Source organism: Tiliqua scincoides, chromosome 2, assembly GCF_035046505.1.
Source record: "Tiliqua scincoides isolate rTilSci1 chromosome 2, rTilSci1.hap2, whole genome shotgun sequence".
Lineage (NCBI taxonomy): Eukaryota > Metazoa > Chordata > Lepidosauria > Squamata > Scincidae > Tiliqua > Tiliqua scincoides.
In genome coordinates, this window is record NC_089822.1 from 117,977,515 (window position 1) to 118,108,612 (window position 131,098).

General features: G+C 46.4%; 7 protein-coding genes and 1 pseudogene across 14 annotated transcripts; 3 read left to right on the forward strand and 5 right to left on the reverse strand.

Annotated features, from left to right (window-relative positions):
- Positions 1-12,771: 12,771 nt before the first annotated feature.
- WDR45 (WD repeat domain 45) lies at positions 12,772-23,675 on the reverse strand. Of its 2 annotated transcripts, none has more exons than XM_066615274.1 (11): positions 23,537-23,675; positions 22,280-22,414; positions 21,757-21,831; positions 21,477-21,581; positions 21,132-21,237; positions 17,584-17,678; positions 17,321-17,400; positions 15,775-15,983; positions 14,367-14,468; positions 14,136-14,281; positions 12,772-13,318 (listed from the first exon to the last, which is right to left on the reverse strand). In XM_066615274.1, the coding sequence occupies exons 2-11, from the start codon at positions 22,326-22,328 to the stop codon at positions 13,209-13,211; spliced, it is 1,077 nt and encodes a 358-aa protein (XP_066471371.1). In that variant the 5' UTR covers positions 22,329-22,414; positions 23,537-23,675; the 3' UTR covers positions 12,772-13,208. The 2 variants fall into 2 exon arrangements, with proteins under 2 accessions (XP_066471371.1, XP_066471373.1); XM_066615276.1 differs by having other exon boundaries at positions 23,510-23,675.
- A 1,540-nt stretch (positions 23,676-25,215) lies between these two features.
- GPKOW (G-patch domain and KOW motifs) lies at positions 25,216-38,901 on the reverse strand. Its single transcript, XM_066615195.1, has 11 exons — positions 38,684-38,901; positions 36,479-36,624; positions 34,459-34,598; positions 34,257-34,363; positions 32,843-33,053; positions 32,042-32,174; positions 31,663-31,798; positions 30,788-30,935; positions 30,220-30,289; positions 26,268-26,353; positions 25,216-25,769 (listed from the first exon to the last, which is right to left on the reverse strand). The coding sequence occupies exons 1-11, from the start codon at positions 38,872-38,874 to the stop codon at positions 25,638-25,640; spliced, it is 1,500 nt and encodes a 499-aa protein (XP_066471292.1). The 5' UTR covers positions 38,875-38,901; the 3' UTR covers positions 25,216-25,637.
- A 177-nt stretch (positions 38,902-39,078) lies between these two features.
- FTSJ1 (FtsJ RNA 2'-O-methyltransferase 1) lies at positions 39,079-72,382 on the forward strand. Of its 3 annotated transcripts, none has more exons than XM_066613697.1 (11): positions 39,079-39,256; positions 41,770-41,910; positions 42,295-42,364; positions 42,458-42,560; positions 42,685-42,763; positions 42,875-42,927; positions 44,210-44,263; positions 44,360-44,462; positions 45,965-46,048; positions 49,757-49,860; positions 50,670-53,420. In XM_066613697.1, exons 2-11 carry the CDS (start codon positions 41,790-41,792, stop codon positions 50,898-50,900), a joined length of 1,002 nt encoding a protein of 333 aa, XP_066469794.1. In that variant the 5' UTR covers positions 39,079-39,256; positions 41,770-41,789; the 3' UTR covers positions 50,901-53,420. The 3 variants fall into 3 exon arrangements, with proteins under 3 accessions (XP_066469794.1, XP_066469793.1, XP_066469795.1); XM_066613696.1 differs by having other exon boundaries at positions 39,079-39,191; XM_066613698.1 differs by lacking the exons at positions 49,757-49,860; positions 50,670-53,420 and adding an exon at positions 72,345-72,382 and having other exon boundaries at positions 39,079-39,191.
- Positions 51,540-61,809, reverse strand: LOC136639480 (organic solute transporter subunit alpha-like). The gene is made up of 7 exons (XM_066613694.1): positions 61,743-61,809; positions 61,226-61,377; positions 58,866-58,939; positions 57,273-57,428; positions 57,057-57,168; positions 52,519-52,771; positions 51,540-51,982 (listed from the first exon to the last, which is right to left on the reverse strand). The coding sequence occupies exons 1-7, from the start codon at positions 61,807-61,809 to the stop codon at positions 51,540-51,542; spliced, it is 1,257 nt and encodes a 418-aa protein (XP_066469791.1).
- Positions 54,949-55,065, reverse strand: LOC136643126 (5S ribosomal RNA; annotated as a pseudogene).
- PORCN (porcupine O-acyltransferase) lies at positions 64,960-85,639 on the reverse strand. 4 transcript variants are annotated; one of them, XM_066613690.1, is made up of 15 exons: positions 85,550-85,639; positions 83,214-83,358; positions 81,892-82,084; positions 81,162-81,205; positions 79,914-80,095; positions 78,273-78,403; positions 75,354-75,368; positions 72,614-72,628; positions 72,392-72,517; positions 71,997-72,097; positions 71,232-71,308; positions 69,904-69,967; positions 68,919-69,004; positions 68,558-68,668; positions 64,960-67,894 (listed from the first exon to the last, which is right to left on the reverse strand). In XM_066613690.1, the coding sequence occupies exons 2-15, from the start codon at positions 83,347-83,349 to the stop codon at positions 67,793-67,795; spliced, it is 1,383 nt and encodes a 460-aa protein (XP_066469787.1). In that variant the 5' UTR covers positions 83,350-83,358; positions 85,550-85,639; the 3' UTR covers positions 64,960-67,792. The 4 variants fall into 4 exon arrangements, with proteins under 4 accessions (XP_066469787.1, XP_066469788.1, XP_066469789.1 ...); XM_066613691.1 differs by having other exon boundaries at positions 85,558-85,638; XM_066613692.1 differs by lacking the exon at positions 75,354-75,368.
- A 7,933-nt stretch (positions 85,640-93,572) lies between these two features.
- Positions 93,573-100,084, forward strand: EBP (EBP cholestenol delta-isomerase). The gene is made up of 5 exons (XM_066615333.1): positions 93,573-93,640; positions 95,347-95,714; positions 96,272-96,308; positions 97,716-97,846; positions 99,109-100,084. The coding sequence occupies exons 2-5, from the start codon at positions 95,399-95,401 to the stop codon at positions 99,318-99,320; spliced, it is 696 nt and encodes a 231-aa protein (XP_066471430.1). The 5' UTR covers positions 93,573-93,640; positions 95,347-95,398; the 3' UTR covers positions 99,321-100,084.
- Positions 100,085-101,855: 1,771 nt separating this feature from the next.
- Positions 101,856-117,660, forward strand: TBC1D25 (TBC1 domain family member 25). 2 transcript variants are annotated; one of them, XM_066615181.1, is made up of 6 exons: positions 101,856-102,117; positions 105,785-105,894; positions 106,861-107,018; positions 107,870-107,994; positions 108,433-108,621; positions 108,868-117,660. In XM_066615181.1, the coding sequence occupies exons 1-6, from the start codon at positions 102,013-102,015 to the stop codon at positions 110,230-110,232; spliced, it is 2,052 nt and encodes a 683-aa protein (XP_066471278.1). In that variant the 5' UTR covers positions 101,856-102,012; the 3' UTR covers positions 110,233-117,660. The 2 variants fall into 2 exon arrangements, with proteins under 2 accessions (XP_066471278.1, XP_066471279.1); XM_066615182.1 differs by lacking the exons at positions 101,856-102,117; positions 105,785-105,894 and adding an exon at positions 106,285-106,479.
- The last annotated feature ends 13,438 nt before the right edge of the window (positions 117,661-131,098 follow it).

Consider the following 131,098-nt stretch of genomic DNA (forward strand, 5'->3'; position numbering starts at 1 on the left):
CAGCCTCAGAGCCCCTCCCTGCACCTCTACTCAGCAGGCAGTCCCCATACAGTCGGTGGGGCTTAGTCCCAGGAAGGGGGGACAGGAGGCAGCCTCAGAGCCCCTCCCTGCGCCTCTACTCAGCAGGCAGTCCCCATACAGTCAGTGGGGCTTACTCCCAGGAAGGGGGGACAGGAGGCAGCCTCAGAGCCCCTCCCTGCACCTCTACTCAGCAGGCAGTCCCCATACAGTCGGTGGGGCTTAGGCCCAGGAAGGGGGGACAGGAGGCAGCCCCAGAGCCCCTCCCTGCGCCTCTACTCAGCAGGCAGTCCCCATACAGTCAGTGGGGCTTAGGCCCAGGAAGGGGGGACAGGAGGCAGCCTCAGAGCCCCTCCCTGCACCTCTACTCAGCAGGCAGTCCCCATACAGTCGGTGGGGCTTAGTCCCAGGAAGGGGGGACAGGAGGCAGCCTCAGAGCCCCTCCCTGCACCTCTACTCAGCAGGCAGTCCCCATACAGTCAGTGGGGCTTACTCCCAGGAAGGGGGGACAGGAGGCAGCCTCAGAGCCCCTCCCTGCACCTCTACTCAGCAGGCAGTCCCCATACAGTCAGTGGGGCTTAGGCCCAGGAAGGGGGGACAGGAGGCAGCCTCAGAGCCCCTCCCTGCACCTCTACTCAGCAGGCAGTCCCCATACAGTCAGTGGGGCTTACTCCCAGGAAGGGGGGACAGGAGGCAGCCTCAGAGCCCCTCCCTGCACCTCTACTCAGCAGGCAGTCCCCATACAGTCAGTGGGGCTTAGGCCCAGGAAGGGGGGACAGGAGGCAGCCTCAGAGCCCCTCCCTGCGCCTCTACTCAGCAGGCAGTCCCCATACAGTCGGTGGGGCTTACTCCCAGGAAGGGGGGACAGGAGGCAGCCTCAGAGCCCCTCCCTGCACCTCTACTCAGCAGGCAGTCCCCATACAGTCAGTGGGGCTTACTCCCAGGAAGGGGGGACAGGAGGCAGCCTCAGAGCCCCTCCCTGCACCTCTACTCAGCAGGCAGTCCCCATACAGTCGGTGGGGCTTAGGCCCAGGAAGGGGGGACAGGAGGCAGCCCCAGAGCCCCTCCCTGCACCTCTACTCAGCAGGCAGTCCCCATACAGTCGGTGGGGCTTAGTCCCAGGAAGGGGGGACAGGAGGCAGCCTCAGAGCCCCTCCCTGCACCTCTACTCAGCAGGCAGTCCCCATACAGTCGGTGAGGCTTAGTCCCAGGAAGGGGGGACAGGAGGCAGCCTCAGAGCCCCTCCCTGCACCTCTACTCAGCAGGCAGTCCCCATACAGTCAGTGGGGCTTACTCCCAGGAAGGGGGGACAGGAGGCAGCCTCAGAGCCCCTCCCTGCACCTCTACTCAGCAGGCAGTCCCCATACAGTCGGTGGGGCTTAGGCCCAGGAAGGGGGGACAGGAGGCAGCCCCAGAGCCCCTCCCTGCACCTCTACTCAGCAGGCAGTCCCCATACAGTCGGTGGGGCTTAGTCCCAGGAAGGGGGGACAGGAGGCAGCCTCAGAGCCCCTCCCTGCACCTCTACTCAGCAGGCAGTCCCCATACAGTCAGTGGGGCTTACTCCCAGGAAGGGGGGACAGGAGGCAGCCTCAGAGCCCCTCCCTGCACCTCTACTCAGCAGGCAGTCCCCATACAGTCAGTGGGGCTTAGGCCCAGGAAGGGGGGACAGGAGGCAGCCTCAGAGCCCCTCCCTGCACCTCTACTCAGCAGGCAGTCCCCATACAGTCGGTGAGGCTTAGTCCCAGGAAGGGGGGACAGGAGGCAGCCTCAGAGCCCCTCCCTGCACCTCTACTCAGCAGGCAGTCCCCATACAGTCGGTGGGGCTTACTCCCAGGAAGGGGGGACAGGAGGCAGCCTCAGAGCCCCTCCCTGCACCTCTACTCAGCAGGCAGTCCCCATACAGTCAGTGGGGCTTAGGCCCAGGAAGGGGGGACAGGAGGCAGCCTCAGAGCCCCTCCCTGCACCTCTACTCAGCAGGCAGTCCCCATACAGTCGGTGGGGCTTAGTCCCAGGAAGGGGGGACAGGAGGCAGCCTCAGAGCCCCTCCCTGCACCTCTACTCAGCAGGCAGTCCCCATACAGTCGGTGGGGCTTAGTCCCAGGAAGGGGGGACAGGAGGCAGCCCCAGAGCCCCTCCCTGCGCCTCTACTCAGGAGGCAGTCCCCATACAGTCGGTGGGGCTTAGTCCCAGGAAGGGGGGACAGGAGGCAGCCCCAGAGCCCCTCCCTGCGCCTCTACTCAGCAGGCAGTCCCCATACAGTCGGTGGGGCTTACTCCCAGGAAGGGGGGACAGGAGGCAGCCCCAGAGCCCCTCCCTGCGCCTCTACTCAGCAGGCAGTCCCCATACAGTCGGTGGGGCTTACTCCCAGGAAGGGGGGACAGGAGGCAGCCTCAGAGCCCCTCCCTGCGCCTCTACTCAGGAGGCAGTCCCCATACAGTCGGTGGGGCTTAGTCCCAGGAAGGGGGGACAGGAGGCAGCCCCAGAGCCCCTCCCTGCGCCTCTACTCAGCAGGCAGTCCCCATACAGTCGGTGGGGCTTACTCCCAGGAAGGGGGGACAGGAGGCAGCCCCAGAGCCCCTCCCTGCACCTCTACTCAGCAGGCAGTCCCCATACAGTCGGTGGGGCTTAGTCCCAGGAAGGGGGGACAGGAGGCAGCCTCAGAGCCCCTCCCTGCGCCTCTACTCAGCAGGCAGTCCCCATACAGTCGGTGGGGCTTACTCCCAGGAAGGGGGGACAGGAGGCAGCCCCAGAGCCCCTCCCTGCGCCTCTACTCAGCAGGCAGTCCCCATACAGTCGGTGGGGCTTAGGCCCAGGAAGGGGGGACAGGAGGCAGCCTCAGAGCCCCTCCCTGCGCCTCTACTCAGCAGGCAGTCCCCATACAGTCAGTGGGGCTTACTCCCAGGAAGGGGGGACAGGAGGCAGCCTCAGAGCCCCTCCCTGCACCTCTACTCAGCAGGCAGTCCCCATACAGTCGGTGGGGCTTAGGCCCAGGAAGGGGGGACAGGAGGCAGCCCCAGAGCCCCTCCCTGCACCTCTACTCAGCAGGCAGTCCCCATACAGTCGGTGGGGCTTAGGCCCAGGAAGGGGGGACAGGAGGCAGCCTCAGAGCCCCTCCCTGCACCTCTACTCAGCAGGCAGTCCCCATACAGTCGGTGGGGCTTAGGCCCAGGAAGGGGGGACAGGAGGCAGCCTCAGAGCCCCTCCCTGCACCTCTACTCAGCAGGCAGTCCCCATACAGTCAGTGGGGCTTAGTCCCAGGAAGGGGGGACAGGAGGCAGCCTCAGAGCCCCTCCCTGCACCTCTACTCAGCAGGCAGTCCCCATACAGTCGGTGGGGCTTACTCCCAGGAAGGGGGGACAGGAGGCAGCCTCAGAGCCCCTCCCTGCACCTCTACTCAGCAGGCAGTCCCCATACAGTCGGTGGGGCTTACTCCCAGGAAGGGGGGACAGGAGGCAGCCCCAGAGCCCCTCCCTGCACCTCTACTCAGCAGGCAGTCCCCATACAGTCGGTGGGGCTTAGTCCCAGGAAGGGGGGACAGGAGGCAGCCTCAGAGCCCCTCCCTGCGCCTCTACTCAGCAGGCAGTCCCCATACAGTCGGTGGGGCTTACTCCCAGGAAGGGGGGACAGGAGGCAGCCCCAGAGCCCCTCCCTGCGCCTCTACTCAGCAGGCAGTCCCCATACAGTCGGTGGGGCTTAGGCCCAGGAAGGGGGGACAGGAGGCAGCCTCAGAGCCCCTCCCTGCGCCTCTACTCAGCAGGCAGTCCCCATACAGTCAGTGGGGCTTACTCCCAGGAAGGGGGGACAGGAGGCAGCCTCAGAGCCCCTCCCTGCACCTCTACTCAGCAGGCAGTCCCCATACAGTCGGTGGGGCTTAGGCCCAGGAAGGGGGGACAGGAGGCAGCCCCAGAGCCCCTCCCTGCACCTCTACTCAGCAGGCAGTCCCCATACAGTCGGTGGGGCTTAGGCCCAGGAAGGGGGGACAGGAGGCAGCCTCAGAGCCCCTCCCTGCACCTCTACTCAGCAGGCAGTCCCCATACAGTCGGTGGGGCTTACTCCCAGGAAGGGGGGACAGGAGGCAGCCTCAGAGCCCCTCCCTGCACCTCTACTCAGCAGGCAGTCCCCATACAGTCGGTGGGGCTTAGGCCCAGGAAGGGGGGACAGGAGGCAGCCCCAGAGCCCCTCCCTGCACCTCTACTCAGCAGGCAGTCCCCATACAGTCGGTGGGGCTTAGGCCCAGGAAGGGGGGACAGGAGGCAGCCTCAGAGCCCCTCCCTGCACCTCTACTCAGCAGGCAGTCCCCATACAGTCGGTGGGGCTTACTCCCAGGAAGGGGGGACAGGAGGCAGCCTCAGAGCCCCTCCCTGCACCTCTACTCAGCAGGCAGTCCCCATACAGTCGGTGGGGCTTACTCCCAGGAAGGGGGGACAGGAGGCAGCCCCAGAGCCCCTCCCTGCACCTCTACTCAGCAGGCAGTCCCCATACAGTCGGTGGGGCTTAGGCCCAGGAAGGGGGGACAGGAGGCAGCCCCAGAGCCCCTCCCTGCGCCTCTACTCAGCAGGCAGTCCCCATACAGTCGGTGGGGCTTACTCCCAGGAAGGGGGGACAGGAGGCAGCCTCAGAGCCCCTCCCTGCGCCTCTACTCAGCAGGCAGTCCCCATACAGTCAGTGGGGCTTACTCCCAGGAAGGGGGGACAGGAGGCAGCCTCAGAGCCCCTCCCTGCACCTCTACTCAGCAGGCAGTCCCCATACAGTCGGTGGGGCTTAGGCCCAGGAAGGGGGGACAGGAGGCAGCCCCAGAGCCCCTCCCTGCACCTCTACTCAGCAGGCAGTCCCCATACAGTCGGTGGGGCTTAGGCCCAGGAAGGGGGGACAGGAGGCAGCCTCAGAGCCCCTCCCTGCACCTCTACTCAGCAGGCAGTCCCCATACAGTCGGTGGGGCTTACTCCCAGGAAGGGGGGACAGGAGGCAGCCTCAGAGCCCCTCCCTGCACCTCTACTCAGCAGGCAGTCCCCATACAGTCGGTGGGGCTTAGGCCCAGGAAGGGGGGACAGGAGGCAGCCCCAGAGCCCCTCCCTGCACCTCTACTCAGCAGGCAGTCCCCATACAGTCGGTGGGGCTTAGTCCCAGGAAGGGGGGACAGGAGGCAGCCTCAGAGCCCCTCCCTGCACCTCTACTCAGCAGGCAGTCCCCATACAGTCGGTGGGGCTTAGGCCCAGGAAGGGGGGACAGGAGGCAGCCTCAGAGCCCCTCCCTGCACCTCTACTCAGCAGGCAGTCCCCATACAGTCGGTGGGGCTTACTCCCAGGAAGGGGGGACAGGAGGCAGCCTCAGAGCCCCTCCCTGCACCTCTACTCAGCAGGCAGTCCCCATACAGTCGGTGGGGCTTAGGCCCAGGAAGGGGGGACAGGAGGCAGCCCCAGAGCCCCTCCCTGCACCTCTACTCAGCAGGCAGTCCCCATACAGTCGGTGGGGCTTAGGCCCAGGAAGGGGGGACAGGAGGCAGCCTCAGAGCCCCTCCCTGCACCTCTACTCAGCAGGCAGTCCCCATACAGTCGGTGGGGCTTAGGCCCAGGAAGGGGGGACAGGAGGCAGCCTCAGAGCCCCTCCCTGCACCTCTACTCAGCAGGCAGTCCCCATACAGTCGGTGGGGCTTAGTCCCAGGAAGGGGGGACAGGAGGCAGCCTCAGAGCCCCTCCCTGCACCTCTACTCAGCAGGCAGTCCCCATACAGTCGGTGGGGCTTAGGCCCAGGAAGGGGGGACAGGAGGCAGCCTCAGAGCCCCTCCCTGCACCTCTACTCAGCAGGCAGTCCCCATACAGTCGGTGGGGCTTACTCCCAGGAAGGGGGGACAGGAGGCAGCCCCAGAGCCCCTCCCTGCACCTCTACTCAGCAGGCAGTCCCCATACAGTCGGTGGGGCTTAGGCCCAGGAAGGGGGGACAGGAGGCAGCCCCAGAGCCCCTCCCTGCGCCTCTACTCAGCAGGCAGTCCCCATACAGTCGGTGGGGCTTACTCCCAGGAAGGGGGGACAGGAGGCAGCCTCAGAGCCCCTCCCTGCACCTCTACTCAGCAGGCAGTCCCCATACAGTCAGTGGGGCTTACTCCCAGGAAGGGGGGACAGGAGGCAGCCCCAGAGCCCCTCCCTGCGCCTCTACTCAGCAGGCAGTCCCCATACAGTCGGTGAGGCTTACTCCCAGGAAGGGGGGACAGGAGGCAGCCCCAGAGCCCCTCCCTGCACCTCTACTCAGCAGGCAGTCCCCATACAGTCGGTGAGGCTTAGTCCCAGGAAGGGGGGACAGGAGGCAGCCTCAGAGCCCCTCCCTGCACCTCTACTCAGCAGGCAGTCCCCATACAGTCAGTGGGGCTTACTCCCAGGAAGGGGGGACAGGAGGCAGCGTGTGTTTGTTTTCACTTATTATTGTACAACAATTTTGTATAACATAACACCAGAACCAGGGGACATCCACTAAAATTGAGTGTTGGGAGAGTTGGGACAAAGAAAATATTTCTTTACTCAGCGCATGGTCGGTCTGTGGAACTGCTTACCGCAGGATGTGGTGATGGCATCTGGCCTGGACGCCTTTAAAAGGGGATTGGACAAGTTTCTGGAGGAAAAATCCATTATGGGTTACAAGCCATGATGCGTTTGTGCAACCTCCTGATTTTAGAAATGGGCTATGTCAGAATGCCAATGCACGGGAGGGTACCAGGATGCAGGTCTCGTTATCTGGTGTGCTCCCTGGGGCATTTGGTGGGCCGCTATGAGATACAGGAAGCTGGACTAGATGGGCCTATGGCCTGATCCAGTGGGGCTGTTCTTATGTATCTAGCTGCTGATCCTACAAGGGTGGGTAGACCTGGGTTCCAAAGGCTTTTCCAGCTGTCTCCACCCTTCCCCCAGTTTTGTCATCCCCTGCCCCCATTATGCTCACCTGTCACCACCCTTCCCCACTCTGTTTCACCTCTCCCCCTTTGCAAAGGGGCCCAAAAGAAACTTTGTACCCCGTGATAACCCAATCACCTTGATTGCTGTGATGCCTTATAGATGCAACGCTGCCTTTGAAGACGTAGGTCAGAATACAGCTTGTAATTGGGACTGTCCCTTTTCGAGAACACATTCTGCTAACTTTGAAACAGCTTCAGGGGCCACCGGCCTGTTTCTTAGTATAATTCACAATGATAGCACTTATTTTAAACAAATGAAAGCCCTAGAACTCAAAAACCAATTTCAGGTGGGTCCTCATTCATTTCAATATTTTATTTTTAATGTAAGACTTGATACTACCATGAATTGTGACAGGATTTAGGAAAATATTACAGATCTGTACTTTTAACAGGCTACTATGTATATGCTTCTAACAACAATAGTCAGTGGGACTTACAGCAGACACTTGCCTATAAGTCGATCCCACAGATAAGTCGAGGGCAGGTTTTGAGCAAAAAATCATGGAATTTTCTATGACCATCGGAACTTAGGGGGGTGTCTGACTATAGTTTTGTCTGATTTTACCGGAGGCCAGATCCTGAAAAATAACCTACCACTGATTGTTACCTAAGAACTGTAGTCTCTAATCTATTTAAAACATAGTAAAATATAAGATACGTTTTTATTTTCTTTAAATTCTGGTCTTCACCACCTTTTTGTAAACACGATCAGAGTAAGTGCACTGTAAACAACATACCAGTAAAACAGTGGTTCCCAGCCTGGTATTCATGTACTCCCAGGGACACTCAACAGGACCTTTAGGGGTAGTTGAAAAAGAATGGAATAATGGCAGAAAAGGGCAGGTTGTGCTCCAGAATGCCATGCAAGGCAAGAATGCCTTGCAAGGACCAGCAAGGCAGGACCAGAGGTAGCTAGTTGGCTGTGAAAGCCCCACCAATAGCTAGTTTTTAGTCATCAATTCATGTATGCACCAGTGATTGAAAACCAGCACAGTAAAAAAGCTGAAACATAATATGGAAAGTGATCAGTCACTGAGAATTTCTCAGGTCATCTCTGGTCCAAAACAGTGCAAAGGCAATCTTCTGTTCTTCAAACAGATGAAAAGAGAAAATATGTGATGAATACATGAAGTCTGGGTTTTCTTAGAGAGGGGATGAGGGCTTGTATTATTACAAACATTTTGCTAATATGAAGGCTACAATTTATGGAAATGGGCTGCCAAGGGATATGCAAGTGAAAAAGGTTGGGAACCACTGCAGGAGATCCATGAATCAAATCCACCTTTAAGGTGTCTGGTATGTTAAGCCAGAAGTTCTACATATAACATACAACTTATAACACATAAGGCAGGAGGTCTGGTCTAGAGGGTTGAGCCTCCATTTGCCTGAAGATAACATCTGAAGGTTGCCAGTTCGAGGCCACGGCACTGTGAATGGTGAGACCTTGAAGCAGCTGACAAGCCCAGCCAAGTTATTCCACCTGCTCTTTGGTGTGAGTGAAGAAGCGTCTTGGCTGCCCTTCATGTGAGAGATGAAGGAGCTGCTTGTCAGCTTGCATGGGAGGAAACTGGAGGCCAGAATGTGATACCAGATCAGAAAGACCCATCTGAAATGTTGTGGTTCTTGAAAGATAGAACCTTTCAATTGTAAAAATCCCTACGGGGGATTTAGAACAGCCTACCTTCGTAAACTGCCTTGAATAAAGTCTGAGGAGAAATCTGAAGACCAAGAAAGGTGGTATATAAATGCATGTATTATTATTATTATTATTATTATTATTTTATTATAACTGGGACTGTGCAATTCAGTTCACAGCAGAGAGATGCAGCTGCATATATTTGCAACCCTTTTTACTCAGAAGTAGACCCACTGCTTTCCATGGGTGTTATTCTTAAGTCTGCAAGAGGGATCTGAAGGCCTTAGGGATGGACCTCAACAAGTGGGAAACCCTGGCCTCTGAGCGGCCCGCTTGGAGGCAGGCTGTGCAGCATGGCCTTTCCCAGTTTGAAGAGACACTTTGCCAACAGTCTGAGGCTAAGAGGCAAAGAAGGAAGGCCCATAGCCAGGGAGACAGACCAGGGACAGACTGCACTTGCTCCCGGTGTGGAAGGGATTGTCACTCCCGGATTGGCCTTTTCAGCCACACTAGACGCTGTGCCAGAACCACCTTTCAGAGCGCGATACCATAGTCTTTCGAGACTGAAGGTTGCCAATACTAATACTTATTCTTAAGTAATGGTGCATTGAATTGTAGCCTGGGACTTTGCTTCAAATGGAAAGGAGGATCCCATTCTGGTGTTGAAAAAAACAGATCTCTGCTAAATGCATGCATTTGCAAAAAGGAACCAGGTTGCAGCAGCATTTGCAAAAGGGAATGGAGGAGAATAAAAGGTTAGCTTTGGCTGGAATTTCCCAGGGAAGTTACTACAGAAACAAATGATCTCTGCATTACTTCTAATGAGCCTGCTTTAGCAAGAAACTTATAAACTATAGTATCTAAGGTACTCCTGTGTAGGTTTGGATAGAATTGCAGTCTTGGATTGTTAAAAATTTCCGTGCTTGATGATGTCACTTGCAACCATGACATCACTCCAAGATTAATTACATCACTTCTGGTGGGTCCTGACAGATTGTCATTCTAAAAAGTGGGGCCTGGTGCTAAAACATTTGAGAGCCACTGCCCTAGAAGCTACTACTTTAACCTGCTTTAGCTGTCTTATTCATAGCTGCCCTGTTTCCATTGCTGTTTTATTGTGCTTTTAATTTTTATTAGCTGCTCCAAGTGCCTTCTGATTAAAAAAGCAAGACAGAAATGTTCTAATACTCAGAAGCAAGCCCACTAAGTACAGTGGGGCTTACTCCCAGAACCACCACAAGACTTCCTGGCAGATGAAGCATCGTACCAAATTCTGCCCCTGAACCTGGCACTGTGCCAGCCTTTCGTAAGAACAGCCCCACTGGATCAGGCCATAGACCCATCTAGTCCAGCTTCCTGTATCTCACAGGAATATGAATTTGGCTCCCTGGCTCCCTTTTCAACCCTGGGCCTGAGTATGACGTACCAATTGTGCACCCCTTTCAGAGGTCCTCTCTCCAACCCGCCCCTCTCCTCTCCTTCTTCCACTCTATCCCTCTAACTTTTTCAAACTAGGGTCTGTGAAGGGAGGGAGCAATGGGCAGATGGAAGTGGGCACCTTGCACCACTATTGCTGCCCAAGGCAACCACCTCAGTCAGCCTCATGAATGGGCCAAGTCCTGCTTACCCTCCCACCTTTATATGTAAAATAGTATATTCATTGTATAATAAAACTTTAAAATGTATTGTCACATAGTTATCTAATTGGTACCTTTATTTTCAGCGTTCCAAAGATACTAGTTCCTTCTGTTTCTGCAGAAGCTCAGGTAGTAAAGCCTCCATTTGTTTACTACCGTGCTGGCATTTCTATTTTTCAGCCTTTATTTTTAATCTCCCTGCCATGTGTGTGTACCCCCCCCTCCCCTGCCCCCTTTCCCCAACTAATTCTATCTCTGACACTGGGTATATTTGTACAGTAATTGTTGTTGGCATAAAAATAAGGCATTTATACTTGTACATTTTATAAACGTCTCGAACAGTTCAATTTTATGTGCTGTTATACACAATACATGTATGTTCTTAAAATATTAAAGTTTAAGTCAGATAAGAAAGTCAGCATTGATTATATTTGTTTTTTCTCCAGGAAAAAAATGGAAAAACTCTTTTCCCTTGCTTCGGCCTTTCCAGAAGTGTTCCATCTCTACTTTCTCACACTTTTTGAGACCTTTTGAATAAACTGTAAAAGGGCCAAACACTCTTGACTTTAGGAGGATACAGGAGCTCATCAACAGGCACAAATATTGCACAATTCTCTTATTGTTCACAGTGTATAGTGGTTACATAATTTCATCACACATGTTATGACAGAGCCTGGTGGTAAAGGGGGACAGCCCAGGATAAACACTCTGTTAATCCAAGATGTATAGCTACTGCAAATGCCTATAAGACGCCTGTCATCAAGCTAGACATACATTGCATCAGGCCAACACGCAGAAATCAAAGTATGCTGTGCGTCACAAGCACAAAATAAAAGTAAAAAGTACATAACGGAAAACAGTTGAGCCTCATGGCAAACAGATAACTCTGACAAGATCAGTCATGCCCTAGATCAAGTGACTCTGGGGCAGTCTGTTATAACCCACGCAAGACAAATCATTCTGTAAAGGCAGCCAAGACACATCAAAAAGTATAAGAACAGGGAGAGAATGCACAAAATCCATTTGAAGTTGACCATTCCAGGAACCACATTTTCTAATGACAAACCTCCTTCTCATAATCTTCTTTTTCCAGAATCTTGTCTTCTCCACTTGCTCTTTCTGCCTTCCCATTACTCGCTGCCCTGCCTGCCTCTCCCAAGGTCTGCAGCCCAGACTCCCTTCCATGGTTTGGATCAGCAGGTGGCTTAGGTGCTATTGGTATGTTAGCCAGAGGCCTATGCTGTTCCATCAACTGTATGGACCATGAAGCCCGACATAAAATGTAGCACACATGAACAGCTGATACTCTGCCTTCTTCTCCAAATCCAAAGAGGATCTGGACAGTTCCCCAATTTTGAAAGTTGTATACATGCACTCCAAGGTGTGTGCCGTTTACAGAGACTCCCTCACTCATTTGGAGCTTTAGGCTGTTGACCCAGAGGTGAGGCCTTAAACTCTGAACTTCAAGCTAGGCCCAGAGACCTGGCCAGACTAAGCAAAGACACTCAGAAGGTGTAACTCTATGCACACTTCCAAGTGCACACACTCAGGACTGGTTTGTATCTGTAATCTTATGCACGCTGGGAGTTGGTCTCACTGAACACAGAGTGACTTGCTACTTGAGCAGCTAAAATTGTCATGCATGAAACCCCCAACAAACATATTTATACCCCTAATGTAAGGAGCATAGTTTTAAAGATGTAGAAAGTACACCGAAATGCAAAAGGAGCATTTATACTTTCCAAACTACTTCTCTGCCATCTTTTAAAAACTGCATAAGGAGATCAATGGAGGTATGTATGCGAGTTTACAGGTGTTTGTATGATGTAGGTGAAGGAAAGCCAGGCACAGAGAATATCCAGCAGGAGAGGCAAAGAGCTAAACCACACCCAACTGGCATGATCAGTTGGTGGACTATAGCACTTCAGATTGGGGAGGGGAGGAAGAATCTCCTATCTGAATGCTTCCCCATCTTCATCAGGAACTCCTCACACACTGAAGCAGCATGTCAAGCACTTTGAATTTTTCTCTTCATTTCAAGGAATTCTTTCATGAATTCCTGAATACCCCCAACCTGCACTTTGAAGGGGCACAGTCTGCAACACATGCATCCTGCAAGCTAACCACAGTTCTGTGAAATCTAACACAGTTATGTGAAAAGAAAAAGGGAGATTTAAAGAATGCTAAGGGAAGTGTAACTAATGGCACTGTCTCATCACATACTAAAAGATGAGCAACATCACTTTTAAACCAAGAATTCCTCCCTCCCTTGCTCACTTCCACCCATACTTTATGGAGGACCCTATGAAGGGAGCAAAAGTTCCCCCACAATTACCTTCATACAAGTGAAGGCTGCACTCCTATGCACACTTACCTGGGAGTAAGTCCCACTGAATCAAAAAGGGTTTACTTCTGAGTAGAAAAACTACAGCCTCAGTCTAGCTCCCATACCTTAGAGATCTATCTCACGTGTTACCCCCTCTCAGTTTTTCAGCCTATCCTTTAAGTGATCACAGATTGTCAAAAAAGCAAAGAAGCAGCACTTGCACCTGAACTTTAATTATAGCCTCCCCCCTACCCCTCCGCAAGTCTCTTCAAGAGCTGGGAACTTCCAGGTGTAGCTGGGAGGAACGATCTTGCTACCCCTGCCTTCCAAGCTCCCAAAATCCAGGCTGAGCTGAGTAGTCTGAGAAATTATCCATCCAAACAGGACTCACAGGTCCTGCAAGAGCTAAGAAGTCAGACAAAGGTGGCAAGAAACACAGGACATCTGGGGTGACAGCACAGAGAAACAAAGAATTAAGGTGCTCTCCCGGCATCCATCCCAGCTTGCCACAGGAGCCCAGCTGGATTCCCAGCATGCCTTTTTCTGTTCCAAATGAGGCCTTCAACACACCCAGATCTAAGCAACAATCCAAAATGCCAGTGGGTCTAGCAGTACTTCTGTCTGCCCACAGAGCTTGTTTAGCCAGGCTCAAAAGTCATCATCATCACAAATGTCCAGGTAGACGTCAAAGGCTTCCCGGTTGCAGTTGCCATCTGGAGTGAAGACGTACTTGTGGAAAGTACCATCCACGCAGATAGCTGTAAGATTGGAAAGAAAACTGAAACATTCAGGCCAGACCACAAATGCCTCCCTCCCAGAATTCCACTCCCAAAGAGAGACTGAATACAGGATGCATCCATCAGTGCAATTCCCCTAGTTCAGTACGATCTAAACCAGGGGTGTCCAAAGTTTTTTGCAGGAGGGCCACATCATCTCTCGCCACTTCGTCAGGGGCCAGGGAAAGAAAGAATTAATTTATATTTAAAATTTGAATAAATTTACATAAGTTTACATAAATGAATATATTAAAGATGAACTTACATGAATGAATGAAGGTCTTGCAATACCTCAAGACCTATAAAAGGCCTTGCACAAAGCAAGGCCAGTGTGGGCTGCAACAAATCTCTGGAGGGCCAGAGGCTCACTGGAGACTGGGGGCTCCCTGAGGGCCGCATTGCGAGGCCCTATGTGGCCCTGCATGTGGCCCCAGGGCCAGGGATTGGGCACCCCTGATCTACACTGACTGATAGTAGGAGCAGCTCTCCACAGTTTCAGACAAGAGATTAATCTACCTGGAGATGAAACGGATGGGCAGAAAGTCCAAATGGTGCCTCTTATGTTGAGGAAAACTACTCCACACTTAGTTACAAGGCAACCAAGCAGCTTACTATAGGCTAAAACAATTGGCATTTTGTTGCTCTTTAATGGTTTCCAAAATCAACAACCTTAGGCAGGCCATGTCATCCAGCAGCAGGGCTGATGCTGGGACACAAACTGCAGCCACCCAAAGGAGTTGTCGGATGGCCAAGCACAGGGCCAAAGAAGCATCTGTACCCTATCATCAATGCCACTTACCAATAACTGAGTTGACATTCTTGGAGGTGTTCCTGCCGAAAGCACAGATGCAGGCAGACTCAGCTGGCACAGTGAAGCTAGCCAAGCTCCACTGAGAATCCACATACTGGCCTATCATGGGCCCGACTTTCCCCACACGTGCCAATCTGCGAGACAGGGAGGGGACAGGGAGTCAGAATGGCAGAGATGACGATGCCTTTCCCCTCTAGAGTTTGTGAGCCCACTACCTACGCTGAGCGGCGATTTAAGCGAGTGTCTTTTAGGGCAAAGATGTGGACAGTTCCTTTGTCACTGGAGGCACAGAGAAATGAAGAGTCGTGGCTGAAGTTAATGCTGCAGAGAGAAGAGAAGGTGAATTCAATACTTTTCTCACATTAAGACTTCATCGCATCATTGTATTCACATAACAGCAACTGCTGTGCAAGAAGGGCAGGAGATGGAGGGGTAGCCAAAAGAGACCTTTGCAGAGCCCGTTGCTGAAGAGGCAGGACATTATCTGAACCATGTAGAAGGAGACAGTTGCTATTTTTAAAGAACAGCCTTTTAAACCTTCTGCTGTTCTTCAACTGCAAATCTTTTTTATGATAGTGATTCTCAAACTGAGGATCTTGTGCTGATCCCCAAGATGCTTTCAGGTGGTCCACTGAGACTTCAAATGAGGATGAGCAGAAACCATACTTCCTTGGTGCTACATGCTCTCCTCACTGCAATGCCCCACTTGCATTTTTCCAGTGCTTTCATCTTCTCCACAGCACCTCTAGACAGGATGCTGCTTCCCAAGAAAGTTGTGGGAACTCAGCTGGAGGTTAGTTGTTGCTTTTCAGATACAATGAAAGGCTAGCGGAGCCATACCTTCTCCCAGACCTGTCGATACTTACATAGCGTTAACTCACACAGTGGTACACTCACTGCCAGAGGTCGAAGAGATATCACATGGGACCAGGGAAAATCTGCACCAACATGCAAGAGGAGAACCAACATCCAGCACTGTGCAAGAGCACAGAATGGTGGGTGCTGGCCTCTGGCAACAGAGGAGGGCCACTCAGGGTCTGTGCGCTTGCAGCATGCTCTTCCATTGCACATCAGGGCACCGAATCTTCAGCTCCTCCTGACTACGTAGTGTCATGACTCCTCAAGGCTCCTCATGACTCCTCAAGGCTACGTAGTGGGAATTAATGCTAAGTATTGGCAGGTCCTGGAGGAAGACAACTGCACCATCTTGGAGTGGCCACATTAACCTGCTCTCTCACCTTAATGAGAGCCTCAAGGCAGTGGCTGAAGTGACTGAGATTCTGGCACAGAATCCTTCAAATTAGGTGTGCCAGATTTGATGCTTATACCTTTCAATGTTCCCAGGCGCTGAGAGAAGCTATACCTGCTGTGCCCCACTGCCCATTCCTCCACCTGTTTGCTCACCCAGCCTAATCTTCACCTGCTGTGGCTGAGAGGACACTACTTTGGCTTCAAAACACACAGGGTGAAGGCTGAATGACAGGGCTTGGAGGGCACAGCAACTTTGGTTCATATAAAATTCACATGGACCAAACTTTGAAGTTTAATCCATATAAAAAGCAAAGAGGTACATACTGTCTGTGGGCAAGGACTTCTTGTGTGTGGCTGGGATGGGGAAAATTCTCACCAGTACAAGGTTGCTGGATCTGTCCCTCTCCTGAGCTCTACTAGCTTCTCCTTGGTCTGTGTGTCAAAGAGGCGGATGAGGGTCCCTTTTTTAGAGGCAGAGGCCACAACGGTGCCCTGCTGATTGAGGGAAATGCAGGCAATCTCACTCTGATGGGCGTTGATGGTGAATGGGGCGGAGGAAGTACCTGGCTTGGTGCTGGAAAGGTCCTAAGACAGGGACAAAGAAAACCAAAATGAACAAACCAAAATTCAGCCTTGCTGATTCCTTTGTGTGGCTGAGTGAACATGCATACAAAGGTTGGCTTACACGGAACTGAACTGTTGCTCCTTCTAGCTCAGTATTGCAACCCCAAAGAGTCACAGGGCCCAAGCCTATCCAACTCTCCAGCACTAATGTAGCTGTGCCAACAGAACATGTGCTGCATCTGCGGGCAGTGGGGGGGGGGGTCATGGAAGCCTCCTCAAGGTAAGCAAAATTTTGTTCCCTTACCTTGGAGCCGCATTGTGGCTGCATCAGCACTGGGAAGTTGACTAGGGTTGGGCCCTAATCTCTCAGCTTGTTTATTATGCATAAAACAAAAACAGTAAAGACCTACCTCATACCCAAAGTCAAAGGCAATCTGCAATTGCACAGCAGAGGCATAGAGATGGTGGGGTCCTGAGAACCTATTAAGAACTTATTAAGGCTTGTAATATTATTTATATAGTTTTATATGTACATGGTCTTTATGTCAATAAGCAAAAGAGACCCCTGCCCTGACAAGCTTACAGTCTATCTGTACGTATTATTAATAATGAAGTGCTTCAACACTGGGAACTGTAAAATACATACATTGAGGGCTCCATCCTATCAATGTCCCAGCAGCAATGTAGCTGTGCCAATGGGGCATGCACTGAATCCTTGGGGGGGGGGCAGCAGTCGTAGAGGCCTTTTCAAGGTAAAGGGACATTTGTTCACTTAATTCAGGCCTGCATTGCAGCTACATGTGCTGGAAAGTTGGATAGGATTGGTCCCTAAGTGTGCAGTGAGTAAGGCTGCAATCCTATCCTTACTTTCCTGGGAATAAGTCCCATTGAACACAACAGAACTGAGTAGACCTGCTTAGAATTGTGCCCTAAGGAAGACATAACCTGTAGGCTTACAGCATAGGTGGGGGAGAGGGAGGGGACAGGAGGCAAATTCCTGCCCAGTGCAGCTTACAAGCTGTAACTATAGATTGCAATGACAAACTACACACACATCTATATAAAATAAAGTTTTTACTTTACTGTAAGGCTAATGGATCTTTCCCTGTATTACCTGGGGATAGGAATTAACCCCATTCATACTGGACACAATAGTTTTTCATACACAGAAGGTTCTCATTTTGCCTGATCATCCTTCAACAGGCTCCCTGGAATTTCTGAGTTCTATACAGTACCAGTCGGAACCCAGGCATTCAGCAAGGTTTAAGTCATGATTGTAACAAGCCTGACCAAGGAAGGGCTACTAGTGATTCTCCCCTGCTTGCATGCCTTGCCCCTCTTCCTCCTAGTGCACTCACCACTAGTTGCAAGCTGCCACATTTGTGCCCAGGAAAAACCAGGAGCTGCTTCTCCAAGCTGGGACAGAGATCACAGAGTCCTGAGGTGCAAGAGGTGGTGCAAGAGGAAGAAAAAGGAAAAAAGGAGACAGCGATCAGAACCAGGCTTGTTTCTTGGTTCAGTGACAGGGACTGTGCTTGTTTCTGCTGCTGCAAAATAGAATGACTGGCTGATTCAGGTAGGGGAAACTGGAAGAGAGTGTGTGGGTGGGGTGGGTTCATACCTTTGGGATTGTCCCGGGTGTCAAATTCAAAAAGTTTGGTGGGATTGTCAGGGAAAGAATAAACATAGATTCGGTTCCGCAGAACAATGATGATCCTGGATGGGAAGAAAAACAAAAGGCACAGAATTAAGTGGATGAGCGGATCCAGAATGCCACAGTTTGTTTATTGAGTATGCATATATTTTAAGGGTGTTCACTCAATAAAAAACTTTTTCTGAGGATTTCAACTTCTTTTCTTTTCTTGGTAACTATGGAAGCTTGGGCTGAATTGAGAACCCCTGATGCAAGCAGCATGATGCATTTGACTTACTTTCTAGCACAGTGGTTCTCACTGGTGGGTCGTGATCCACCAGTTCATGTAAAGGTTCCCTCATCCCTTTAAGGGGCTTTAAGGGTCCCTTTAAGGGGCTGGGGAAGGGGAGAGGCAGGGAAGTGATCCCCAGGATCATTGTGGGGGGGGGCGAGGAAGGGTGCTTGTGACTTACTTTATGAAGACAGGGCTGCAGCAGGTGCAGGGAGCAGGGCTGCAGCAGGTGCAATTTATCTCTGTCACCTGTGCAGCAGGTGCAAGGAGCTCTGTGCAGCCCTCTGCAGCATTCAGAGAAAGCAAGTGCAAAGCACTTTCATTTTGCAGGAGTGTCGTATACTAGGTCTCACTCCCAGGGTTTTGGGGTGCTCAGGGTTGTTGGTTCTGAACCCTAGAGCCCTCAAAGATCACTGTTCGGTAGTACTGCCACCACCCTGTAAGACCCAGTGCCTCAGTCCAGGGACAGAGAGACCCTCTAGGCTTAACTATATCCCTTGTAGGCACTGAGCACTTTCTTTACTTAAAGTCTCAGTCCTCAAGTTTCTAGTCCACAATGAGGATTTTTGGTAACTTGCTGAACGGCTAGGCAGGATTCTGAACCTTTGTCCCCAACAGACAATGAACCAACATGGTAAAAGGATTTTTACTTTATTAAGTACAAAAGGTTACAAAAAGTTACAAAAGGCAGCAAATGCTAGAGGCATAAAAACTTCTAGGAAACATATCAGCATAAAACAATAAAGCTAACTGGCTAACTATTATTCTCTAACTCTCACCTGGGTCAGCTTCTTTTGTAGATCCTCAGTTACCTATGAGGCCACATGGTCCTGGTGGGGCAGGATGTGCACCCACCACCTATCTCACCAAGAGACAAAGACCAAAGACCCCTGTCCTCCCTGGATGCTCGCCCTCTCAGCAATTCCCTCCCCCCTGGAGATCTACAGCTGCATTCCATCCTTGATGGGCGTCTTTCTGGCTGCCTAGGTGCTACATAATCACCTTCCATTGAGTTGTAAATTCCTAGCAGCTAGGACTGCAAGCCACTTCTGTGTTACTGTTTTAGCTTGGTTCAGGCCTTGCAATGCTACTAGGCCTGAACTGTACATATTCATGACAAGGAGGTGCTTTGTGCCTGAGTTCTCTGAAGGGGGAGCGCTGCAGAGGGCTGCACAGAGCTCCCTGCACCTCTTGCAGCCCTGTCTTCATAAAGTAAGTCACAAGTACCAGCCTCCCTTAGCAGCATTGCTGCCCTAGCCCTTCCCCCGCAAGAACTTACTGAGGGAGTAAAGCTCCCTCAGAGTTTGAGAATTACTGTTCTAGCAGGTATTAAAGTTCAAAAACCTTAAAAGGTTTCTAGTTCTCTCGCTGCACCTGCACATGCAAAATAAAATGCATTCCTGTGTCTAGCACACATGCGCGTGCACGCACACAAAAAGATCACATAAAAAAGATATTCTAGCAAGTTTTCTAGCCCTTTAGGTGGTGAAAAATAGGATTTAAAAGGGCCTAGACAGTAGGGAATAGCACCTTGGCTATCTAAATCTTGGCTATCTAAATTCCTCTTCCTTACCAACCTAGCTTGATCACTCTTATGCCCTGCCCCTCCCACACACCCACTGCTCCTCAAACTTCTTATCCTCCTGTGGGTTTGTAGCACCTTTAAAGTAACAAAGAGGTGGCAGCTTGACTGCATTGTCTTTTGAACTCTGCACAAGCCTCAGAGGAAACTGTCATAATTGTCACTATCACTAACCTCTCACTATCACCTTTTCTCTACTATCACTATCACTAACCTTTTCTCTACAATTTCTCTACAATTAAGTTTGTTTCCTTATTCCTGAAATCTGCAAATCATTGTCTCATTTTATTTCTTCGTACACAGAAAGTCAATGAGAGGTTTCCAATTTTCTCCCCCCCAAAATACTGATTTTTCCTTAAGCAATGTCAGTTTGTCCACTTCTGCTAAGTTCAAAATTTTTATCCACCATTCTCCCACCAAAGGTACTTCTGATGTCTTCTATTGTGCAAAAAATATTCTCGCTGCACTAGTCATATATAAAAATAAAGTTTCAACTTTTTTCTCCACACATTCCTCTGTCAATCCCAATAAAAAGACTTCTGGTTTCATTTGTATATTTGCTTTTAGAATCTGTTTCATCTGAGTACCTATCTGAAGCCAATACATTTTGCTTTCTCACATGTCCACTACAGCAGTGCAGTCAAATTGTTATGGCTCCTTCAACAAACACAGAACCTATACAGTGGGCCTTTAGTATTCATGGGGGATCAGTTCCTGGAAACTCCCCTCCCCCTCAGATGCCTATTTCTGTGGATAATGAAATCAGCAGAAAGCCTTCAAAGAACCTCCTGGACACAGCCAGAAAACCCTTCTGGTCACATCTGGGAGGTCCTTGAGACACAGGGTTGACACTCACATCGAGTCAAATCTGAGTGTTTAACCCACAGTTGAGAAGAGATCACTGTTCTGGGTTCGCTGGAATACAGGAAGCTGCCTTAGTGAGACCGTTGGTCCAGCTGGATCACTCGACACTGACTGGCAGTCACTCTCTAGGACAGGGGTGCTCAATAGGTGGATCGCGATCTACCGGTAGATCGCGAGGCAAAATGAGTAGATTGCGGAGTGCCGACCACCCCCCCTTCAGGTGCCTCTGGGAGGAAACGCCGGGAGTAAGGCCCATTGTACTCAATGGGGCTTACTCCCAGGTAAGTGTGGCTAGGATTGCAGCCTCACAGCCTAATCCTAGGCATGTCTACTCAGGAGTAAGTCCTGTTATACTCAGTGGGGCACAAGGTACACCAACATACATTGTACAAATAAATGTTATATGTTATGATGGCGCGAACATTGTAAAAAAAACTCTGGTAGATCTCTGGGCCTTGCTGGGTTTCAAAGTAGCTCTCGAGCCAAAAAAGTGTGAGCACCCCTGCTCTAGGATTTCAGAAAGGAATTTTCTCAATTTTTCAGAAACTAGGATGATCTGCATACAAAACAAGTGCTTAAGTTACAGTTTGTTCCCTCTTACTGCACACAAATCACATTGTTATGCATAGTTGGGTTTTTTAAGAGTAACATTTGAACTTTTGAAGCTGCAAAATCTGGATTTTGGGACTTGGCAGGAGATCAAGCTACCCATAGCAAGGTTCCCTCTCTTCTGTGCAAAATAAAGCCATATCCCACACAGTCTCTGGAAAAACATGAAACTATTAATCCCATACATACTTATCATGCCTCATGCGGACAGCCAATGCAGGCTTAGTGAAGGTGAACTCCAATACCAGCTTGTCTTTGCCCTCTTTCCCTTCACGAGCATCATCCCAGATCAAGACTGTAGAGGAGACATTAACACAAAGGAAAGTTGTAGAAAAACAATGTGGAGAAAGATGACCTTTCGCAGTGGAAAAGTATGGGGAACCACATCCATTTATTTGCGTCACTGATATAGTTGCAGCAAGAAAATCCAGGGATCACAACAAGAGATCCCCTTAAACTGACCTACTACAGCCTAATAGGACAGCTTAAGATTAGTAGAGTCTAGTAATTAGACTTCCCTTGAAAAATACACACCTGAGATCTCAGAGAATTTGGGGTTGCCTCCTCCACCCACGATAGCCAGCAGGTTGGATCGGTGTAGCATTTCAACCAACCCCACACTGCCCACCTGGTCATGATCTGCAAGCGGGGAAACAATGAGACATATTTAGGGCCAAAGCTACCCCCTGAGTCACTAGATGCTAGTCACTAGATGCAAGTCTCACCCCTTGAGTCACTAGATGCTAGCACACGCTCCACAGTTTCAGAGAAACAGTTCACCTACAATCCCATTTTCTGTCCCATCATTTCTTACCAAGGTGCCCTTTTTCCATAAGTGGTTCCACATTATAGATCCGAACACCAGTCTCCATTGCACAACAGAAGCAGCCTATGATGGGAAAGAGGAAGTGGACTAAACTTGTAATATGCACAGGAAACATAGCATCCTAGGGCTTAGCCTGCACCAGGATGAAGCTCTACAACCAATAACAATGCTAGATGCCAGCCTTAGAGGAAGTGTAAAGGTGCATCTCTGAGCACTGAGGAGTGCATTGCTACCACTGCTAAATAACAACAACACACTTTTTCAATCTTTGAGGAGGAGTGCCTCCAGGTAGGTTGGACCTTTGCCACCTCATATTTTAGAAATTAAGCACTTCAGCAATTACTGGGACACAAGGGAGACACAAAGACTGCCCCTAGATGTTAGATTCATAATGTCTCCTCTTTTGAAACAAATAATTCTAATTTCACCTTGGAACTTGGGTTGTGACTCTGCCTTAAAAGAATAAAAAAGCAGATCTGAACTAGGAAACTGGTTGAAGGGGATTACTTACTCTGGTCTTGGTTGAAGCGCAGGCTGTTGACCCCACGTTGCTGTGCCATGATGAACTCTGTGGGTCACCTCTGCCCTGACAGGGCCAGGCACACAGGGGTTGTCTGTTTCTTTTCTACCTTACCCAATACAGTGGCTGACATGGTGGGGAAAAGGAAAGAGTCAGTAGAAAGCCTGACACAAAAGAGTCACGCCAACCTCCACCAATGCTCTGCCTTCTCAGCCTCCTCCTCCTCCTCAATCTGACAGACCTTGTCCAGCATCCTCCTGTCTGACTCCACTTACCATTTTGTCTCCTTATTCTCTCCTTCCCCTATTCAGACTCATCCATTGGCCTCCTTGGAATTGACCTGTATTGCACTGCCACAGACCCTACGAGGTGGGCCATACAGGAAGCTGGACTAGATGGGCCTATGGCCTGATCCAGTGGGGCTGTTCTTATGTTTTCATGATCTCTGTTCCTGCCTCCATTTGCCATCCCGACCTACGTTTTTCCCAGGTGACTATTTTATATTGTAAGCTCCTAGGGGCTGTGGCCTGTACACGGATGGCACTCTAAAGAACACTCCTTCTGTTGCCCATAATTCTTCCTCTGGTCCCAGACTCTGTTCTCTCAAGCCTACCCTTTCTCTAGTCAGTCACACAGGACTGAAATGAACACACTTTCCCATTAGGTTCCTCTAGACCAGGGTGACCGGATGTCCTCTTTTTCCAGGACATGCCCTCTTTTTTAGCCTCGTGTCCTGGAAGAGAACTTAAATGTGCTCATTTTCCCTGTGATTGGTCCCTGCAGGCAGCGTACAGCCTTCTTGTAAATAACAAATTATATGTAATACAGTTTTAAGTTTAATATAGTGTTTAAATTAGCCACCTGAAAGCAATAGATGAGTTTTTTTTGTCCTACATTTTTCTTGGAAGCTCTACATTTTGGGGTGCCTTGCCCACTTTGGCAGTTAGGACATCTGGTCACCCTGCTCCAGACCTCCTTCGACCTCTGTGGCAGTGCCACTGACCCTACAAGGACCTTCCCTGACACCAGGCCGCCCAGCCCCGCAGAAACCCACAGGCCCAACGCCAGGATCCCCCCCGCAGCTCTCCTTGCCCCCAGACGCCTATAGCCCCCTATAGTCTCCCCACAACTCACTAGGTTGAAAGATCTCAGCCTGCTGTCTTCCTGCCCCAGACCATCAGCTGAGCACCCCAGCCCCCCCTTCCCCACCCCCAGCCTCACCTGTAAAGCCCCCACCCCCATATTTACATCTAGCCAGCCTTTCCTCCGCTGGGTAAACACCGGTCGTCTGCCCCGATGAGTTCAGCCACACCATAGAGAAGAAGCGCAGAGCGCTTCCCTATCACGGGACCCAGGAAGTGCTGAAGCCACAGCGGGCGTGGCTCCGCACCCAAAACCGAAACTCTTCATATGTCTCTTGAGCGCGAAGCGGCTGCCCAGCCATGTTGGAAACTGGCACCCGCCCGCCCGCCGCCCTAAGACAGAGGGCGGCCATCTTGGAAACTGGCAAAGCTTCCGGTTTGACGCCACTGAAGGGTAGGGTGCAAACTACAAAGCTGGTTTCACTGGCGCTGGGGTGGAAGCCCAGCCTTCAGTATGAGGACTCCTAAGCACATCTAAACCCCACTGTAGGTCGGGACCCACCTAGTGCGTCACAAGCCCATTTCAGGTGGGTCCCCAGTCATTTCAATATTTTATTTTTAATATATTAGGCTGGTATGTGACTGCATTTGGGGAAATGTTACAGACCTGTACTTTTAACAGGCTACTATGTATATTCTTTTAACAATAATAGTAAATGGGACTTGCTCCTGGGTCAGTGTGCGTAGGATTGCAGCCTAAGATGGTTAAACATTTTCCTGCTTGATGATGTCACTTCTGGTCATGACATTGCTTCTGGTGGGTCCTGACAGATTCTCATTCTAAAAAGTGGGTCCTGGTGCGCAACCACTAGGAGTTTCTACAGTTCTAAGCATGTTTTTAACCTTACAATTCACCCCACAGGGCAAGTGGCACAATACTTTTAAATGTAGGCTGCAAGATTTGGTCTTTCCCAGGGGCTCAGACTGGATGGGGGATATTTGAGAAAATAAGTTTCTATGCAACTTTACTGACAACTGCTTCCCCATTTCTCTGCTGGTGCCCTCATTCTATGACCGCCACCACTTTTTTGGACCATGACTGCATTCAAATATTAAATACCAACAGTATTTAGAGTGGGAAAGCACACACGGATCAGAAGTTAGGCAAATTAATAATGTTGGTTTCACATCTCTAATTAAAGGCACACCACCAACCACACAAAGAGAAAAGGAAGAAACCAATGGGGTTTATTTACAGTGTATAAACACAATTCAGTTTTTAAAAGTCCACCCATAGGCTGGTTTATGTGGCAGCTGAAATCCATTTCTGCAACAACTGTGGGTAAAATAAGAAGATTGTGTCCTCACAAGCAGCTTCTGGAGTGCCACTTATGCAAGTCTCTTTAGATTACTTTAGGATGCAACTTTAGGTTGCACAAGCACTCAATTACAAGGAAGCATCCTTCTTCTCAGTTTGCACTGCAAAAAACCCAGTTGGTTCTCTTGGTGAAACAGTATCTATTTTGCATGAGATTATATTCTAATTGCCTCTTCTATCCATTAATTGCTTCAGGATAGTTTCTTGCAGCTCCACATTCATATCTCTTAGCAACCAGTATGTGTTTTTCTGGAAAATCCAGGAAACACCCACACATATCAGATCCCATTTTGGAATGCACAAAGTATTCTTAGCTTATTTTAAGAGCAAAGTGTCTTACCCACCAATATGAGTCCCTCCCCTCCTATACGAGTCACAAGAACCATGCTCTGGAACACTATTAAAAAGATTACTTATCTAGGACCCAAGAGTATCACTACAGAACCCCAAGAAATTCCAGACATATGTCAGAGACAGAGCTAGACTCCTTTATTTTGGATCAGCCTAATCTTTAGCTGCCTCTAAAATCAACCACCCAGAGTTGACCGGCAACTGCTCGGTGGTACTCTATATTTAATTCACGATGTTATGTTCAAACAGTTTAGAAACCAAAATCTGTGCATGTTACTGGTGAAAATCCAAGTAACCTCATATCCAGTGTCCATTAAAAAAAAGAAAAAAACACACTCTAGATTCTTGTGGGGATCACTCAGGTAATTGCCCTGTATGCTAGTCAGTCATACTCTCTTGCCCACATTCTTCCAGGGTGCTTCATTCTTCCAAAATCCCTCCTTCAAGAGGACAGAATGCAGATGTCCCTTTCCTTGACCCTATATCTACAAGTTCTTCTGTCCTGAAGATGATGTGCATTCTGGAGCATTTGTGAAGTTCAGTCATCTTCTGATCCACCAACATAGTGACAGACAGCATCATAGTCCAATGTCAGAAGCCTGTCCTCATCCCGCTGCAGTTGTACCAACGCACAGCTCTGTTCTTTATCTCGACGGAGAATGCGGCCCACCTAGTTAAGCAGAGAGAGAGAAGCGTAACATGCTTGCCTAATGCTGCAAAAAGTTACTGGAGAAAGAGGCAACTGTGTAGATTTAGCATGTTACTCTCTCCTTATACATTTCGTACAGCTTCATGCAATGCAGGATTAGGTGCACTTCATTGTGCCACTCCCTCTTTTTTCTATACTGTTTTTAAAGCTACTCATTTTCATGCTTACATTCAAAATTCACCTGCAAAATCTACACAGTTTAGAGAAAACATCTGGACCTTTGGTATTAAGTGCAGAGGAATGTTTGAAATGTCAGAGGAGACTCCACAGCAATTTGGCACAAGTCTTTGGGAGAAGGTGCTACTCGTTTTCTCTATTCTCTTCCCCCTGGAATCTGCTCTTTGCTGTTAAGTTGCAATGAGTCCTATGGCTCTAAACCCAATTAGTTCTAAATCCACCCGCACATTAATGAGTCAGGCAGGCGCCAACTCACTGTGATCTCCCATTCCTGTGACTCACTTGGCCAGCATGCTCCCCCAGCACCACCATGACCCAGTCTGAATCTCCTCGAGGAATAATAGTCTCCAGCATGGACTCCTGAATCCCTGTAAGGGAAAAAGAGGGCCATCTCAGTCATTATAAGAGGTCAAAGGAAATAAATGGCTACATTCAGGCAGGATGCACTACCCTGTATATACCCCCCTTCCTCTCGTGTCACACTGGGTCTTTTCTCCCCAAGATGGCAGCACATGTATATGCAGCGGCTTTGCACTCTGGAGATCGGTATTTTTTAATTAGTTTTTTGTTTAGTTATTTATTGCTGAGTGCTGTACATGCCCAGATATACAGCCCACAAGAGCTATTCGCTATCAGTCTGAGCCGAAAAGATTGCATTCTTTTAGGTTACGGCATTCCAGCCGAGATTGCCAGATTGCCGAGGCCTGAGTGGATCATCTTACCAGCTGAGAAGCAACGAAGAACAGATCTCTGTTCAAGCCGGCACTGCCTAGTCTCTTTGTGTCAAATGTTAGATCCCTCTCAAACAAGATAGAGAAGCTGGAACATTATCTCTATGCAGAAAAATACACGGGACTGTTGTGCCATGGTTTTTAGAGACGTGGCTTGATCCTTCCATTCCAGAGGAGGCTATTGAGTTACCAGGTCGCCTAGTACATCGAGCTGATAGGACTACAGACTCAGGAAAGAGCAAAGGAGGGGGACTTTGTGTTTACATAAATAACTGGAGCATAAACGCCACAATAATGGATACGCATTGTTCTCCTGACCTGGAGTATATGGCTGTTAAATGCCACCCCTTCGGTCTGCCTCGTGAGTTTACTGTGGTTATAATTACTGCAGTTTATATGCGTCCTGCTGCAAATACTGTTCTAGCTATGAACTACCTGCTAACTGCTATTAGTAAACAACGGGCCCACCCAGATGGAGTATATGTAATTGCAGGTGACTTCAATCAAGCTAATTTAAAGACTGTCCTCCCTAAGTTCAATCAACATGTACGATGTCCCACTAGAGGGCAAAATACCTTAGATCATGTGTATAGTAATATTGTGAATGGGTATAGGACTATACCTTTGCCCCATCTGGGACAATCTGACCATATATCTCTGTTTTTGATACCATCATACAGACCTCTTGTCAACAGAAATAGGTCTGTTGTCAGAGAAATACAACAGTGGTCAGAAGATGCATTGGAGCAACTTTGGGATTGCTACAGGCGTACTGATTGGGCATTATTTGTGGAGGACAATATCTATACCTCGACTGTACTGTTCTATACCAAAAGCTGCATGGACACTGTCACTACCACCAGACAAATACGGCTGTTTCCTAATAATAAGCCCTGGGTCACCAGAGATGTTCGCCTTTTGACAAGAGCCCGGAATGCTGCTTTCCGTTCTGGAAACACACTACAGTACAGTGAGGCCAGAGCAAACTTTAAAAAAGGCAAAGGCCATGTTCAGGCAGAGGACTGAGCAGCATTTTGAAAGTTCGGATACCCGCTGGGTATGGCAGGGCCTACGACAACTTACTGGGCAGAATTATAAAAATAGTCTGCCCAGCAGTAGTGATTCCATGGCAGAGCAGCTTAATCAGTTTTTTGGCCGGTTTGAGAAGGAGATAGCAGCCACCAACATTCCAGCTGTAGCCACTGATGATGCAAGCCAGGTTTTACAGAATATTAATGTCCGGAAAGCAGCTGGCCCAGATGGAATTCCGGAACGGGTCCTTAAAGACTGCGCTGCAGAGCTGACTAAAGTTTTTACAAATATTTTCAATTTATCTCTGTCACAGTGCTCTGTCCCTACTTGCTTGAAGACATCTATTATAGTGCCAGTTCCTAAGCAGACAGTAGTTGCTTCTCTCAATGATTATCTACCTGTGGCTCTAACTTCGGTAATTATGAAGAGCTTTGAGAGGCTGGTGTTGAAACATATTAAGCCTGGTCTTCCACCCACCTTGGATCCTTGTCAATCTGCATACAGGAGTAATAGTTCAACTGATGATGCCATCTCTATTGTTTTACCTACAGTCCTGAGTCATTTGGAAACACGGGGTACATATGTATGGCTGATTTGTGGATTATAGTTCTGCTTTTAACACCATTCTACCTAGCAGGCTGTTTTTTAAAATGACTAGTTTGGGCATACAGCAAGACATTTGTCTGTGGATAAAGGACTTTTTGACAAATAGGCCACGGTCAGTTAGGATGGGCTCTTATCATTCTTCCACTCTGATATTAAAAACAGGAGCTCCCCAAGGCTGTGCGCTGAGCCCCTTTCTCTATTCCCTGTATACACATGATTGTACCCCATTGCATAACACCAATGAAATTATAAGATTTGCAGACAATACTACAGTGGTGGGGCTCGTTAGCAGGAATCATGAGTCTGCTTATAGGAAGGAGGTACAGGAGTTGTTATTGTGGTGCAAAGAAAATAATCTCTCACTTAACATAAAAAACCTAAAGAACTAATAATTGACTTCTGGAAAAAGAAGGATGTACACACAACCATTATACATAAACGGTGAGGAGGTGGAGAGGGCTGCTAGTTTCAAATTCCTAGGTACTTACATCACAGAGGACCTCTCATGGACTATTAACACCAGCATGTTGATAAAAAAGGCACATAAGTGGTTATATTTTCTGAGGAAGCTTGGGAGGTTAAATTTGTCACAGCAGCTGCTTGTGTCTCACTATCGTTGCACCATTGAGAGTGTCCTAACCTATGATATTTTGGTGTGGTACGGAAATTGCTCTGCACGGGACAAAAAAGCTCTGCAGAGAATTATTAAGATCACGCAGCATATCATCAACCTTCATCTACCAGCTTTGGAGAACATCTATACATCTCACTGTCTGCAGAAGTCACATAGTATTCTGAGACACCCCTTCCATCCGGCTCATAAGTTCTTTGAACTTTTGCCTACAGAACTATTAGAGCACGCATCACACGACTCCTGAACAGTTTTTATCCCACAGCCATAATTACATTGAATAAGGCGATATAGTTGTTACCATGCTCCTGGGCATTATGGTCTGCTATACTGTTTTTATATTATGATGCATGTTGTATAGAATGTGTGGGTGAGTGTGTAGAGTGTGATTGTTGGAATTTTAGTATATATTTATGCTTGTATCTCAAAGGTGCATAAATTTCCTTGTGCTGTAGCACGACAATGAAGTTACTACTACTACTAGACACTCCTATTCCAACATCCTCCCCCATAATCATGATTAACAAATCCCCAGTTTCAAATACACTTCCTTCAGTCTCTCAAAGAAGCACCAGTATGGGGATTTAGGTAAGATGCAAACTTACATTCAACTGACTTGTTAGTTACCCAATTACAGTCACCCATAATTACAGGGGGCCCTGTATCTGCAGATCCCATACCTGCGGATTCATTTATTCACAGATTGGGTCTGCGCCCCCCCCCCGCATACAGCTACCTCAGTGGTTTTCAAACTCTCATGCAGAGTTTGAGCCACTGTAAGTGCTTGGAGCGGCGGGGGGAGGCAGCGGGGGCAGGAGGGAGGGGCTGCAGGGGCTTGGGTGCACTTACCCAAGCCTCCTGCAGCCCCTCCCCCCGGGTGCAGGGAGCCCGGCACAACCTTCTACAGGGCTCCCCGCAGTTGTGAAAGTAAAAGCAGAGCGATTGCGCCCTGCCTCCGCTAAAGTGGAACATGATCGCATCCCAAGTGCACCCAAGTTCCTGCAGCCCCCTGAGTGGTGCGATCTTGGGGATCGTGCTGCCGCCTCCTCCCTGCCTTCAGGCTGCCCCCGCCCCTTAAGGGGGCAGAAGCCAGGGCCCACAGGCTGGGGCGTTGCGGCCCCAGTCTGAAAAGCCCTGACCTACCCTATCACAGAAAAATGGTATTCTACCCTATCTATGCAAGTACACCTTCACAGCCCAAGGGAAGGCCAGGGATAAACAGCAAGTCACCCACCATCCAGAATCCACCCCTCTTCTGTTCGGCAGACACATAAATCTGGCTTCAGAACATCTTCAATTACCATCTGGAGGAAAAAACCAACAACAAGTTTCAGGGCATTTTGAAAGCAGCAGACTAGAATCAATGCTTGCACTAAAACTGAAGGCTACAGTATACGAGAGCTGAGATTATTAAAGGAGTTTATTTAAAATGATTTATATTCTGCCCTTCCCTCCAAATAAACAAAGCAGTCACTGAATCAGTCCTCACCATAAACATTTACAGTCCAAGGTAACCCAAGTCTGGCAGAACTGCACTACCACAGTTTTCACTGGAGGAGTTGCTCATTTGGGAGCACAGAGTCTTTCCTTTAATCACTTCCTCTAATGTCCAACTTGAGCCCCTATGTTCAAACTTTCATCCCTTCGGAAACCAGGCTCCAAGTGGAAGGCCCAATTTTCACTCTATAATGGTACCATAGTATTTTGGAACCAAAAATCATTTTAATTATGAAGTTCAGAAGATATCATCCTAGATTGCTTATAGAGAAAGATACCAACTCCAAGCAAGCTTGTGGTATTACCTTAGTATTGTAGTATTTGCCCCCCTTGTAGAGCTTATCTACAAAGCGGACTCGCAGATCTCGTCGCAACCAGTGGGGACCTATGGACAAGGAAGTGCTGTGCTTGCTGCCACTGCTGCTCTTACTCTGTTTCCCACCATGGCTGTCTCTGGGGGTAGAAACATACAAAGATAAAGGGTCAGTTATCACCAGGGACTTCAATATCGTAGAGAATGTATTGCTGCAGAAACCCTAAGACTGCCCTTTGCCCTGCTTCTCTTTGAGGCTGGTGGGGACCTGGGCTCAGTTGCTGTTCTCACAATTCCTGTTCCAAGACACAATGGTCTTTGTAACTCAATGGGACACTTTCCTGGGTTAAGAGGACCTTTTCTCTGGTTCCCTTCTCTTCTTCTTCAGTAATGCAATTTCTTTAACAATCAAATAAGCTGACCCTTTTCATTAATTCCCATTCACCTGTATCTCAGACCAACTACACTCTGGTACAGAAAACAGACTACTACCTCGAGATCTTACAATTATAAAGGCCCAAAATTTAGATATCAGGGGAAAATGAGAAGGCAGAGCTTAAAGTACAGGAGGGTGAAGTTCAGGAGCAACACTTTTCTCCCTAGGCTGCTTAACATTACTGTAACAGCCACTTGCATATCAACTGACTTATTTTCCAACTACACTGGAATAATGTGAGGTGCTCTAAAATGCAATCCAAGGTTATTACTTAGAACTGATAATTTTTTCTGCTACCAGGAAGAATCGGCTTAAGAGAACAGCTAGGAATGTTTTATGGGTTATCTAGCCTTGATCAGGCTGCCAGTGCAGCTGTTGACTCAGAAATAGAAGCACCTTTGTGTGAGCTCTCACTCCCAGCAACACACTACCTCTCAGTACTTGTAGGATGCTTCCTCTTTTTGTCCCTCTCCTCCTTTTTGTTTTCTGAGGTTCTGGTCTCTGAATTATGCTTGGCCCCATTTTTCTGTTGTGCTTCCTTCTCCTTGTGGGCCTTGCTGAGGCGGCCTGTGGCAGAGGGAACCAAAAACCAAAGATGAGATAAAAGTTGAAGGGGGGGGGGAGATTTTCTGCAAGTTTTGAAATCGAGCTGTACAATCAAGAGCAAGGGAATCTTATTTTGTGCTGTTCTTTTAAGAACAGAAAAGTTAATGTCTAGAATCACTGTGTAATAGTCACTGAAATCAGAACTGAAAAACACAGACACTTTGAATTCCAGACACATTGTTATGAAAAACAGCCATAACTTACTTAGATCTTTGGCCAGCTTATTGTACTCCTTCTGGGTTACAGGTCGAACTCCATACTGACTTACAGTCACTATTTTGTTACCGATGGCCAATTTCACCATGACACGAGCGTTATCTGCATCTACACCTTCAATCTACAGAAAACAAGGGGGGGAGGATGGATGATGGTGCCCAGGAATAAGGATGAAAATCAATAAGTGGCAGGGAGAAGAGTGCCTCTTGATGTTCATTGGCATTTTCTCCATGACAGCCCCAGGTTGACAGTACTGGGAAGCTTGCAATTATACCAGCTAAGGCTACATTTGCACTAGCAAACAGGTTTCAGGACCCAGACTCACTTTCATAATCCTTACTTTAAAGCAGCAGTTGTCAAACTTGCAACCACTGTGTTACAAAAAAACTGGTCCGTGTTTGGACCAGACCTTACTGTTCTGCCACATTGCCACGTGACTTTCACCTAGATTGGAGGAAAAGGACACTCTGGGCAGTCACGTCTGTTGCCCAGCGTTCCAGAAGGCTGCGTGACAGGATGTTCAAGCAGATGCGACTGCCAGGGCGTCCCTGTCCCCCAATCTAGGTGAAAGTCATGTGGCGACCCAGCAGAACACTATGGTCCACCTGAGGGGCAGATGGGTTAGTTCAAACTCCAGTCTGGCCCCGGGTCGGGGTTTGGAAGGCCCTGCTTTAAAGGAACATTTACAATGGTCCAAATTCAGAGTGAATATTTATTTTATTTACTAAATTTTTACCCACTTTATCTCCCCGAATGGCATTCAAAGCAGTGAATGAAGTAATAGCTCACCTTTCCGTACAGCTCCTTGTGAGGCCCAGCCTCAATGAAGACTGCACCCCCAGTCACCAGGCCCAAAGGCTCATCCTTGCCCTTTGAAGACTCCTGCCCTGGCTTTGGGGGTCTCCGGGGTCCTGAAGTCTCCAGATCCTGGACTGCTGAACGGTCAGCTCCAAGACCCAGGCCCTTCGGCCTAAGACGACTTTCCTGTGGTTTCACATCCCTAATTTTCAGGGAGGAGAGAAGCAAGATCAAACATTGGAAATTATCAATCCTATCCAGGTTAGGGTAGCATCTTACCTACAAGAAAGTCCATTAGAGCACATGGATTACTAGACAAGCATGAAAGCACTGAGCTTGTCACAGTGCAGTCATGACTCACTGAGGAAAAAAATTCCATCTAAGAATTCTAGATTAGTAGAAAGTTGTTAAACACGTATCTTTTTAAAAAGCTCAGAGCAATTACATTAAACAATTTATAACCAATGCCACCTTAAAATGAAATGTACAAAACACACCAAATTTAAAAAAATTATGCACACCCACTTTTAGATCACATCAATGAAAGCTGTAATCTTCAACAGCTACAAGCACCAGGACAGGGTGGAGGGGGGGAGGGGGGAAGGAAACTATGCATAGATAGGTAAAGGGGTGTTAAAAGCTTTTAGAGCTGGCACCTATCCAATTCCCTTTCTATTTAGAACACACTAGTCTTTCTGTGCAGTGAAAGGCTGCAGTACACCTTCCAGCTGCACACGTTACACTTCATTCCCTATTCTCATGCTCTGCCTATCTAGGATTGCATCCAAATTCACTTCAATACCAGGTCACCCTAATCTGCATAAAGAGAAAACCTTTCTCTGATGTTGTAAAAGCCTGCATTTAGACAGTCCTCCCTTGGGAATAGTATCCATTACTTAGAATTCCTAGCTGAATGCTTTTGTTTGGTGACAAGGTAGCGCTATGAGCAAAATGCTCTCAGCCAGTCTTAAGGGCCACGTGCATAGGACATGCTAGCTAAGGTTTCTTTACTTCCAGCTCCTTCCTTCTAAACAAATACGCCTGTGTTCAAACTGCCCCATCCCAAAGGTTTTCAAGCTGGGAATAAAACCACAGTTCAACACAGCCATTATGTTGAAGATACATTTAAATACCAGAATGGACTAAAATTATTCCCCATATGCTTACCCTCTGACAAAAGACTTTAAAATGCTTCTGAAACATATTTAAGCTCCTGCTCTAGTTTCCAAGGGAAAAGAGTTTGTTAATTTTTTTTTAATTATTCCACTTTCCCTATCCTCATTGCCTGCACCAGACAATGGCTAACCCTCTGAAAATTGTAAAGTGGTATGTACATCACTGGCAGATGATTACAAGTACTGTATCAGATGGAAACAAGGACTTAATACAAGCCAAGGACACTCACTGTTTGAAGGTGCGTCCAATGCCCTCGCCTGCCTTCCAGCCCATGCCTTTCAGCATGGCAAAACCATAGGCTTCCACTGGTACTTCCTCATAATCAGCCTCAGTTGACTACCAACAAAGAGACAGAGAGAAGGAAACAGGAGTTAAACCCTTCAGGCCAAAAGTTCTGATGGTTTTCTAGAGTGATACTCTATGACTCTTACCGATTCAGGACGGAGAACAACATTCACTTTCTCTCCATCCTCGTAGCCATCAGGAACACGGTTCTGCATGAGAAGGGGAATGGCAAATGTGGGGTCTATCTTGCTGCCCCTCTCCCATTGCTCCTGTGACTTCTTGGATTCTGAACAGGAAGAGAACAACTTAGCCAAAACATAAGCAGCAAACCACAGAAGTTTCTGTGTCCAAAGAACGAGGATAACACAGTTATTTCAAATTACAGCAGGAAGCCCCCACCTTTCCTGGGACCAATGGGAGAGGAGACAAGGAACTGCACCTATGTTTAGTCTCCTAATGCAAATGGAAATAAAATATGGCAATGGGTTTTTAAGCTGGCTGCTAATGGCGGCTGTGACCCCCCACAGGACCCTGTGACCCCACTGTTGCAGCATCTACTCTGGTGATCAGTGCACTTCTCTGCACAACACAAAGTGAGAGTTCTAGCCTTTAAAGCCTAAATAGTTTGAGTCCAGGATACTTACATCCACCCAAATGAACTTGCTTGCTTACTACCATCAGCAGGGGAGGTCCTCCTATTGGCCCTCCACTTTTAGGTATTTGGCTGGCTGGGACCCAGAAGAAACCTTTCTCTGCAATTGTGTCCAGGCTCTGAAACTCCCTCCCTAGAGTGATATGACTGGTCCCATTCCTGTAGACCTTCCATCAGACCATGAAAATCTTGTTTTTTTGCTACGCCCTTTAACCTGTATGTGCAAGTTTTATGATGACTCCAATATTCCTAGTGTATTCAGTGCTACTTTTGATATTTTTTATCGCTGCATTATATTGATTTCCCCTCTATATTGCTTATCATTTATTGTTGCTATCAGCAGTGAGTGCCATTTTAATGATGACAGCAAGGAAGGATATAAATTTCTAAATAAACGTGTCAGCTCATAGCAAGCTCATTTATTTGCACATTAGTGGGGAGGGAGAGAGAAGGGGCTGAAGTGAAACAAAGAGGTGTGCAATTAACAGCATGATTATACACTTTTACTTGGATACAAGCCCAACTATGTACAAGAGAGTTTACTCCCAGGTAAGTGTACATAAGGTTGCAGCCTAAAGGTACTGAAGGGACATGCCTGACTGGATCTGTGGCAAGGAAGAAGGGCTACAGTTCCTCAGCATTCACATCATTGAGAGGCCTGGGTATGAAAAATACAAGCAAGAGGAATGTTATGGAATAAAGAGGCAGAAGTACTAAAGAGGAGCAGGGAAACATCAAACAGAGGTTCTAAAACTGGAGCTCTGTGTCGTCTCAGCTTGAGAAGCTCTGACCCTGCAGTGCTGGTGCTCTTGCAATCGTGCTGGCGCTGGGGACATTTGGGTTATTTTTCCCAAAGCCCACTGATGCCCTCCAGAGGGTGGGGAAAGCTTGTGGGATCCTCTGCAGGCCTCCTGGCACCTTAGAATTGCTGGAAAATGCTAACACAGCCCACTTCTGGTTTTTGTTGCAAAAGGTGTGGGAAGACCTGCAGAGGGTCCTGCAGGCTCCCCCATTCTCTGGAGGGCATCTGCAGACTTTGATGAGTCTAAAAATAGCCCTGATGTCACCAGCACCAGAATGATTGCAGAAGCGCTGGCACCACCCCTTCCCTTCCCAGCAAGGGCTTACAGCAGCCCAAACTATCCCGGAAGGTTAGGGAGCTGCTGCAGTAAACTGTTGTGGGGTGGAGGGAAAGAGGAGACTGAATCTGAAAAGAGATAACCAAGCTTTGTGATGGATGGGGACAGGTGGCACTTCTCAGATGACATCCTCCACCTACCTCTGGTCTCAACTTCATGTTGCAAAGTGGCCAGGGTGCTTTTCATCATCTATGCTGACAGAGACCCTGCCTTTCAAATTCAGACTATTGTCTATGCCGCTATAATCTTGAAGTTAGATTCCAGTGGCCTTTCTTACAAAGTTATTGTGATAAGAAAAAAAAAATCACACACAACATAACCTGCTCTTAGGAAGGGAAGAGGCTGCAACTCTAAAAATGACTGTTGGGTTCTCACCTTCAATGATCTCTCTGACTGCTTGTGCCTCAACACCGTTAGTTCCATCCTGTTCCTGTACTGATCCAGGGACATCTGGCTTCTTCCATTGGTTCTTCTGGATCAGGGGAATGATAAGCTCTTTTGGTTGTGGAGCTGGCCGAACACTGCAAAGAAGAGAAAACCCATGCTAATTAAAACACATGGGGTGTGTCTACCAATTCGAAGAAGCTGACAGTGAAATACAAAGAGGTAAAATGGTACAGCCCAGAAACAGGTGGGTAACATCAGCTGAAAAGACTCAGCCTTAGTCCTGGCATAAGACAGTCTCAGTACTAAAGACTTTATTAACGAAAGGCAAAAAGGGAACGAAGTCCCTCAATATAAAGTAGGAACCAATTCCAGAGAGGTTTCTGTGTTAGTCTGTTGCAGCAAAACAAAGTCTTAAAGACTAAAAAGTTTATTGTAGCATAAGCGTGGACTAGCATCCATCAGATGGACAAGGTCTGAAATGAAAGTGGTTTTGTTTTACAATGCTATTAAAAATTTTTAACATATAAAAGATAAGCATAATGGCAAATTCACAACAGCAGTAAATGGTGATCACAAAATCCTTCTAGCTTTGCAAATTAACTCTTTAATGGAGTAGAAAACCACTGATTAAAGGCTGAACAGCCAGAATCTGTTTTCTTGTTAAGTTACAATTCAGAAATTTTATGCAGGACTCTCCCTTTGACATTCGTTTGCTGAAGAACTGCAACTTTTAGGTCAGCAGTAAAGTGTCCCAAGCCACTGAAATGTTTGTTTATTTATTTTATTTATCACATTTTTATACCGCTCTTCCTCCAAAAAGCTCAGGGCAGTGTACACAGCTGCTCCTCTCCTTTTTCCCCTCACAACAACCCTGTAAGGTAGGCAAGGCTGAAAGTGACTGGCCCAAGAAGCTTTCATGGCTGAGGGGGGATTTGAACCTGGATCTTCCAGGTCTGAGTCCACCTCCCAAACCACTACACCACCCTGGTTCTCTTGCTGATTACTGAATAAATATTTAGAATCAGTCAAAAGAAACAAATATCAAACAGCAAACTTGCAACTCTTACAGAACTCTTCATCAGGCAGACAGTAAGCAAAAGGAAGGAGAAAAGCACAGGTAGGAAACTGTTGGGGCTCACACAACATGCCCTCCCCTTCTTCCTCCTTTTGCTTAGTGCTTTTTCATCTCATGGAACACAGACAAGGCACTAAAATTGTCAAGGCACACCATCTGACAATTGACAAAACACACTGTACTGCAGGTAGGGGGCTCTCATCCCCCAATGGCCCTACTAATTAATGACCCTCCCCCAAACTCCCACAAGTACACTGGTGGACCATTCATGGCACATCAATGTGCCATGGCAAATGGTTGAAAATCGCTGGCTTACCTGATAAAGAGTTCTAACTAAAACTTTGTCCTACTTTGAACTTTTTTTCTAATGGACCAATACAGCCATTTCCACCTTTGTAATTTCTGAATGTTGCCATTTATCTGATTGTCCTGCTTACCCTCCAATGACAGCAGAAGGGCATCCATGGCAGAGGACAGCAGAAGCCACTCTCACAGGGCAGATCACAACAAGTTACTGAATACTGAATCAGAGCTTTGTTCTCCCTAGGTCAGTGATTTTCAAACTTTTTCATCTCATGGCACGCTAACAAGATGCTAAAATAAGACACGCCATCAGCATTTTGACAACTGACAAAGCACACCACGCTGCTGGCAGGGAGCTCACATCCCCCAACGGCTCTACTAACAAATTACCCTCTCCAAACTCCCACAGCACACCTGCGGACCATTCATGACACACCAATGCACCACGGCACAGTGGCTGAAAAATTGCTGCTCTGAATAAGTATCATTCAGGCTGGCAGTCACTCTCTGGAGTTTCAGGTTGCAAACCTATCCACACTTTCCTAGGAGTAAGCCCCACTGGCTATCATGGGACTTACTCCTGAGTAGACATGCCTAGGATGGGGCTCTCAGGCTGTAATCCTAGCCACACCTTCCTGGGAGTAAGCCCCACTGACTATCATGGGACTTACTCCTGAGTAGACAGACACAGACAGCCACTGAGCTGCAGCCCTCCCCAAAGGACAGACAAGTGAATGAGTGGGAAAGCAGCGCAGGGCCTGAGGGGCGGCCCACCGAGGCCCCCCTGTGAGGCGCACCAGCCCCTCCCGCAGTACCTCTGCAGCTCCCTCCCCTCGACCGCGCGAAGGAAATCAGGCTCCTGCTTCGCTGCCCCGCCATCCTGCCCCGCGCTGGCAAGAAGCAGCCTCCGCCCTACTGTCCGGGTGAAACCGAAAGACACTGGAGCGGGCAAAGCCGCGCTCGACTTCTCCGCACCCTCTCCCTCAGGAGCCGGACGCTCCGCCATTTTCCTTTCACTTCCTTGCCCCACACGGCTTCCCTTCCGGGCCGTTTGCAGGCATCATGGGACATGAAGTACTGAAGGCGCCCTTCTGAGACCGGTCTCTGAACAGAAAGGGAGCGAAACGACTACAACTCCCATGATGCAACGCGAAACTGTGCCCCCATTTCGGATTGCGGGGGGGGCTAGCATTTGGCGCAGGCGCAAGAGCCCTGTCTCTTGCGTGAGCGCCTGATTGAGCGGAAAGACCATGAGCGTGGGAGGACGCCCATTACACCTTTGCGCATGAGTAGTGACGAGCCTCCCGCCCGCTGCTGCTAAAGGTAGAGATTCCGTTCTGGGCAATGTAGTAGCACAAACCCAGCCTTTGACTATTGGTTCCTTCCAGGTGAGGTGGTCAACCAGTTTCTGGACTGTACCATTTCAGATTGCAGGGGGGTGTTCCTGTGGTTCAATAGAATCCTGCACTCCAAAAAGACCCTGCATGTAGAAATGCAGAGTGGCAGGGGAAGGCTAGGCTGGAATGCTTTGGTGTGATGTGCCATGTTCCTGTTTTGGAGAAACATTCACTTGCATGAGCTCCCATTTTGAAGTTATGTGAGATGGATTGAGTGGATAGGCTCTTTTTCCCTGTCACATAACACCAGAACTAGTGGACAGGCACTAAAATGGAGTGTTGGGAGAGTTAGGACAGGCAAAAGAAAATGTTTCTTTACTTAGCATGTGGTTGGTCTGTGGAACTCCTTGCCACAGGATGTGGTAACAGCATCTCGCCTAGATGCCTTTAAGAGGGGATTGCACAAACTTCTGGGGGAAAGCCCGTCACAGGTTACAAGTCATGATAGGTATGTGCAAGCTCCTGGTTTTAGAAGTAGGCAGAATGCCAGATGAAGGGGGTGGCACCAGGATGCAGGTTGTGTCTTGTTTGCTTCTTGAAGCACTTGGTGGGCCACTGTGAGATACAAGAAACTGGACTAGATGGCCCTTTGGCCTGATCCAGCAGGGCTCTTCTTATGTTCTTATGAATTGCCCCAGACGAAAAGAGTGGAGTAAAAATGTTTTGCTTTCTTAAAAAAAATAAATCTAAAAATGTGCAGGATGCAGTTGTAAATTCAAGATGCAGGTTATTGCCTATAAAGACCTAAATGGTTTCTTTTGGACCAAATATCTTTTAGAAAGCACTTCCTCTTGTGTATGTCTCAGTATTCTTTAAGATAAGCTGGGGAGGATCTGTCTATTAGTGCTCAAGGTCTAGCTTGTTTCCACTGGTGGTACCCCAATTTTGGATTAGTTTTTTTCTTTATTTGCAAATAGCAGGTTAAGATATTTCTGTTCTCCACCATGTTTTAAATGCTCTCAGGGGCTCCCTGTTGTACATCACATGGGAACTCTCTTGATATATGTGATGGGGGAACAACCACCTCCTCCTCCTGAGGCTAACCTGTATGCTTCCAGTGTGGTGTTTGATGCAAGCCCGTGCTGTTGTTTGATGCACAGTGAAGGGTCTGGCATATAGCAAAGCCAGTAACGTAACCCTTCACCATGCTGTGTTTCTGTTGTCAAAGATGACAATGATTTTGCATTAACATAAGAACATAAGAACAGTCCCACTGGATCAGGCCATGGGCCCATCTAGTCCAGCTTCCTGAATCTCACAGCGGCCCACCAAATGCACAGGGTTATCGGGGGTACAAAGTTTCTTTTGGGCCCCTTTGCAAAGGGGGAGAGGTGAAACAGAGCGGGGAAGGGTGGTGACAGATGAGCATAATGGGGCGGGGGGACAAAACTGGGGGAAGGGTGGAGACAGCTGGAAAAGCCTTTGGAACCCAGGTCTACCCACCCTTGTGGGATCGGCAGCTAGATACATAAGAACAGCCCCACTGGATCAGGCCATAGGCCCATCTAGTCCAGCTTCCTGTATCTCACAGTGGCCCACCAAATGCCCCAGGGAGCACACCAGATAACAAGAGACCTGCATCCTGGTGCCCTCCCTTGCATCTGGCATTCTGACATAGCCTATTTCTAAAATCAGGAGGTTGCACATACACATCATGGCTTGTAACCCGTAATGGATTTTTCCTCCAGAAACTTGTCCAATCCCCTTTTAAAGGTGTCCAGGCCAGATGCCGTCACCTCATCCTGTGGCAAGGAGTTCCACAGACCAACCACATGCTAAGTAAAGAAACATTTTCTTTTGTCTGTCCTAACCCTCCCAACACTCAATTTTAGTGGATGTCCCCTGGTTGTGGTGTTATGTGAGAGTGTAAAGAGCGTCTCTCTATCCACTTTATCCTTCCCATGCATAATATTGTATGTCTCAATCGTGTTCCCCCTCAGGCGTCTCTTTTCTAGGCGGAAGAGGCCCAAACACCGTAGCCTTTCCTCATAAGGAAGGTGCCCCAGCCCAGTAATCATCTTAGTTGCTCTCTTTTGCACCTTTTCCATTTCCACTATGTCCTTTTTGAGATGTGGGGACCAGAAGTTATATGAGCCCCTACCTGCAATCTGAACTGTTGCAGATGAGACATCCATTTCACCTTCCTGCATCTGAGGGAGACTTGATACAGCAAGGCCCATCCATTACCTTATGTGGGATCAACTGCTGCTTCATTCCTCCCAGAATTACCTCCCTCTCTACAGAGTCTTCACCTATCAAATGTTTATGCCTAATAAAGGTTTTGGTGACTGTTGACTGACTTACCTTCCTCTGACCATGTCATTATAACAATTTTGTAATTTTTCTAAGAATTGGTATACCTGAATTGGCTTTTTTTCATCCTCTCTCTTGATCCCTTTTTATCTATTGCATTATTTAAAACTGCAGATGGCCCTGGGTGCCTTTGCATAAAAATAATATATGAATATAGTGAGTGAATAGACAAGTTATTTTCTCTCTTCTAGCCCCTGTAACATAAGTGAGGATGGGACGTTCTTCTAAGGACAAGCGTGATATTTACTACCGCTTGGCTAAAGAAGAGGGATGGCGAGCCCGTAGTGCATTCAAACTTTTGCAGCTGGATGAGGAATATCACCTGTTTCAAGGTAAGTCGGCAAAAGTCCCTCCAAATTGCATTATGCATACCTATGTTTTTGTTGCCCTGTTCACATTGGCTGATGCATCAAACCTACCTTTTGGGGCCAGGCTCATCCACAGAATCTATAAAGGAAAATATTGATGTTTTTGTTGCTGTCCTCCTGCTGAATGAGGATAGCCTTCCCTACCTGGATAGTACTTTTCCAGATGCTGTTTTTTACTGGAGTAGAAAAATAGAATTTACCAACCTTTCAAACCTTGGAGCCATATATTGTGTTGGCTATGACTTTGCTCCTGAATTGGCAGTTGATCAGAAAGGACATTGCCTCTTCAGTATCTGCAATCACCCTGTGATGGCACTGCCAAATCTTTCTCTTTTTTGTCCTTGCCAGGAGTCTCCAGGGCTGTAGATCTGTGTGCAGCTCCTGGTAGCTGGAGTCAGGTGTTGAGCCGGAAGCTCAAGTAAGTGTAACTTGTGAGGGGGCAGGGTGGGTTGGGAGCCCGCTAGAGTGCAGCTTCCTCCTGAAACCCTTCCTTGCTATCTTTCTTCTCCAGGGGAGAAGACACAAAGAACCCAGATGTCAAAATAGTGGCAGTAGATTTGCAAGCCATGGCTCCACTGCCTGGAGTCATCCAAATCCAGGGGGACATCACTAAGGTACATGGTCCAGAATGAAACCAGCCAGGCTCAGCTCACTTCTGCACCCATCCTACCCTAGAGCAGAACACGAGGCTAACCCAACCATTGGCCTTTTTGCCTATGCACATCTGTCTGTTTGCAGGTATCTACAGCCCAGGAGATCTTTCGCCATTTTGAAGGGCAGCCAGCTGACCTGGTGGTGTGTGATGGAGCTCCCGATGGTAGGTGGGGATGACTCTTCCAATCTCACCAGATCCTAGCCAACACTGACTTTGCAGGGATTAAGAGAAGCTGCCTTCTGTAGCCTTGATATATTTCCTTTATCCTTGCAGTGACTGGACTCCATGACATAGATGAGTACATTCAAGCCCAACTGTTGCTTGCGGTGAGTATCCCCTGATTTTCTCCATGTGTAAATAAATTCAACCGCTAAATTATTTGCCTTGCCTGCAAAGAGTCTTAGAAAATGATGTCTTAGTTATGTAGACATGGCACAGATTGAAGCATTATAGCAAAGATTCCCAAACTCTTTGGGAGAGCTGCGACCTCTGCTGCGGGGGCAGGGTGATGACATCATCAGTGCTTCCAGGATCATGCCAATGCCATGAAAAAAGGGTAGTTTTTTTTAAACTTACCAGGGGCAGCACTGGCCCTCCAGAGGGTGGGGGGAGCCCATGGACCCATCTGCAGGCCTCCCTGCACCTCAGTACAGCTCCCCAAAGTGATCGTGACCCGCTTCCAGTTTTGCAACGGAAACCAGAAGTGGGTAACTATCAGGGAGCTGTTTTGAGGTGCAGGGAGGCCCCCAGAGGGGTCTGCAGGTTCTCCACACCCTCCAGAGGGCTAGTGCTGCACCCAGTAAGTTTTTTAACCCTTTTTTGCAGCAGTGGCACAGTTCTGGGGGTGCTGCCTCCCCAACATTGCCTCTGCATGTAATGCCTCTGCATTATAGGTTTGTCAGGTCAGACTAAGAATATTTTACGCTATTGTAAGTGTGTCTCAGCTTGAATTGTGTGCCATAACCTTCTCTCACAGCAATCCTGGTGACCCAGGAGAAGAAACCAGTGCCTTATCCTTCAGGCCCTCAGTTTAAGGAAGGAAAGATCTTGCTTTCCCCAGCCCGACTAGAAAGGAGGGGCTTTACTGAGGCTTAATACTTGCTGACTTGATCAACTTCCATCTGGAGTATACTGGTGCAGGCTCATGTGATTGAATGCTTCTCTTTACGTGAACATTTTTCCCATATAGAAATCTAGCATATCAAGAAGAAGGGTTCTGGCCTAATCTCCTTCCTGACATGCTAGTTTTCTTTATGCAGGGATTTTTTTTTCTCTCCCCTCGGTGGAACAATCTGTCACATGAAACTCTACCTACATGCTGAAGTGGTACATTCAAGACACAGGTTCATAATCGGGGTGATTGAAGTATACTAAAGAGTAAAGTGGAATTTTGTGATTAACCACTAGCTGTTTAAGACACAGGTAATTCAATTTTGCCTCCCTGCGAAGTAGTGGGTCCTTGCTTGCGGGGAGGAGAAAAGCAGGACTTTTTCTTCTTCTTTCCCATCTGCTCTCACAGAGTGACACATGCACCTCAGTCCCAAATGAGCTGTTTCTTTAATAGGTTGCTTTGGCATTCCTGGCAACCATTTATTTCCTTTCTTCCAGGCCCTGAACATCACCACGCATGTACTGAAGATGGGAGGGACCTTTGTGGCAAAGGTGAGCTGCTGTCTAGGAAAGAGCTAATGGATACAGCAGTGCCTCTCCTTAGCAACTAATTCTGTCATGGCTATGGCATTTTACTCTTCATCTTAGATATTCCGAGGAAAGGATGTCACCCTTCTCTATTCTCAGTTGCGGATTTTTTTCCCTGATGTGACATGCGCCAAACCCCGAAGTAGCCGTAACTCCAGCATTGGTGAGTGAGTAAAACAACCTTCTGCAGACCTGGTAGTCTGTAGCTTGCCTACGTGTGGGGAATTTTGCAGAAAACATGAGAGTTTGATAGCTTGAGCAGGAACGTCAACCATATGAACTTTAATTTTAGGACGCCAAAAGAAGTATATGCTCAAGTTTGTAGCCCTCATAGCTGCAGGTGAACTTTAGAAAGCCTGTATGTAATTTTAGAAAGGCTCTAGTGTTCAGAAAATGGAGTTTTTGCAACCTGCATGACCATGTATGTGCCCTTTGCTTTGGGCCATTTTGGGGGTAACTATACATGCCTGTGCAGTAACTTTCCATGATTCTCTTAGTTTCACTGCTACTTATAGAATAGTAAAGGATCCTGGAGTAAACCCAGCTAGGAACAAAATTAAAGCAGTTTAGTATTAATTTGCATGCTATGACTAATATTTATTGCATGGACACAAGTATCATTAGGATAGGGGTGTGTGTGTGTGTGTGTGTGTGTGTGTGTGTGTTTTGCAGGGGCCCCAGGAGTGGTGATGAAGTGGAGAGGATGCCACCCAGTATTGGAAATAGTGATCAGCTCTTGCCCCCATTGCAACATTGTCCTCAAGGGCTTTTTCCTATAGGAGTAAATGGCAACCATTTAACTTATGTGAGAGAAAGATAAACAGGTGCAACTGGGGACGACATTGGAGTATGGGCCAAATGAGCTTCTGCCACTGGTAACCCTTTTGTCTGACCTATGTTGGTGTTGGATTGAGGTGCCCCTCAGTCGCTGTCCATGCAGGTACAGAACCTCAAGGGTTCCTCCTCCCACCATATGGCTGGAGGGGGAACGAGAAGTGGCTTCCTTCTCCATCCCTCTGTGACTAACTGTGGCATTAGTGTGAGTGGACAAACTGCAGGGATGGGGCGGGGAGAAAGTACAAGTGGTTTACTGCCATTCCTTGCCAAACTCCCTAAAGAGCTACACAGTTAACTGAGGCATAGGGGAAACAGGCAGGATCAGCCTGAGACTCACACTGGTCTCCTTGTCTACCTCAATCCACCCAGCCAATCACACACTTTCTCTCTAGCAAAGCAGTCAAGGCAAGAGGCAGCAGCAGAGTGATGCATGTGCATCGATGTACTGCTGCCACACACAAAGGGGATTGCTAGTGAGCTTCAAGAATCAGATACCTCATGGGCCCCAACCAGTATCTGACCTGACCAGCCTCTGAATCTTCTGCCTTTGTGTCTGGCATAGGGTCAGATTCCTCCCACCAGTTGTGTCCTAGAGTTCAGCACCTTGGTTCTTTCCTGTGGAATTATCTGGAAGCTGTTTAGGATAGAGTTTGAATGACAGAAGCCTGGGAATCAGTTTTTGTGCATATGGCTGGTTTTGGTGAAGGTCTGTTATTCGGAGGGGACTTTTGAGTATAGTATTCTATCAGTGCGACTGGGACTGAGAGCATATTTTCCAGTGCAGCGTGCTGGAATAGTGATGCCAGTGGCCTTTTTCTCTTCTCTCAGAAGCTTTTGTTGTTTGCCGAAACTACAGCCCCCCTGAAGGCTATGTGCCGAACATGTCAAATCCCCTTCTGGATCACTGTTATGGTAAGGAACCATTGGAATGCTTTTGTGCTATGTGGAGTGGGGCAGGAAAGGTAATAAAAGGTTGGAGGATTTGGGGCCAGTATGTAGAAGGAAGAATCAGGCCGGGAGGGGGAAACAAGAACTGGGTTGCCGGCATCTTCAGGCAGGTTAATTAGATTGTGGGAAATGATGCTCTGCTGGTGGAAAACAAGCATTGGCTGAGTGTCCCATTCTTGGTCGGTCTACCTCTCTTTCTGAGATCCCTGAGCAGGAATCCTGCAAGGAGCAGCTGAAGGAAGGAGCTGATCAACTCCTGTCCTTGAAGAATAATACCTTGAATAACCAAGCAGTTATTCACTGAACTATAAGGGATGCAGTATAAACATTCCGTAAGGGACCAGAAGCCCCTTGGAACTGCCCACACAAACTGATCACCCTAGTTCCCCGTTGTTTCCAACCAGATACATATTCCCAGGTTAGAAGTGAACTAACCTTAACCTTAAATGTCTGAGATACAGGTAATAACTTACTAAACCCCTTGTCCTTCAGTCTCAGATTGGCCCACAAAAACGGGGGTCATTGTTGTATATACTTACCATGTATCTGGTGGACCGTAACAATGCTTGGGGTGCATTTGAATGATCTGGAGCGGTGTTTCTCAAACTGTGGGTCCGGACCTACTAGGTGGGTCATGAGCCCATTTCAGGTGGATACCCATTCATTTCAATATTTTATTTTTAATGTATGTGACTTGATGCTACCATGGTATGTGACTGCATTTGGGCAAATGTTATAAACCTGTAGTTTTAACAAGCTACTATGTATATTCTTTTAACAATGATAGTAAATGGGACTTACTCCTGGGTGAGTGTGGGTAGGATCACAGCCTCGGATTGTTAAAATTTTTCCTGCATGATGATGTCACTTCCGGTCATGACATCACTTCTGGTGGGTCCTGACAGATTCTCTTTCTAAAAAGTGGGTCCCAGTGCTAAATGTGTGAGAACCACTGATCAGGAGGATGTACTATTAATTGCAAACAGCCACATGTCTCTCTCAAAGACCAGAGAGTACTGAACCCAGAATCACTTTCTCACTATTTCTAGATTTTGAGGAGGGAAGCATTAATTTAGGGAAGCATTCACTGCATAATCATAACTATATCCAGTAATGAAGGAAATATTAGTGATCGTACCCGTGTCTCATTTTGTTCATACCAGTGGTTCTAGCCAGGCAAAGAGACCAAACTTGTGTTCAAGGGACCACAGAAGATGTAGGAAAAAAGAAACTCCCCCCCCCCAGTAATGTCTCCTTAGATCAGTGGCTCTCAAACTTTTAGCACTGGAACCCACTTTTTAGAATGAGAATCTATCAGGACCCACTGGAAGTGAGGTCATCAAGCAGGAAAATTAACAATCCTAGGCTGCAACCCTACCCACACTGACCCAGGAGTAAGCCCCATTTACTATCATTGTTAAAAGTATATACATAGTAGCCCGTTAAAGTACAGATCTGTAACATTTCCCCAAATGCAGTCACATACCATGGTAGCATCGTCTATATTGAAAATAAAATATTGAAATGAATGGGGACCCACCTGAAATTGGCTTGTAACCCACCTAGTGGGTTCTCAAACATTTGAGAAACATTGGTTCATACTGTTTGCTACTTGATAGTGTAAAATCCAGAACCTAAAATATAAGACACAAAGATAACTTAGCCTATTGACAATGTGGTTCTCTCCAACCAAGCCCTCCAGCCTCAAATATCTGAGTTTGGAGGATTCAAAACTCACTTCTGGAAACAGCTGGCAAGCTGAGTCTCTAATGTTTGAACACACAGGATGTGGTGTTCTTGGAGTGCATATGTAGGTGAGCAGTTGTGTAGCCATGTCCTGGCAGAACAATAGGCAGATTGTTCAATTGTGAGATACCTTGTACTTGAGCAGTAGGGTAAATGATCTAATTGTCTGCAGCTGTCACAGAGACATTATGTCTGTGCTACTTCCTCAGAGATGAATGCCTCATAGTAGTTCATTAATCGACAATAATTTTTTGAGCTTTCTGTTTACAGGACGATGGGGAGGGTAAAGTCTTATGGGTGCATCTGCAGTAGAAATTAATTGGGAAGTTGGATAGGATTGGGTCCTAAGTGGCTTTAGACCAGTGGTTCCCATGCTTATTAGCACCCGGACCAACTTTTAAAAATGACACTCTTTCAGCACCCACCTAGCTTTACAAGATGAAAACAAAAAAAGTTTCACTTTACCAACTGCTCAAGCATCTGTTTTTGTCCCTTTTACTGTGATGGGAGAAACCAACTTCTGGAGTGTTTGCTGGGCTCCATGTTCATCAATTTGGGACCACACTATTGGCCTTGCATTCCCCTTGGTCTGTCCTTTAATAAGAGTAAAGGCAGGTTTGCCTACTCGTGAGTAAACAAGCACATGTGGCTCAATTTTGCTTTCTATAGGGCTCAATGCATTTTCCTTGTCAGCTGGGAGGGAGTTCTCAAGTGTTTGTTGGGGCTGCATTCATCTTAGCTGGACTATTCTGGTGGCATGTTCCCCTCAGCTTACCCTTTGAACTGAACCAAGGCATGTGCACCTACTCACAAATAAACATGCATGTGCTGCTCCATTTTGGTTTCCATATGGCTCAGTATATTTTCCTTGTCAAGCTATCAGCTTTGCAACTCACCAAAAATTGGGTTGTGACCCACAGATTAGGAACCACTGCTTTAAACAGTTCTCATGCAGCCCACACAAACACACACCCTATCTGCACTAAAGGGATGTTGCTACAATTCTGATTTACAAGGTTGTTGTAGGAATAAGCAAGATAATGTATATGAAAAGAGCTTTAAACACACTGTGTAAATATGAAGTATTATCTTCCTGCTCTGTCTGCTTCTGCCTTGTTTTCCTCCTGAATCTTTTCATTCACTTGGTTATTAGCACTGGTTTCAAGCTTGATTGCTGCATCTCTTTCCCACCTCCACCCTTTTTCTTCAGCTGCTCTGTGTCAGAGGAAATCTTTATCAATTGACATCTGTTGAGTTTTGCTCACAGTTTAAAAGCTATCTTAACATTTTATGGCTGCAATTTCCCTTCCCTTAAGCTGTGTCTTTGTTCTCATCCACTTCCTTTATGTCTTTCTTTTTCTTCTTCTCTTCCTTATTTCATGTTGTCTTATTAGATAAAGAACTTCTTGATACAGTTGTATTATTTTATCTTGTACATGATAGCTGTAGGTGTTTAATAATGGCATGATCCTATACATGTCTGCTCAGAACTAACTCCCATTGTGTTCAATAGGGTGGAGTCCTAGGAAAATTGGTATAGATTTGCAGTCTTAATAATATTTTCGTAGTAGTATGAATGATTTTGGGAGCAGTGTCGGAGCCAAGTTGACCTGTGCTACACTGTTCCTTTTTCTAAAAAATAAAAAGTATTGGAACTGCTTGTGAAGATACCATTCCTGGCTGCAGTCTTAAGCAGCTTTCCTAGAAAAGTAAATTTTTTAGGACTAGGGTGTTGGAGAGAATCAGAAACTCTGAAATGGTTGTAACAATCTTTTAAAAATGTGGGAGTAGGAATATTTAGCAGAGGACATGAATTACAGGGAGAATGGTGATGCTTTTGAGGCAGCCTTTGAGACAGGCAGGTTGTATGCTTGCAAGATTGGAGAGATTATACGGTAAGCACATTCCCAATCTTCCTAAAAACAGATGTGGATTTTAACCAGCTGGAGGGTCCCAATCGAGTCATCGTTCCCTTCCTGGCTTGTGGAGATCTGAGTGCTTATGATTCTGACCGGACATACCCTCTGCAGGTAAGAGTAGGGGAGCTGCTCCAGGTCTGAGGGTCTGGAGGCAAGCTAGTGGTCAAGGAAGGATAGGCATTCAGGAATAACTTCTTCTGTGCCAGGGTGAAAAGTTGCTCATAATAGGCCAGAATTAGCAGCTTTCTGGGACCAGGTGGAGTTCTCTTGGGTGACCCAGGACTGGCCTGCTAATGTGCCCTTGGTGACTCTGGTGGTGCATGGGGTGAAGGTGGAACCCTGGCTTGTCTTTTGGGCTGCTGCTGGGTGGCTGTTTCTTCCTCTGATTCTGCTCCTGACTGCCCGCTCTGCTGCTGTGGTAAGGGTGTAATCGGGACATGCGCAAGGAAGAGTGGAAATGTCTCTGAAAAGCCAGAATGGGAGCAGTGACAGGAAGGAGGAGGGGACTGCACAGTGGCAGCACCAGATCTGCCACTACTGAGGTAGAGGAGGCAGGACTGGAAATGGAGGAGACAAGAAGCAGCAGATGCAACTGCTGCTAAGGTAGAGATGGAAACACTGAGGTTTGGAGGCTTGGTAGAGGGGAAGAAAGAGATGGAAAAGTTGGGGTGGAAGGGGAACAGTCTTGGGCACAACAGGAGTTTGGACCAGGGCTGGGATCACCTGAGTCTGATGAAGTGGCCCCTGGTACTTTACAGTTATTGTGAAGGAAACCTGGTTGCAGCACGGAGATTGTGGCAGAGGATGGGGAAAGCTGTCCCTTAGCATGGTAGACCGACGAAGGGGATCTTGGCAATTGAGGAGTGGTGTGAAGACCAGAGGGAACATCTCACTTAAATCTCTCTTCTCCATTCTGACAGCTGGATCCTGAGAAGAAATATACCTACATACCTCCCACTCAGCCTCCTATCCGGCCCCCTTATGAAGAAGCCTGCTTCTTAAAGAAACACAACCTTCTTACAAAGGAGACAGCACTCCAACCTCAGCAGCAGGCCTCCCCCTGTGGCCCTCCACAGCCGCAAGAGCAAGGGGCCATGTGCTGCCCTCTAGAGGCTGAGGTGATAGACGCTCTGGAGGAGCTGTCCACGTGACATAATCGCACAACAGGAGAAGTGGGCAGGCACAGCTTCCCTCCCCCTGATTGGAAAGACTTTCCCTTTCATCCTCCTTGGTTCATTTGTCGGATTTCCTGTTTTATCCCTGTAAAGGCCTGGGAAAGAACTCAAATACTGATTTTAGTAAAGTCTTGTTGCTTGTTGGAATCTGACCTCAGTGTGGTATAGGAGTGCTAGCATGGAGTCTTCAGAATCAGATGCCTGTATGTTTCTCAAAGGGCTGAGGACTTAATGTGCCTCATACAGTGGTTGTGAGGGCAACTGAGAGAAGATAATTTTACAGATACAGTATTTTGTACACTGAAGAGTACTATAGACATGATTGCTAATTTTCATGTGTGAGCACATCCTGTTTCCTGTTCTACCCCCACTGCATGCTCTTCCTGCTTTCCCATGGTTCTGGTCTTCAATATGCTGTTTACCAACTATCTCTTTAATTGCATCGTCAATACTTGCTATAAATTGACTGAAATAGTCTGCAATGCTGTTCTTCAGTCAAACCTCTCTTTCTTATCCCAGTAGTGGAGTTATACACTGCCATCCTTTTCATCCAGTAGTGAATAATAGACCTATTAGGTTCTCCCTGGGAGAGGATTATTTTCTGGAGATTGTGGACTACACAACAGTGACCCCATCAACATCCACTTTAGCAACCTGGGCTTGGATTTGGACTCCTATTGAAGGTATATTGACTCCAGTTCTTTGACCTGACAAGCTTGTCTTAGGCCCCTCTGCTCCTAATGCCCCCTGCTTCAGGCTGCCCAGTCCCCAGCCTTTGTGCTGTCTGTCCACAGGTTCCCCTGCACTGAAGTCAAAGCGGTCCAATGGGGAGTGCTCAATAGTGCACAAAGTCTCATCGCATACATAACCGAGGTTTGCTCCCTCCACAGACGTGTTATCTCCAAGGCTGCAGTGGCCAGATGGAGTCCCTTCTGTCTGGGATCCCTGTTGACAGGTGTCCAGCTGGGTGCCTGGTGGTGGTTCAACTCTTCGGAAAGAGTAATGGGCAAATATGCCGATGAAGAACATCTCAATGGCCAAGGAGTAGTAGTAGATCACTGGAGAGGGGAAAAGAGAGTTAATTGTACAGTGCTTCCTACAGAAAGGGTTGATTAAGTGCCTGAATCCATGGAACCAGGGGGGGAAAAAACAGAATTTGGCACTGGGTGCAGAATTAACTGGTCCTGAAAAACTCAGTTTTCTTGTTTGGTTTTAAGTAAGTTTCTAGCTTACTTGATGATTTGAAAGATCCATCTGAAAATGCATAGACAACACAAAAACCAGAGGAGTTGCTGAATAAGATTTCTAATAATTGCCCAGAGGACATCAGTGCCCTGCAAACCTCCTTGTTCCTCCATATGAATAATCAAACCAGATAAAATAATGCAAAATAAGATATTATGCAACGAAGTCCTATTTGCGTAAGGCTGCGCACTTACGTGGAAGTAAGCTCCATTGAACAAAATGGGACTTTGAGTAAAGATGTATAGGATTGTGCTGTAAGTTATACAGGTAACAGAGCTCAACCTTTCATCAGGCAGAATACTTGCTATAGGGTTATCCCTGGAGTACTCATCCCATAGAAGCAACTTACTCTGCGAGCGGGTTTCAGGAGAGAGAGGTGGCGTGCAAGGGATGGCACCCACTGCTCCCATGGTTTCCAAGATCCCGCTCTGCAAGCCACAGAGGACAAGAACCAAGATGATGCAGACGAATTTGGAGCGTAAGCTGTAGCCAGAAAGTGCCGGCTTAGTGGCCTTGTAGAAGAGCAGGTAACCATAGAAGGAGAGGAGGGTGGAGATGCTTATGATGGTGTTGATGTAGGAGTTGGGATTTGTGTAACTCACCTGGGCGAAATGAATGAAAAAAAGGATAGCTGATGCAGCTCTCTTCAAACAATACTTATTTTTCATACTTCCCAAGCATTTGAATGAAGGCCTTCATATCTTGCATAATCCTGAGCATAACCTCTCTAGAACAACTTTCATATCCTAGAACAGTGGTTTCCAAACTGTCAGCCATGGCTCCCCGGGGAGCTGCAGAAACCAGCCAGAGGAGCTGTGTGGAATCCTCATGAAAAACCCGCTGCCCTATACAATGTATAGGATTGTAGCTCTAATGGGGAGTCACAGTCAATGGCCCACTAAGTCAAGGGTTTGGGAAAAAGTTGAAAAAGTTTGGGAACCACTATCCTTGAATGAATCAAAATGGTTGTGCTTCCAGTATCCTAAGTAGTTTTGATGTCTTCCAAAACTATACAAAGTTAGAATTAAAGTCTCCTGTTTCACCTCTATATGGCACAATTTATTTTACTATAGCTAATACTACCTGATTCATAACTTGATAAAATCTATACATCTCACTGATTTTAAGGGCACAGTGCAAAACTGCCATAATGTTTCCTAGAGAAAATACAACCCTAATTTAAGGGCTGTTCACAGGTTATGCTGTGCCCAAGTACATAATAGCCTGTTTTTTAATGGATCAAAAATCTTCCTTGCAGGTCAACAAGCCTTTGTTTTGCATGTGTACAGAGCATGTAAAAAATATTGGTTATGGATTACCAGTCTATGTACACTGTACATAGATTGTATTGGCACTCAGTGGAACATGAATAATGGTATCCCAGAACAGACTGACTGCTCTTGGGTTCCCAGATGCACTCAGGTTAATGTTTAGTGTTTGTAAACTGTTTCCTTAATGCATTTATGTCTGTGGAAATCCATTGATGACTTTCCCCACCTTCACCCACAACTTGCGTTGTGGATTATTTGAACTGAGGCTGCTCACCAAATTCAGTCCCAGTCCATAGGAATTTATTCTCTGAAATTCTGATGTGCAACTTCTCTTCAAAGCCATAGACAGCAACCAGTTGCCCAGTTGTTGTTCTGTCAAGCCCACCCTGGAGGTTTCCAGCCTAATGCTCAGTGGCATAATATTTTGCCAGGTCAACATCCAGAAATAACCACATGCTTGCTCACCCGTCACCCATAAGGGTGCAAAAATTCAACCTTGATCTGCCAAAGGAAGTCATCAGCCTGCACCCAAAACACCCAACTGGGAAGCTGACAATAAAACACTGGTTTTGGACAAATTTGATGGCTAAGCTGGGTAACTGCGAATCTGCAAACATTACTTCATCTTCCCAATAAATAAAATCTGTAAGAAGAGTTATTTGTATATTGCAGTGTTGTGAGCAGGCTGAAAAGCTGTAGGACTGACCACACACAGCTGCCCTTGAATACTGTCTAGAACAGTCTCAAACTGCGGGTCAGGACCCACTAGGTGGGTCACGAGCCCATTTCAGTCATTTCAATATTTTATTTTTAATATATTATACTTGATGCTACCATGGTACGTGACTGCATTTGAGGAAATGTTACAGGCTTGTACTTTTAACAAGCTACTATGTATATTCTTTTAACAATGATAGTAAATGGGAGTTTCTCTTGAGTTAGTGTGGGTAGGATTGCAGCTTTGGATTGTTAAAAATGTTCCTGTTTGATGACGTCACTTCTGGTCATGACGTCACTTCTGGTGGGTCCTGACAGATTCTCATTCTAAAAAGGTGGGTCCTAGTGCTAAATGTGTGAGAACCACTGGTCTAGATGAAGCTGCAGCTACTGCAGAAAGCCACAGCCTGAGTGTTTTGAGGGTATCGGTTGGAAGGAGTACAAGAAACTGATTCTGTGCTAGCTATGTTGGTAGCTGGGAACTTTGGGACCCAGTTCAAAATTATTGGTGTTGACCTTTATAGACTTATGTGGGTCCCCAGCCACAATTCTCAGACGTGCCTCTCCCAATAGAGCCCAGTAGCCTATTATGATCAGCAAAGGCTTTTAGGTATTTCTCCTTGTTCTGTGATTTGTCTGAGTCCTTCCTTCCTGTAGTTTAGGAAAATACATAAGCTCTACCATGAGGGAGTAATTCAAATGGTAGTGCTGGTAGTAGAATGTTTCTTTGCCGCTGATTGATTATGAGCATGAATGCTTGGCAACCTTTAGTCTCGAAAGACTATGGTATAAGCCTACAGCACCCGGTATTCCCAGGCGGTCTCCCATCCAAGTACTAACCAGGCCTGACCCTGCTTAGCTTCCAAGATCAGACGAGATTGGGCATGTGCAGGGTAACAGTTGCTGCCTGATCTCGGAAGCTAAGCAGGGTCAGGCCTGGTTAGTACTTGGATGGGAGACCGCCTGGGAATACCGGGTGCTGTAGGCTTGTACCATAGTCTTTCGAGACTGAAGGTTGCCAACCAACCATGAGCATGAATAGTTATTTATAATTCATCATAATGAATTCATAATTGATATGTCCTGCTTCTCATCCAAAGCAGTTCATAGCAATTAAAATTCAATATCATTGATGTTAGTTTGTTTTAATGGATTGCCTTTTGTAGGTTTTCATGATGATTTGCTGCCCTGAGTAAATTTGAAAAGGCAGGGTACAATATTGTAAAGAAATTAAGAAGAAAGTCCTTTTTTTTGCACAGAATCCAGCTTTCTGAGAATTTTGGCTTTCATTTAAACAGAAGACCAGCTCTCTCATTCTTCTGCTTGTATGTTTTGAAGGTCTATGGGCAACTCTTGCTGAAATCTCAGATGTTGGAGTGGGCGGCTTTCCACCCAGATTTCCAGGGGGTGGGGTGCTGCTTCTTCCTTGCCATAGCCAACAGAAGCAGAATAAATTATGTAAAATGTTTAAATGATGAAGCAGTTATACAAAATAAGGTACCACGCATATTTACATCATTTCTGCAGGCTGCAAAATTGAATTACTTTGACATAACATTTTATCAAAGGGTAAAGCTCGCACTGCGCCAGTTCGTAGGGTAGTTTTATAACTTAGTGATGATATCCTGTACACTGCCCAAATTCTATTCAACACAAGCCAATGGAAATATCTCTCATCAACTTACCACCCCAAGGAGAACTGACAAACATTGCCTTCCATTTTCCCAAGGAAAATATCCACCTTGTAATGCCGGTGGAAATACCACATGCCCATTCTGTGCTGCATGGGACTGTTCAAGATTAACCCAAAAGTGGGAGTGTCATGGAATGTCTATATTGTCGGTGTATTTCTGGGTATGTTTTATCTTTTTCCTTATGTGAGAGCAGGCTTAAAACTCAATAATCCCAGTCTCTGTGATTCAGAGCTGAGACCGCTTGAGTTGAGAAGAAATTTTATCCAGCCACGAAGACCAGCTAACTGGTTCAGCTGGTTTAAAGGGAAGCTAGCAGATTGGCTCATGTTCCTGCCAGTCCCCCTCCCAAGAAGGAGGGGTACAGATCAGGTAGTAGATGGTGTCATTTCAGCCAAGAAAGTATAATAGTCTCAGGCAGAAGCTCTTTCTTCCTGTGACCAGCCAGGGGCGCGCCCACCAACTCACTTGCAAAGAAGGTGAATGGAGGAGCTGATGTACATCATCCATGTACAACCAGATAAGGAACAGTTTATTAATCAGGAATCATTTAGTTTGCTTTTTATGTTGTTTGTGGGTTTGTCTTCTTTATACTGTGCTATAGCTTTATAAAGTAAATTGAATAACTTCCTGGTAATAGCCCTGAGTTACAACACATGCGTGAGATTCTGCAGCGCTTCAGTGCCATCTGATGGTTGCTGATATGATTGCAGTTTAACCCAACCCACCTTTTGCTAGATTCAATGCTCTTTATTTTTTGTTATTCACTTTCTTTTTTATTAGACTTCTAATAAACTTTTTACAGTTAAGGTTAACTAAAGCTGCAGCTCCTACAATGTCTGCCTGGTTCAGGGAAATACAGTGGATTGTCACATCTCCTTGCTCTGCAGGTGCTACTGTAAGAGTGATTTTGCTAGAGACCCCTGAGGTTCAGTATTGTTTGGGGGAGGGGGGTCTGCTCAGAGAGCCCGTCTGACTAGTCTGATCTCCTGGGCTGGTGGCAGTGAATTCAGTCCACCAAAGCTTTTCCCTAGTAAGGTACATGTCCAAACAATGGAGAGAAGGGAAAGGAGTGAAAGTGCTAACCCCTAGGTGCTTCTGCCCTGGATCAGTGTAGTTGCTGACATCCCCTCTCTTGACTCTGACAGTGGGTTAATTCCCAGCATCTCTGCTGGATGGCCATGAATTCCAGGGCTAGAATCACTTACATCTCCATAGTCGTACTTCTCATCAGTCCAGAGGATAAGTGTGACAAAAAAGAGGATGGTGCGGATGAGAGAGAGCTGGTACACAGCCAATGTCATACATCGTAAATTTGTTCTACAAAAGAGAAGGAAAGAAAAGAGCAATCTGCTATGATGTGACTAGCACATCATATTAATTTGGGGGTCCCACTCTTTCCTGACACAAAAATAGGCACTTACCGATTGGCAGCTATCTCGGGAAGGCAGCAACAACAGCAGCAGGGGAACGGGTTTGGAGAGACACGCTGTCCCTTCAGCTGCTGGAGCATTCGGTCCGAACCACCAAAAAAATCTCGAATCAATGCAAGGAATTTCCAAAGGGTGATGGAGTGGTAGCTGTAGCAATAAGAACAGCAGTGTGACCTAAACTGCATTGCATAGGCAATTGAGTCTCAGATAACATAATGGAGCTGGAGGCAACTGGTTAACCAGGCAGAGAGACCAAACTTGTGTTCAAGGGACCACAGAAGGTGTAGGAAAAAAACTCCTCCCCCCCCCCCCCACTAATGTCTCCTTAGACCAGTGGTTCTCAAACTTTTAGCACTGGAACCCACATTTTAGAATGAGAATCTATCAGGACCCACTGGAAGTGACATCATCAAGCAGGAAAATTTTTATCAATCCTAGGCTGCAATCCTACCCACACTGACCCAGGAGTAAGCCCCATTTACTATCATTGTTAAAAGCATATACATAGTAGCCCGTTAAAGTACAGATCTGTAACATTTCCCCAAATGCAGTCACATACCATGGTAGCATCGTCTATATTGAAAATAAAAGATTGAAATGAATGGGGACCCACCTGAAATGGGCTCACAACCCATCTAGTGGGTCCTGATCCACAGTTTGACAAACACTGCCTTAGAGTATTAAGAGATCACAATGAAATTGGTATGCATGTTCACAAACAAATTCTAATTTTCAGGTTGAACACCTGCCCTCCCACCCTGCCCCATGTGCAAAGAATATATTACAATACAACATCTCCCTTAAAAACTGATACTAGAATGAAAGTTGGTGTCCACATTTTTACACCAACTTTAGTGTAAAGGTGTCTTGAGTTTTACAATTCAAGTTTGAATACCAGCTTGGCACCCACACCTATTTTCAAGGGAGTCAGAAAAGAAACAAAACACACAGCAATGCAATCTCTCTTTTGAGTCCTGAAGGATCACAAGGGAAATGGGTTTTATTACCACAATGTGATTTACATTTGAGAGTTGCACTGCAGGCTCCCACACCTGTTTTTAAAGGGAAGACGGGCATCTGCAAACAACAATATATTGAGGTGAGAGTCATTCAGAGCATCCTGTTTTTCCAAGTCTGGATAGGCAGTTCCAGGTGGCTCTGATCACTGCATTTAAATGGCTACTATGTCACAGATACAGCTACTTCTGGGATGGTGACAAGTGAGACAATGGTGTGTTTTGACAAAAAGTAGCCTACTGACTAGTAGGCAATCTAGAAACACCACTGTGTACGCATCTCAAAATGTGGCATGGGGATTTTTGCAGTCAGCCAGTTGGTGTTGCCAATCTCTTTGTGAAGAAGGCTTTATGCCTTTTTACAATGGAATGGTAGTTGGTGATTCAACAGGTGTAGTTTCCTCCTCAATGGCAGTAGCATCACTTTCTTCCTGCTGCAGAATTTGAGAAGAAAGCAATATCCAAATCAATAGCCTCAGATGCTTCAGACTATAATTCCTGTGGGAGAAGTTTTCAGCAACAAAATGGATTCCACCCTGCCCCCCAGCTCCTCTTCAAAGAAACTCACATGGAAGCCACAAACTGACAGACGAAGGAAGCTCTTGGGATGAACAGTCCAATGAGGGAAGTGAGGCTGAACACCTGTTTGGAGAGGATAGGTATTAGGAGGATATCCAAGATGTGTGGCTATTCAAGATCTTTCTTTTAACCTGTGACATTTTCCTAAACAACACACATATGCAGTGCTGGCCCACCCTTAAGACTGACTAAGGTGGTCACCTCAGGCAGAAGTTGGGGGGGGGGGATCCTCCACCTCTCTCTGCCTACTCCCCTCCACTGCTCTTTCTCCCTGAATTGGACAAGAAGGATCTCTTTTTTTTTAATTAATTTTTTTAATTATTTTCTAAAATAAAAACAAACAACAAATATAAACAAACTCATAACAAACACAAATTCAATACACAACACAAAAAAAAACACACAAAAACATACCGTTGAAGGGTGCAGGCAATCATATATCAATATATCTAATCAATCAATACATATCTTCTAATCTTGTTCCTCTTCTAGTTTAACCTCTTAATATCGTTTATCATATCATATCCTGTATAATATATCATGTATACAATATATTCAGCTAAATGCCCCGTCTTATACATCTACAACTTCATTTTCAACCAAGCATAAAATGGTCTCCATTGCTCTATCTGTGTCGGTTTACGCTGTTGATCCAAAATCTCTATCCATTTCTACCACATTCATTATTTTCTCTATTAATTCATCTTTCATTGGAATTTTAATATCTTTCCAGTATCTAGCATATAAAATCCTTGCAGCAGCTAATATAATAACTAAATACACATCATTTTCTTTATGACAAGAAGGATTTTTAAAGTTCTTCTAGTCCACCATTGGCTTCTCCTTCACCCGTCCTCTTCTCCTCTGGGAGAAAAGTTGTGTTCAGCTGTAGCCCTAATAATGAACCTTGAGGGGGCAGAGTTGCTGTGCAACAAGACAGCAGCAGATAGCCTGTTCTTAAAATGTTTGCTTTGACAATTCAGTTTTAAAAGAAATATTTTTTTATGCTGCACACCATGTTGGTGCTCGTGGGTTATAACAATTATATATTTCTTTTTTATTTGTTGAAGTGATGGAGAAGGAATGCTTTGGAGATTTGGCACGGTTTCAGCATGCGTTTTGCCCCATCATTAGTTGTGGGTGCCCCATGTGGTTGCAGGTGGAAGGGATGATAAAGGGAAACTGAATTTCCCTTTGAAAGGATTGTCAGCCACAGACATCAGACTGCCTTGATGTTGTGTATATGTGTGTGCATGTGTATTTAGCAAGTAACTATCCCTTTTCACTTCAACATAGTACATTTTCTAGTGGCTGTTTGCTTCTGCATCTTTTTAGATGGTGAGCCTTTTTGGAACAGGGAGCCATTTAATTATTTGATTTGTCTGTACACAGCTTTGTGAACTATTTTATTGAAAAGCAGTACAGGTCCAGCCTATTTATACACTGATTTTTTATACGTGGATTTGACTCAACACAAATGGCCCCTGCAAATGAGAAGGAATGTGCTGATACCTGGAGAAGGGGAAAAATGCACCCCTTTAAAATAACAGTTTAAAACATTGAACAGTCCTTTAAAAATAGCCTCCTTAATGAGAGAGAGAGAGAGAGAGAGAGAGCAGCTGGCTGACCATCAATCCCTCTCTCTCCAGGCGAACCCTCCCTTCTCCCTGAGCATGTGAAAGAAAGATACTTCGCATTGGTGAAGGGAAGGGTTGGAGTGAAGCCTTTCTAAGCACTTTGAGAGAGACTGATTGTTGGACTGTCCTCTTAATGACTCTTATCTAATATCACAAAGGTCAGCAAGGCTGTTTTTAAATCACCCAAGAAAAGAAACTTTGTTTTTTAAATTGATTTGCTTTAGTGCATTTTTTGCCATCCAAAGTGCTTGGAAAGGAACCAAGTGTTTTTGAGTGCTTGGAACTGAACCCACGCGAATAATTAGTCTCAACCTGTATATAAATACTGTTGTTTTTGTTGATGTTAATAATAACATTTATTTTCAGGAAGTATTTTGTTAGAACTTTATTTTTCTTATGCAGCTACATTAATAAAAATCTAATGATGAGAGCATACTACTCATTTGGGGAGGTGATTAGGGTATCATTGAGAATGATTCACGTCGCGTGCAAGTATCAAACTGTGTAGTGCAGATTACATCATGTTGGTTGAGGTAAAAACAGACCACAAACATGTACCATGTATCCAGAGAATGGTCTATAAGGCCCTGGTTGGGTTGAATACTATTAGCTGAGCCAGGCCTAAGCCTGTTTAGATGTTGAAGGGGAATGCTGCAGTCTCAGAGGCCAGGACTGCAAGATAAAACAGTGTGGCTTCTTCACCCAGCCTTACCGGATAGACCCCCAGGATCCAGAGCAAGAGGCTGGTGCGTCGAGAACTGTTGCCGTTGCGCAGGAAGAAGCCCGTCTGCTCCAGGAAGAGGCCAACCTGCACCAATCCCAGGACCACTGGCATCAAGAAGATCCAGAGCTGGGCCTTGATAACTGCAGGAAGGCAGGGTGGGAGGGGGATCAGAATGGTCAATATTTTCCCTCCCCCCATGTGCCTAGTTGTTTCCAAGGCACACTGTGACCACAAAAATTCTTTCTCCTCACCCCAGATATCTAAAGACCGGCAGGCACTACTGTACTCAGATGTGGGGAACAGGCACTCTGCACATGGTCGAAATAACTCTGTCCTTACTTCACTATGTCCTCAGGATGTGCCATGAGGTGCTGAAAGCATTCTGGAAAGCTCTGGTTGAAACAGGGCTCTCTTTTTCTTTGCCTCACCTCTAGCCATCCTTCCCTATCCCATACCGTAACCATCCTGGATATTATCTGCCCTTCTCCAGCTTCCCCATCCTCACCTTGAAAGATCTCAGACGACAAAGGGAATTGGCCATTGGGAAAGGAACAGTTTAGGGAGCGCACCATTTTCCTTGCTCCAGAACAGGTATCTCCAGCTTTCTTCCCACCACCAATAATCTCGTCCTTTCCCATCATTAGTCACTGAATTAATCATTGACACAAGTCTGGGAGTCTTGGCAACCGAGCCAAGTCCAGTTCACTTCACCTGCCAAGGATTTCAGAATGGGACAATTGTTCTTCTCTGTCAGAGAAGGGAGCGGCAGGCAACATGGAACAAGCAAAACACGCTGCAGTTGTGCTCCAGCAGACGTTACTCCACTGTGACAAAAGATTCAGCAGACTCCTTGGCAGTGGATTCTCTGAGAACAGGACTGTAGAGGTGGGGAGAGACAAACATGACAGAGGCAGAACAACCCACCAGGAAGTTCCCCTGCACAAGCCCCATTGAGATGAACCCTCTATTCATTTCAGTGGCTTTGGCACAGGGAAGCTTTTCAGTGGATTGTGTCCATTCTCTTTTCTAAGCATATTGGGGTGTCAGAGCCATGTCAAGTGTTTTTCTGAGGCAACACAGTGTCTTAAGCAGCATCCCAGACCTCAGTATTCAGTTTGACAAGTTTAGTGGTTCTATATAACTGCTTCTTTCCAAAGGAGGAAAGGGGGCAGATATACAATAATGAAGATAAAATGATTATCATCAACTAATGCTAGCAGGTAAATCTATGGTTTGTCCCATAACTAGGAGGACATCAAAGGGCTGGAAGAACAGAAAAGAACAACTCGTATGACCAGGAGGATGGAGCATTTTCCTTAGAGCTAAAGAATTAAGATGGAGCTTTCTGGTTCAGAAAAAAAAAAGAAAGGAATAAAGTAGGACACGATTTATGCAATTATGTGCAGCATAGCTTAAGGGAAATTTGGCAAGTAGGAAAAAAAAAAACATATCTTCAAAGGTCATCCAATTAACTGCAAATAGTTTCAGGACTCATGAAGGGAAGTAACTCATCATGCAACGCACCACTGGTAAAAGCTGTCATTCAGTGATGCAACAGCACCGCCTTTGCACACAGGTTCAGTGCATCTCCAGGTAGAGCACAGAAACATTCCTGAGAGCCTAGAAAACACTGCCAGGCAGTGCTAATACTGAGCCTGATGGACCTACATCCTGACTCAGTGCAAAGCAGCTTTTTATGTCTTTAGGCAGCAGTAAAAGATATCAGGGAGGGGGCAGGTCGGGGTCCCTCTTGAAAGGGAGTTCTAGAACTTCACTGTCCTTGGAGTAGGCTCAAGCCATGCATGAAGCTCACTTGATGCATTGGTTGAGAACTAGATGTACTCTGAATGGTATCAGAGTTCATCTGATGAGAAGAGCATTTGTGGGAGCAGACTGCAGGAAGGCACGTTTGTGGGGGGGGGGGTCTAAGTACTTCCCATCCATGTGCTCCTTTTGCTCAAATTCCCCCCATCTTACCTCACTTTTAAACAGATGTATCTGTCATAATAATAACAACAACAACAACAATAGGTATTTATATACCGCCTTTCTTGGTCTTTATCCAAGACTTTATTCAAGGCGGTTTACATAGGCAGGCTTTATTTAAATCCCTTATTAAATAGGGATTTTTACAATTTGAAAGAAGGTTCTTTCTTTCAAGAACCACTACATTCAGGTGTTTCATTCTGATCTGGCTTCACATTCAGGCCTCCATCCTCCCACGCTCAGAGCAGATGGAAATAGCTCGGCTTCAGCTTGTCAGCTGCTTCAAGGTTGCACGGTGCCGGTGGCCTCGAACTGGCAACCTTGTGGATGTTATCTTCAGGCAGACGGAGGCTCTACCCTCTAGACCAGACCTCCTGCCCCTCATGTGTTGTTTGATCCGAACTCTCAGCCACAGGTTTGTGGTGAGGATCACATCAGATATCTTTGTATGTGCCACTGGGAGCTCTTTGAAGGAAGGGTGGGATTAAAATGCTATGATGAAAATGAACCTTTCCCTCGTTGTGAACTTCCCAAAGGCAACTTGCTGGTCAAGCCCATAAGAATGGGCTATGATGAACCTTCATTGGCATGATCAACAAGGGAGAGTTTAGATCCCCATTGTGGGGTGGTTTTGGCAATCACGCTAGGAGGACATGTTCTGGAAACTTCTCCTGCAATAGTCCAAGATGTGTTTATAATCAATACCAGTCCTGTTTCTAGAGAAATACATATGAAGTCTGGATAAACTGGTTCCCTTCAATTCCTAAGCCTAATGCTGATTTCAGTGCAATTAAGTGTTTGCGCTGGTCTTGCTCAATGCTGCCTCAAGGACAGTGCAACCACTGCCAGATGCAAGGGAGAGCACCAAGATGCAAATCTCTTGTCATCTTGTGTACTCCCTAAGGCAGGGGTGTCCAAAGTTTTTGGCAGGAGGGCCACATCATCTCTCTGACACTGTGTCAGGGGCTGGGAGAAAAAAGAATTAATTTACATTTAAAATTTAATACATTTACATAAATGTATATATTAAAGATGAACTTATATGAATGAATGAAGGTCTTGCAATAGCTCAAGGCCTATAAAAGGACTTGCACAAACCAAGGCCAGCCTTTCCTTTGCTGCCGCTACTGCATCACAGACGTGAAACAGCAAGCAGTGGAGGGAGCTCTCATCCCACAGCTCATGCAAAAAGGTCAAACAGTTGCCCTCACACTGAGAGTAGTTGCGTTGGGCCAGCATGGGCTCCAGCAAATCTCCGGAGGGCCAGAGGCTCATTGGAGACTGGGGGCTCCCTGAGGGCTGCATTGGGAGTCCTTGAGGGCCGCAAGTGGTCCCAGGGCCAGGGTTTGGGCACCCCTGCCCTTAGGCACTTGGTGGGCCACTGTGAGATACAGGAAGATGGACTAGATGGGCCTAAGGCCTGATCCAGCAGGGCTGTTCTTAGATCCTACAACGGCATTGCAAGATAAACGTATCTTGTCCAGTATGCTGCTTTGAACACAGCAGAGATCCCGCTCCCTGCTTTTCCTCCATTTATGCTGGAGCCCTGCCCCACAGAACCCAACAACTGTATATCTATTGCCACAACATTCTGTTACATCTGACCTCTGATTCTATTAACATGTGTGTGTGGAGCCTCACACATGTACTGTACTTTTGCTTTTAATTGAAACTATCAGCAGCAGAAAGGAGACAATTCAGTCAGAGAAACCACTAGAGTCTTGTGTGAGTGTTTTCTCCAATATTTATTTTACAGATAGCAAACCAAATACAATTTTTTAAAAATTCCCACCACTCACCCTCTTCTAAACCACATACAGTATGTTACGTCCCCCTTCCCTTACAAGGGCAGGAGGCAGAAAGGAGGTTCTGGCGTTTAACGCTGGCACATTTTGGCCAACAGAAAGGTAAGAAATGGAGACTGATGATGTTCCATCACATTCTTGTCCCCCCAGCTTCAGAGGAGGGTGATCAGGTGCTAATGAGAATAGGGCTCCTGTGCTTTTTAACAGTTGTGCATGGGAGAGAACTTGGCAGATACACCTTTTCTCTCCCCTACATAAGCAGCACATGTCAACATCTCCTCTCAGGATACGAGAGCCCTGTGCCATTAGGCCCAAGGCCCACCTTGCGCTGCATCCTATTTCCCACAGTGGCCAATCAAATACCTCTGGAAAGCCCACAAGTAGGAGAGAAAGGCACACCTCTATCCCATCACTGATCCTCTGCAACCAGAATTAAGAGGCAAACTGCCTCTGAACATGGCAAGCAGCACATCATGACTAGCAGTCATTGATAAATTCCATGAATTTGTCCATCTCTTTACATGCCAACTAAGCTCTTCCACCCAACTATTAAAGGCACAGGAACCCTGTTCTCTTTTGCATCTTGCCAACCAACAAATATACTCGTGCATGCTTAAGTGGTAGCTGGAGTCTCAGTTTTGTCTCTCAACCTCACCCACTCCACAGATCATGCAAAATGAGGTGGTAAAACTCTGGGCTGTACAGCTGCAGATGGGGCATATGTATGTCAGATCTCTGAATTTTTCCGATGGATAAAATTCCCTGAATGTGGTAAGCTAGCATATCAGGGACAGAGCTTTGACCAAGCTTTCTTCCTGTTGTGCTTGTTTTCTACATGCAGATGTACAACAAAGTTGGCTTATCACAAGCCAGAGGCTCAGGCCATCTAGCCCGGTACTGTCAACGTTGATTAGTGGCAGCTCTTCAAGGTTTTTCCCAGCTTTACTACCCAAGATTCCTTCTTAGCTGGCCATGCCAGGGAATGAACCAGCGACATTCTGCATATTAACCAGGCCATTAGTTTTAGTACCCTGCATTGCAAAACACAAGCCCTCACCTGCAGCAAGAAGTTAGACAGTATATGGAACCTGCCAGCTGCTCCACCACCTGATTTGGTGTAACATATAACAAGTTTGGGGGCGGGGGCGGCGTGATTCACATTTTGCTTTTCTCCTCCAGGAGAAATTATGTTGCAGAATTATTCCAATGGTTCATGTTCAACATTCTCCTTAAATCTTACCTTGTTTGGGCTGTATATTCCCTCTTTGCAAAAGCAGTGGGTTAATGGCTATCACTCGATAGAAGAGATACAACAGTCAGGATAATTCCAGTGGTAATTTTATCACATAGAGCTCAATTCTGTCCAGTTCTCCAGTGCTGATGCAGCTGTGCCAATGGGTGTGCACTGCATCCTCTGGTGGGGAGGCAGTCACAGAGGCCTCCTCAAGGTATGGGAACATTTGTTCCCTTACCTCAGGGCTGCATTGCAGCTGTACCAGTGCTGGAAAACTGGATAGGATTGGGCCCTTAAAAATTAGGTACGCCTTAACATTTTGGCATTCACAAGCAAAGGAGGACAGATATGATAAGGAGGTGACATACTCTCCCCCCACTCAACAATGTATTTATGAGCAGACAGCTGCCTGTACTCTGCATAAATTTGCAAGGAACCTAGCTGTGATCATTATGCCAGGTGAATTAATATGAAACAACAGTACACCAAGGGTGGTTACATTCTTGCAGAATCTGGCATGGAATTGAATAACCTGATCAACTCAGTTTTCATTCAGAAGAAAAGAGAGGAACAAGTTTCTGGTCTAAATGGTTGTGGAGGAAGAGAATGGGGAATAGTAGGAAATACACTGGGATAGGTAGAACTTCTTAGCCCCTTATGTCTTCTGCATGACTTTACCTGGCTGTCTTTGGTCTTCCAGCCCTCCTATCTATGCCCTCAATATGCCCTTTCATTCTTTCGGCATCGCACACAATAGTTCTGTAGCCTTTGTCAACATGGATTCAAAACAAAATAAGTTATGCAAAACCTTTAATTTGCATAATTTAATTTGGTTGCAAGATTGCAGGGAGGAAGGTTTACTGAACACAAAGAAAAGACGCATTGTACATCCATACAGAGTTCAAAAGACAATCAGTCCAATTGGCCAAACATCGAGAGTCTTTCCTGCAAAAGTGGCAGCCATCCTAACAACAGTTAGGGGGTGTCTTGTCAGGAGTGAGTGCGTTTCTTACAATCAGCCATCAGGGAGCAGAAGGAAATGAGAGAGCATGCATTAGGGTTAAAGGAGTAACAGTTATAACCACACAAGAAAAAATAAAAAAAAAGTTGGTGCAGTTTGTTCAACCGGCCACTAGAAGGAACCCCAAGATGGGCAAAAACAAGAGCCAGAGATTTCCCAGTGGGCAAGGGTTGCAGTTTCTTCAGGCAATCACTAGATGAGTATGTTTGATTTAAAGAAAAGAAACAAGACTTCTGTGCGTTTTGGGCTACTTCTCTCAACAGTCCTTTTTTGACCAAACTTACATCCTTTGGAGGGCAATGGGTCAGGTCCTGACCATGGTGTGGCACACCACGCACCCTGGCCACAGCCCCCTTCCCTGACTAAGTGTCCCACCGAGGAAGGGGTCAGTCCCTGCCCAGAGCACTCAAGTCCACAACGGCACCTAATTTCTTGTGAGGGAGATGAGGTCCTTCGCTTTGCCTCCATCCCTTTGCTCCCTCTCTGCAAGTCCACCTGGAGGTCCTGGTTCAGCTGATGAGGCGGTAGAAGACCCAACACCCAAAGGCCACCCAGTGGCTTGCCCAGTTCAGTTCAGACCACTTGTGGATTGTGTAGGACATGCCGTAGCCCTGGAAAGGGAAAGAGCTTGTGTTGGGAATACAGACCAAAGCTTAAGGCAGATATGACAGCAGTGCTAATGGGGAAAGTTGGAAGAGCTGACCCTCAAAGGCATCCCACTTTTCCTGCAACCTTGGGGTGTTCCTGGGCTCTGCACAGTGTCTCTGGATGCTCAGGATGTGTCTGACTGGGAACCTATCAGACATGTCAGAAGCTGGGAACCTGTCAGAGCGAACTAGGAACCTGTACATAGTCACAGAAATACAGCCCTTCCTCCTCCCAGCATAGTTTAGCTTAGCTGGGACACTTCTATCCCACTTTTCCTCTGAAGTGCAAATTGATCCTGCCTTCGCTCTGCTATCACATTGTGCAGTCCAAAGGGGGGGGGGATGGTGCTAAGCAGCAGGAAGGAACCCAGCTGTTGCCAGCAGGAAGTTGGGCCCTTTGCCATTTGTAGGGTCCCCTGGAGCATTGCTGAAAGCAGGGGGACTCCACAAACTGTGATGAAACTGCAGGATGAGGGCATGTAGCTCAGCCTCCATGTCTTTGGTGCTAATGCCAGGGATCTTGGGGTCCACCTCTTCGTTTCATACTTCACTAGTGCTCCTAAAAGCAAGACCATCGCAGGTCCCAAGTGCGCCTGGATGTTGCCACTTACTCCCACCCCACCTTACCTGCTCTTCCACAGAATCATCTGCATCCATATCAAATAAGGAACCTAGATAGGCCAAGTGGAAGACTGCAAGAGCTCCAAACAGCAGGTTGAGGAGGTAAACCCACAGATTCTGTAGAAGAAGGATGTGAAGATTCAGTCCAACTGGGCCCAACTAGGAAATCTCTCCAAACCAGGCAGGACTTGGAGAGAATGTTTTGCATGCATCATACCATGTTCAAACCCCTCCCCCCTGCATCTGGGAATGATCTCTGGTCAAGACCCTGGAGAACAGGATAAGGCAGTTGATTGAGTAGATGGACCATGGGCAGGTTACTGTGCCCAAGGATCCTTAGAGCCTTGAATCCCCAGGTTCATCTCACCGTGTTGTGGTGATGGGAACATCCTGGCGGGCACTTCTTGGAGAGCAGGCAGGCATTGAAGATGACAGAGAGCCTTTTCCGGAGAACTGGGGAACCAAAGCGTTAGATGCACAATTAAAGGCATCGCTGCTACCAACAAAGCTTACATTCAAAGTCAGCTTGCAAAGCAATCCCATATGGTGCACATTTGAATGTTGGAGGGTGTCACAATTTATAAATCTTGACATTCTAGGATCAGCTGGATTCCTCTAGAAGGAATTTGTGCTTGAGGATTGCTCGATTCCACTGTAAACTTGAGAATCTGGATTTCTTTTGTTTTTTCTCTTTACACGCAGCAGAAAGGAAAACATTTCTAATATCAGAGCTGTATGTATTTTGTGATTCCATAAAGAGAAATTGGGACTGGGCACCGAACTCAGCAACCCAAAAATGGTGGCTTCCATCTTAACAAAAGCAAAGCAAGCTTCTAGCCCTCAAGATTGTGAAGATAAGCTTTGGGACAGTGCCTGGTGGAATCTCAGAAACCACCAGGGAGAGAAAGATTTCCATTTAGAAAGAGCTTAGGCCTGACATTGTTCTTGTAAGTTACACAAAATGCGCAAGTAAGGGGAAAGTGTAAACTCGAGTTGTAGGGCCCCCAAGATTCTGCCTATCCATTCCCCCAACTTTAATAGCACAGTGGTGTCCACTAGGCAAGTGTTCATACAGATGGAATTTCAGAAATCAAAGTAAAGCATGTTTCTAGATTGCAAAGTAACAGGCAAAAATACAACTTTGAGCAGCTTTTGCTGAATATCTGAGCCATATTAAAGTTTTGGGGGAGATTTCCAGTGTTCAGTTAAGACAACTCCTGGCCCCTTACGTCTGGGAGTGAAAGGGCATTGGAGTGGCTACGTGGGAGCAGGGCAGAAATGGGGTTGGGAGAACCAAGGCACATAACTTTAGTCTCCAGGAGAACATATACGGTTGCCAAGTTGGGACTCACCATGCTCAATGTAAGTGATGAAGCCCAGAGACAGCAGCACAGCAGCCAGGTGGAAGCTCAGCCCCTGGGATGAAGAGAGACGCTTTTCTGAACAGAAGCTCTCCAACAGTTCTAAGGAATTGTCTTTGGATGCAAGTCCCATTCAGTCCAGTGAAGCTCACTTCTATGCATAGCATAATAATCAAGAACTGCCTTCCTGAACGTACTGCTTTTAAAGCCCAATTTAAATTGAGCTGACTCAATTGTGTGAGCAACAGTCTGAAGCAGTGCTGGCCCAATCCTGAGGCGAGGTGAAACAGGTTGCATCAACAGTGGATTCTGAAGGGCCTGAGAGGGAAGGCAGATTTGGTGCACCTCACCTGCACATCACCCCAAGGGTGCCACTGCTTCCTCCCTCCAGTCCACTGCTGACGCAAGCTGCAGTGATCAACTTCCCACTCATCAAGGTAAGGACTTCTCCCCTCCTTACCCTGCATGTTGTGCAGTCTCCTTAAAGCCAGAAGTGCAGGTCTTCCAGCTTCACTTACAGGGGTAGCACAAATGAAGGTGCTGCTTCGTTCACGCGTCAGTTTAAATGAACTGGGAGTCTCACACTTTCTGGGTTGTATTGAAACTATGCGAGAAGGTTGGTAAGGAGATTTCTTTTTTCTTTCTAGAGTGCTGCAGCAGAACCAGCAGCCTGAAGGACCTTTTCACATAGAAATAATGCAGATAATTCCATTAGCACAATGCTAGTGGGTAGGTCAGGGCAGGGCCTCTATATTTCTGGGACTTCAGAGATGTGCTGCACTTTCTATAGGGGTACCCGTCAAAGGGGGCTCGATGATGCAAGAACAGGTAGTTGTTATTGCTCTCAATGCAATGGTGCCCCCAAATGACAACACTGCACCGCCCCCCAAAATGAATAGCAATTCATTTTTGTGAGAGAAAGCAAAAGGGCTAATTGATGGATGCTGCTGAATCTGCCCTTGATGACCTGAGGATTTTTTTGGGGGGGAGGGGAGGAGCAGGTGTTTCTCCATCGCAATGGTCTTGCTGATTGTAAGTTTAATTTGTCCAATGAAATTTAATCAGAGCCATTGAGACAGCTCCCAACAGCACTGCCCTATCTCTGTCTCCTCCAGACTTCCTGTCTCCTCCAGACTTGCTCTTCCACTTTATCCTCCTCTTCCAATCCAAGAAGTGGGAGGAATAGAGACTAGTACATAACCAGGTAATGGGGGGGGGGGTAGCATTAGACATGCTGCCTCAGGCACCAGGAAGACTTTAGGCCACCCCCGAGTGTGAGCATGCACACATGTGAGAGAAAGATAGAGAGACATACTCACATGCAAGAGAGCGCTGGCTGCATAGGTGACAATGATTGCTGAGAAGGTGCCCAGTTTCAGGGAGTTCTTAAAGACATCTGGAAACAGAGCACATTAGGAATGGGGGAGGCCTTCCTTACTCCCTATAGGACTGCCTGGCCAGCTGTCCCACCTCCTCTGATGAGATGCAAAAAAAAAACAAATGGCAGTTTCACTTCAGGCAACTGCCCTGATCATTTTCCCAACAGGTCCACTATGGTGACCCAAGTATCTAAGCACCCCTTCCTGAAAGCTGTTCCTCCAGTACTACCCCAAGGGATCCTTTCTGCAGACACCAGAGTACAAGAAAGCTCCCATCTGTGGGGAGTCACTGCTTGACACTTGCCTGAGGTCAGCATCTCAGAAGAACACAATAGCCTTACTAGATCAGGCAGATGTTAATCTAGTCCTGCATTCTTTTTCAAGCAGTGGCCATCAAGATGGGTCCAGGAAGCCTGTGAGCTGGACATGAAGGCAACAGCCTTCCCCCGTTGTTTGCCGCCACCACTGGAACATTGGGGTATGCTGCTCCTGAACATGGAGGCTTCATGCCAAAGGGCTGTTAAGAACTTATCCTCTCAACAGCTCTTTTCCTCTTGGAATTTTGTCTAAATTTTGAAATCCTTTAAGCTACGACCAGCCATCCCGTCTCATTGAAGTAAATTCCACAGGTTAGCGATGCACTGTGTGAAGAGACACTGCAAGGCCCTACACAACTGACCACAAAGAGACTGTAAGCATCCTTACAGGAGTTCAGCCAACGGGACATGGGCAGATTCCAGCTGGTGACCACCTCCACCATAGAACGTGGCAGCTCCACATTCAGGGGGCGGGACACTGTCAGATCCCTGGAAGGAGGACGGAATAAGCTGTTACATAAGGCAAGATACAAGGGTTCAAAAAATGGGTATGGTCAGGACTGCGTCAGAACTAAGCATTACCTGAAAGTGATAGGAGAGACTGAAGAACAATCTAACATGTTAAAACGGGTTAAAACAAACCCCTCCCCAACTTCAGTTACATCACACTTACAAACATCTCAGCTATTGAGGCACTCTATATTAAGAATATTCTGATTTGTCTCCTTCATTCTAGGTCTGGCACAGTTTTGAGTACAAGAGATTGCTTACACCAGGACTCACCATTTCAGATTGTCCTTCTCCTCAGTGAAACCAGCTCCTGCCAATGTGGCTGTCGTTTCAGACAAGAAGCCTACAAAATAGTTGCTGAAGTGGAAGGAGCTGGCACTTTCATAGGCCCGGAACCACCTGTGTAGCAACAGAAACAGTCAGCTTTGGAAACTAGAGAAGCTGAAAATACACCATACCTCCAAGATAAGGTGACTGAAATGTGTTAAGACTCACCTCACCATGGTGCTCCTGGAATGCACAAGCAGGGAGGAAAGAAAGGGGCAGGAATCAGAGAAATAGAAAGTAAAAAAGAAATGTGTCAGTAGACCCCCAGAGCAGTAAAAGCCCTATAGACAGAACTGCAGAGCAAGGAGAAAAGCCACAGAGACCTGTTCTTGGCAGGGGAGTTTTGAATAAAGGCAGCATGGTGTGTATTCTGTGACGCTGCACAAGGGCTGATTTAAAAGCAAAAACCAGTTTCTAGCCCTCACAGGTGTAAAACTAGTCTCAGAAGTGTGTGAACATCACACAGGGCCAGTCCATCCATGGCCCAGTGACCATGATAGCCAGTCTTGGAGAACAACATTGCGCTTCAATGTCAGTAAGTGTAAAGTCATGCACATTGGGGCAAAAAATCAAAACTTTAGATATAGGCTGATGGGTTCTGAGCTGTCTGTGACAGATCAGGAGAGAGATCTTGGGGTGGTGGTGGACAGGTCGATGAAAGTGTCGACCCAATGTGCGGCGGCAGTGAAGAAGGCCAATTCTATGCTTGGGATCATTAGGAAGGGTATTGAGAACAAAACGGTTAGTATTATAATGCCATTGTACAAATCGATGGTAAGGCCACACCTGGAGTATTGTGTCCAGTTCTGGTCGCCGCATCTCAAAAAAGACATAGCGGAAATGGAAAAGGTGCAAAAGAGAGTGACTAAGATGATTACGGGGCTGGGGCACCTTCCTTATGAGGAAAGGCTACGGCGTTTGGGCCTCTTCAGCCTAGAAAAGAGACGCTTGAGGGGGGACATGATTGAGACATACAAAATTATGCAGGGGATGGACAGAGTGGATAGGGAGATGCTCTTTACACTCTCACATAATACCAGAACCAGGGGACATCCACTAAAATTGAGTGTTGGGCGGGTTAGGACAGACAAAAGAAAATATTTCTTTACTCAGCGTGTGGTTGGTCTGTGGAACTCCTTGCCACAGGATGTGGTGCTGGCGTCTAGCCTAGACGCCTTTAAAAGGGGATTGGACGAGTTTCTGGAGGAAAAATCCATTATGGGGTACAAGCCATGATGTGTATGCGCAACCTCCTGATTTTAGGAATGGGTTAAGTCAGAATGCCAGATGTAGGGGAGAGCACCAGGATGAGGTCTCTTGTTATCTGGTGTGCTCCCTGGGGCATTTGGTGGGCCGCTGTGAGATACAGGAAGCTGGACTAGATGGGCCTATGGCCTGATCCAGTGGGGCTGTTCTTATGTTCTTATGTTCTAACAGTAGTCAGGAGCAATGGAGTTCACTCCACACTTCCTCTGCTGCTCCACCCACCTATTCCTTTTGTGATCCAGGAAGTGGGAGGAACAGAAGCTGGCACATCACCAAGTAAGGAGGGGCAGCATTTGGCACACCAACTCAAGTGCCAAGAGGTTTGGGGCTAGCTCATACAATGGGTGCAAACCCTACCTGTCTATTCCTCTACCCAGTGCTAGAACAGACTGTTTCACCTGCTGGACTGTGGCTACTATCTTGCTTTCAAAACTACTGCTGATAAAGATCAGAATGGCCCTGTTGGATCAGACCAGGGGTACCCAAACTTTTTGGCAGGAGGGCCACATCTTCTCTCTGACACTGTGCCAGGGGCCGGGGGGGGGAAAAAAGAATTAATTTACATTTCAAATTTGAATAAATTTACATAAATGAATATATTAGAGATGGAACTTATATGAATGAATGAAAGTCTTGCAATAACTCAGGGTCTATAAAAGGCCTTGCACAAAGCAAGGCTGGCTTTTTCTTTGCTGCTGCTGCTGCTGCATCACAGACGTGAAACAGCAAGCAGTGAAGGGAGCCCTTGTCCCACAGCTCACACAAGAGGTCGAACAGTTGGCCATCAAGCTGAGAGCAATTGCGTTGGGCCAGCGTGGGCTTCAGCAAGTCTCTGGAGGGCCAGAGGCTCACTGGAGACTGGGGGCTCCCTGTGGGCCAGATTGGGAGTCCTCGAGGGCTGCAAGTGGCCCCAGGGCCGGGGTTTGGGCACCCCTGGATCAGATCAAGAGTGGTCAGGCAGGTACCTCTGGAAAACCCACAAAGAGTGTGAGAGAGTGGCCTTCCACTGGCATCTGGTATTTGGAGCCTCATAAGATTGAGTCTCTATTGAATTAAATGCCTATTCAGGTTCAGATCCTGAAACTAACACAGACTCAGTATCATCATGAAGCAGGTCAGTGGGTTAGATCTCCACAGCAAGCACAGGTAACCACAAGGAACACCACTCTATACCAGCTTGGAGAAAGAAGGGCAAACCCTTCTCCAAAGCCACTGAAGGACACAAAACACAACCAAGGCAGAGTTATGCATGGCCACTGAAATACAACGCAAAGCTACCTCATCAGGCATTGGCTAGCCACAGTCAGCAAGCACACTGACCACAAGCTGCAAAGCAAGCAGAAAGACCACCGCCAACATACTATGTCACAGATTGAGCCATGATGAGAACGAACCACAGGACACATCGGCTGCTGGCCACAGAGAAAAATGAATGTATCAGAACCACAGGACACAGAGACAGGCAGGGAGCAACCACACCACGGTGCCTCCAAGCAAGTGACAGGACAAATGGGCCAGCCTCCCCCCCCCCAAACAATCACCACTAAGGCCATGGAGCACATATGAGGCAAAGAACATAGTCGCTCACTGAATGGGATCATGAACCATGACAGTGAAAGAGAAATACCATCTAGGCTTTTACCTGGTTCTGCGCTTTCTGCTGGGAGTGATGTGATCCCAGCGGAGGGATAAGGGAAGGAAGAAAAAAGGATGAAAGGAGGTAAAACAATAGAGGAACAGAGAGAGAGAGAGAGAGAGAGAGAGCGCTCATCAGAATATTGAAAATACTGTTCCTGGAAGGGACTTTCTATACCGCAGCTGCCTGGCAGGGAGAAGTTGTACAGACACAGTTGTACAAGACTGATAGAAGGTGCCGCAGCTCCCAAACTTGTCCCTGCCTCACAGATGCTAAATTCAAGAAGTAAAAACAGTTCAGCATTCCAAGACACTCTTGTTCTCTCATGGAAGGGTCGCAACACTTTGAAAGCCAGACTTTTAAAGGACAGCTGGAAGGGGCAGTTCTGAAAGAGGAACTCATGAACAAACATGACAGCATTTTCTCAGAGAGTGATGAGGATTGCAGATGGTGCTCTTGGTACAATATGAGCCAAAAAGGTCAACCCACATAGACGAAGATTACAACAATTGCTGCAGAAACAGGCATTGGAATCATCATACCAGCAAGGACAATAGTCCTGACACTTGTTTCCAGTTTTTAGTGATAATCTGATGTAACATGAAACCATGGTTTGTGCTAACCATAGTTCAGAACCTACTCCATGAAGCAAGTTTTCAGGTATACAACAGCCAAGCCACAGTATGGAGCTGCTTGTCTGTTTTCATTTCCTGCCTGCTCAGGTCTCAGCTTCATAAGGCCCCTCCCAGCCTGTGCTCCTATGCTACTTGAACCAGCCACACAAAATGTTGCCTTTGTTTCCAACTGCCTCCCAATAAACATTTAAAAACTAGCACACACCTGTTCCCTCCCTCCCAAAGTGGCTGGAGAGGGGGTGGGAGCCAAGTGGTACCTTGGAGTCCCCCTCTTCCCTTACCTTCTGCTTTGGCTGCTGGGATGCAGCAGCCTCACTTTGCACAGGTTGTTTAAAGTGTCCTGAAATGACAAAGCATGCTGGAGCCCAGAATACAGTTCTCTTCCAGGTCCCTTTAAACAGGCAGAGCAAGGAGGCAGCACCCAAGCTGGATGTAAGGGTAAGAGATGGGAGGCTGCAACTATCTCCTGGTTCACCTGGCTGTTTTCTTAAGCAGCCAGGTGGGTAAGAAGTTGGAGATGCAGCTGCAGCAGTTGTATTTTTTCCCCCCTGCCCCTTCTTCCTAGAGGGAAGAGGGAACTGCTGCTACCAGGATCCTATTCCACTTGACTTTAATGCACTGGAGTGTCTCTGTCACTGGTGGGCTGGAAGGAGTAGTGGGAAGGTGCAGGGTGTGGGGTATTACCCCTTATCTTTTTGCCAACCTCTCAAACTTGCTACTCAATGAGAGGTCTTCAGTTGTGTCATCTGAGGGCCAGACCTTGGTTCACTCCCATTTCCATGTTGTGGCCTCTTGAGGTGGAGTAACAGCCCTAACTGGGATTTTTAAAAATAATTCATATCCCCTCTTTCCCTCAAAATAAACAGAGCTCTCTATGACAACGGACTGTGAATTCAGACATAAGAACACTGTGAGCACAAACTGTGGTTTGCTGACCAGCTTCAAACTGTGGTTTCAGGCACTAGTGTGTCTATTCCAGCCAAACTACGATTTGTGGGGAGGCTCAGGTTCAACATTAAAACAAACCACAATTTTCAAGGTGTTTAAGCCCCATTTGAGAGTTTGGGGAGAAAAACATTCTGCTTACTCTCAGAGAATTGAAGAGGCCCTATAAATGATGAACAATAAAAGGCATGGCTATGAATGAGATTGAAGAAAGGAAATTTACAGTTTTTAAACTGCTCTTCTAGCACCGCAGACACCCGCCCATAATTCGATCTCACAGAAAGGTCGAGGGAAGGTCTTAAGCCAAAAATCAAGGAATTTTCTATGTCCCTCAGAGAAGTCGGGGTTAAACTTAGGGGGTGTCTGACTATAATTTTGCCTGAATCATAAATCAAATCCTTCTCTAAGGTGCCTGATGTGTTAATCACGAGGCTCTACATATAACACATAACTGAGAGTGTGAAATTCAATTCACAGCAGAGAGACAAGCAACAAAGAATGACTCAGCAAGTGCAGCTGCACATAGTTGCAATCCTAATTACTCAGAAGAAGACCCATTGCTTTCCATGGGTGTTATTCTTAAGCAATGGTGCACTGAATTGTAGCCTGGGACTTTGTGTCAGATGGAAATGAGGATGACATCCTAGGGTTTTAAACACCAGATCCCGAAACTGAGGGGGGGGGTGTGTGTGTGTGTGTGAAATTCTTTGAAAATGACTTGCCAGGAATTGTTCTGAGGCAGCAGCAAAAAGAGAAGGAAGCATTTTAGCTTCTTCTCCAAACAGGAAGGGAATTGAAGGTGCTTATGGCTGTTGTGAGGAGACTTTGTGAGGAGTACAGTGCAGCACTTCCATAGCAGCAGCCCTCATACAGATTACAGTTCCCATACGCGCCTTCCCATCCCTTCCTGTTTGGAGAAGAAGCTAAAATGGCTGCCACTGAATACTGTAATTACTAGTAAAAATTCTTTTTCCTCCACTCCTGTGTCCTGCTTCTCAGTCAAGTCCCACCCCCCACTTCACCAGACAGCTGCTAAACTTCTCAGAAGCTTCTGCTTCATTTACTGTATTGACCCATGCACAGGTCAAACCAGGGTTTCAGGCTCAATTTTTAGGCATAAATTTTTTGACTTACAGGTGAGTATATACTGTATATATATAGGTGATTATAATTGTATCGGAACCCAAAATTTTTCTGGAGCTCTACAGCATTCTCAGCATTAAGATTAATCTGCCCCAGTGTGGAGGAATCTCCTTTAGCTCAATGTTTTGGCTTCCACAGCAAACCGAATGCCACCAGCAGGAAGTTGTGAGTCCAAAGCATCTCTTCAGAGCAGCCAACTTACTTTCTGAGGAGCTTGTAGCTGTAGAGGGGTATTAAGTAAGAGAAGAGATAGGGGGCCACGCAAGTGGAGATGATGAGGCACACCAGGCAAAGGAAGAAGCTCAGGCAGACTTTCTGGAACCAGGAGAAGCTCTATATGGAGGGAAAGAGACAAAGAATCGCCTTTAGTGTGTCCTCTGCCTACTTACGGAACCATTTTTGAACAGTTTTGCAGTAGCACCACAGAGGAGGGCTGCTCTTCATTCATACACACCCACCTCTCAGTGGCAGGACTGTCCTGCGTGGGTGGCTGCGAAGAACAGCATTTTCTGGAGGTGGGGAGAGGCAACCCCTGTTGCTGTTGAAGCAGACAGGAGAGCCTTGCCTATCTCAGTGCTCTTGCCGCTCAGGAACATCTTGAGATAAAGGATGAATTAAGATCCCAATGCCAGGAGCATGCTAGTAAGAGCCAGACAATCCTGGAGCAGAGCAGGCAGCTAGGAGGTCCTGAGGGCCTGGGACAGAAGCCAGTTGTGTCCAGCCTTTACATAAGTGAGAAGACAAAGGAGAGCCAGTTGAAAACCCTAATATGGGCGGGTGCAAGGCTGTAGCCAGGATGGGAGCACCCCACAGTACTGCAAATCCCTCAGAAATATACTAGGCCCACTAGATCCCATCCCTAAATGTTCAGTTTTCATTTCAAAGCTATCCCAGGACATGACCTGGAGGCATAGGCAACAGCCACCTGAAACTAAGCAAGTTTAGGTCTGGTCAGGGCCTATGTGGGTGGCTGCCCAGGAACCCCATTATATCACCTTGAGCTCCATAATGGAAGACAGGAAGTTTCAAAACAAATAAACCAACCAATCCTCTCGCCTTTTGACATAAGGGGAGGGAAAAGAAGATGCAGGTATTATTACACTCAGTAAACAATATACCTGTGTTTAGTATTCTAGCAATGGGTGATAAGGTACTGGCAAGCTCTTGAACATGTTTCTTAATTTTATTAAAATGTCAAACATTCAATATTTTAATGCACTTATACTAAGTGTTCATTTGTATGAATATAAGGTACTGTTCCACCAGTCAGCTATATAGGTTCTCAGATTACACAGGGCTACAAAATTGAGGGTCAGAAAAGTTTTTCCCAAACTTTATGGTGGTTTGATATGAATTTGGGGTGCCGATTCCAAAAATGGCATCTGTTTTGCCCTATCACGTCTAGTTTTGGAGATATAGCATAGCCTCATTAGTGAATGGTTCAAGCAGCTTTCTCATGGTGTAGCTCAAGAAGTCCTCATGAAGAAGCTGCTTGAACCATTCACTAAATAGGCTATGCTGTGTCTCCAAAACAAGATGTGATAGGACAAAACGGATGCCATTTTTGGAATCAGCACCCCAAATATACCCAGGAATTGGTGTAACGTTTAAGGAAGCAAAATGTGTGTTGGCCTGTGTTATCATAGCTGAAGGCAACAGCACTCATAGATAAAATCTCTGGGTATACTGACCATAAAATTTGAAAACAACTAATGTTTAATGAATTAAAAAACAATGTTTTGTCCTACAATCACTGTAGACATCATCAGGCATCCAAAGGCAAAACTCCACCACGCCGATGTCAGTCCTGCCATATCAGGAACAAACACTAGAGGGCACTCACCATCCTCCTACTCTCCACAGCCTGCAGGTAGGTGCGGAAACGGAACCAGGGTCCAAAGATGACAGTTCCAACAAAGTAGATATAACCCATGAACTCCACTGGGGAGGGAATGGCTGGCACCTCACCCCGGTCCAGATCAAAGCCCAACGAGACAGCCTTCATGGCCACAATCATCTGGGCACCTTGTGGCAATGGACAGACATGCAAAGAAGTTCAGCGCTTACATTATTGTAGGTAACTGACAACATTCATTGACACAATGAACTTTACTCAGCGCGTGGTCGGTCTGTGGAACTCCTTGCCACAGGATGTGGTGCTGGCGTCTAGCCTAGACGCCTTTAAAAGGGGATTGGACGAGTTTCTGGAGGAAAAATCCATTATGGGGTACAAGCCATGATGTGTATGCGCAACCTCCTGATTTTAGGAATGGGTTAAGTCAGAATGCCAGATGTAGGGGAGAGCACCAGGACGAGGTCTCTTGTTATCTGGTGTGCTCCCTGGGGCATTTGGTGGGCCGCTGTGAGATACAGGAAGCTGGACTAGATGGGCCTATGGCCTGATCCAGTGGGGCTGTTCTTATGTTCTTATGTTCTTACAAGATATGGTGATGGCCACTGGCCTAGATTACTTTAAGAAAGGGTTGGACAAATTCATGGTAGATTACAGTACATGTTTAGGTACATCCCTAAATACCAGATGGTGGATACACACAACAGGGGAAGACCTCCACCTTCATGGCCTGCTTACGAGCTTCTAGGAGCATCTGGCTGGTTGCTGCTGAAAATGAGAACACTGGAGCAGATAGTCCTTACAGATGGATCCATCAAGACAAGTCTTCAATTCTTCAGTTTGAACCCAGGAGTCCTGACATCCAGCTTCATTCCTTTAAAGCAGGGGTGGGCAAACTTTCAACTTTAGGGATCCTGAACTTTTAACAATTGTGTAGAAGCGGGGGAATTTCATCACAGAGATGAAAGTTTGCCTACTCCTGCTTTAAACAACCAACCTCGTACTATACCCCACTTCCTTTCGAGCAAAGGGCACAATCCCAGAAGCATCAGAACAGGCCAAGCATATCACCATGACAAAGTAATCAGAACAGAACATTCAAGCAGCATTTTTTTCTCCTCTGGGAAAGAAAGTGCACTCTTTCTTTCAAATCCAGTTTTGCTGGCCCAAAGAACCCCCTCCCCCATCTTATCCCATGAGGCCTGCTCAGTATCTAGAGAGAGAAAATCTACCACTCACCTCTCATTTTGTGCCAGCTGACTGTGTCCACCATGTGCATCTCCCTGAAAGGCGGGGGGGGGGGTGAAACAAGGAGAGAAGATAATAGTCCTGCATATCTACAAACAATTTCCTTTCGTTCCTGTTTTCTTCCCCTTCTCTTTTCCAACAGAGAGGCTTCCCAATAAAAAGGAACAACATCAATGACAAAGGCTGGGTAACTAGAATCCCTCTGACTCAATGGAGTTCAGCCACACTGTGTGCCCCTCATCACTTTTACCATGGATATGCCGAATGGCTCAACTTTCCTTCCAAATTAACAAAGCCATTGGATTGAGCTCCCTTTCATTGCTACAAAGTCTTCACACTGGTCCCCAACTTTAGTCTGCATTCTTTTCATCTTGCTAACTTCTTCCATTGGTCAGTCTCCTTTCTCAGTGGCCTGCTCTAATCTCCTTGCCCATTGATATCTCTTCATCAGCTCATCTGCAATGGCCTCGCAATCCCTTTAATTCAGATTCCCTCTTCATCAACTTCTTCTTCTTCAGGTATGCCTCGCCAAGAGTTAACTCTCTGTGCATCACCAATTAGTTATATGATATTTGCCATCCACCTATGGTAAGGCCCCACTGACCAATCTTCTTTCCTGCCTTCTCTCTGCCCCATTGCGCCCTTCCCCCAGCAGATAACTTACTGCCACAGCAGCCGATTTCTTGTCATCCCTTCCCACGCATTCCCAGTCCTCACTCACCCCATGAGTAAGTAGATGAGGATGGTGATGGAGAGCAGAACACCACGCTGGGTTGAGTGGCGGCAGAGGAACAACACCAGGTAGCACAGGAGGCTGAGCAGTACCACCCACACCATCTGCAGCTGAAAGAAGTGGTAGAGCGCATAGAAGCCACTGGCCACTGTGCTCAGGTGCTTGGCATAGGATGGAAGAGCTGTGAAGGAAGGGAGGAGGAGGAAAAAGTGAGGTTAGATGAGAGGGCGCCATAGGCTGTGTTTCCCAGATCTCTGTTTATTGAAAGAGAGAAGGAAGAAATTCACAGAGAATATCCTCACTTCTAGGCTAGTTTTGTGGCAGTACTAGGGTATGCCTTATGACATTAAAAATGTCACTTCTGGTTTTATGAAAAAAAAATGGAAGTGCCGTTATTTTCATTCTAAGGCTCAGCTTGAATCCAGCAGAGGATTGCACGCAGGGGGGCGCCACAGACCTGATCTGCGGATACAGGGGCCCCCTGTACACATTTTGGGACACAAAGTATCTCAGGGACACACACACACACACACACAAAGATGCAAATGTCCAGGGATGCCAATGACTGGGATACATTTGGCCGGGACACAGTTGTGCAGGATGCAATGGTCCTGTCACTTTTTATGCCACAGCTGAAAGAGTGGTTGTGAGACGGGTGACAGCAGCAGTCAGGAAAACTGGGGGTCGTATGAGGATCTGGACAGAGAAGTACTGACAAGGTAAAACAATTAAACCTGCAGTTGTGTTATAAAGACAGGGAGATGTGCTTTGGGCAAAGGGGAAGATATCATGGCTCTCTGTACTTCCTTGGTCCACAGCCCTTCCCATCTCATCCCTGGCCTTGCTTCCTGTCTGTGGCACAGCTGAATGATGATGTTTTTGGGCACTACAGATAATTTCAGTGGTCTTTGAAGCAAGAAGTCAAGCACTCTGCGTGGAGGGGGGGACTGGTAGTAGAGATAAACCCCTCAATGACTGCACGAGGCTGGCAGATCTGCAAGCAAGTTACCATGGAGAACTTGGAATTTCAGGTCAAGCCTCCTAGATCTACATCCAACATGATGTCTCTCTCCATTGGACAACCACTGCGGCCTGATTGAATAAAGGCAGAAAATCAGGGAAGGAGGCTATAGTTGTGCACAGGATCAAGTGGAGGGAATAAGGGGCTGCAGTGGGGATTTCTGAAAGGGTCTGGTGACTGTTTGTTCAAGGAACTACCTGGAAGGTTTGATCACCAGTGCTGGATGATGAACATGGTTGCATTTGAAGGTTGTGTGTTTGAGAGGCTGTGTGTCATTGCCTGAACTTACCCAATCTCCAGAGGAGACGGCACATCAGGCACAAGAGCAGAAGTGTCCAGACCTGTTCAAAGCCCTGCTGGGCAGTGGGCAGCACACAGCCACTCAGCAGCTGCTCGTAGAATTCCTCCCGTGTGAATGTGGCCATGGCCAAGGCCTGGAGGAAAGAGGAGACAGTGGTTATCAAGGAAGGTGGGTGAGATGTGATGGGTTCTCCTCTAGAGCTAGTTCACAGATCTGCAGTGCACACAGTCTTGATAATTCCAGCTGTATGCACTTTCACATGAGTATGTGAAGGATCACAGCATCTGGGCATGCTCACACAAGGGCTCAGCTGGGCAGATTAAGGCCCAAATCCTAACCCACTTTCCAGCATTGGCATAGCAGTGCCAATGGGACGTGTGCTGCATCCTGCAGTTGGGTGGCACTTATGGAGGCCTCCTCAAAGTAAGGGAATGTTTGTTCCCTTCCCTCGGAGCTGCACTGCCCTTATGTCAGTGCTGGAAAGCGGGTTAGGATTGTGCCCTAAATCAGCTGACTTCCTGCAAGTCATTCATCACTGTACAGATGAAGCTACCATCTGCTGAGTCTGGCATTTGTCCATTTAACTCAGTCTTGTCCACATCAACTGGCAGTGGCTCTCCAGGGTTTCAGAGACAGGTCTTTCCCAGCCCTACCTGGAGATGCTGCCAGGAATTAAAACTAGATCCTTTTGCATCCAAAGCAGGTACTTTGTCACTGGCTACAGCCCCATCATCCTTCCTAGTCCAACAAATCACCTGAATGTTCAGCAGTGATGTGCACAGCCCACATGTAGGAATGTGAGACCATCTTCCCTCCCTCCCCATGCAGCCCAGAACACCTCCCTTTCCACATGCCTGCCTTCCTTCCACATGGCTGACATTAGAGGAGTCAGCCAGCAGTGAGGAAAGCCCATATCTAGGCATCCTCTTAACAGCAATCCTAAACATGGATGGAGGTAAGTTACACTAAAATCTAATATTTCTTCATAACAGATTGAGGACAGCCTTGAAATAAATCTCTAAACATGATTTGTAACTTTCTGCGACATTTCCCCAACCTACAGCAGTGTTTTTCAACCTGTTTCTCAATGCACCACTTCTCACATTGCAATTATCTTAAATAGCACCAATACCTAAAATAGCCAGGGCCATGACATCACTTCTGGGTTCGCAAGGCTCAGAGCAGTTGCTTCTTCGCTCTGAGAAGCAGTCGCTGTGCACTGTTCTCACGAGCACTTGTGAGAACAGGGCGCAGCAACTTGGTGAACTTGGAGCAGCTACAGAACAGGGCGCAGTGACTGCTTTTCAGTTTTGCTCAGAGCAGTTGATTCTTTGTCAAACCCAGAAGTGACATCATGGCCCCAGGTGCCATGGACCCTTGTATATCACTGGACCTGTATCACAGGCGGAATTCCCTGACCTAAAGGGAATTCTTAAGTCACCACAGGCAACCAGTCAGGCTACTCTTTACAGGTCAGGAATATCAGCACATGTTATTCCAGAGTTCCACAGCTCCATAGATGAAAAAGCAGAGGCCTCTTTATTGAAGAATAGAATCGGCCCTTCCAAGAGCATAAATCCAGTTTTTACTTTAATTTTCTGAAGCTAAATGAAGCAATCACAGGGGGCGATGGACTGATGAATGGAAGGGTGCCAGAGAAATTTAGACTGGATGCACGGACTTGGTAGAGAGTGAAGAATGGTGCGACGGATGACTGAATGAAACACTACATATGGAGGTATCCCAGCTTGATGATTCCACAAAGGAGATCTGTGGCTGAGCAGCAGGCCGGTGGAAAGATAGTGGAAATTGATATGCCTCCTGGTGACTGATGGGCACATGCAGGGACAGGAAGAAAATGCTGGCGTGTGGGAAGGCTGAACAAAGGAAATTTCATTCTCGAGAACTGAAGGAAAAACAATCTGGTTAGGATCATCTTGCAGCTACCCAAGCGCCAGCCCCAAGAAAAGCCTGCTCTGTCTCACAACTCGTGCCCCCCTCCCCCACCATGGAACTCAAGCCCAGGAGTGAGGGGGCAGTGGTGGAAATCCCCTTGAAACTGCACTGATGCAGTCGATCAAGGCTTGGGAAGAGAAGGCTAGGATTCCCTGCCATCACGGGATGCAGGGATAGGAACGGAAATCCTTTGCAGATCCTCAGATAGTCCGTCACCAGCTGCATTGCGGGAGGCGCGAGAAAGTGACGACCCCCACCACCCTCATCCAAGTGCCCCTGGCGGGCGCCCTGTCCCTTTAGGCCAGCGGTTCCCTCTGGTTCCAGCTGTGCTCCTTAAAGAGGCAGGCAACGGGTGATTGCTCACTCACCTACGCACCTTCCTCCACCACCCTCCTCTTCCAGCTCTCCGGGACGGTGTGTCGCTTTTCTTCCTTATCCCACCAAAACTGGAAAGCTGGGAAGGGGAAGGGGAGGTGGGCGGTGGGCAGGGGGGTTAAAGAATCCCTTTTTAAAATTGGAGGAGGATCGACTCCTAGGACCAATGAAAGCGCCAGAAGGAATAATCGAAGCTTCTGTGCACCCAACCGGGTGGAAGAGATGAGGTGGGTGCAAGAGGCAGCCAATGGGGAGGAGGAGCAGCCAAGAAAAAAATCCCACCCTCTCCATCTTCCCAGGTTCGATTCCTGCCTCTCTTCCTCCTGCTGCCACTCCAGCAAAAGAGCTGCTTGCAAAGGTCTGGAGGGAAACCCTGCCAGCAGTGAAAAAAGTGTGTGTGTGTGTGTGTGTTGTTGCCGTTGCCGTTGCCAAATCCAAACAACGCATAACCAGCAAATGGAGACCAGAAGTTGCAGTTCCAAAAAAGGAATCCGAAGTGGTCCTCCAAAGAGGGACCCGATGCAAAGCTGTGTGGCATGCTGCACACTCGATAAACTACGATTCCCAGGATTCTTTAGCGGAAACGCCCCCGGTTCAAACCGGGGTATAAAACGTATGTGCAACGATGAAGGGATTGGCGAAGGGGTCAGCCATAGTAGAGTTACCGCGCATTCTTGGCTTCCCTATTCAGATGTACGTTCCATTGTGTCCAGTGGGATGTACTTTTAGGTGCTATCCTAAACACCCTTTCCTGGAAGTAACATCCCCATTGAACACAATAGGACTTTACTTCTTGGCATGTGTAAGATAGTGCCAGCAGTCTGGTCAGGGGTGTCCAAAGTTTTTGGCAGGAGGGCCACATCATCTCTCTGACACTATGGGGGCCGGGGGGGGGAGGAAAAAGAATTAATTTACATTTAAAATTTGAATAAATATACATAAGTTTACATAAATGAATATATTAGAGATGGAACTTATATGAATGAATGAAGGTCTTGCAATAGCTCAAGGCCTATAAAAGGCCTTGCACAAAGCAAGGCTGGCCTTTCCTTTGCTGCTGCTACTGCATCACAGACATGAAACAAGAAGCAGTGGAAGGAGCCCTCATCCCACAGCTCAAGTGAGAGGTCAAACAGTCGCACTCACGCTGAGAGCACTTTGTCGGGCCAGTGTGGGCTTCAACAAATTTCCGGAGGGCCAGAATCTCATTGGAGACTGTGGGCTCCCTGGGGGCCAAATTGATAGGCCTCGAGGGCCGCAAGTGGCCCCAGGGCCGGGGTTTGGGCACCCCTGGCCTAGGTGAACGACAGCTTGCGGGTAGCACTACTAGAGCGCTCTCCTTGGATGGGAGATTTGATAAAAGAGCTTCGGGGAGAACTTTATCCTGCCAGGTGATGCCAAGAATGCGCCGGAGGCAGCACATGTGGAAAGCATTCAGTTTCCTCTCCAGTTGTGTGCAAAGAGTCCATGACTCACTGCAGTACAGAAGTGTACTCAGGACACAAGCTCTGTAGACCTGGATCTTGGTATGTTCCGTCAGCTTCTTGTTGGACCAGACTCTCTTTGTGAGTCTGGAAAACGTCGTAGCTGCTTTACCTATGCGTTTGTTTAGCTCGGTATCGAGAGAAAGAGTGTCGGAGATCGTTGAGCCAAGGTACACAAAGTAATGGACAACCTCCAGTTCATGCGCAGAGACTGTAATGCAGGGAGGTGAGTCCACATCCTGAACCATGACCTGTGTTTTCTTAAGGCTGATTGTCAGTCCAAAATCTTGGCAGGCCTTGCTAAAACGATCCATGAGCTGCTGGAGATCTTTGGCAGAGTGGGTAGTGACAGCTGCATCGTCGGCAAAGAGGAAGTCACGCAGACATTTCAGCTGAACTTTGGACTTTGCCCTCAGTCTGGAGAGGTTGAAGAGCTTTCCGTCTGATCCGGTCCGGAGATAGATGCCTTCTGTTGCAGTTCCAAAGGCATGCTTCAGCAGGACAGCGAAGAAAATCCCAAACTAGGTTGGTGCAAGAACACAGCCCTGCTTCACTCTGCTTCGGATGTCAAAGGGGTCTGATGTGGAGCCATCAAAGAAACAGTGCCCTTCATGTGCTTGTGGAATGATCTGATGATGCTGAGGAACCTGGGTGGATATCCGATCTTGGGGAGAATCTGGAAGAGGCCGTCCCTGCTGACCAGGTCGAAAGCCTTTGTGAGATCTATGAAGGCTATAAAGAGTGGCTGTCATTGTTCCCTACATTTCTCCTGCAGTTGTCTAAGGGAGAATACCATATCAGTGGTGAACCTGTTGGCTCGGAATCCGCACTGCGATTCTGGATAGACGCTCTCTGCAAGTACCTGGAGCCTCTTTAGTGCAACTCGGGCAAACAGCTTTCCTACAATGCTAAGGAAGGTGCCCCAGCCCAGTAATCATCTTAGTCACTCTCTTTTGCACCTTTTTCATTTCCACTATGTCTTTTTTGAGATGCGGCGACCAGAACTGGACACAATACTCCAGGTGTGGCCTTACCATAGATTTGTAAACAGCATTATAATATTAGCTGTTTTGTTCTCAATACCTTTTCTAATGATCCCAAGCATAGAATTGGCCTTCTTCACTGCCGCCACACATTGGGTCGACACTTTCATCGACCTGTCCACCACCACCCCAAGATCTCTCTCCTGATCTGTCACAAACAGCTCAGAATCCATCAGCCTATATGTAAAGTTTTGATTTTTTGCCCCAATGTGCATGACTTTACACTTACTGACATTGAAGCGCATCTGCCATTTTGCTGCCCATTCTGCCAGTCTGGAGAGATCCTTCTGGAGCTCCTCACAATCACTTCTGGTCTTCACCACTCGGAAAAGTTTGGTGTCGTCTGCAAACTTAGCCACCTCACTGCTCACCCCTGTCTCCAGATCATTTATGAAGAGGTTGAAAAACACCGGTCCCAGGACAGATCGTTGGGGCACACTGCTTTTCACTTCTCTCCATTGTGAAAATTGCCCATTGACACCCACTCTCTGTTTCCTGGTCTTCAACCAGTTCTCCATGAGAGGACCTGTCCTCTAATTCCCTGACTGTGGAGTTTTTTTAGTAGCCTTTGGTGAGGGACCATGTTGAACACCTTCTGAAAGTCCAGATATATAATGTCTATGGGTTCTCCCGCATCCACATGCCTGTTGACCTTTTCAAAGAATTCTATAAGGTTCGTGAGGCAAGACTTACCCTTACAGACGCCATGCTGACTCTCCCTCAGCAAGGCCTGTTCATCTATGTGTTTTGAGATTCTATCTTTGATGAGGCATTCCACCATCTTACCCGCAGTATAGATGTTAGGCTGACTGGCCTATAGTTTCCTGGGTCCCCCCTCTTTCCTTTTTAAAGATTGGCGTGACATTTGCTATCCTCCAATCTTCTGGCACCGTGGCCGTTTTGAGGGACAAGTTGCATATTTTAGTGAAGAGATCAGCAACTTCATTCTTCAATTCCTTAATAACTCTGGGGTGGATGCCATCAGGGCTCGGTGACTTATTGATCTTTAATTTATCAATGAGGTCTGAAACATCTTCTCTTTTAACCTCTATCTGACTTAATTCCTTGGTCAGGAGGGGCTGTTCGGGCAGTGGTATCTGCCCGAGGTCTTCTGCAGTGAAGACAGATGCAAAGAACTCATTTCATTTCTCTGCCATCTCTAAGTCTCCTTTTATCTCCCCTTTCCCTCCCTCACCATCCAGAGGGAGAAGCCAACCGCTTCTCTGGCGGGTTTCCTGCTTCTAACATAACATCTAACATACATAACTGCCATTTATCTTGCTGCTTTCCTAAACTATTGTCAAAACACAATAGTCAATAAATTATTGTGCAATTTCTTTAAAGTAGGCACTACGCACTCTTACTTGGAAGTAAGCATCATTGAGCACAGTGGAATTTACTTCTGGGTAAACATGTAGCGATTGAATTGTTTATTGTACACTGGGAGATAAGAACATAAGAACATAAGAACAGCCCCACTGGATCAGGCCATAGGCCCATCTAGTCCAGCTTCCTGTATCTCGTAGCGGCCCACCAAATGCCCCAGGGAGCACACCAGATAACAAGAGACCTCATCCTGGTGCCCTCCCCTACATCTGGCATTCTGACTTAACCCATTTCTAAAATCAGGAGGTTGCGCATACACATCATGGCTTGTACCCCATAATGGATTTTTCCTCCAGAAACTTGTCCAATCCCCTTTTAAAGGCGTCTAGGCTAGACGCCAGCACCACATCCTGTGGCAAGGAGTTCCACAGACTGACCACATGCTGAGTAAAGAAATATTTTCTTTTGTCTGTCCTAACCCGCCCAACACTCAATTTTAGTGGATGTCCCCTGGTTCTGGTATTATGTGAGAGTGTAAAGAGCATCTCCCTATCCACTCTGTCCATTCCCTGCATAATTTTGTATGTCTCAATCATGTCCCCCCTCAAGCGTCTCTTTTCTAGGCTGAAGAGGCCCAAACGCCGTAGCCTTTCCTCATAAGGAAGGTGCCCCAGCCCCGTAATCATCTTAGTCGCTCTCTTTTGCACCTTTTCCATTTCCACTATGTCTTTTTTGAGATGTGGCGACCAGAACTGGACACAATACTCCAGGTGTGGCCTTACCATAGATTTCTACAACGGCATTATAATACTAACCGTTTTGTTCTCAATACCCTTCCTAATGATCCCAAGCATAGAATTGGCCTTCTTCACTGCCGCCGCACATTGGGTCGACACTTTCATCGACCTGTCCACCACCACCCCAAGATCTCTCTCCTGATCTGTCACAGACAGCTCAGAACCCATCAGCCTATATCTAAAGTTTTGATTTTTTGCCCCAATGTGCATGACTTTACACTTACTGACATTGAAGCGCATCTGCCATTTTGCTGCCCATTCTGCCAGTCTGGAGAGATCCTTCTGGAGCTCCTCACAATCACTTCTGGTCTTTACCACTCGGAAAAGTTTGGTGTCATCTGCAAACTTAGCCACTTCACTGCTCAACCCTGTCTCCAGGTCATTTATGAAGAGGTTGAAAAGCACTGGTCCCAGGACAGATCCTTGGGGCACACCGCTTTTCACCTCTCTCCACTGTAAAAATTGCCCATTGACACCCACTCTCTGCTTCCTGGCCTCCAACCAGTTCTCAATCCACGAGAGGACCTGTCCTCTAATTCCCTGACTGTGGAGTTTTTTCAGTAGCCTTTGGTGAGGGACCGTGTCAAACGCCTTCTGAAAGTCCAGATATATAATGTCCACGGGTTCTCCCACATCCACATGCCTGTTGACCTTTTCAAAGAATTCTATACGGTTCGTGAGATACATTTATTGTACTTATTGTATACTGGGAGATACACAAGTATAGGTTAGTATTTCTCTCCCCCCCCCCATACATATAACTCACCTGTTTGAATATGTAGGAAAGTATAAAGCAGCTCTGAAGCAAGGGAGGACAGGAAGGATTAGTGTCTCCCTCCCCCTAAAAAAAAAAAAAGAGAGATTTTCTGCCTCAGTGCACCAACTATGAGGAAGAGTTTGAAAAGCACCTGGAACTCAACAAAATCTTTTTTCCTCCATTAACTTTTTGGTGCATTTTTTGCACCTTCTTGGGAATTGTGTAATATAGGGTCTTATCTTCTGTGAGGAAACCCTTTTAAATGCAATAAAACTTTTTCAGGTACCTGTGTGTAAGATTGCAACCACAGAGTTATTGATTTCTCCAGTTATGTTCAGTGTGCTTTAAGTTTTGTTTACTTCCAAGAAACTCAACTGGTGAAGCATAGCCGCACACTGCAGCTTTGGACCAGGAAAAAGCTTCACCTGTTGAATTTCTATTCATATCTCTCATATGGATGCTGTGCCAGCAAGAACAAAACAAAGCATGTGGCGGTCCTAACCTAAACTGCAAAAACATGGACGTTCAGACAGATTATGGAACGGAGCACTCTGCACATGCTCAGAGGAGCTTCCTTCACCTACTAACATGCAACTGATAGACCGATAGACCTATCCAAGTTAGACAGACCAATTCCAAGCTAATGAAGGATAGGAAAGATTTCATAGCAACCACATCTACTCAAATCACTACATCAGTGATTTTCAACCTTTTTTGTCTCATGGCACACTGACAAAGTACTAGAATTGTCAAGGTACACCATTGGTTTTTAGACAATTGACAAGGCACACCTTGCTGTTGGTGGGGGGCTCATATCCCCAATGGTCCTATTAATAAATAACCCTTCACCAAACTCCTGCAGCACACCTGGGGACCATTCACAGCACATCAGTGTGCCACGGCACAGTGGTTGAAAATGGCTGCACTACAGCCAGTGATTTCTGCATCCCTTGCCTTTACAGACCAAGCCTAAGCTAAGCAAGTCCCATGAGTTCAGTAGGATTTACTCCCAGGCAAACAACCAGGTTTGTCAAAAAAAAAGTATGTTTTGGTACCTTTGAGACTAAAAGATTTATTGGAGGTAACAAGTCATGCAAAGTGGACTGGTAGTCCACAAGTTTATGCTACAATAAATGTATTATTAGTCTTTAACTCTTCACTTTACTATCAGGAAGGAAAGTATGCTTGAAGTTGCAGCCAGATGTTTGCTGAGAAGCCTCTCACAAACAGAAAGTCGGACTCTCACATATTATTTTGTGTACAAGTGTAATTTTAAGAAGTTGTCCCACGACGAGAATGCAAATACTGTACACATGCTGCAAGGCAGAATAACTTAGGCAGGGTAGCTTTTACAACGACCCTGCAGTGTAGCCCAGTGTAACTGAAACTGTGTGCGGGAACTGTCCACCAGATCAGAGCAGTGGGAGGAGAAGGGGATGGTTAGTCCTTTCCATGAATGAAGTCCGTTTTTGCTATCCGCGCACTCTACCGACCCAGCCCGCTTTCCCACCCTTGGCGTCCTCTTATCCGCCCTTTGAGGGCAAAACTAGCCTGCAGAGAAAGAAAAGGTTCATCACCCCTTTTCCCAGCCCTGCTGCTGGGACTGATCAACTCCCCCCCCCCCAATTAGGCTTCCGTATAAATCCAGGAGTTTGGGGATGCTCAGAAAGGCTGCCGACCCGCACTTCCAATGCCCCAGGCCAGAGAAGGAAGTGGTCTTTGGGTCCCCATTGCTTTCTGCACGTGCTGGTTTGACTTAATCTCCCATGCAAGGCAGCCACAGTTCAGGCTGCCACCAAGCTCCCCCTGCTAGAGCCCTGCTGCGTGCAAAAACCGGGTGCTTGCACCAAGCCGCGCGCAGGGCTGGTCCCTGCCTGCCTAAGCCTCGAAGGCAAACGGCAAACATACAAAATTATGCAGGGGATGGACAGAGTGGATAGGGAGATGCTCTTTACACTCTCACATAATACCAAAACCAGGGGACATCCACTAAAATTGAGTGTTGGGCGGGTTAGGACAGACAAAAGAAAATATTTCTTTACTCAGCGCATGGTCGGTCTGTGGAACTCCTTGCCACAGGATGTGGTGCTGGCGTCTAGCCTAGACGCCTTTAAAAGGGGATTGGACGAGTTTCTGGAGGAAAAATCCATTATGGGGTACAAGCCATGATGTGTATGCGCAACCTCCTGATTTTAGGAATGGGTTCAGTCAGAATGCCAGATGTAGGGGAGAGCACCAGGATGAGGTCTCTTGTTATCTGGTGTGCTCCCTGGGGCATTTGGTGGGCCGCTGTGAGATACAGGAAGCTGGACTAGATGGGCCTATGGCCTGATCCAGTGGGGCTGTTCTTGTGTTCTTGTGGCGAGTCAAGCCAAATGGGGGGGGTGTGGGAGTCTAGGCTTTTCTAAAGCTCTCCGCCCCAGAGAAGCAGCCGCGGACTATATGGCATGAACCCACATCGCCTCACCGGCCCTGCAGCCAATCGCTCTGCCGAGCTGGCTCGTGATGTCAGAGTGCTCGATCCTGTTGGAGGCCAAGGGGGGGGGCGCGGCATCCCTTCCCCGCCTCGCCATCAGCTTATTGGCTGGATGCCTCCTCCTTGGCAGACCGAGGGGGAGCTTGGCTGGCTTCAGGGATCGTGCGCTGTTTGCGGAGGCGCAGGACCAGCTGCAGGCAGGTGAGCCTTGAGGTTTCATGACCGCGTTTGGGGAAGCGAGAGGTGCTGGTGGTCTCCGGGGGCTTAGAAGCCGCCCCCGCCGACTTTCTCCTCCTGGGAAGCGTGCAGCTTTAAGGATCGCTAGTCAGCTCCCTCATGGCGGGTGCAGCAGCGGCTCTTCTGAGACCGTTCAGCTGACTGCCACCCAGACCAAGGGCCCAGTCCTAGCCAGTTTTCCAATGGGGCATGCACTGCATCCTGTGGTGGGTAGGTAGTCACAGAGACCTCCTGGAGGAATGGGAACATTTGTTCTCTTACTTGGGACTGCACCCGTGCTGGAAAGTTGGATAGGATGGGGCCCCAAGTTAGAGATCAGACCCACCTTCAAACCCTTGCTGTGTTGCTTGGCAGTCTGTGGCTGTAGTCCTAACCACACTTTCCTGAGAGTAAGCCCCATTGAACAAAATAGGACTTGCTTCTGAGTAGACCTGATTAGGATTGTGCCCTGTGTTGGTGCTGGCTGAATGGCTCAAGTGCCTAGGGTGGAACTTTGGCCTGGTGCTGCAGAGCAGGTTTGAGATTTGGAATGCTTTCCCGCTTATTTTGCAGAAGAGGGACAAGGAGCTGCTGCACAAAGGGCAGGCAGGCAGGCAAGCAAGCAGGCCAGGCTTTTTTTTCTGGAGCAAGCAGGGCTCCATATCTAAGCATTATGATCCTAGTCTTGTTCCCACCCATTCACTCTTATCCACACCCTTCCTTTTCTTGATTTCTGAATTTTTTTAGGACTGCTTTCTATCCAGCAACAACTGGTCTTCTGTTAGGATTTGCTAACTCAGCAGAAGTTTATCTAGGGGCACAATCCTAACCCCTTCTGTCAGTGCTTTCCAGCACTGACATAAGGGCAATGCAGCTCTGAGGTAAGGGAACAAACATTTCTTTACTTTGAGGAGACCTCAGTGAGTGACACCCAACTGCAGGATGCAGCACGCATCCCATTGGCACTGCTATGCCAGTGCTGGAAAGCACTGACATAAGGAGTTAGGATTGCGCCCTAGGTCACATTAGTTACAAACTGTTTGTTCCCACAATTGTGTTGCGCTATCACTGACTCTCCATGGTGTTGCCTAATTTAGGACATGGTGTTTAGTAAGTTCTGGTTGCCCCGTCTCAGAGATGGAGCAGCCAGAACTTACTAAACACCATGTCCTAAATTAGGCAACACCATGGAGTTGGGCAACACCATCTCAGAAAAAAGAGATGGAAAAGGGACAACTAAAATGATGATGGTGGGAGGACTGGAGCACCTTCTCTGTGAGGAAAGAGAACTTTAATACATCTGCCATTGGTCACCCAATGACACTTACTGGCAGCAGATTCAGGACAGACAAAAGGAGGAACTTCTGCACAAGATGCACCATTGATTTATGGAATTCACTGCAGGATGGATTGGGTTAAATCAAGGTGATTTAAATTGGCAAGGAAAAAGTGCAATGTGAAGCATCGTTTTAAATGTTTTAAAACCATGTGTTTTTTAGCTGTAAATATGCACCCACATTGGTTGCTATAATCCCCCCCAACTGATTTAAATAAACAATCTTGGAAGATATGCTGTGTCATTATCCTGCCCTGCCTAGTCTACTGTCACTCTTCAATTGTGTTCTGTGAATCTGGGCTCATTACACTAGTATCTCTCCTTTTCATTACTGATATTTTTCATTTCCTTGTAGGAGGAAGGGCACTTGTCCTGGCAACTAAGTTTCTACTTTCTCTGAGACTGCCATGGGGCTCGAAGCAAAAACTCTTGCTGTCCCTCATCCTTATTGGCCTCGAAACTTGGAGCTGCAGCACTACGTCCCAAATGACCGCCCCATGTGGCAGATCTTGGCTTTCCTCTTCTCTGCCTCAGGAGCTGTCCTCATCTTGACATGGCTAGCAACAGCGTGGCGGAGCAGGACAGTTGGCCCTTTGGGAACCTGGCGCTCTTTAGCGATCTCTTGGTTTGCCGTCTGTGGCTTCATTCATGGGGTTATCGAAGGCTGGTTTAGCCTGTACTACATGGAAATTGCAGGGGACCAGTCTTTTCTCTCACAGCTCTGTAAGATGAGGTTTATTCATTTTAATTCCTACCTTGCTTCTCAGCCAAGATCACCACTGAAAGTGGCTTACAATGCAAATGCATATGAAGATATAATTTGTAAAAAGGGCTTGGATGGCAGTCTTCTGGTCCCTAGCAGTTAATAATATAATTGGATAGGCTGGAGGGGGAGGTTGAATGCAGAACATCTGGGGACTCTACCCCTAAGCATGATGCAGTAGGGAAGCTTCCAAGGGAAGTTTCTGATTTATTGGTGACTTTCCAGCTAGTTGTCTTCATGTACTGTGGATGCAGGCAGCTTGCAGGATGCATCTCTGGAATGGGGCAACAGGGAGGGGATGCAAAACTGAAAAAGCTTTGAGTTTCAATGTTGTCTTCCCCTTGAGCAATTATAAAATGGTTGCTGCATCCAGATGAGTCCTTCTGGGAAAGGATACAGAACTGTGTGCATGCCATAGTGCTGCCCTGGTCCTGTTTTCCTGAGCAGGCCATGTGAAATGTTGTTTCTTTATTATAACCATTATTTCAACTGATTCTCTCTCCTCACCGTGTTACAGGGAAGGAATATGCCAAAGGTGACAGCAGATATATCACGTGAGTGTTGGCTCTGAGGTGGCAAATAAGAAATTGTATGTTTTACTTAGTCTGCATCATTTGCAGAAAAAAGGATTTACAGTACATTCCAATGTGTGTCTGCTCTGAAGTAAGCCCCACTGAATTTAAGTCTGTAAACGATTGCAGTTTTAGACCCATAGCTGTGCAGCATACTATGGTGGGGAGGGGGCAGATTGGAAGGCTTGGGAGGGGAAAGGGAAAACATTTTTCCTTGCTCCTCTATAAGCTTCCTGATCGCCAATGGGTCTCCTTGGTCCTGTGCCAACTCTTTAGCTGACGAGCAGACAAAGGGGGTGTATCAGAGCAGACAGCATCTGATGCAAGTTGCCCACATCAGGTGCCACCCCCTCCCACCCAACATGCCTCCTCCCATTCTGCCCACCCTGCCAACTTGCCTTCATCATCAGCTGCTCCTTTCCCTACCATCATGCACTGGGCCTCCACAGCCTCTCTGGCAGCAGACTGGAAGTGTGCAACTCCACGTGCTTCCAGAGCACCATTTACGACAGCTGTGAAGCATCTACCACTGTCAGAGCACTAGTTCTGGCGGCAGTAGAGCCCAATAGGATTGGGCTGTAAGTCCTGCAAAGATCAGCACCAAAACACTTGGAATAGAAAAACTTCAAAAAGTAGCAAGAATGTAAATACAGTTGAAACTCTCATAATATCTGCAATTCACTTAGCTCATCTCTTCTACCATTTCCTCAGATGATAGGCTACAGGGATTATTATCTTTAGCATTCATTTTAAAGGAAGAAAAACCTCATGGAGTTTGGCCCATTGCTTTGGCAGCAAAGCTGAGCTATGAAAGAGACCCAGCACTCCCTTGCCTCTTCCTGCCTGCCAAATGGACAAGCACAGTGTTTATTATAATTAGAATTTATATAGCGCTTTATAGTACTGAGAGAATCCGAAGCCAACTAGATAGATACTTTATTAACGGTCATCCGACCAGCTACTCACAAAACAACAAAACAAAATACACAAAATTAAAACCAACATCCCTTTACACATATATAAAATCATAAAATCATCTCATCATTTATTCATCAATCATTTATACTCTCAATTTTCTTTCTTGCCAACTGTGCAGCATGACAGAAACGGGCCACCCTGAGCGATAGATCAGAATTTACATCAGATAGCAGAAAAGCAAGCTGCTCCTCCACCTGCATCCCCATTACAGCGCCGAAAATCAGGGAAATAAATTTGGATCGCAAGAAGCCAACTAATGAATTTCATGTTGACATATCATTATTATTTTTGCCAACTCTTAGTATATATTAGGTAGAAGGCAAATGTTGCTTAAAGGCTACTGAGTCTAAATTAAAAGTTGAGACGCCTCTGGGCCCCTATGTGATTTCCATCTCCTTCTTTCCTCTGCAGAGAAGACAATTTCACCATTTGTGTGGAGACCATCACAGCCTGTTTTTGGGGGCCCCTCAGCCTCTGGACTGTGCTGGCATTTCTTTGGGGCTTGCCCCACCGGTTTGTATTGCAACTGATAGTGTCGCTGGGTAGGTATGAGACAAACACTGGGACAAATCCCTAACTATTTTGATCTAGTAAAGTATATAGCGACAGGTTTCTAATTTGCATTAGGAGGCAATTTGTAAGCATGTCTCCTAAATGAAAGAATATCTGAAGATACTGCTGTGGGACCTCCTTATTGCTGATAGCCACCACCCCCATTTTTTTCATTTTCCCTTTGTCTTCCTGCTGTCCTGTCCAGCCCCATCTTCCTCCTGTGTTCCCATTAAACTCCTTTCCTTTCTTCTCAAAGATATGTTCCCCATCTACAAAACCAGTTCTTGATATCCCTTCTTTTATATTTCCATTGGGCTGACTTGCCTCTCTCTCTCCCTCATATCTTAGCTTCCAGTGTTATGGAATGAGAAGCAGGAACAAGCAGGACATGTGATCTGTGTTTTCTGTTCTAAAACGTTCACCAATTTGCACATTGAGTGTACAAACAAGTATGAAAAACAGGAAATGCAGGTCTAAAAGTGCATCCTATTTCTCTGTGCTCCAAAGCAGCTTTTACTAATATTCCTTATATACAATGACACTTCAGTGAGGGCTTTCCCATTAACTTCTGTGGTCTTGAGAAGTCCACAAACTAGTTCCAAAATGTGTATGTTTAGGTACCTTAAAAACAATGTTATAATTAATATACTATACATTGTTAAGAGTATATTAGTGTGCTTGAGAGGCTACATTCATGCACTCTGCACTTACTTTTATCATATCACTTACCTACCTTAGCATACATCAGCATAGAACTAGAGAGTTTTTTAATTCTCTGACTATAAATGGTCTCAGTTTACTGGGCCTCTTGGGGCAGTACTGAAAATACTCAGTAATTTTCAGAGAGGTTAAAGTAGGAATCGCATTTCATTATGTTTGTTCTGTGGACCTTATCTTTATCTATCTGATGCCCCTAAATCTGCATTGTATCTAAAATCCCAACTGATACTGTGCTATTTTTAGATTCTAAACGGCATGTTATATCTTAGACAAGTCAATGTTTGTTATAATTTGGGAGTAGGGGAGAAGACAGGAACATGCATGTCTTGGAGAAATGTGAGCTGGGGAGTCTTATATGTTTTAAATAAAGAAATTTCATTCAAAGAAAAACCTCACACATTCATTTTTACTCCCAGGTACCACTATCCCCAACTGCATTTACTCGTTCATTTGACTAGTTACCAGTGGTTTAGATTCTGAGTACCCTTTTACCCTGCTCTAATCAATCTTGTCTCCCTATTGTTAACCTTAGGTCAGCTGTATGGAGATGTTCTCTACTTTTACACTGAGTACCGCGAAGGGTTCAGCCACAGTGAGATATACCATCCAATCTACTTCTGGTTCTACTTTGTCTTCATGAATGGCTTGTGGATTATCATTCCCTTTGCCCTCATCTTGGATGCCTGGAAACATCTGAGTGCTTGCCAGAAGGCAATGGATACTACTAAGTTCAAGAAGCACTGACATACATAAATCCACATAGTGATTCAGAAAAGATGTGACTGTTCCATCCTCTTACATTGTGTTGCTAGGACAGCACTGTAATCATTCAGGGGTTCAATGGCCACTTTCTCCTCCACTGTCTGAGGTGGCCATCCTCTTCCCCCCCCCCCACCTGACTCAACCTGCTGTCAAAGATCCTGTTCACATTCCAGATTTAAATAGTACAGTGGGGAAACCATTGTGGGAGCTGCTCTTCATTTGTTTCTAACATACTCATTGCTCTAAGGCTAAAGTTGCAATCCTCTGCCACCTTACTTGAGAGTAAGTGCTCAACAATGGAAGTGCACTGAGAAGAATGACAAAAGAAGCACAATACAATTCTGTGAATCTGGATACCTGATTTTTTTTTTTTTGTTTGCAAAGAACTGCTAAATGTGGTGTGGTGATGGCATGCTGGAAATATACAGCTGGGTTATGCTTTCAACTCACTATTTGGCTTGATGGGCTTCTTTCCATTCATCTCCATGATTTTCCCACTTTTTCTTTTCAAGCTATGTTATGATTCTCCAGTGTTGTGCCTGCAGCACAGCCTGGGTTGTGTCTGTGAATTCTTTTAACTGGGATCTGTCTTTCCCTGTGGGATATTTTTGTAACCAGTACTTCAGCTGACCCTCACCCACAAATTTCAGCTTAAACAAATGACTGAATACTTTACATGTGCTGTGGAACTGATTTGTTTGTACATGAACGTGACAGTTTTAAAATAGATGATAGCTGACCGCTTACATGTCTGGTGAAACTTGATATTTATAAATGGGAGAAACGTCTAAGGAGGCCATGGGCAGCCTGTGCTCAGCAGAAATCATCTGGAATTTTGTAGGACTGCAGGTTTCAATTGAATGATTAAATAGTTACCTTAAGTGGTTGGGCTCTGCAACACTTGAAACCAGTTCTTTGTTCTCCTTTCCATTAAGACTGTATTAAGAGAGTATTAAGTATTAATACTCTCTCTGTATTAAGAGAGTATTAAGACTGTAATCCTATGCATGCTTACTGGGAGGTATGCCCCATTGAACTACTTGGACTTACAATAGATCTGCTATAACTTTATCAACAGAACCACATTCAAACTTACTAGGACTTCTGAGTCAAACATGCTGCAACCTGGGCAGAGGTAAGGCGAGTATAAACCCTTTAAATAAATAAACTTGCACTGCAAGTTCTACCCACAAAAGCTTAGCTTCAACCATACTTCTAAAGTGCTTCCAAAAAGGAAACTTTTGGTCAGGAAAAACCCAGCAGTTTTGTGGGACTTTGAAGACTAACAAGTTCTTTTGTAGCATAAGCATTTGTGGACTACTGTCCAAAGGTGTCTGCTGCAATAAGCGTGTCAATCTTTGTGATACCACAAGCCTGTGTGTTTGCTCACAACAGATTAAGGCTGCAAACCAATCCACACTTACCTGGAGGTGTGCCCCACTGACTACAATGGGACTTACTCCTGAATAGACATGCAGAGGCTTGGGCTCTGAGGCTGCAATCTTATCCACACTTTCCTAGGAGTAAGCCCCATTGACTACAATGGAACTTACTCCTGAGTAGACATGCCTAGGATGGGGCTCTGAGGCTGCAATCCCATCCACACTTTCCTGGGAGGAAGCCACACTGACTATCATGGGACTTACTCCTGAGTAGACAAGCAGAGGATTGGGCTCTAAGGCTGCAATCCTATCCACTTTCCTAGGAGTAAGCCCCATTGACTACAATGGGACTTACTCCCGAGTAGACATGCAGAGGATTGGGCTCTGAGGCTGTAACCCTATCCGCGCTTACCTGGGAGTAAGCCGCATTGACTACAATGGGACTTACTCCTGAGTAGACATGCATGAGATTGGGCTCTGCAGACTCCAGGCCTTCCCCGCTGCAGCCCAGCAGTCCACCGCTCAGCCTTCCTGAGGGCGTTACTGTGACGACACGGTCGCCTCCCCCCTTTGCCTCACTGGAACCGGTTTCCAAGCGGAACGACCCCCGTGAGGGGAGCGGGGCAGCGGATCCCCACATCGGGCGGCTTCCGCATTGGAACCGGAAGTGAAGGCCGTTGCTCTTCATTTGGGCCATCTGGTTGTAGGCTCCTGTGACCCGGATGTTTGTGCCCCGCCTCGCCGCTCCAGTGGACGTCCTGCTGGGCGATCCAGAGGCTGCCACCCTGGGCGCGCTTTCCCGGGAGTAGGGCCCACTGCGCGCAATGGGACACAGTGCTGCTCAGGCATCAGTTCGGCAGGACAAAGACACTGCCGCGAGAGCGCTCCTTTACCCCGGATGTTGTTTGTTAAGCCCCCTTTCCTGATTGGCCGGCCCTGCCGTCATCGCTTTGCCTTGTGTCCGCTCCGCCAGTGCCATTTCCGCGTAAGCCCGGAAGTTCCGCCCCTCAGACAACAGTTCTAACGAACGTTCCCGTTCTGCGCGATGACGTCAACGCTAGTGGGAGGTGAAGGTGGCCGTTGTGGTCACGTGGTGGAACCGGCGTAGCGCGCTCCGCCCCGTCCCGCTCTTCCGCTTTCCGCGCGCCGGCGCCTGTGACTTGAGGTGGCGACGGCGCCAGGTTGCCCCCTTCCCCCAGCGTGGGTGGGTGACGTGGCGGGGGGAGGGGCGGGGGCCGTCACGGCCCCAGCGCTAGGCGCCTCCGCCCCAGAGAGAAAGTGGAGGGGCCGGGATGGCGGCGGCTGTGTCGGCAGCGACGCCGGGAGGGGGCGGGGCTACACCGGGAACCGGCGCGCCAGAAGAGGAGGAGCACGAGGTGGTTCGTGTGCGCGTCAAGGTGAGCGACCGGGCAGGCGGAGAACGAGGGGTTGCTGCCCGGGCTGGAGACCGTCCGGGGGCGGGAGCGAGCCTCTCATGAGGTCACAAGAGCTCGCCAGGGGCCGCAGGCAGGGTGTGCTGCGGTCCTTTGCCTCGCTGGAGGGGCCCAACCCTGTGCCTGTCTACTCAGAAGTAAGTCCCAGCAGAGTCAATGGGGCTTACTCCCAGGAAAGCGGCTAGGACTGGGCTGTCAAGCAGATGTGATCATGAATGCTGGGCAGTTGGGTGGTCAGTTAAAAGTCTGCAGACCCTTTTGCCTCCTCAGCCTGTTAAAACGAGGCCACAGCCCTTGCAGGGCACCACCACGGGGATGAAAAGGATGTGTTGTTCACCAGTTACATAGGCCAGTGGTTCTCAAACTCTTAGCACGGAGACCCACTTTTTAGAATGAGAGACTGTCGGGACCCACCAGAAGTGACATCATCAAGCAGGAAAATTTTTAACAATCCCAGGCTGCACTCCTACCCACACTGACCCTCCCGGCGTCGCTGTCATTGCTAAAAGCACCTACAGAGTAGCCTGTTCAGAGTACAGGTGTGTAACATTTCCTCAAATGCAGTTGCATACCATGGTTGCCTCAAGTCCAATGTATTGAAAATAAAATGTTGTAATGAATGGGGACCCACCTGAAATTGGCTCGTGTTCCACCTAGTGGGTCCCAACCCACAGTTTAAGAAACACTGACATAGGCCATTTTGTCTGCTTTTTCTCTACTTGGTCGTCTTGATACTTTTCCAATTCCTTATACATTTTGCTAAATGGTTTGTTCAAATGTATCTTTTATTAAACTAGATGTAGGTTTGTACCAATATGGTCATGTCAGTCTCTTGAACAGTGGGATCAAGAAGGGAAGAAATGGCACTTGTTTACTTAGGATTCAGCTTTCCATCCTTCAATTATTGTCTCAAAGACTAACTGGAATTGGCCAGGCAGTTGTTATGGCACTTTACTATCCTTACGTTTTTAAAGCAGTTTTATGAAACAGCAGGTGTTGTCCACTGGCAAGCATCTCCTTGGTTAGCACATGAAGAAACAGCCTCTCACTACCCAGTTTTGTATGGTGGCCCAAACCATGGTGCAGCAATCTCTGCTGTATTACCTATAATGAGAGTATCGGGCATAACTTTTTACTGCCTTTTGGGAGACACCAAATTCTAATTTTAAAAAAAAAAGACATGCAAATTCACTAGAAACCATGGGTTCTTAGAATCATAGATTTGAAATTAACTTACTTGATCTTTGCATCCAACTTGCTGTCAATACAGGCAGTCCACAACTACAATGTCTGAGGGATGGTTATCCAGCCTCTGCTTGAAAACCTCCAACAATGGAAAGTCTCTTAAGGCAGGCTGTTTCACTACCAATCAGTCCATACCATCAGAAAGTTCTTCCTAACATTTATTTAAAACCTTCCTTGTTGCAATTTAAACCCATTTGTCCTTGTCTTTCCCTCTGGAACAACTGAGAACAAATCCTCTCCAACTTCCACATGACAGCTTCTCAGATATTTTTCATGTAACCTTTTCATCATTTTTTCTCCAAACGAAACATCTAGGCCTACTATATATGATTATGCAGGTTGTGCACTGCATAACACCTCCACATCTAAGGGGGTTCCATTCACATTGTAGACAGGAGGAGGGTGCTGACAGAACACCCCTTATGCTGGCAAGCACAGCAAGGAACAAAAAAAAATTAACCAAAGCTTTGTTTATCAAGGTGTCTTTGTTTCAAAGAGTGTATTTTGAAAACGTTTTTCCAGAGATATGAGCTTTGACCCTGTGAGAAGCTGTCTCCAATGAGTCAACAACTCTGAGCTCATTCACTTTTTCTGCATCCTGTTCATTTCAATCCAGCTGATGAGGTTCACCTTTTGGAAGAAGCAGAGCTGCGTACAATGCCATTTTCTGTTTTTTGGAACTTGAATTGGAAATAGGGCTGGACTTACCATGAAGTGATGTGTTGTGTCACTGAGCCATGACCCCTTGCTAAGATCCTAACATCTATTGCTTTGACAATGACTTTATTATCTCTGTAGTTTATGTATTGGGCAAAATATTTCTCCTGCAAGTACCTGTATTACTATTAGGAGCGTAACTAGTGTTTGGTTTCATACGTCAAATTTAAAAGTTACTGTAATCCAAACATGTTTACTTGGGAGTAAGCCCCACTAATTTAGGCGGGGTCAGCTGGGGAAGAGGATGTAACTTGGTGTTAGAGCATCTGCTTCGCATGAAGAAAATTCCGGGTTCAAACCCTGGTGTCTCCAGGGTAGTGCTAGGAAAGAGCTGAAATCTGAAGAGACAGTGTCGACAATATGAACAAATGGTCTGACTTAGTAGAAGGCAGCTTTATAAGAGGCCTGATACTTTTCATAGCAAATTATATTCTTTTTTTCAAAAAAAAAAGTAGCCAAAAGGCGTTTTGTTCTCATTTGATTCCACTCTGTGTCAGAGAGATATTATTGCCTCTTTGTAGCTACTTATGAGGGAATGATAGCTAAATGCTAGAGCCAGGGGTGTCAAACATAAGGCCCATGGGCCAGATATGGCCTGTGGAAGCTTTTTATTTGGCCCACCTATAATTGGGCTCTCCCAGCGCACTCTCCCAGTGCTGTTTCTGCCAAGGAGCACTACCGGGGAGGGCTAGACCGAGAGAGGGAGACGCTGCTAAGGTGCTGGGAGAGCCCAATTATTGAATTGAGAGAGCCCAGTTATCACATGGGCTGCCTTTTCAGTAGTGTCACTTCTGCCACAGCATCACTTCACAGCTTAGTAACTGTGAGGTGCTTTGCAAAGTGACACCTTGGCAGAAGTGGCACTGCTGAAAGGGTAGCCCATGTGATAATTGGGGCCTGCCATATCCTGAAAACAGGATTTTCTGTCCTGTTATTGGCAGCTAATGAATTCCTGCATGATAGTAAAGTGCCTATTTCTGGCCATTATCTGCTAGTGATGTTGCTTCCTGCTTAATGATGTCCCTTCTGCCCTCAGTAGGTGCCATGAATACTATTAAGCCCACTGAATGAAATGAGTTTGACACCCCTGTGTTAGAGCATGTATTCCATATGTTCGAGGACACACTTTTGGTCCTTAGTATTTCTGGTTGTGGGGTTTCTAGCAACAGATGTGGGAAAGACCTTTACATTTCCCAGGTGTAAATGGAACATAGAGATTAAAATTCTGCTGTCAGTCTGGGCTGTCAGTTCTGAGCTAGATGGACTGTTAGGGATTGTGCAACCAACTGCTGTATCTATCACAGAGAGAGAGGGGCAGGGAGGGAGAATTCTGTTTAACTAAATGGAATGTTTTTCTTGGGGCAGCACCTTTTCTTTGGTCAGCAGTGAGGCACGCATCTTTGATTTATTAATATTATTTAAAGGGTTGTTTTTTTATTGTGCACAGAATGAGCCCTTAGGTCTTGTTATCCACTGTTGTAGAACACTAGTGATGGGGAAGGAGAGTCTGAGTCCGGACACAATTTTTTCTTATTGCCAATAGGGAAAGGACAGTATGAGAATTGGAACAGAACTCTGTATCTAACCTTTCTAGGATGTGTTGGGTTTGCGCTATTTCTGGGGACATTCAGGCTAGGGTTCAGTCTTGCTTGCTTTGTAATCCTTGCAGAAATGTGAAGGCTTCTTGCAGCCTGAGTTCCGCACTTTTGCTGTGGACCCACAGATCACTTCGCTGGACGTGTTGCAGCACATCCTTATCAGAGCCTTTGACCTCAGTGGGTGAGTCTTAGCAGAGGGAGAGGATGAAAATGGGAGAATCCTGACTATTTTTCTGCTAATGCAAATAAATCCTACTGCAGATCTGGGAGAGTAGGACTGAGAGCTTGTATTCTTGCTTTCACATTTGGGAGGGATAAGAGGGGTAAGAGTAAAAATGAAATGAGAATGGAAAGCCCTGCATTGTCTCTCTGGCTATGACATCTAATGTTAGTGGTGAATTTGATCGCATGTTGAAGGGGCTCAGTATCCCAGGGGATGGATTTTAGTTGTTGGTAAAAGGGAACTTCTGAAGATGGAGAACAACACTTTTAATTGTTGGTCTTCTGTCTGAGTAAACGGTAAAATTTTGTATGTTGGTCTTCTGTCTGAGTAAACGGTAAAATTTTGTATGTTTTACTCAAATTAATAGTTTTTTTCTCAGTAGTGACCCAAAGTGGTTTACAGTTAAATAAATCATCTAAAAAACAAAACAGTAACACAGGACAAATTATTTTATTGCCTTTCTCTTATCTGTGATCAGTTTCCTGATATACAGAGCAAGATGGTACACTGGAAGAAATATTCACAACCAATTGCAGCTCACCGGTATGTTTGGTCTTGCTGGAACTCATTAAATCGTAGCTGAGCCAAACCTGATTTAACCCCAGGCATATGTAGCCTACTTTCTCCACTGGTAGAAGAAAATTACCAACCTAAAGCATTTGACTCGTCATACATTCTGTTTTGGTATAGGAAAATGCATACGTACTGTAGGTGCAGTCATGTTCTGCCAGGTGTATATGCCAAGGGAAGTCTCTTCCCACAATGTGTGTATGAGGGGAATACATGTATTTAGTACAGTAAAACTACATATGCCATTTTCAACACTAAAAGAGTATTCTTTTTGGTAGGGTTTTAGCAGCAAATGAGGCAACCTATTTACATGAAAGGAAAGAATATGAACATTTCTCTTCTTCCCCATCTCAGGAAGAAGAATAATTTTGGCATCAGCTATCTGGGCAGAGATAAACAGGGTCAAGAGACATACTTGTCATTAATGTCAGACTGGGATTTGGGCATGGCTTTTGCTGGTGCTTCAAAGCCTTACTTGCAGCTCAAGATGGAGATCAAACCTTCGGAAGATAGTGAGTAATCTTTGCCTTGAACAAAAGAGCCAGGAGTTCTGGTTCCAGTACTCACAATCCCTCTGTTCATCCCAAAGAATCATAGATCTCCACCCAGCCCCTTCTCCTGCTGATGCTTCCAAGAAATCCAATTCCTCAGTTTTGTTCCCAAACCAGATGTTAGCTAGTTGCTGCTGTAAAGAAGGCAGATGTGAGTCATTCGATTATGACTTGGATGTTGTATTAAGCATAACTTTATACTCAAAGAAAAGTAAAGGACTGAATGACATTACTGGGAATGACATTTTCCTTTCAGCTCCAGTCATATGTTGATTTGCTCACTCCTGAGCTGTTCATTGCAGATAATTTTCTGATCGTGCTTGCTGGCTGGCAAGCTTCTGGTTTACGAAAACCTAAGCTCTGTTTAGAACTTTGTGCAGAAATTGATGTTGGATGCAAAATTCAGCCTCCTGAAAATCAGCTTTCTTTGCTGTGGGTGTCCCTTTTAAAAAATACTTTTATATTACAGGCTAAATAACTAGAAATTTGAACATCTGCAAGGTTTTCTAGTGCTCTGAATACCTCTTTGTTCCTCTCTAGCAGAAACATAATTATGCAAAATAAGCATTTATTTGTATGATAAATAAAGATCATGGAATTCATCCTCAGCTAGGATTCATCCTCACTGAGGATGAACTGAATTGTTTATAACCCGTCTCAAAAAACCACAGCTTTGATTATGCTCTCTGTATATTTTCTGTAGTATATCTCCATGTGCAGTGATATTTGAATTTATGAAATTGTGGATGGGTAGGGAGAAGGAATGGTAGTTACTAGATGAGAAAGTTTGGTTCACACTGCCATGTTCTTAGGCCCCCTTCTGGAAGACTGGGATATCATCAGCCCCAAGGATGTCATCAGCACTGACATGCTCCTGGTGGAGAAACGTTCTCTAGCAGCTGCAGCCCTGCCCTTCACTCAGTCCATCCTCTCTCAGGTACGGTTTCAGTGGGTTGAATGAACTTTGCCACATTATACCTTCACAATGTGGCACTTAATAAAAAAGCATCCAAGAAGTACTTCTTTAGTTTTGTGGGTGCAAAGAGGTAGAAAAGAGAACTCAGCAGTTTTCACTACCATTTCATTCGAAATCAAGTCCGCCTGTTACCTCAAGGATCCAATTTATCTCCAGATTGCCCTTTTAGGTTGAAAAGACACCTAGTCCCTCCCAACCTTGTTGCTGTTACTAGTAGATGAACACTGATCCCAAAGCAATAATGAAACTACAGAAATAAAATGTGGAACAGTCTGAAGAGGGTTGCTTGGTCTCTGTTACCTCCTGGGCTTCTAGGATTCCCTCCTGCCCTGCCTTTTTCCTGTGCATGTTTAGATATTCATGACCTACTGATCCTGACTTTTTTCTGTCTCTTGCTAGGTGGGTAGGACACTATCAAAGGTCCAACAAGCGCTCAGCTGGTCCTATGGAGAAGATGTCAAACCTTTCAAACCTCCACTGAGTGACTCAGAGTTTCACTCATGCCTGAACCACGAAGGGCAGCTGACACGGCCTGCAGCACTCCGTCTGCGGATCTTCCATGGTGGAGTTGAGCCCTCTTTGCGCAAGGTGAGGATTAGAATAGGCATGGGAATTTCTGAAGCCAGTCCTCTCAGCTACAAGTGAAATCTAGTGGATCAAGCTTGAGGCCTCCTTTTCTGTGCCCCCATGTGGAGGCTAAAGCTGCAGAACAGTGGTAGAGACATGACACACTGTACATCTGTCCTGAGGAGAGGGCTATTGTTATAATTGACTCTTCTGCTTGTTACTATTGGTGAGGAAACTCTAATTTTAACTCATCTCTGTCTCCTGCAGGTAGTTTGGAGGTACTTGTTAAATGTTTATCCAGATGGACTAACAGGACAGGAGCGCATGGATTACATGAAGCGGAAGACACGGGAATATGAACAGCTGAAACGAGAATGGGAAACCCGAGCCAGCCCTGAAGACCTGGATTTTATCCGCAGTAACGTGCTAAAAGATGTTTTGCGAACAGATCGTGCTCATCCCTACTATGCTGGCTCAGATGATAATCCCCACTTGATAGCACTGCATGATGTGTTGACCACCTATGCCGTAACACACCCACAGATCTCCTATTGCCAGGGCATGAGTGATATCGCCTCCCCTATTCTGGCTGTAATGGACAATGAAGCACATGCCTTCATCTGCTTCTGTGGCATTATGAAACGTCTGGAGGGCAACTTCCAAGTAGATGGTGAAGTCATGTCAGTTAAGTTCTCCCACCTCAAGCTGCTTCTTCGCCACTCAGACCCAGAATTCTACTCCTACCTCCTCTCCCGTGGCGCTGATGATCTCTTCTTCTGCTACCGCTGGCTGCTGCTGGAACTCAAGCGTGAATTTGCCTTTGAGGATGCCTTGCGCATGCTAGAGGTCACCTGGAGCTCTTTTCCTCCTGATCCTCCTGAGAAAGAAGTGGAGCTGGTGGGCCCGCCGGCCAGGCCCCGAGATAGTAACCAGCCTGTCCGAAGAAGGCATATGTTGCGTCCCGCTTGCAGTTTTGAGGCAGCTGGTGACCAACCCTGTCAGGGGGCAGTTTCTGAGGAGAAGACATTAGTGAAACAGTCTAGCTTTGGGGAGTTCAAGTACTACAGTGCTCGTAATGAGGACAGTTCAGAGGATGACCAATTGCCCAAATCTCAGCGTTCAACTGAGGGTGATGAGGACTGCAGCAGTGAGCAGGATCCCTTAATCCAGATGCCTAATGTGGCCAAATCCTTCTCTGCTCCATCCCTCTGGGCCCTGACGCCACCTTCTCGAGACCCTGCCTCCTCTTCAACCAATGGCAATGAGGAAAGTCAGTCAGAGGAGGAGAAGGGTGACTCAGTGGTTAATACACCTTCTTCTCCCTCTCGTGGGTCTGCAGCACCTTCTCCTCCTGCTGCTGTCAGCCTCCCACCCCCACAAGAATTTGGCAAAGGCAACCCCTTTGTTCTTTTCCTCTGCCTGGCTATTCTCCTGGAGCATCGGGACCACATCATCAAGAACAACATGGACTACAACGAATTGGCCATGCATTTTGATCGTTTGGTCCGCCGGCACCATCTGAATAAGATCCTACACCGTGCCAAGACCCTCTTTGCCAACTATTTACAGTCTGAAGTCTGGGACTCTGAGGAGGGCGATGAGGCAGCAGCTGAATCTCCTGTCACAGCGTGACCTTCCTTCTGTTGACATGTGGGGACCGGTTCCCTGCTGCCATTATGGTGCAAGCATCAATGTAGAAGGATGATCAATGAGTAATCCAGCTTGGTCTTGGCTCTTCATCTTGGAAGGTGGTCTGGAGCAACCAAGTTGAATTGTCACATTCAATACACCTTCTGTGTCCAATGTACTCGTTTTTAACTCTCTTTGTGCAAATATCTTGGCACAGATGTCTTATCTGTCTCCTGTGCCTCCTAGCCTTCCAAGGGCTAGTAATCTTCCTAGGAAGATCTATCCTAGAGCAGCCAGGTTCTATCCTTCAGAAACTCTTTCTCTTCTCTTAGTCAATACTTCCCATTCATTTATCTCTGTCATTTCACCTACTTGAGTTCTAGTGCCCTTCTTTAGAAGTTGGTTGCTAAATATTCAAGGTTGATTTCTGATCCTCTTGGAACCTGACATTTCCTGTTCTGGGCAGGTTTGCCAAAAGCATTTTAATGCGAACATGTGACTTTTATTTTCTTTATAGTGGGGCAGTTTGTGTTTGGCAAAAGTCTTGCACATTTGCCCCTTCTCAAAAATGCATTTTATGCTGAATTATTCAGATAGTTTGGTTCAAATGTTTATTTTTTTTAAAAAAGCACTTTATTTTTCCTGTGATTTATTTGTTCCTCCCCCTAGTACTGAGTTTCTGTTTTAGTTTGAAATAACTTTTAAAAAACTGAACCCACAGCCTTGAAAAACACTCTGGTGGTGTTTAAAAGCAAACTGGCAACATCTTGCTGTCCTTGCTGGCTGATTTTTAAATCAAGCAGATTCATTTTTTAACCTGGGCCATTTCAAAGGTCTTTTATGAACTAGCTACTCAAAAGAAATAATCAAGCAACTAAATGGGTGGGTGGGGAAAGTGAATGAAGTCTTGATGCCACAGTGCCCTTATTGATCTGCTCCTGAGTAAGCAATTGCTTGTATCTGGCACATAAATATTCTAACTAGCTATTTCCCCAGCTAATGTATTCAGGATTTGCTTGCTGTAGAACTGTCTGATTAGACAAGGCCTTAAATTTCTAGTCCCATTAGCTTGATCAGATGATCTTGTATAAATGCAGGTGCTTGATCAAATTGCCAAATTAGTACAGTGGCTTCTCTATGCATTATTAGCTTGCAAGACAGGATTGTGCTGGAACCTATCACAACAAATTCAATTATTGTGTTGGGTGGAGAGACCTTGAGCTACTTTTTGTGTTTTGCTGTAATTTAATGCCAGATATCACCATGTGTGGTAGGGGCATTTAGCATCTTGACAGAACAAGTGTTTTGACTCTCTGAATCTTCACTCTGACTGGCTTTGAATTAAACTGGGAACAAAGCCACGTGTGCTCCACTATTATTGATATTTGACTGTTGATAGTAGATGCCTATATAGACTGTTCCTGTGCTTGGCTGTGGCCTAGCTGTGGGTGGGAGATGTGAGATAAAAATCAGACTGTGGTGAATGGTGAATCAAAGGTGTGCAGCATTGTACAACATCTTTCTAGGGTAGAAGTCACATAGGTTAATGGACTCACTCCACTTTTTGTCACTTTGATCAAGTGAGCTGAGCAGCAGGTTCTCTGGTGCCACCCAAGCATGTCCTTTGAGGTCAATAGTTCACTTGGAAGCATTGTTTCTTGTTTCAACTCCAAATGTTCAGGTTCAATTCCCATTGCAGATATGCAGTTCCTAGGCTTTGGTAGTAGAGTATTTGAGGACTCTGGGAAAAGGAATTCTCTCCCATCCTTCTACTGATGCTGGGAGTTGCCAGTGTGTGCCCTCTTGTCTAACCTCTCCCCTCAACATACATACCAGCCTTTGCTGATAGCTGTCTGTGGTTAGCATTCTCAAGCTGGAAAATTTGGGGGCAAAGAGAAAAAGAACTGAGAAAGGTTTAATTGGAGTGTGGGGGGAATAGGGCTTACCTCTTCCACCACAAGAGCCTTTTAGGTCTGCTGGACATGAACAGGAAGCAGAAGAGATTGTGTGTGTGTGTGTGGGGGGGGGGGGCTTCCCATGAATAATGAGGTCTTGAGCAGTTTCCCACATTGCTAGGCCTCACTCCATAGAGGTATGAACCTTCCAGCCCTGGGAAGAGAACAGCCAAAATCAATATAGATAAGTGAGAAAAACAGATTAAAATGACTTCAGAAGAAATCACCCCAAAAGGCTTCTGTTCCTCATTGTTATTCCTTCTCCATCTCTTTCTTTCTTTTTTTTACATCCATGTAGCAATCTCCTTGGATTGGGAATGTATCATTTCCCATTTTGCAGGGAAAAATCTCCTCTCTCCTACTGCTGTTTGCATTCATAGCAGCTTCCATTCTAGGGCAAGAACCAACTTGGAGAGGAAGTTATTTTTGTCAGAGAAACAACATGAGAGAAAGGGTTGAATTCCCTTTCTCCTCCAGTTTGCAATGGGGAGCTGTCCCATGGCTGCTATTTTTAAAGAAAAAGAGATGGGAAAATGAATGACATTTAATATCATGGAAGTGACCACTAGGAGGTGCTGCAGCCTGGCTTAAACCATGAAGCAACAGAACAGGTCTGTAGAATCTTCTGCATTCATTCTTAGACTGCTACCGACAGGAAAATTAAGGTTTATTGCAAAGCTGTTAAAACACACACACAAACCAAAAAATTGAATTTAGAAATCCTCCTGGTGGGGGAGGCCAAGGAGAGGATTGGGCAATACCCATAGTAATTAATAGGGTCCTTGTAGGGTTGCCACCTCCTGGCCTGGTGCTTGTTTCCTTATTGAGTAACTTGGGGGTTTGTGGATGTTCTGTGAGATGTGTATCTTCAAAAACTGGAGCTCTTAAGAATGAAAGGCAACATCTTGTATCCTTTCTGGCTGTCTTATAGATGAACAACTTGTTGACACAGAATGGGAGAGGAGCCTGTCTAGATGTTATAGTTGCCCTGTTCAGTGTCTACCTCAGTCTTCTGGCTGTACTGTTGTATGAGCTGGGCTTATGGTGTGGTATGTATTTGTTTTACCTCTAACCTGCTTATGTGTGGAAATCCAGTAGTCTCCCAACTAAGGATCTAGCCAGATCTACATCTGCTTCCATGGTACTGCAGCTTCAGATGCTCCCAAACCATTCATTGGGCCTCCACAGTTCTCATGTTGTGATTTTCCCTACCTTCAACCTATGTCATTTATATTTGCCTACAGGGTCAGTTGTCATGTGATGGACCCAGCATATGCAATGATACACAGGTTGTGAACCTTCCTTTAGGGTTGTGGATATCTACATAGTCATAACATCAAGACCATCTTTTATTTATTTCTTCTCAGTGAACAAGGCTGGTTGCTCTACTAGTAGGGAGTCCAGCATGCTTTCCTGGAGAAAATGAGAATATTATTCTCACAGGGAGGGGGCCCTTGTATAAGTATGAGATAGCTGGTGCCTGATGAGCTGCAAACAATATAGCCAGAGGTCAAGATGTTGATCCTGGTAGTGACTGTAACATTTACACAGGCCCAAATTCTGGAGGAGTCAGTGGCCTGCTGTCAGCCAGGCAGAGAGGGATCACTTTGCATAGTGTTAGCATTAATGGAGAATAAATAGTAATTGACTTGACTGGGTCTTAAATCCATGAGATGCCCTTCTTTCATGACACCCAGGCGTGGAAGGCATGCTCATGGCAACAGCAATTAGATCTCTGAGAACCACTAGTCCTTTCTTGGTCTGGGTTTCCTTGACAGTGGGATGCAATCTACAGTTCCAGGATCTGCACCATCTCTGAGAGGTTACCTTTAAACCTTTTTATGTTGAAGGATGTCAGTATGTTGACATATTTTGCCTGCATGATTTTAAAAATATCCACACAACCCAACATGAAATGCAACATAGGATAGCAGTCCTTTAGTTCTATTTGTAAATTCATTTCCATTCTGTTGTTTTCACTAAGCATTGTGGAACATTGTCCGTGGGCAAGCAGGGACTGGGTGAGGGAACAAGGCTGAAAATTTAGCTCAAGAGCTGTGAAGGTTTAAGTTACATTATGATGGTAATTGCCCAAGGCAACCACCTTCTTTTATATCCCTGATTTGTAGGCTTATAAATAGCTTTTGATGCCATTTTCAAGCTTGTGTCATTGGGCAGACAGGAAACCTCTTGCTTTCAGGGTTTCTCCTTCCATTGGATCAAGGTTGCTCACCAGACTGTTGATTAGAATAGTAGCCATTGGAATGACATCTGTTACACTGGTCCTGGGTACCTCATTCTCAACAACAAGCTAATTCCAGGCAAGTACAGAGCCCTTGGCTTAGTTTCTGAAGGGTGGATCACAGACCCCCTTTGGTGGTCAACTTCCTACATGGTGCTGTTGGAGTCTCTGTGTCTCAGCCAGGTCTCCTTGGATATTTGTTTAATTTTCTGGCAGCTCCTACTTTACAAACAGTCTAGGTTTTTAATAGTTCTCCGCCATATGAGGTCAGGATGGGCTTGGACTTTCAACCTCTTTCCCATGCTCAGCAAACATCCCTTCAGGATTAAAACAGGTTCTGCCCTTCTAGGCTGGAGTCATAGGCAATAAAGTGGTAAAATAGAGCCATCCTTGCCTGTGTGCATGACCAGTTTTTTGTCCTCCTATTGTCTTTGAAGTTTGTGTACAGTTGTTTTGACCCCAAACCCACAACATCTGTTTTATCAGAGACAACAGTGGGGCAAAACTGTGCACACAACAGAGGATGATGCCTCAGTCTTATTGCCTTCAGCTCCTTTCAGGCTGTTTGTCTCTAGCCTTAGAAAAACATCCTCTGATGGGTGTTTATCCAGGAATACTTTGCCCTTTCATATCTGTGAAGAACAATGAAGAACAAGCATACCTCATTCTAGGCCGATTCCTTCCCTCCAGCTGCCATCTTCTCAAGTATATTGTACCAGAGAAGAACAAACTCTCCAGAGCCCACAGCAACTTTGAATGATGCATATGTGTGGGCAGATTCTTAATTGGTGTTGCTTGTAGCCTTTGGTCATGCCTGGACATTATACTACTTGCTTTGGAAACCAGAAGTGGTCATGTAGCACTACAGTTTTTGCGTGTTGGGATCCTTCCCCCAAGTGGTTCCATTAGCCCATGCATATAGCTTTGTGACAGCTGTGGGCCCAGCATAAGGAGTGTACTAGCTTGTTATTTTCGGGGTGAGGCGAGGAGGTACCTGTCTATTCCAAGGATTTTGCCTTGACTTCCACATGGGGCCTTAGTACCAAGGCAGACATTCTGTTTTATGCATGCTGAGAGCATCTCATCTTCAGGAAACGAGCAACCTCTTGAGATTCAGTGTACTTGACTGTTGAGATTTCATTGCTAGCCTTTGAGGCATCTCCGCCACTTTTATCTATTTTGGTTAGATTCACCTTTCCACTGCTCTGCCATAAAGTCAATTTTGTCAATAACAATTGACCACTGTGCACAGTTTTTCTGTGCTCCTCCTCTCTTTGTTTCTCTTCCCTGCATCTCACTGTTACCATCAGCTTTCCCCTCCTGTGTGTCCCAGGGATAGAAATCTTACCATGGGACAACGTTCTTATCTAACCCTTAAAGGGTGGTGTGGCAAACAGACTAGACACCTGGAGACCTGGTGCACAGGGGAATTTCTCTTGCACAAGTTTGATTGAAATGAATGAGAAATCTCTTTTGGAGCTTCCACTGGTTTTGGGTTTGCACTGAAGAACTTCTGCTGGATTATGCCTGTATGTATATGTGTGCGCGCATGTGAGTGCATGAGAGAGACATTTGAATTTTTTGCCTGTGGCCTCAAAATGTCTTGGGAAAATCCTATTCCTGGCTGCCTGTCTTGGCAAGGATGTAGCACAAGAGCTGTGCGTGCACTTTTCCAAGTTTTGGCTGCACAGATTTAAAGCTACTGACTTCAAGAGAAAATGAACCAGGAGCACAGTTTTTGTAATGCTGTTAAGAAAAAACATGATGACACTTGTGGAGGCAGTGTGTTTTGTTGTACATCTGCTTCTAGCATGGGCAAATCCTGCTTGCCACAGATGAATGCTGAATTTACAGGTCTACCATAAACTGTCAGTCTTCAGCTCTCTTCTCCCCACTCCATTTCAGTTTTCACTGTATCTCTCATTGATAGATGGGATGGCACTACAATTAGTGCTGGAAGCCATTCAGCAGCCTGTGTTATTGTTGGGGTTTGGGGGGGCGTGCTACAATGTAAACACTATCTTCCATTGCTCCCCCTGCTGCATTTGCTGCTGACAGACAAATTCTGGTGGACTACCCTCCCCTCTACCTAAATTATTTTATCCAAGCTTGTGTTATATTTATACGTTCATATTTTTACTCTGCCTTTGGTTTATTTTTATGCTGCTTATTTATTTATACAAGCCTTTTTTTGTATATGTTTTACGTTTTGGAGACTGGTTGTGCCAGTATCCCAGTGTGCACACATTTGGTCCAATTTTCTTTTTATAGTTGCTTCACTTCTTTGAGCTGTGTGTGAATGTTGAGTTCTTTGGAAGAACAGAAGCTGAAGAAATCCTTTTTGAAATGCACAGCACCAGCAAAAATTCAAGAAATACAAGTGTCTGTTATTATGTGCAGCCAGAGGTGGCTCAAACATGATTTCCTCTGTCAGAAGAAGGGCTGCTCAAGGTGACAGAGTGTATATATGTGTGTAAGGAGCAGATAGATCTGATCCATGGAGCACAGTCCACTGAGAAGTTCTCCTATGCAAGCTTCACAATAGTGCTCTTGCATGGCCCTTTCTCATTTCAGTGGGGCTTGCACAGAACACAGAAATGTGCCAGTGCCCCCACCCTGATAATGAGGAAGGAGGGTGCCATTTCGACGTACTGCTGCAAGCAACAAAATGTCTTGGGTTCTCTGTATATAGCACTAGGTTTTTATTAATATGGAAGCTTAAATTTATGTTCATCCACTGAGAAAATTTAAAATATATGGACTGTTTTCTTGGTAATCCAGCCCCATATTTTTTGTTACATCTTGAAGCCCAGCTAGGATCATTCCTCTGGGCTGAGTTTGCTTCATTCTTCTTCCATATCCTCTTTTTTACTCCAAAGGGGAATCGTTGGGTCAAGGATTAATCCACAGCTTGCCAAAAAATTTTTGGTCAGCTGGAGAACCCAAAAGAAGCAGTGCTTGGGTGATAGGAGCAGACCTGTGGCCCTTGGAGTTCAGCCTCCCCCAGCTTCTCCAAGTCAATGAGGCTGATGTGATAAAGAGTGCTGCATTTGTGAAGGGGCCTTTCTTTCTTCAACATACCTCTGTCCCATGTGTGTAAGTAAATTATTTCCAATTTGGACTCTATTAGTATGTTGTCATTCAGCCAAAATGGACATTGTCTCCTAGGTGTTGGACACTTTTGTCTGTCCTTGTTTAACACAAATGTAATAAAGGAATGAAAATCTAAATAAAGCAGTGCTGCTTGTCTGTTCAGAGCTGCTTTGGCGACACATCGAATGGTTGCAGGGATGTGCCTGGCCCTACTTGTGCCAAAACAGATAATGGTTCCACTGGTATGAAAGGCCAGAAACACATCCCTCTCTTGGAGGTTCACAGGCATAAAGGAGTGAGTAGTTGGAAGGTGAAACTTAGACCTTTGAATGCTGAAATGGCACAGATACAAATGTGAACCTGTTCTGAAGTAATGGAAAATACTGCTTTGCTTTAAAAAAATTAAAATTCTGCACCAAGAAAAGGTGAATTCTGTAATGTGTTTAAATTATGCAAATTGGACATACTTCCATAATCTTTTTTGCATAATTTGGTTTGGCTATTCTGGCTGAGCAAGACACATGATGGTGAAGCTACCTCTTTTCTCCCTTCATTGGAAATTTTTTATCTCTCTCTGGCTTCTAAGAAGTCTTCAGTAGTTAACCCACACCATACTACTTTTCAATCCTTTTTTTTCTTAAAATGAATTATGAATTCTTACTCTTACAGAATTGTAGTATGCTCACAGTTCTGAGAAAAAGGTGAAGGTGGTAAAAGGACAGTCCGGCTGACCAAGAGAGAAGCAGTTTTTGGCAGACGGTGGTGGTGTTCTAATTGCATCGGATTTGTAGATGTATATATGCCTAGAGAACTGGAGGCAAAAACTTACTAAGGCACAATGTTGAAGCTCAAAAGAGATACTGGGAAGAATAGTGTGAAAGGGCTGCCTGCCATGCTGTCTGAATTGAAACAGGATATTCCTGCAAGTCCTTAGAATGGCTTCATGTGGTGGTTCTCAAACTTTTAGCAGCAGGACTCACTTTTTAGAATAACAGTCTGTCGGACCCACCGGAAGTGATGTCATTAATCTGGCAGTGATGTCACTGCCAGAAGTGACATCATCAAGCAGGCAGTGTTTTTCTGAGAATGCAGCAAGCACTGAAATTGCCCATGACAAGGACTGAAATTGTGCCATTTTCCTTAGGCAGGCAGGCTATAAATAAATTAAATTGAATAATTATTTATAATTAAAACAAATAAGGGGAGATGAGATGGGGAAGCCTGCTTTTTTCCACCATGTTAATACCTGCAAAAACCTCAACACCCCACTCCCCAAAAAACAGATTTTCAGCCCTACCCAATACCCAGTTAAACAGCATTAAAAACCCAGAATGATGAGGAGAGGAAATGAGACCACTGGGGGGGGGGGGCTGGGAGAGGAATCTGTGAAAGACTACAGTGCTTTCCAATCAAGCAGTAATTCCCAACCTATTAGCACTGGAACTCACTTTTTAAAATTACATACCATCAGCATCCACCTAGCTTTTCAAGACTAAAAACGAAAAAAGTCTTACCAGCTGAAGCTTTTCTTTACTGTTGTACTATTGGGGGGGGGGGGGCTGCCATCTGGAGCACTTGGTGAGCTCCATGTGCAAATGATCAGAATCATCCTGGTAGCTTTGCACTCCCCTTTGTCTAACCTTTCATAGAAGCCAAGGCGCATTTGCTTACTTGTGAGTAAACATGAACATGTGGCTTAGTTTCCCTTTCCATAGGGCTCAATACATTTGTCATTTTGGAGGGAGGGACTTCCTTCTTGGGTGTTTTGGGGGGGCTGTGTTAATCAGATTGGGACCATTCTGATGGTGTTGGATTCCTCTTGGCCTGCCCTTCGCAATGCACCAAGATACATTGATCTACTCATGAGTCAATGCACATTATCACTCAGTTTCACTTTCCATAGGGATCAACGCATTTTGCTCATCTGTTACTAGCTTTTCAGTTGCAGCTGCATAACCCATCCACAATCAGGTTGCAACCCACAGTTTGAGAAACTCTAGTTAAATGAAAGATCATTTGACTCATTGGAACATTTCTGACACCTCCTCTCACAAGCTTATTGTTTGAATGTGCAGCAATGGTGCAGCTGCAACTTATGATTGCCCAGCCAGTCCTCATGAATTTTGTTCCATTGGTTTCAGTGGAACTTGGGTACCACTCATTTTGGCTAGGGTGGGGCAGATTTCAACATGACCATAAACAAATTGATAGGACCCATGCCAGAGATGAAAAAATTTACATTTACCCTTATTGCATTTTTGAACATGGTAGTGATCTATAGTTTTCCTTGTCATAAAAATGTTGGTGAGGAGAGGAATACAGCCTATAGATTTGGGGGGGGGGGAGAGTTGCCAGTTCATCATACACCTGGTCCTCTCATTCATTTGAGTTTGGAATGTGCAGATGAAGCCAGACTACTGGTCCCCTGGTATGCATCAGCCTTTACAAAGAAAGTGAGTTACTCGTGTCTAGCAATATACTGCGAAGCAATAAGGAGCAGGGTCTTTGGTCTTTGTAAAGAAACTGCAGTTTTCAACTGGTGCTTTTCAACCTCTTCATAAATAACCTGGAGACGGGTGAGGTGTGCTATCTGGTGTGCTCCCTGGGGCATTTGGTGGGCCGCTGTGAGATACAGGAAGCTGGACTAGATGGGCCTATGGCCTGATCCAGTGGGGCATGTTCTTATGAGGAGTGAGGTGGCAAAGTTTGCAGATGACACCAAAGTTTTCCAAGTGGTGAAGACCAGATATGATTGTGAGGAGCTCCAGAAGGATCTCTCCAAACTGGCAGAATGGGAAGCAAAATGGTAGATGTGTTTCAATGTAAGTAAGTGTAAAGTCATGCACATTGGGGCAAAAAATCAAAGCTTCACATATAGGCTAATGGGTTCTGAGCTGTCTGTGACAGATCAGGAGAGAGATCTTGGGGGGGGGTGGACAGGTCGATGAAAGTGTTGACCCAGTATGCGGCGGCAGTAAAGAAGGCCAATTCTATGCTTGGGATCATTAGAAAGGTATTGAGAACAAAACAGTTAATATTATATTGCCTTTGTATAAATCGATGGTAAGGCCATACCTGGAGTATTGTGTCCAGTTCTGGTCGCCACATCTCAAAAAGGACATAGTGGAAATGGAAAAGGTGCAAAAGAGAGCAACTAAGATGATTACGGGGCTGAGGCACCTTCCTTATGAGGAAAGGCTACGGCGTTTGGGCCTCTTCAGCTTAGAAAAGAGACGCCTGAGGGGGGGACATGATTGAGACATACAAAATTATGCATGGGAAGGATAAAGTGGATAGAGAGATGCTCTTTAGACTCTCATATAACACCAGAGTGGCTGTCGTTGTTCCCTGCATTTCTCCTGCAGTTGTCTAAGGGAGAATACCATATCAGTGGTGGACCTGTTGGCTCGGAATCCACACTGCGATTCTGGATAGACGCTCTCTGCAAGTACCTGGAGCCTCTTTAGTACAACTCGGGCAAACAGCTTTCCTACAACGCTAAGGAGAGAGATGCCGCGGTAGTTGTTGCAGTCACCCCTGTCACCTTTGTTCTTGTACAGCGTGATGATGTTTGCATCCCTCATGTCTTGAGGTACTCCACCTTCTCTCCAGCAGAGACAGAGGATTTCATGCAGCTCAGTGACGATGATCTCTTTGCAGCATTTTAGGACTTCAGCAGGGATGCTGTCTTTTCCAGGTGCCTTGCCAAAGGCAAGGGAGTCCAGGGCCACGTGAAGTTCTTCTAGGGTTGGTTCACTGTCAAGCTCTTCCAGCACAGGCAGGCACTCAATGTTGTTCAGTGCTTCTTCGGTGACTACATTTTCTCTGGAATATAGCTCAGAGTAGTGCTGTACCCAGCGTTCCATCTGCTGCGCCCGATCCTGGATGACCTCACCTGTGGCAGACTTCAGAGGGGCAATTTTCCTCTGTGTTGGACCTAGGGCCTGCTTGATACCATCATACATCCCCTTGATGTTGCCCGTGTCAGCTGCTATCTGTATGTCGGAACAGAGCTGGAGCCAGTAGTCGTTAGCACATCTCCTGGCAGTCTGTTGGACTTTGCTGCGAGCAGTTCGGAGGACCTGCAGGTTGCGCTCACTGGGACAGGCCTTGTATGCTGCTTGAGCTCTCCTCTTTTCCTCAATGACTGGTGTCAACTCCTCAGAGTGGGCTTCAAACCAGTCTGCCGCCTTGTTGGTCTTCTTGCCGAATATGGACAAGGCGGTGTTGTAAACGGTATTCTTGAAATGTTCCCATCTGTTGGATGCGTTTGCGTCGGCCAGGCCTGGAAGAGATTCCTCAAGCGCTTGTGCAAATTCCTCCACTTTTCTCTGATCCCGGGTCTTGCTGGTATCAATGCGAGGTCTTCCTTCCTTTTTCGTGTGATACAGTCGCTTTGTTTGCAGTTTCACTCTGCTGCACACCAGGGAGTGGTCAGTGTCGCAGGCAGCACCATGATAACTGCGTATGATCTTGATGCTGGGAAGGCTGGAGCGTTTGGTGAGAATCAGGTCGAGTTGGTGCCAGTGCTTTGATCTTGGATGTCTCCAAGAGACTCTATGTTGGGGCTTTGTGTTGAAGAACGTGTTGCTGACACAGAGACCGTGATGACAGCAAAACTCTAGCAGGCGTTGGCCATTTTCGTTCATCCTCCCAGTGCCAAACTGACCTAAGCAAGTGGGCCATGAACTGTTATCAGCACCAACTCTAGCATTGAAATCGCCGAGGATGAACAACGGCTCTTTTACAGGGATTTTCTTGACAGTGGTGGCCAGGTCATCATAGAATTTGTCTTTGGCTTCTGCTGGAGACGACAGAGTCGGTGCATAAGCACTGATGAGAGTGATAGGTCTCCCTGCAGGAGAAATGCAGGGAACAACGACAGCCACTCTTTATAGCCTTCATAGATCTCACAAAGGCTTTCGACCTGGTCAGCAGAGACGGCCTCTTCAAGATTCTCCCCAAGATTGGATGTCCACCCAGGCTCCTCAGCATCATCAGATCTTTCCACAAGGACATGAAGGGCACTGTTGTCTTCGATGGCTCCACATCAGACCCTTTTGACATCCGAAGCGGAGTGAAGCAGGGCTGTGTTCTTGCACCAACCTTGTTTGGGATTTTCTTCGCTGTCCTACTGAAGCAGGCCTTTGGAACTGCAACAGAAGGCATCTATCTCCGGACCAGATCAGACGGAAAGCTCTTCAACCTCTCCAGACTGAGAGCAAAATCCAAAGTCCAGCTGAAATGTCTGCGTGACTTCCTCTTTGCCGACGATGCAGCTGTCACTACCCACTCTGCCAAAGATCTCCAGCAGCTCATGGATCGTTTTAGCAAGGCCTGCCAAGATTTTGGACTGACAATCAGCCTGAAGAAAACACAGGTCATGGTTCAGGATGTGGACTCACCTCCCTGCATTACAATTTCTGAGCATGAACTGGAGGTTGTCCATGACTTTGTGTACCTTGGCTCAACGATCTCCGACACTCATTCTCTCGATACCGAGCTAAACAAGCGCATCGGTAAAGCAGCTACCACGTTTTCCAGACTCACAAAGAGAGTCTGGTCCAACAAGAAGCTGACGGAACAAACCAAGATCCAGGTCTACAGAGCTTGCGTCCTGAGTACACTTCTGTACTGCAGCGAGTCATGGACTCTTCGCTCACAACAGGAGAGGAAACTGAGCGCTTTCCACATGCGCTGCCTCCGACGCATCCTCTGCATCACCTGGCAGGACAAAGTTCCAAACAACACAGTCCTGGAACGTGCTGGAATCCCTAGCATGTATTCACTGCTGAAACAGAGACGCCTGCGTTGGCTTGGTCATGTCGTGAGAATGGATGATGGCCGGATCCCAAAGGATCTCCTCTATGGAGAACTCGTGCAAGGAAAGCGCCCTACAGGTAGACCACAGCTGCGATACAAGGACATCTGCAAGAGGGATCTGAAGGCCTTAGGGATGGACCTCAACAAGTGGGAAACCCTGGCCTCTGAGCGGCCCGCTTGGAGGCAGGCTGTGCAGCATGGCCTTTCCCAGTTTGAAGAGACACTTTGCCAACAGTCTGAGGCTAAGAGGCAAAGAAGGAAGGCCCATAGCCAGGGAGACAGACCAGGGACAGACTGCACTTGCTCCCGGTGTGGAAGGGATTGTCACTCCCGGATTGGCCTTTTCAGCCACACTAGACGCTGTGCCAGAACCACCTTTCAGAGCGCGATACCATAGTCTTTCGAGACTGAAGGTTGCCAATACAATAACACCAGAACCAGGGGACATCCACTAAAATTGAGTGTTGGGAGGGTTAGGACAGACAAAATATTTCTTTACTCAGCGTGTGGTTGGTCTGTGGAACTCCTTGCCGCAGAATGTGGTGATGGCGTCTGGCCTGGATGCCTTTAAAAGGGGATTGGACAAGTTTCTGGAGGAAAAATCCATTACGGGTTACAAGCCATGATGTGTATGTGCAACCTCCTGATTTTAGAAATGGGCTATGTCAGAATGCCAGATGCAAGGGAGGGCACCAGGATGAGGTCTCTTGTTATCTGGTGTGCTCCCTGGGGCATTTGGTGGGCCGCTACGAGATACAGGAAGCTGGACTAGATGGGCCTATGGCCTGATCCAGTGGGGCTGTTCTTATGCAGTGAAGATGATAAATTCAAGGCATTGGAGTCCAGTTATATTTTCTTAAGCACCCTGAAAAATTTAGGGGGGAAAACATTGGAATGTTTTGCATTTTTAAAAAAGCATGTAACCAATCTTATCATGCTGGTGCTGTTCCAGAAACACTGGAGAAAAACAAATGAAAATGTTTAATGTTTTTGATAGGGAGAAGGTAAACTACTACCCCCCCAAAAGTTTGGTTTCAGTCTTAATAATAATAATAATTACTATTAATATTTATAATAATATTATAAATATTAAATAATATTAAGTAATAAAAATAATAATAAATAATAATTATTATTATTACTACTAGGCATTTATATACCACCTTTCTGGTCATTGGATTACTCCTCTGACCTTATTCAAGGCAGTTTACATAGGCAGGCATTTCTAAATCTCTCAAGGGGGTTTTTACAATCATAGAGGTTCTCTCTTTCAAGAACCAACATTTCAGAATGAATCTTCCTGGTTTGGTCTCACTTCTGGCCTCCAGTTCTCCCACACAGGCTGACAAGCAGCTCCATCTCTCACATGGAGGGCAGCCAAGACGCTTCTTGCTCACACCAAGAGCAAGTGGAATCACTCAACTCAGCTTGTCAGCTGCTTCAAGGTCTCGCCATTCTCTGCCGTTCAGGGAGCTGCCAGTGTCCTCAAACTGGCGACCTTCTGATGTTATCTTTGGGCTAATAAGGGTTCTGACTTCTAGACCAGACCTCCTGCCCTCTTGAAACAGGTATTGGATCAAAGGAAAACAAGTATGTACCCAACGCTTTCCACTTCTACCCTGACTGATCTGGGTTGTGCCCATAAGCACATTTGCCCGTTTGCACATTTGTGCCCATTTGCTCGTGAGTACAGCATGAAAGATGCATGTGGTTTATTTTCTTTATAAATTGGGCTATAATCAATCCCTTCCATGGAGGATAGGAAGCTGGTGTTTCTTTCTGGGCATTCTTGGAGCTATTTTGGATGTTCAGTATGCTCAGGCTCTTGATCTTTTTGGCCTTTGTTCCTATTTCTTCCACTCCTGCTGCATGTCGTGTTTTGCATCAGGCGATAATGCTCTTGTTCATGTCTTAATTTTATTAATTATCCTTTTTCATGTCTAACTTCTACTTGCTTTCTTTTACCCATTTGGAATTCTGCTTTATCTCTTCCTAGATCCTTTAGAGCAGTGTTTCTCAAACTGTGGTTTGGGACCCACTAGGCGGGTTGTGAGCCAATTTCAGGTGGTTCCCCATTCTTTACAATATTTTATTTTTAATATATTAGACTTGATGCTACCATGGTATGTGACTCCATTTGGGGAAATGTTACAGATCTGTACTTTTAACATACTACTATGTATATTCTTTTAACAATTATAGTCAATGGGACTTACTCCTGGGTAAGTGTAAGATTGCAGCCTAGGTTGGTTAAAAATGTTCCTGCTTGATGATGTCATTTCTGGTAATGACATCACTTCCAGTCGGTCCTGACAGATTCTCATTCTAAAAAGTGGGTCCTGGTGCTAAATGTGTGAGAACCACTGCTTTAGAGACCTTAATGCTTTGATCCTAATTCTTTCTCTTCTCAATTACCTCCTTTAATTTTTCTTGTTATTTCAGCATTTTTGTACAGTTGGGCTGTTTTCTTAATTCAGCTCTTTCTACAGCCATTTATTCCTTTTATTCCTTTTATTCTTTATCTGTTTATTCAAATTGTCATGTACCACCTTAAGTCTGATTTGCTTCCTTATTGTCCTGTCTTGAATGTTCATGATAGCTTACAAATGCTATTTGGTAAAGAATAACCCATACAAATAAATTATGAAATGGGGAATATGTAGCAAGGTAGTAGGGTTGCTGAAAAGGCTATGGTGGGTGATAAAAGCCCAGGACCATTGACTTTAGTATAGAACATTCTATGGAGGATTCATTGCTACTGCTATTTCTATTTAATTACTTTATATACAGATACCTACAGGATCTTTGGGGGGGGGGGAGAGAAATCTGCTTTGGAAACAATAGTACTGCTCCATGCATTAGTAGCAAAATCCTGTTTGGAGTATCCTGTTTGTAGTCTAGGCACTATAGTTCAAAAAGGATGTTGACAAATTGGAAAGGATTCAGAGGGAAACTATGAAGAGCATAAGTGTAGAAGGTAAGTCATGCACAAGGAAATGCAAAAGTAGCTGGGTGTGTTGAGCCAAGAGGAAAGATTAAAAGAAGGGGTGTGTCCTGTTTAATGGTTTTCAAATATATTGGAAAGATGTGAGGAGAAAGAGGAAGTATTTTTGTCAGTGGTTGCAATCCAGATACCCTGTTTCTTGCTGAGTAGCTGTTTTGATCCATGGTCATCCTGTCCCAAAATGTACAAGATTGATCCTGTTTGAACAGGAGTGGAACCAGACAGTGCTTCAGATCAAAAAGGTCACAGAGCAGCTTGTCAAGAGACTTCCAGCAAATGCAGGAGAGCATCTAATTTGGAAAAACTAATCCTTTAGACATGATTGTGTAAATACTTTGGCTTCTCAAATTGGATTAGAGTAGAACTTAGAAATGAACAGCAACAAATGATAGTGATTGCTCTCCTTGAAACTGAACTCCATCTTTGGATGCCAGAGGCCCCGATTCTGACATAATTTACACAATTAGTTATCCAGGGATGAAAGGGAATGCAACTGACATTCCCTCATCTTGCTTTCTTAATTCCCTTCAGCCTCTAATGTGCCCCTTGATAATTGTACATGTCAACTAAGCCATGAGTATTTGATGGCAATGCATTTTCCAGTGTCATTACCATATTAACCACAAGATGGTGTCAAACATTGCACTACTGCCAGTATATTGCAAGGATGCATGGAAGATCCATTCTTGGCTCAGGCAACAGGCTCAAGAGATGGGTATAGCTCTGCTGACCTCATGGCAAAACTGTCTTGACTATTCTCCAAAAGAAACCTGGCCTCCTGCCTTCAACCTTTGGCCCATTTCTCTAGGCTCAGTTTAGTTCCATCAAACACAATTAGATGGTTGTAATTTGGGTGGAGGTTCTCCATGTTTTGAGCTACAAGGTTTAGCTACAAAACACATGAGGTAGTAATAAAATGGACACCAGAGCATGTGTTGAGTAACCCTTCTGCCAACCTAAGTAGATGTGGCCAGACCTGAATTTAAGAGCAGGGCTACCAACAGCAGAGGGTGTGAGTTAAGCTTGAGCCCTGTCAGGCTCAGGTTAGGCTTGAGCTCTGACACTCATTCTTTTGTAAATCAGGCACTGATGGTAGAAATTATATGAGTGTTGCCAAGTATAACAGGTCAAAGACCTGTTCATGGTTGTTCCGCCTTTTGCTGTAGGTTTGCTCTGCTTAAACAAATGAGCATAACTTTCACAGAAATGGCTTGTGTGAAAAGCCCCAGAACATACATTTCCAGGAGGCAAACAGCAGTATTTTGGGGGGCTTGAACACAGGACAAAGCCGTCAGAGTTTGGAGAAGGGTTGGTGAAGGTGAGAGCAGCAGTAAGAAGGAGAGTGGGTCTCTTAGCACAAAGAAGAGCTATCTCTTACTTGGTGCTATCCACCCTTGGATACTGCAATTTTTTTTTAAATTCATATGTAGCACCTTAGTTGTCAGGATCGTGTCCACCCTTTCATTCCTGTCATTCCTACTTTTTAGCCTGTTAATTTGGTTTGTGGTCTCTCTTTCTCTAAGCAGTGGGAAATTTCCAGGTCAGTGCTGCTCAAGTTTTAGTTTCGTGGGATAAGAAAGCACTGAAAGTGTTTGTACTATTTGCCTTATTTAAAATATGCAAGTAAATCATAAGTAGAGGCAAACGGCAAGAGCTATGACCCACAAGGTGTTTGTGACCTGCGTGTGCACACACACACACACACACACACACACACACACACACATCTCTAAGCACTGATGGCCATGTCCTTCAAAACACTTGAGAAATCCTCAGGTAGCAGGAGACTCCCATAAAGAGAGATCAACTCACCATTCTAGGCTCTTAACAAGCAATCTTCTATCCAACAGCAGGAAAGGTCACCCAGCAACCCACTAAAATACATATATGCAGTGCATGCTACTTTCTTCCGTTCAGCTGAGGAACTAAGTGTCTGCCTGCCATGGCTGATGCTAGCAGTGGGGCATTTGTCAAGTTCTTGATACTACTTGGGCTGACTGAGCTGCAAGTGGCACCATTTTCACTTTGCATGAGACACCACAGAAGAGGAGAGGCAGCCTGAGTTCCTCTCTCTTTTGTGACTGGCCGGTATAACACAGGAGATCATGGTTCCCCAGAACCCTCTGCAGTGAACAGAAGATTCTGGGCTAGAGTGTGCCTGTGTGTGTGATGATGAGGGATCAAGTGTGAATGCCATATGTTGCCCTGTGTTGAAAGTTAAGGGGCCTCACTGCGATGTGCTGTTCAGGAAACCCCCAAATCTTTTATGGAAGCTTCTGCCTCCTGTAAACCAGTAGCCTAAACCAGGGGTGTCCAAAGTTTTTGGCAGGAGGCCCACATCAGCTCTCTGGCACTATGTCGGGGGGCCGGGGATAAAAAGAATTAATTTACATTTAAAATTTGAATAAATTTACATCAGTTTACATAAGTGAATATATTAAAGGTGATCTTATATGAATGAATGAAGGTCTTGCAATAGCTCAGGCTGGCCTTTTCTTTGCCTCTGCTACTGCATCACAGACATGAAACAGCAAGCAATGGAGGGAGCCCTCATCCTACAGCTCATGCGAGAGGTCGAACAGTCGCCCTCACGCTGAGAGCAGTTGCATCAGGCCAGTGTGGGCTCCAACAAATCTCCAGAAGCTCATTGGAGACTGGGGGTTCAACTGAGGGCCGCATTGAGAGGCCTCGAGGGCCGCAAGTGGCCCCAAGGCCAGGGTTTGGGCACCCCTGGCCTAAACTGTCACAAAATATACCAAGCGAAGGCACATCTCATGCATGTAGTGATGCGGGGTCATTCTATGTCAGTCCCTGCGTTTGGAGCAAGATCCTGCCCCTTTTTCAAGTGGTGAAGAGCTTCAAGGCCAACACTATATAGTGGTTGGTTTCCCTTGGAAGGGAGCACACTGGCAACTCTTGAAACATTGTTTTATTCACAGATGCATAGCCAGAGCATCATGAAAGCAAATGGCCACTTTCACAGCAGGCAGAAAAACTTCAAGGCGTCAAACAGGCAGAAACTCAAGAGGTAAAACGGTCCCTGTCACCATTTGTCCATGTTAGGAGAGCGCTACAACTCTTGAATTTCTGCCTGTCACATAACTTGATACCACATGAGGTCAGCCAGCAAATAAGAAGATGGTTGGCCTCCTGATGCTGATGTGTCATTCAGAATCACTGGGTTCTGACCCAAATCTCTTATTCTTGGGATTTTAAAATGCTAAATATAATCTATGGCTGCAAATGTATCTATGGCTTTTTATAAGATAAAATGTGTAAGTTTATAAATGCACAGCAAATTGCATTATCCTGGTAGAACTGGAAAATGACTTGGGACTCCTAGTCCCTTCTTTCCAGGTCTGTTGCTCAATGGTTGGGTACCTGCTTTGCAAGCAGAAAGTTCTGGGTTTTTTTATCCATGGCATCTCCAGATGATTAATACTGAGCTAGATGGATCCAGGGTCCGACTTGGTACAAGGCTTGTAAGCTCCCCCTGCCCTGATTTGCCTTCTCTGTCTTCCTCATAGTTAGCTTATCTTGCTTTGAAAACTGTCTGCAGATCAGCAGTTTCATTACTAGAGGAGGATAGTGGTCCCTGAGAGATGGAATTGGTTCCAGTAGGCACCAAAGTCACACAGTTGCCAGAACTTCCTAACCAGTAAAGGCCTTGCTGCCCTGACGCCACTGCCATTCTTGTGCTGCAGAGGGGTTGTCACGTTGCATGCTCTGCCTCTGTGGCCTCCTGAGAAGAGTTGCTTCAAGGCTCTCCTCCCTCCCATCACCACCCTGGAGCCACTCCCAGTGAGAATATTTGCTGGCTGGATGTCAAAGAATCAACTGCCGTTCTAAGTAGAATGACATGACTGTCAAGAGGCAAGGAATTAGTTCTAAAAGCATTGGTGTGATCGTTCTTTTTTCATGATGCGTCTTCATGATGCGTCTGAGCCAAGTGCTTTTCCTGATGGGCTCAGCTCCTTTGGGGGACTCTCCCTGGGCACCAGGACTCCTGGGTTTTTGTCCCAACCAGGTGAAGGGAATCAATTCCAGGGGTGTTAGAACTGTCACAGACTTCTCATCCACTCTTCCAGTTTTGCTCTCCAACAAAAGAACAATTGGAAGGCGATCCATTAAGTGGCCTAGTTATGCATGTCACACTGTAATATGTGGAAATGACCTATGCACGTGGGCAAATGAGGCTCCTCTGGTTAACTGGAGCAATTTGGGGTAATAGAGTGAAACGTCTTTGTTTGCCCAGGGAATGAAATACAATGTGGCCAGGCAATACTTGTCCATCTACTTTGAGAAGGGGAAATGGGAGGAGGCAGGTCCGCACTCCAACAAAGGGCTGCTGGAAAGCTCTTGCTACCTGCCACTATTCTCTCCACCAATCTTGGAGATCATAACAGGAGATAGCAGAATTTGGCCCTTTGGGGACCTTTACCATGCAGGTTGTCTGGCAGCCCCATCCAGGACTGCTGGTGGAGGCTGGAGAATTGCATGTTGGGCCCGAGGATGGTTTAATACGGAAGGAAGAGGCTTGAGCAAAGCAGTCTTCTTGTTCTAAAAAACAAGGCCTGAGGAAATTCCACTCTCCACTTGAAGGAGGAGAAAACAGACTTGTTGCAGGCCCCTCCTCTGCATTTTGTGAGAGAAGCAGAGGCCCCTGCAACCCTTCCGCACCCTCCATTTGAGAGCTCTCATTAGAGGCCCCATTTAGGGAGGTGAGTATTCCTCTGGGGCACCTGCAGCTCT

Excerpts from the sequence above, each read along its gene's own strand:
- WDR45 (XM_066615274.1), bottom strand. The coding sequence starts at position 22,328 with ATGGCACAGCAACGTGGGGTCAACAGCCTGCGCTTCAACCAAGACCAG. Across the intron at positions 17,401-17,583 it reads CACCCGGGACAATCCCAAAG|GACTCTGTGATCTCTGTCCC; the intron begins GTATGAACCCAC and ends CTTGCACCTCAG. Across the intron at positions 13,319-14,135 it reads GAATGTCAACTCAGTTATTG|CTATCTGCGTGGATGGTACT; the intron begins GTAAGTGGCATT and ends CCAATCTTACAG.
- EBP (XM_066615333.1), top strand. The coding sequence starts at position 95,399 with ATGGGGCTCGAAGCAAAAACTCTTGCTGTCCCTCATCCTTATTGGCCT. Across the intron at positions 95,715-96,271 it reads GTCTTTTCTCTCACAGCTCT|GGAAGGAATATGCCAAAGGT; the intron begins GTAAGATGAGGT and ends ACCGTGTTACAG. Across the intron at positions 97,847-99,108 it reads GCAACTGATAGTGTCGCTGG|GTCAGCTGTATGGAGATGTT; the intron begins GTAGGTATGAGA and ends TGTTAACCTTAG.
- GPKOW (XM_066615195.1), bottom strand. The coding sequence starts at position 38,874 with ATGGCGGAGCGTCCGGCTCCTGAGGGAGAGGGTGCGGAGAAGTCGAGC. Across the intron at positions 30,936-31,662 it reads CATCCTACAAGTACTGAGAG|AGACAGCCATGGTGGGAAAC; the intron begins GTAGTGTGTTGC and ends TTCTACCCCCAG. Across the intron at positions 25,770-26,267 it reads TGGGGGAGCATGCTGGCCAA|GTGGGCCGCATTCTCCGTCG; the intron begins GTGAGTCACAGG and ends CTGCTTAACTAG.
- TBC1D25 (XM_066615181.1), top strand. The coding sequence starts at position 102,013 with ATGGCGGCGGCTGTGTCGGCAGCGACGCCGGGAGGGGGCGGGGCTACA. Across the intron at positions 107,019-107,869 it reads GATCAAACCTTCGGAAGATA|GCCCCCTTCTGGAAGACTGG; the intron begins GTGAGTAATCTT and ends CCATGTTCTTAG. Across the intron at positions 107,995-108,432 it reads CTCAGTCCATCCTCTCTCAG|GTGGGTAGGACACTATCAAA; the intron begins GTACGGTTTCAG and ends GTCTCTTGCTAG.
- PORCN (XM_066613690.1), bottom strand. The coding sequence starts at position 83,349 with ATGGCCACATTCACACGGGAGGAATTCTACGAGCAGCTGCTGAGTGGC. Across the intron at positions 72,098-72,391 it reads GAGAAGGACAATCTGAAATG|GGATCTGACAGTGTCCCGCC; the intron begins GTGAGTCCTGGT and ends TCCTCCTTCCAG. Across the intron at positions 69,005-69,903 it reads CATCACTTACATTGAGCATG|TTCTCCGGAAAAGGCTCTCT; the intron begins GTGAGTCCCAAC and ends TTGGTTCCCCAG.
- FTSJ1 (XM_066613697.1), top strand. The coding sequence starts at position 41,790 with ATGGGACGTTCTTCTAAGGACAAGCGTGATATTTACTACCGCTTGGCT. Across the intron at positions 42,561-42,684 it reads TCCAGGGGGACATCACTAAG|GTATCTACAGCCCAGGAGAT; the intron begins GTACATGGTCCA and ends GTCTGTTTGCAG. Across the intron at positions 44,463-45,964 it reads TAGCCGTAACTCCAGCATTG|AAGCTTTTGTTGTTTGCCGA; the intron begins GTGAGTGAGTAA and ends CTCTTCTCTCAG.
- LOC136639480 (XM_066613694.1), bottom strand. The coding sequence starts at position 61,809 with ATGGTGCGCTCCCTAAACTGTTCCTTTCCCAATGGCCAATTCCCTTTG. Across the intron at positions 57,429-58,865 it reads TGTCAGTTTGTGGCTTCCAT|CTACCACTCCATCACCCTTT; the intron begins GTGAGTTTCTTT and ends TTATTGCTACAG. Across the intron at positions 57,169-57,272 it reads CCCGAGATAGCTGCCAATCG|AACAAATTTACGATGTATGA; the intron begins GTAAGTGCCTAT and ends TCTCTTTTGTAG.